General features: G+C 53.7%; 2 protein-coding genes across 6 annotated transcripts; both read left to right on the top strand.

The window, feature by feature from the left end:
* Window positions 1-25,387: 25,387 nt before the first annotated feature.
* On the top strand, window positions 25,388-50,504 carry H6PD (hexose-6-phosphate dehydrogenase/glucose 1-dehydrogenase). 2 transcript variants are annotated; one of them, XM_072975452.1, is made up of 6 exons: window positions 25,388-25,735; window positions 29,886-30,116; window positions 33,924-34,569; window positions 35,676-35,793; window positions 45,986-46,255; window positions 47,482-50,504. In XM_072975452.1, exons 1-6 carry the CDS (start codon window positions 25,731-25,733, stop codon window positions 48,843-48,845), a joined length of 2,634 nt encoding a protein of 877 aa, XP_072831553.1. In that variant the 5' UTR covers window positions 25,388-25,730; the 3' UTR covers window positions 48,846-50,504. The 2 variants fall into 2 exon arrangements, with proteins under 2 accessions (XP_072831553.1, XP_072831554.1); XM_072975453.1 differs by lacking the exon at window positions 29,886-30,116 and having other exon boundaries at window positions 25,391-25,735.
* Window positions 50,505-72,914: 22,410 nt separating this feature from the next.
* On the top strand, window positions 72,915-134,907 carry SPSB1 (splA/ryanodine receptor domain and SOCS box containing 1). Of its 4 annotated transcripts, XM_072975450.1 has the most exons (4): window positions 72,933-73,082; window positions 105,584-105,693; window positions 124,727-125,569; window positions 132,872-134,907. In XM_072975450.1, exons 3-4 carry the CDS (start codon window positions 124,876-124,878, stop codon window positions 132,997-132,999), a joined length of 822 nt encoding a protein of 273 aa, XP_072831551.1. In that variant the 5' UTR covers window positions 72,933-73,082; window positions 105,584-105,693; window positions 124,727-124,875; the 3' UTR covers window positions 133,000-134,907. The 4 variants fall into 4 exon arrangements, with proteins under 4 accessions (XP_072831550.1, XP_072831551.1, XP_072831552.1 ...); XM_072975449.1 differs by lacking the exon at window positions 105,584-105,693 and having other exon boundaries at window positions 72,915-73,082; XM_072975451.1 differs by lacking the exon at window positions 105,584-105,693 and having other exon boundaries at window positions 72,933-73,096.
* The last annotated feature ends 5,284 nt before the right edge of the window (window positions 134,908-140,191 follow it).

Below are 140,191 nucleotides of genomic sequence, written 5' to 3'. Positions count from 1 at the left end.
AGGAGGTCCAAAGCGAGGGCCCAGGCCCAGCGTCCCGGGGCTCATCTCAAAGCCTTCACCCTTCCAGTCCTTCTGAGCTGCTGCAGGTCTTGTTCGTCTATGGAGGTTTCCGAAAATCACATCGCACACCTGGTGGGTGCTCCATACAGAAGTGTCTGTGCCAATGGCCCATCCAAGGATGCACAAGCCAGTCAGTACAAGAGCCCCGTTGGTCATCCTTATCATGCGGGGAGGCTGCCTCCGGCCCCAGCCCTCAACTCGGATGAAGTAGAGTCGTGAAGAAAAGGTTGTATAAATAAAGCCGGAGACTCACTCGCTGCACCAATCAGGGACCGGGTCCTGTCTCGGCGGTGGCTGCGCGCAGCCGCCGGGAGGTGGCCGTCGGGACGCGAGCGCGGCAGAGACGCGCCGCCCGCCCGCCAGCCGGAGCAGTGGTGCAGGGCCTCTGCACCGCCCGCTGCTGCAGCCCCGCAGCCGCCAGCACTGCTGACTTGGCCCGGGCGGCGGGGAGGGCGGGGGAGGGCCCGCAGCAGCTTGGGTTCCAACTGGCCCTGCGCAGGGAGACCTGGAGAAGCAGCAGCGCGGGCTCGGCTGGCCAAGGCTGGGGCAGGTGATGGGGTGGGAGAGGGGAGGGCCCGGGAAGCCCTGAGTCAGCACTGGTGCATTGCGAGCGAAGCGGCAGGCCGGGGAGCCTGGGACCCAGACGCCCGCCCCCGCCTGCCCCTCCAGGCACACCCCCAGCTAACTTAGGGGCCAGCTCTAGCCCTAAGCTCAACGATTTCCCCTCAACAAGATCACAGGGCTATCGTGCGCTTGCTCTAAGTACTCTGGGGGATGGAAAGAGAGAATTCTTTTTAAAGACCAGCCCAGGCCCCTGTCACCCCACTAGATCTGACCCGTGGGCAGGGAGGGGAGAATTTCTTCCTGCTCCCGCCCTGCTGCAGCCCCAGGGCTAGTGGATCTGATGGGGGGGATTGGGGGGCATGGCCACCAATCGCATTGGTTTTCTGCCTGAGAAAAACCTGGGAAATGCGGATCCCTTGCTGTCCAGGGCCAGGCCAGCTCTTACCAGCAACTGGCTTCCGCATTCTACTCCCTGACTGAGGAGGGTGTCCAGGGCCCTGCAGGGGCTTAGGCCTGCCCCACCTGCCCATCCCTGAGGGTCTCACGCAACCTTGGCTGCTTCCTCCCTGACTGCCTGGATGTGGTCACCTTGGCCTGGGCAGCACCTGCCTGACGGAAGAAGGCCTCTCACCACGAGGAGCTCTAGAGGCCCCTTGTTCATCTCATATTGGCCTCGTGTGCCATTCACTTCACAAGCCCCGGTGATGTCTGAGTGCTGGGTTCCAGGGTCACCTGCTCCCCTCAGGGCACAACTGTGAAGTTCCTGTCTCACCTGGCCTCCCCTTAGGGGACCAGGGACCAGTGGACATGGACAGGATGCTGGGGCTCACAGTGGCATTTGCTCTGCAGTCACTCACAAGAGGCCTTTCTCTTGGCTAATTCGAGAGATAAAGGAATTAATTCCTGGAAGAAAGGATGCTCGTTTGTCATCCGGGTGGGGAGGGAGGCACCAAATGGGGAAGGAGTTTGCCTGGGCCTGCCAGCTCTAGTGTCTTGCTCCCCAGGGTGGAGAGGCCACTGACACCTCCATCCCATTGATGAGGGAAAACTCATCAAGGTTAGTCCAAACAGCACATCCTAGCAGCTTTCTTGGGAGAGGGGCAATTTCTGCCTGATGCACAGATAAATCTCCATCTTGAGCACCACAGGATGCTGACCACAAAAGAACCTGTGTGGGGCCTCAGTGACTCATCTGGGTACCCCAGGCTCGAAATTGTTCACGTCCAAGGATGTCAGTCTGGAAAAACAGCGTTGCTATGTATCTCAGGGGGTTCTGCAAACACACAGCACAGATTTACGAGCAGAGGTCAAAGATGGTGTTAAATATACAGGGAGTGTATACAAAAGTGGATGGAGTGAGACAGAAGGACGGGGATTGTGAAAGCAGAGAATGAAGACACTTCTAATATGCGAGAGGGGTTTGATCTCACCCGCAGAGGGCTTCTCCAGTCTAGGCAATTACGCGGTCTACAACGCTGTGAAGTGTTTGTCTGTGAGCCTGAATTTTCCCAGATGCCTGCAGACGGTTTGCTGGGAGCACCTCTCATGCTCCAGGGAGCTTCCCCTGCAGCAGCCCTGGCCAGAGTGCAGGCAGAGTTTTCTAAAGACGAGCCTCCTCACCTGGCTCCTGTCTACAGCAAGACCCAGAACACGAGGCAGGAACCCACGGAGGTCATGGCACAGTGCTGGTCTCAACCCAGCTGCTGTTTCAGGGACTTGCCTGCATCATTTATAGCTGAGAGGTTTACTGCACACCCTAGAGCAGATTTACTGCGAGACCTAAAGTTTTGTTTTGGTTTTTTTTGTAAAAATGGCTTTTTGGCTTTGGGAAGAACTGCACGGGAGCTCAGTCCTTCCAGTGCCTGGGACCACCTGGGCACATGGCACCGTTGGCCCTGCATGACATCACCCCCAACACAGACCTGGATCCAAGCTCCGCATGTCCCGGAATACCACGCCAGCAGTGCCAGCCCTGGCGCTCCTCCAGCCGGCACCTACTGAGGCAGCAACTGCCTTAGGGGTGGCCCTCTGGTGGGGTAGGGAGGAGTCTGGTCCCAGCGACCAGCGTTCAGACGCCTTGGACTTCTCCTGTATTTCCCCAGAAAGGAGTCACTGCCCAAAGCCTGCTTTCTGCTGTTTCTGTGCAATTCACATCCTCAACTAGATGAGCTTTTCTGGAGCCCCCACGACCGCCTGGCACCCCGTGCATCACCACTCAACACCTACTACTCACACCTAAGTCAGCCCACCCGTTCTTAAATGCTGCAGCCTCTGCCCCTGTGGTCAAAAATCACTGTTTCGAGTTTCCCTCCAAAGCTCATCCCAATAAACCCACAAGAAGAAAACCTCCACCCCTGATTAATAAGGCAGCGAAGATGGCATCTGTGTTCCCGGGGTTCCAGCCTGGCTGGGAAGATCACAATAGAGATCAGACCCGGATTCTCTAGCCACACAGCTTAAAGATCCCGAACGGCTTAAAGAGCCCTTTAACCAGACACAAACGCATGCACCCAAGGCAAGGACTAAGCTTAAACTCATCAGTAAGTCTGTGGCGTCTCCCCCTGCCCAAGCGTGTGGACCAACCCGAAGTCAGGTCCTGACTGCACTTTGGATCTCGCCCAAGGCTGAGCACTCCCCAGTCCGAGTTACCCAACGGGCTGACCCGAGGAGTGGGTATCCCTTTCTCTCTCCTCCTCCTCCTCTTCCTGCAGCCTCCTCCCGCTGCTGAGGTTCTGCAGTCACTTGAAGGAGAAAGATTTCGCAGTACGGCATTCTTAAAGCTGCAGTGTCCAAATTCTCCTTCAAACCCCAAGTGTCACGGACATCAGCTCACTTACCGGGGTCCTTTGCAGAGGGTGGGTGGGCAGGGAGACGGGGGACGGGGGGCTTGGGGAAGCCAGGCAGGTGGGAATCAGAGACTCGGGCTCTAGCAAGGGTAAAGAGGAGAGGCAGACTGCACTGTGGTAGCCTCTGCAGCTAAACCAGGTTTCTGGGAATGCAGCGGGACTGCAGCGGGACTGCAATGGAGCTGTAGTATTAATTTTTTAATCACAAAACCCTTACCAAAATTTCCTCCACAAACTTATAGTCATTGTAGCTGAATTAAAACACAGGGTGCAAACATAAAACCAACATAAGAAAGAAACCCAATTAAAAAAATTAGAATTTGAATAGCATCTTTAAGTTATTTTGAAAAATTTACTCCTGTGAGAAACTGACTCGGCTTTCCTTACACTGCTTGGCTGGAAAGCCATGCAGAGAAGGACCTGGGTGAACTTCACGGAGCCAGAGTTTCTGCAAAGTGCAGGGAGAAGGCTACAGCTTCTTAGAAAAGAAAGCTTCTCTAAAACCCCAAGAAGAGGGGATCTTTCTGCTGTCTACTTAAGGAGCGTGTACAATGAGCTGACTGAGCATCAAGAAACCCACACACCCCTCTCTGAAAGTTACCTCTCTCCTCTGTTCAGCGGCTGCCGACTCCTGTCCTGCCCGGATGCCGGCAAGTTGCAGACTGCTGCCGGGGAGGCAGGACCCGAAATAAGAAGTGTCAGCTGGGTCCCTGCACCGAAATGATGCCAGGAGTCAACGTTGCAGGCACGGGGATGGTCTCGCCCCTTTCCCCTCCCCTTCTTGGTTTAATTTAAACCCCTGACACTGCAAGATGCCCGCTTCTACGGAGACACGTCTCCAAAGAGCCTCCTTACCACCAGGTCCAAGGTTTTGCTCCACCTCCCACATTTATTCACCTGAAGATGCTTTTCTTGCCAAAAAAAAAAAAAAAAAAAAGGAAGATGGGGACTGCAGAATTCTTGATTCCTTCTTTCCTGGGACCCCATTTTGGAGGAGATGTAACTTGTTCAGAAGTTTGAGAATTGCAGCCTTTTGCCCAGGAAAGAGCAGGGGCAGTGAGTGATAGACTGCTTTGCTTCAGACAAAAGTCTACACCATCACATCACTGAAAAAAGGACAGAGGTAGACCCAGGGTGAAAAGTATAGGAAAATTCCTCTCTGTCTGCTGGCAAATTTTCAACAGTTTGGGAAATCTCTATTTTTGCTTTCCTTCAAGAAAACCCTGTTTTTAAAAATTAGCAGGCATATGAAATGTACAAGATGGCCACAAAGTGTAAATTTTGTCCGACATGTCTGTGATTCTTAAAGTTTTTGCTCCTGCCTCCGTGCAAGTTAATATCATTTAAGATTGAGACAAGGATTTAATTGGGGAAATTCCAGGAGAGAGAGGCACTTTAAATGCAGATATGGCTAAAATAACACATCCTAATATAATCCACAAGAGATAGAGCAGAATAGATAAACTGAGAAGAAGAGGGTGAGGGGAAAGAAGGGATTCCCAGGTTTTGAATTTAATGCAAATTCGGAGTCTGAGAAAGGACAATTAAGGAGAAGAGGGGGAGGGGAACTAAGACTCCTGAGTAAATTGTTCAGAGGACCAATTGCATCAATTTCATGTATATTTCATTACTGAAGTGAGAGCTGGTGTGTGACTTGTTTCTAAGCAGACGAGGAGGGAAGACTGTGCTGCCGGCATCCTGCCTGGGACACACAGGGACACGCTGCTGCACTGCGCCACCGCCACTGTGGGCACCGCGTCCGCCGGCTGCCCTCGCCCACCTCCCTGGCTCTTGGGCTTTGGCAGACAGGTGAGGCCGTGCAGCACAGGCTGTGCTGGCAGACAGGCAAGGACCAGCCCCCGTCAGGCTGTCGGCACTCTCCTCCTCCACGATGCCCCCCTGGTTGTGGCCGCAGACTCAAGGAATGTCCCAGTGGGAGGAATCCCAGACAGTGCATACCCCAAACCCTCCATTTCACAGATGGGTCATCCTGAGACCCAAGAAACCATCCAAGGTCAACTGGCTGGTGGGATGCAGAACCTGGATCAGAATTTGGGTCTTTAGATTCTTTGTCCTGCAAACTTCGCATTATTTTTGTCATCCACCTCCTGCTTGGGTGAGCCGCCCTCCTCTGCCCCTTCCTCACCTGACCTTGAGGGTCACCTCTCTGTTCTGTGACTCAATTTTCCCTCCCTAGATGTCATGCAGACTTAGGCCAAGGAGTTTCAACTCTTTGGATGCAGGAAAAATACCAATATCATTGTCTTGCTTTCGGAAGCAAGACCATACCTAAGGCTTAGAAGCCAAAGCAAGCTGTTTTCAGTCTCCTCCGAGGATTTGGAGACTTACAGCGTCCTCTGCATTGGTCTCCTGGGGGACACAGGAACAAATTGCCACAGGCTTGATGGCTTTAAACAGCAGAAATGTATTGTCTGCCAGTTCTGGAGGCCAAAAGTCTGAAGTCCAGATGTCAGCAGGGCGGTTCCTTCTGGAAGCTCCGGGGGAGGATCCGTTCCATGCCTCCCCCGACTCCTGCCGGTTGCTGGCCATTCTGAATGTTCCTTGGCTCGTGGATGCATCACCGCATCCCTGCCTGTCTTTACGTGGCATCCTCTGCTGTGTGCCGCCTCCCTTCTCGTTTCGTCTCTTCTCTTACAAGGACCCTTGTCATTGGATTTAGGGCGCATCCACATCCGGCATGATCTCTTCTGGAGATCCTTAACTTCAGTACAATCTGCAAAAACTCTTTTCCACATGAGGTCATCATCACAGATTCCATGTCTTTTGTGGAGGGGGGACCGTCATTCAACCCACTACATTGTCCATCGAAAGTTTTCCCACGAGAACCAACAGCAATGGAATATCAAGGCGCTGATCCCATCGCAGTCTCTGGAGGTGCCACAACACGGAGCCCTTGGGTTATAAGAAGTTAAGAGCTACGTGGACAGAATGCTGGCCCTCTAAATGCCTTACTTATGTTGACTTGGTTAACACGAATAAAGTGGGTTATGTCTCCAACCCTCTGCATCAGGCACTGTCAGCATCACCCCCATTTTATTTATTTATTTAATAAAAATTATTTATTTATTTTTGTTTGTTGGACGGAGGTAATTTGATTTATTTAGTTTCTTATTTATTTTAATGGAGGCACTGGGAATTGAACCCAGGACCTCGTGCATGCTAAGCATGCGCTCTACCACTGAGCTGTACCCTGCCCTCCACCCACGTTTTACAGTCAAGGAAACTAAGGCACAAAGAGGTTTGGCATACACAGCGACCAAGTGGCAGGACTGAGAACATCTGGCTGCAGATTGTGCGCTCTTCTCCACGCTTCTGCTCAACCGCGCTGGGCTCGCAGATCCTTCTCTCTCTTGACTTGACACCATTGATTTTCTTTTTTTTCTTTTTTTTTAAATCGAAGTGTAGTTGATTCACAATGTTGTGTTAGTTTCAGATGTACAGCAAAGTGATTAGGTTATACACACACAATATATATTCTTTTTCAGATTATTTTCCATTATAGATTACTACAAGATGGAGAATGTAGTTCCCTGTGCTGTACAGTAGGTCCTTGTTGTATATTTTATACACAGCTGTGTGTATATGTTAATCTTAAACTCCCAATTTATCCCTCCCTCCCTTCCTTTCCCTTTGGTAACCATAGTTTGCTTTCTATGTCTGTGAGCCTATTTTTGGTTTGTAAATAAGTTCATTTGTATCATTTTTTTAAAGATTCTACATGTAAATTATATCGTATGATATTTGTCTTTCCTCTGTCTTGCTTCACTTAATATAATAATCTCTCTGTTCATCTATGTTGCCACAAATGGCAATATTTCATTCCTTTTTGTGGCTGAGTAGTATTTCATTGCATAAATATAGCACAACCTCTTTATCCAGTCATCTGTTGATGGACATTTAGGTTGCTCCCACATCTTGGCTGTTGTAAATAGTGCTGCGGTGAACATTGGGGTGCATGTATCTTTTCAAATTAGAATTTTCTCTGGATATATGCATAGGAGTGGGATTGCTGGAACATATGGTAACCCTATTTTTAAGTTTTATAAGAAATCTCCATACTGTACTCCATAGTGGCAGCACAATTTACACTCCCACTAACAGGGTAGGAGGGTTCCTTCTTCTCCACACCCTCTCCAGCATTTATCACTTGTAGACTTTTGGATGATGGCCATTCTGACTGGTATGAGGTGATTCCTCATTGTAGTTTTAATTTACAATATCGATAATTAACAATATCGAGCATCTTTTCATGTGCCTGTTGGCCATCTGGATGTCTTCTTTGAACACCATTGATTTTTCTATCCAACCCACGGCTCTGACTTGTTTCTTTTACGGATGTTTATTGGGTGTTTTTTGTGTGTGCCCTGTGCTGATCTAACTTCGAGAGTTGCCCTTTGCCATCTCTACCAGGGACACCTCTTCAGCCTTTAGACACACAGAAGGGACTCAGGAAAGGTAACTGTGCAGATAAGCTCATGAAGTCATCCTAAGAACGGAGGGGAGACGTCATTGCACATCTAACTTTGTCACTAATGATTAACAAAACACCTGTCAGGTCAATAACTAAGATGAAACAAGCATCCATTTTTCAGTCAATAAGAAAGAAGAGACTTAGGAACAATGGTGGTCTTTGGAACTGCCAATATTGTGGGTCCTCGTGTTGGGTCTTCCTTCCCAGACTGTTTTACCACATCTGGGGAACCTTCTGCCTTCTTCAAGAACAAGTCCTAATCTATGGAAGATTTCTTCTTAGCCTTAAGTCCTTGTAGCTTTGGCATGCCAATGACCCTGTCGATGTGGACCTCGAGAAATAACTCAGCCGTCTAGTTCCTCTCTGGGTCTCCCGCACTGGCAGCGAGCAGCTGGCACACACGGGGGTGGAAGGCAGAGACAGCCCCAGTTTTTTCACTGGCTGCCTGATGCGGGTTTAATGTGCAACAATCCCGCTGTCTCTTTTATGTTCAGTGACAGCAGTAGAAAGCTAGGTTCAATTTAAGTGTCCTATCTGGAAGCTGTTGTAAAATATTCCTCTTTTTAGGACGAGGCAGAACCCTCGAAGGCCCAGGAGCAGGGCTGCCCAGGGGGGAGCGCTAGATTGCCATCTGACTCAGGAGATTCCCTGCCTCTGAAATCATAAAAAGTCCCTTGACCTTTACATAGCAAAGCATCTGAGTTGGGACTGGAGGACGTCGTTGACTGCATCACAGTGGCTTTTTTTCCGGATGAGTAAAAGTTTCTGTGATGACTTCCATGTGCTTGGCCTTTTCTCTATCAACACAAAACCACCATCACCAAGGAGGGATCCAAAAGGGTGGCTTTCATTTTCAACAGAAGATAATCGCCTTGAATCTCCTGTACAGTTTGAGAACTGTGCTGAGCGGAGTTCATCTGCTCTGAGCCCTGCCATATGAGGGCACGGGGATGGCAGAGTCAAATGCATTTTATAATTAGTAAGAACTCTTCCGCCCCAGTTACATTATTTCTTCCTCCTGCTTCTTTATGGTCAGCTATGGGACAGCAATCTCTACCCTCCCGGTCTGCCTCTCAGTCTATTTAAACAAACCATACATTCTCACATATCTGATCTGCCAGCTTACATGTCCACTCTGGGTTTTCTCAGTTCTTCATTTGAAAAGTGATTGATTACTAATGAGCTGTCACCTCACACCAGTCAGAATGGCCATCATCAAAAAGTCTACAAGTGATAATTGCTGGAGAGAGGGTGGAGAAAAACGTACCCTCCTACACTGTTGATGGGGATGTAAAGTGGTGCAGCCACTATGGAAAACAGTACGGAGAGTCTGTAAAAAACTAAAAATAGACTTACCATACGATCCAGCAACTCAACTCCTTGGCAAATATCTGGAGAAAAATATAATTCAAAAAGACACATGTGCCCCAATGTTCACAGCAGCACTATTTACAATAGTAAATACAAGGCATAGAAACAACCCAAATGTTCATCCACAGATGACTGGGTAAAGAAGATGTGGTATGTGTATACACACACACACACATACACACACACACACACACACACACACACACACACACAGGAATACTATTCAGCCATTAAAAAGAATAAGATAATGCCATTTGCAGCAAAATGGATGAACCCGGAGATCATCATTCTAAGTGAAGTAAGCCAGAAAGAGAAAGAAAAATGCCATATGATATCACTTACATACGGAATCTAAAAAAAAAAAAAAGACACAAATGAACTTATCTACAAAACAGAAACAGATTCACAGATTCACAGATTCATAGAGAACAAACTTACGGTTACCAGGGGGTAAAGGGGGTGGGAAGGGATAAACTGGGAATTTGAAAATTGCACCCCTTGGGGAGTGATGGAAATGTTAGCTATCTTGATTATGGTGGTGACTTCATGGGTGTCTACATCTATCAAAATTCATCAAATTCCACATCTGAAATATGTGTAGTTCACTGTACAGAAACCAGACTACAATAAGGGTGTTAAAAAAAATCCATCATTTTGAATTCTGTGCATTAAATATTTCTCCTTAATGCAAATAAAGCTTCTATTAAGGAAAACAAGTGATTATTGAGCACCTACTATGTGCAGAGCAGTGGAGAGACACACATTTGGGCCATACTGGACTAGAGGTGAGCTTGCACTCCATCGATTGTTAATGTATCTTTGCTGAGACCCTGAAGGTTCACTGGCTTAAGCTGAGATTTTTCCCTGGAATGTCTGTATTTAAAAGAAGAATGAAGACGTTGACTGCCGAGGGGTGATGGGGGCATCTTCAGGCCCTGGCTGCCTGAGGAAAAATATTTTCATTGCAAGGAAGCCTGCCTGGGATCCTTGGAACGACCACCCTGGCCATGAGCATCTGTCACTGTGCCCACGGAACCCACCTCTCTTGGCTTGTGCCCAAATGTCTCCATGTCAGAGTCCCTCTCTTCTTCAAAATGGCACACCAGCACCACTCCTCACTCTATTCTTGCCGGCTTTTCCTCTGTTCTGAGCAGATCTATCAGCACCTGACATTGGAGACTTATTTATTTGTTATTCTTTGTCTCCTTGAACTGGCACATAACCTCCCGCAAAGCCGAGAAGTTGGCTGTTTCACTCGCCCCTGTGTCCCCAGCGCTGGAACTGTGTCTGTCAGGCAGTAGAGGCTCCAAATATATTCATAAACAAATGAATGAATGATCAAGCACACTTCCTTTCTTTTCTATCTGTTCCCCGGGGGAATCCTTCAATTCCAGGCAAACCTATGATCACCACCGCTCGGGGACTTTCCCCCTTGAGTGAAAGCTGGCTCCCCACAAGCCCACATGTATGGCTCCACAGATCATGTCCCAGGGAAGTCACCCTGTCAACCCCGACACACAGGCTGGAAGGAAGGGCTGGCCCAGCGGGCTGGCCCTCTGCAATCGCACACCCATCGCGAGCTGTCCCTCATCTGAGAATAAAATGCAAGTGTCCTACCGAGGCCCAGGAGGCCCCTGCTTCCCGCCTCCCACCTCCTCTGGCTGCCCTCTCCTTCCCGCTGGGCTCCGGCAGCCCCGCCTCTGTTGCTGTCTGGGAACTCCTCTGCCTGCAGGCCCCCCTCTTCAGTGTCAGCCTAGCTCCCCCCAACCAAGAGCCTCTCTGGATCAGCTTCCCACAGCGGCTCCTGGCTCCCTGCTCCCCACCTCTTCCCAGTGGGTCCCCACAGCCTCACATCCAGGACTCTCTGGTTCCTCTGTTCTTCGCTCACGAGACAGCGCTCATCACTGGACTCCCTGTGCCCGGAAGAGTCCCTGGTGTCAACCCCACCACAGACATCAGCATCAACTGGAATGTCAGTGGGGTCAAGGGCTGCTTGACTGCTTCCGGCACTTGGCCCACGCCTTCGGGCTGACACCATGGCAGTCTGCTGGGGCCCCACCACGAGGAGCCACGGACGGGGTGGCTCAAACAACAGAAATGCATTCTCTCAGTCCTGCAGGCTGGAAGCCCAAGATGAAGGTGTTGGCAGGGCTGGTTTCTCCTGTGCGCTCTCTGCTCAGTTTGCAGACGGCTGTCTCCTTGCTATGTCCTCACGTGGTTTTCCGTGTGTGTGTGTGTGTGTGTGTGTGTGTGTGTGTGTGTGTCCGTCCTAATCCCTTCTTATAAGGACCCAGTCAGATTGGATTAGGGCTCTCTGATGACTTCATATTGACTTAATTATGTCTTTTTTTTTTTGGCCACCACCTAATTAATTACCTCTTTAAGGACCTTATCTCCAAATACAGTCACAGTCTGAGGTCTTGGGGGTTAGGGTTTCAGAGTACAAATCTAGGGGGGAAACACAACAACACACATGCTATCCACTGCCCCCCCCCCCAGCGTGAGCTCTCCTGCTCCCTCTGACCTGGGCCTCCAGCCGCGAGGCTCCCTCCCACCCCTCCTCTTGGTGACCTCAGCATCCCTATTGCTCATATTTTACTCATAGAATGTTTTTCCTTAGATCCTTGTTTTTCAAGCTTGGTTATTCGGTTGCTCAGCCCACCACACAGCAATTACCCTATTTGCTGAGTGCTTCCTAAGGGCTGGGTCCTGCCCCACATTTAAGCCTCACAAAACCTACGAGGCTCTGACTGCCTGCTTATTATTTAGATAGGAACCAAGCTCAGACTGGTCGAATGAGCTGCCCCAGGTCATGGAGTTGAAAGTGGGGGGACCCAGAGTGGGACCTAGACTTCCAGCTCCAGGGCACATGTTCCAAACTCTGCGTTTGCCCAGAGATTGTCAGGGAGCATCATCAGTGGGGAGAGGGCCTGGACAGGCAGGCGCGCTTTGAGAGGAACAGATGAGGCAATCGATAGACTGGCAACCGAAGAAGAGACAGGAATGTTAGAAAGAGCTGAATAATAATAAAAAGCGAGGTGATCTGGGTTCGTCTCCATAAGCGGGAAGAACCCCTCATGGCTTCGTGGGTCCCCACTGCATCACCACACAGCTCATCACAGGCAACAGCAGGAAAAGGGGCTGGCAGAGTCAGCAAACAAATACAAGACTCTCCGTTAAATTTGAATTTCAGATGGGCAACACGTTATTTTTTAGCATAAGTTTGTCCCATGTAATATTTGGGACATGCTTTTACTCAATATCTATTTGTTGCTTATCTGAAGTTCAAGTTTATTGGGTGTCAAGTTTACAAGTATCCTGGATATATTTTACCTAGCAACCCTGTGTTCACTATGTGCTTTATTTTAAAAAGGAAGAGAGTATACACTGTATTCAAGAGAGATTTCTTTCCAAAATGGGTAAAATACAATGATTGGTGCCTAAGTGATCCTTTATGACAGATATAACAGATAAGAGGTGTGTAAATGACAGAAGTCATAAATAAAGAGACAGACAAAATAGAAGTTAATTTCTCTTTCACATTAAAAAACAATTCCAGAGGTCAAAGTTTCACAATGTCATCAGGGTCCTGAGTTCCTCCTACCTTTCTCTTCTGCCATTCTTAGCATGTGACTTCCAGTCTTACTGTCACCTCACGACCCAGGAGAGTTGCTGGAGCCCCAGCTGTTACAACAGCATTCCAGGCAAGAAGAAGCAAAGAGCAGATGGAAGAAGAATATGAAAAAAGCACATGCCAGCTGTCCATCCCCTTTTACATAAATTCTACTTGACAACTTCTGCTTACATCTCTTGGGCCAGAACTTAATCATGTGGCCATATTCAGCTGCAAGAGAAGCTTGGAAATGTAGTGTTGTAACTGTGTACATTGCCACACTGCATAAAATCAAGGGTTTGTTAGTAGGAGAAAGGGAGGATGGATATTGGGTGGACAAGTAGATGCAATAGAACACTGTGTCCTCTTTCTTTGCATATTAGGACACCTGGTTTTTCTGCAGGAGGGCGTTAGGGGTCCACTTTTGAAAAATATAGGCAGTTTTAACACGCCTGCTATTTTGTTTTATAGACTTTACTCGTACAGTTCTAAGCCACCAAGGGCACAATTTAATATAACAGAAGAGTCATAAAATAAAGCAGCAGATTGACTTTTTTTAATATCTAAAATCTAATTAAAAAGAATGTTTTAAAGGAGAAGAGTAAAATCCTTAAAGAATAAATTCCACATCTCTGTGGGTCTCCCCACTTTATCCTCAGATTGTAATTCAGTTCAGGCTTTGCCTGGATCCTACTATGTGCCACGTACAGTGTAGAACCAGGGGATAAAAGGAGGGGTGAGGGGTGCCCGCCAATGGGGTGCTTGCTCATGGAGGTGATATATGTGTGTGAAATTACCTGATGTGGTGTCTGGATTCCTTCTTGGTAAGGTTAGGTGAGGAAGGAGAATGCATTTGTTTTAGAACCTAGGAAGGAGGGCACCGGGGAAATCACTCATATTTCTGACAAAACTCACCCAGTGGAGGAGAATTTTGACCCACTGATGCTCTGGTGGCAGTGGGACTGTAGCTGGAGTTTTCCTAGTGACTCCTGTTTTGGAAAAATTTTCTGGGTCTCCTGAAGCCACTTGGTGATTTTCATGGGTCCTTTGAATTCTGCTGAAAACAATTCACCTTTTAGATTTAGTATTATGCAAAACTCTTAAAAGATGAAAAAAAATCCCTGCTTTGCCCTCAATCTTATTATAGTCATGAAAAGCGTGTGTAATGAGATGTTCAGAAGGGGTTCAGAAGGGATTCCTTTGGGCTCCCTTTCAGCCGCGGGCCCCGTCTTGAGAGGCCACCATCCCTAATCTCAGGGTGTAGACGAGGGACAAACAGGCAAAGGAGGGGTCAAGCGACTGCTTTGCATCCATCCCCCAATAACTACTTTGAGGGAGAAAAAAGGTGCAGCTCCTTTGAGATGAGGGAAGAATGTTTTCAGTGGTCAGTGTCCCGTGAGTATCGCCCCCATGTGGTGGCTCAGGGGCTTGCTTCCTCTTCCCTCTCGCTGGCTGAAGGGATCTTTATGGAGAGAACTCAGAGGGCAGCACGAGTCCGCCAGGGCCAGGTGCAGCTCCCATCTGAGAAATCTAAAGGTGGGGAGCGGGTGCCTGGCTAAAGCACCCCCTGGCAAGTGACATTCTTTCCCTGAGAGCCAGTCCAAGGTGGGAGCTTCTGGGGACCAGGTGTGTGTCTCGAAGAGTCTCAGATCTTCCCAATGGACCGCCTGGAGGGGAAAGGAGAGCTTGGAGGAAGGGGTCTGCTCTCCGAGGACTGGGGATGGAATTACAAATAACAAAAGACCAGCCAGAGAAAGTGTTTCTACAGGAGTCAAAAGAACAGCAGGTGAGCTCTTCCCTTTTGAAATCTCCTAAGGATTTCCAAAGTGGCTGGTATAATAAGCTTTGAATATCTGCGGAATCCAGCGAGTAGTGATGCCAGCCCAGGACCTCCCAGTCCAGGTAAACATCATTTATTGCCTTCTCCTGTCTCCTTCCTGCAGTTCCGAAGCAGGCAGAGAGCACCGCTGGGGAGCGGAGGGCAGCCTCAACGGAAAAACTGTATCCCAGCCCCTCCCCTCCAGGAGCCAGGGGCGGGGAGAAGATGTAACTTTAGGGTTCTGACTATTACATGGGACGAGACATTTTATATCCTTCCTGGAGAGAGAGGCCGCAAAACTCAGATTTCATCCAAAATTTCAGTTTTAGATTTCATCCAAAGGTGGTATAGAAGCATCGCAGCAGGCTTGAACCGGCCGTGGGGAGAGAGGAAGTTTTGTCTTTGGCACCCAACGAGTGCCACTTGTTCAACGTAAAAATGTGTCAGGGTTAATCTCCCAATTGCAGGAAAGCACAATAAGCAATGTGTTAATTAGGGCTCCATTTACACTTCCTGTCTCACCTCTAAATATCTGTTTCTGTGAAGCTGGTTCCTCTAAGGCTGCACTCATTAGTTTTCTATTTGTAATTCAGATTTCTTCAAGTACCTGGGAGCTGTGCTCTAACACTACCCAACGTCCTGGAACTTAATTCAGATAAACTCATTTGGGGTCATCCATGTGGCACCTAATTCTGGAAGAGTTCAGAGAACACCATTATCCTGTTACCCAACTGCATGGGTTCTGAGAACAAAGTGTTTCAGAGACCCTGGCATACATGTGAATTTCATAAGCCTTTTATTCTGTAACGGGGACTCACGTGTACCCAACGTTCTCCCGCCCTGGACTGGTAGTCAAGGCAAAATGCCTATGTAAGCTAACACATCGTTACCCTTTACAATAAAATTGCAGCTGGACAATCGAGGAGGCCTTGAGAGGGATGCGGAGTAGAGACAAGACCTGGGCCCTTGAAGAGGTTTTTGCTGTGTGGACGTTGGCTGCTGTCCCAGCTCTGACAAGTGTCAGTCTTGGGGATAAACCTCCATGTGTCTAGCAGTTTCCACACAAAGGACCAGCGTGTCCTAATCCCAGGGCACAGGGGAGACAGGCGGGCAGAATATCCCACCTGTCTGGGGTAAATGATGCTACACAAGCCAGACCCCTCTCAGATCCTCATGCACAGGACGCTGCCCCAATGTGACTTCTTTTTTTTCTTTTTAGTGATTTTTAAAAATTGTGACAAAGTAGACATAACATGAAATTTACCATTTTAATCATCTCTAAGTGCACAATTCAGTGGCATTAAGTATCCACAATACTGAGTAACCATCGCCACCATCCATCTCCAGAACTTTATTCATCTTCCCAAACAGAAACTCTGTACCCAGATCCCATACTTCCACTTCCCCTGCTCTCGGCAACCACCATTTCACTTTCTGTCTCCATGAATGTGCCGATTTTAGGCATCACGTATAAATGAAGTCATACAACATTTACCCTTTTGTGCCTGGCTTCTTTTACTTAGCATAAAGTTTTCAAGGTTCATCCATGTTGCAGTGTGTATCAGAATTTCATTCCTTTTTGTGGATGAATAGTATTTCATTGATATGTCACATTTAAAAAATCAATTCATTTATTGGCTGATACTTGAGTTGTTTCCACTTTCAACTTTTGTAACTAACGCTGCCATGCACATTGATGTTTAAGTATCTGGGTCCCAGCTTTCAGTTCTTTTGGGTCTGTGCCTAGGAATGGAACTGCTGGATCATATAGTCATTCTGTGTTTAACTTTGTGAGGAACCTCTAAACTGTTTTCCCTAGCAGTCGCACCATTTTACATTCCCACAAGCAATGTGCAAGGGTTACTATTTCTCCACATCCTCCCCAACACTTATTTTCCATTTTTTGTTTGTTTGTTTGATTAGAGCCATCCTGGTGGATGTGAAGTGTTGTCTCGTGGTTTGACTTGTATTTCCCACATGATTAATGATGTTGAACATCTTTTCATGTACTTGTTGGCCATTTGTATATCTTCTTTGGAAAAATGTCTATTCAAGCCCTTTGCCCATTTTGAATTGGGTTTTTGTTTTCTTTTTTTTTGCTGTTGTTGAGTTGTAAGGGTTCTTTATAGATTCTAAATATTAAGCCCTTATCAGACATATGATTTACAGATATTTTCTCCTATTTTGAGGGTTGTCTTTTCCCTCTCTAGATAGTGTCCTTTGATGCACAACTGTGATTTTTTTATATTTATTTTAAAAAAAATGGTTGGTCTGACATAGATCCACCAGCTGACAGCTATGCAATGTAAATTAATCCACCCATTTAACCAACAAGTATGTATTAAGGAGAGCCTTGTTCTGGGTGCTGGAGAGGGTTTACGTTCATAAGATATAAAAGCCACCGGACAGCCCCCCTTCAAAGTATTTATAACCTAGTTGACAGGACACTTCCTGTAAAACAGAGAGGCTGAAAACAACAATGAATGTGTGCAGGTGACATCTGATCATTTCAAACATGTGAATTCCAATCGGAATTCCAGCATCAAGGGAGGCTGGTTCGGGAAAGCCACACAACTCCTCATTACCTGTCCCAAACCACACGATCAAATTTCTCACCGGCGATCAGTATTTCCATCCTCACAGCAGATGTGTGACACCTAAACCAGCAAGACCTTGAGAATGTTCACTTCAGGTGACACAACAGCCCCAGCTCAGTTAGCCCCTCACCAGGTTAAGGTTATTCTATTCGGCAGGGAGAGCATCTTTGTAGCTTTGCAGCAGATATAAATGCATCACCAGTCCTGCCTTTCATGGAAGCTACACCATCAAAATTACAGGAAAAAAATGTCTATTGAGCACTTATTTTATGTCATGGGTGCTCTGTTTTCTTCATCTTGATTTTAAAATAATTAATAATAATAAAAGTTGTTTGCTGTTACATAGTATTGAATTTAACAGAAGTAGATCTTATGAAATAAAAAGTTAAAAGGCAATTATTTACACAGTCCGAAGAGTCTAGGGGGGAGGGTATAGCTCGTGTTCAGCACATACGAGGTCCTGGGTTCAGTCCTCAGTACCACCATTAAAATAAATAAAATTAATTACCGCCTCCCCCCAAAAGAATCTGTATATTTTAAAGCCTTAATCTTAAATTCTGATAAAGACATTTCCTAACACAGATGAGATGGGTTTACAGAAGCATGAAATCCCTGGACTGTAGCAGCAGAAACCCTCATCTCGAGTCCTGGGCCTCGGATAAATGAACGTCAATTAGAAATCACGATCGCTGAAATGATAACACAGGAACAAGAGGGAAATCTTGCATCTGTATTGCTTTTCAGTAACATTTCTGTCACTTAAGGTGAGGCACACCAGTCTTCCAGGCAGCCCAGCGCCACCGAATTGACTTGCCAACCGTCCCTACTTGAAGCCTGGCTCCCCTACGAGAATTTAAGCTCCCTGAGTGTAGCTGTGTCTCCTCAGCCCTCGAAGACTTGCTTGAGAGTGAGGGGACCCAATCGCTTAAGCCCAGAGCTGGGCAGCATCCTTGACTCCGCCTGCTCCCTCATGACCTGCATGTAACCCGATGGCAGATCCCATCAATTTCCTCTCCGGAGACTCTTTCCACAGAACACAGGTGTCGCCTGTGTAGCAGCCGTGTGGCTCTGAGGCTCTGACATCTGGGGCCTTGCTGACCCAGGAGGGACTCCCCCCACCTCCCTGGGCTAGCTGATTCCTAGAAACAGTCAATGATTCAGTCTGGAGTGTGCCTTTTGCGTGCAAGCCTACCAGTCCAGATCCCAAAGCCCCAGCCGCCTTCCTGGATCAGGCCCTCACACTCAGGGTGACTACCTACCTGCCCTAAGCACCCAGGACCCGGTAGAGACAACGAGGGGGTGACCCCTAAGCCTCAGAGCCTGTTGAAACTCTTTAAATTGGCCACTCCTAAGCCTGCTGACCCTGCCCTGCCCATGCCTCCCCATGGAAACCACTAGCAAAGCCCTTGTACACATTTTCCCTCACTCCCGCTGCCTCCTGGCTGACCTGGTGCTTCTCTGTGTGGCCCTGCGTGGGTGGCGGGGCGCGCCTGCTCTTCTCGAGAACTGTAACAAACATTGGCGGTCATCTCCCATCTGTTATTCCTATCTGAATAGTAATAACATTTACATCTTAAAACACCCCAGTGTTGTGTCCCTCGCCCGTCTGGACCCCATAACTGCCAGCCACTCAAGGTGCTTCTCCTCCCGGCCCGCAGCCCAGGAGCCCAGGACTTTCCAAAATGAAAACCGATGGTGTTGTCCTCTTATGTAAAATGCCCCCGGAGGCTTCCACTACAAATGAGAATAAAATCCACGTTCCTTGCCGTGGCCTAGAAGGCCCCGTGTGTCCCAGCTTCTACAGCCTGTCCCCAGGCCTCCTCTCACTCAGCGCTCCAGCTGCACTGGCCTCCTTTCAGTTCAGCTCAGAGACGCCAAGCTATTTCCTGCCTCGGGGCCTTTGTACGTGCTGTTCTCTCTGCCCGGAACACTCTTCCCCTAGCTCTTGCGAGACTGGCCCTTTTCCCTCTGGTCTCAGTCAAATGTCACCCCCGGAGAGGCCTTCCTTAACTACGGTCAGACATTCTAGTCCATCATTCTGTTCTATTTTCGATATTGCTCTTGTCACTCTGTAATTATTCTTTTACTTGTTTATTGTCCATCTCCACACCCCACACCCCGACTTGGAGTAGAATATAAGCTCCTTGAGAATAAGGGGGGGCCTTGTTCATTGCTGTGTCCCCTGAGCCCAGGCAGCCTGCCATGTAGTATTGGATGAATGAATGAAGGGTACCTTACCTGTGTTTCCAGGACTGGAGGGGGGAGGAGTGGAAAGGGCTGATGAGTGCAGACTTGTCCCCTGCTGTGACCCTGCTGCAGCCACTCGGGAGCTGCTGGCTCCCAAGCTCCTGGCCCCAGACCAGCCACTGCAGGGTCAGGCTGGGAAAGGCAGACGTGCCTGCTTCCTGGAGAAGCCGACGGGAAGCCAGCCTCTGTCTCGTGAGGTTCTGCTGACCATCACATTTCCCCCAGCAGGGTGCCGTGTCCTTCCCCAGACCCCAGGCTCATCCGCTGTCTGCCCCAGAGCTTGGCTGTCCCCAGGCTGTATCCACTTGGCCCAAAGGATACAATGCAGCTTTTGCTGGTGCAGAGACGTCTGGGGTGGCTGCCAGCACTTTTATCTTTTCATTTCATCTGCCAGCCAAGAGCTTTTCCCTGCTTTTGCCTCTTGAAGCTTGAGGCAAGAAATGTTGACCTTGAGTACAGGTGTTTCTTGATTCGTTACTCAAGGTTCCCTTGTCCTGGTTCACATCCAAGCCAGCTGCTCCCCAGTCTTCTCTCTTCTTTTCCCCCGTTCCTTGGCAGCCTCAAAACAAAATTTGGGATTTTTTTTGTCTGAGATCTGGCTCAGGCAGCAGTGACACTGCTAGTTTGCCCCTTTTACTCAAGGGGACCAATGCACCTCTTTAGACTCTGGCCAAAAGGCCGCTTGGAGAAAACATTTCTGGAGTCACTCACAGCCATGGGTAGAGTGAAGGGACCTCCAACACATGAACTTGGTGGCTCTGGGTCCCCACCTTGCACCATATTCATTTGACAAACATTTCTGGAGGATCTGCCACTTGCCAGGCGGGGGTCTGCGGGGGTCTGCCTCACTGGACTGGGCGGGTACCTTGGTCATTCAGTGCTGCATAGCTACCCAAGCGGATGTTTTTGGAGTACATTATGTGACAGTTCAACAAAGCATTCTGGGACAACTGGATAGCCACATGCAAAAGAATAAAGTTGGACCACCTACCTCTCATATCACATATAAAAATTAACTAAAAATAAATCAAAAACCCAAATGTCTCAGTAAAAGCTATTCAACTCTTTTTTTGGGGTGGGGTGGGGAGGTAACTTATTTTATAAATTTACTTTTAGTGGAGGTACCAGGGATTGAACTCAGGACTTTGTGCACGCTAAGCACACACTTTTACCACTAGAGCTATACCCTCCCCTCTAAAGCTATCCAACTCTTAGAAGAAAATATAAGCATAAATTTTCATAACATTGGGTTCAGCAAAAACATTCTTAGATATGATACCAAAAGCACAAGCAAAAAAAGAAAAATAGATAAATTGGGCATCAGAATAAAAAATTTCTAGGCTTCAAAGGACACCATCAAGGGGCTGAAAAGACAACCCACAGAATGGGAGAACATTTTTGCAAATCTGGTAAGGAGTTTGTATCTAGAATACATAAAGAATTCTAACAACACAATAATAGAAAGATAACCCAATTGAAAAATGGGCAAAGAACATGACTAGCTATTTCTCCAAAGAAGACATACAAATGGCCAATAAGCATGTGAAAAGATGCCCAGTGTCATCAGCCATGAGGAAAATGCAAATCAGAAACACAATCACACGATCAGATCCACTTCACACCCATAAGGATGACTAGAATCAAAAAGTCAGCTAATAACACATGTTGGCGAGGATGTGGAGAAACAGGATCTCTGTACATTGCTGGTGGGAATGTAACATCGTGCAGCCACTGTGGAGAATAATCTGATCGTTCCTTCAAAAGTTAAACATAGATTTACCACATGATACAGCAATTCCACTCCTGAGAGTGAAAACCTATGTCCACACAAAAACATGTACACATATGCTCATAGCAGCATTAGTCACCATAGCTCAAAAGTGAAAGTAACCCAAATGTTCATGAACTGAGGAATGCATAAACGAAGTGTGGTCTATCCATACAATCAAACGTTATTTAGCAATACAAAGGAATGAAGCACTGATACACACTACAACATGCATAAAGGTTGAAAACATTACATAGATACATATTATATGTATGTGTGTCTAGCCAACATATTATGTATATGCAGAAGTCCACATATTATATGATTCCATTTATATAGAATATGTATGTAGTACAGGCAAGTTCACAGAGACAGAAAGTAGATTAGTGGTTACCTAGGGCTGAGAGGGTCTGGGGAAAACAGGAAGTGAGTGCTAACAGGGACATGGTTTCTTGTTGAGGTGATTAAAATGTTCTTAATTGATTGTGATAATGGGTGCACAACTCTGTGGCTGTTCTAAAAACAGTGAATTGTACAGTTTAAATGGGTGAACTGTACAGCATGTGAATTACATCCCAATAAAGCTGTTATTGAAAAATCATGTGATATGGGGGGAGGGTATAGCTCAAGTGGTAGCGTGCATGCTTAGTATGCATGAGGTCCTGGGTTCAATCCCCAGTACCTCCTCTAAACATAAAATAAAAAATAAAATAAAAAACCTAATTACCCTCCCCCCTCAACAAACAAACAAAAATCATGTGATCAAGATCCTGGACAATCAAGAGGGTCTGAGAATCTGGAAATGTGTAATTTGTGGTAGGCAGAACAATGACTCCCTCAAAGTGCCCAGGCCCTAATGTCGGGAATCCGTATGTCACTCCACGGGGCAAAAGGAACTTTGCAGGTGTGATTAAAGATATGGACTTTGAGATGGGGAGATGATGGGGTTTATACGAGTGTGGCCAGTCTAATCCTATGAGTCCTTAAAAGCAGATGCAGCAGAGAGATGAACCTGAAACAGAGGGATGAGAGAGTCAAAGCACTTGACCTGCTACTGCTGGCTTTGAAGACTGCTGAAGGGGGCCACAAGCCAGGGCGTGTGCCAGCCTTTAGAAGCTGCGAATGGCCCTCAGCTGACAGCCAGCAAGGGAACGAAGATCTCAGTCCTAAAACCACAGGGAAGTGAATTCTGCCAACACCCAAATGAGCAAGAAAAGGGCTCTGCTTGAGAGGAACGCAGCCCCGCAATGCCTTGGTTTTTAGCCCAGTGAGACCCACGCCAAGACTGCTGACCCACAGGGCTGTAAGATAATGTATCTGCATTGTTTAAGCCATGAAATGGCCATAATGGATAACTAATACGTAGCTTCTTTGTGTAGACTTTATGAAGCCAATCTTTAACAACAACAAAAGAGTGCTGCATTTTCTTTCTCAAGTCTGGGGATGAAAAGATGACTTGCAGCTGAATATCCATGACACCTGTCCTCCCCTCCCCACCCGGTGCCAAGAGTGAACAAGCAGAGCTGGCTTAGTGAGTGGTGCCTGAAAATAGAAACTGCAACGTGATTTTATTTCTAACACCACAGGCCTCTCTCATGAGCCATCCATCCTTCCAGGTCTCACTTTCCACATCTGGGAAGCAGGCTGAGTTAACCCCGACTTCTGCCTACCCCACTGTTTAGGAAGACGAAAAAGTCAGCTTCACAATCAGAGCTCCAGGGCGCGCCTTGGCAGACACAGTTCAGGTCACAAGGTCCCCCCACAGGGCATCACTCCTTCCTCCTGGTTTCCTTCAGAGGGTTTTGGGCACACCTGGCCCCTGGTGATGTGGAGTACCTTGTGATGTGGCCTTGCAGCTGCTGTTAGCACAGAAATGAGAAACACTTCAGGTATGCAGAGATACTAAAGCTCTTCACAAAGCCCCAGCAGACAAGGTTTTAGATTTTTGGTTTTGGGGGGCAATACTCTCACCCCTGGATGAGACAATTATTTTCATGATGGAAAGAAAGCAGAGCAATGATCTAGATCAGATTAGAAGGCAGAGTCAGGAGGAGACTGAGATAAGGACTAAAAGCGAGAGAGGAGGACAGAGAAATGAACACACCTCACCTACGTGTGGGCCTGGAAGTACCAGTGGGGAGAGCAGTTGTGACACCCTAGGCTCACTTCATGTCACTCCTCAGTCTCCACCCCACTGACACCTAATTAGGCACATGCATTTTTTTTTTTAATAAGCTGACTACAGTTGACTTGGCTTTGGGATTAAAAAAAATTTTTTTTTAATTTTTGTTTTTTGATGGAGTACTGGGATTGACCCCAGGACCTAGTACATGCTAAGCATGCGCTCTACCACTGAGCTACACCCTCCCTCCACGTGATGTTTTTCAAGATGCCTTCAAGGTAACTGAAGATCACTCTTGCGATGACTGTACAGGGATCTGGGAAACGTCCCCTCTGTTCATCTCAGAGTATGGGCACCTGTCTTCTCCCATCTGTGCCTCCTTTGGCCCCAGTTAACATAGTGTCTGAGTGCACAGTGTGCCCAGGATTATGGAACATGGGAAGGGCTCTTGGCCAAGAGTCTTGGCATCATCCAGTCCGCTTTGGCTGGCCCTGCCTTAGGCCCTCCCACCCACTTCCAGCTGTGGAGGCAGCCCAGCAGGTACCTGGCTCCTTGACTCTCCACCCAGGTCCCACCCAGTATGGCCAAATCCTTCCTGTGGCCCAGAGGCTCACTGCAGGCCCCCAGATGGCCCCTGGCCTTGCTGACAGTGGAGCCCAGCCCCCCTTGGCTCCCCAGCCTTCCCGGAACCCTCTTGCCTAATATCCTGTGTGGTAATCACGCCCGTTGTCCCTACTTAGTCCTGCTGGCCACTGCCAAGTTCCGTCTGCTGTTCCTACCTCTAATGGAACTTTCATGAAATAAAAAGCTGCTACAAGTTTTCTCTCTCCTGTTTGCCCTCTTCTGGGTGGTCCAGTGCTCTTCAGCAGAGGTGACCAGGCATTCTCCCATCTCTGGGATGGGAGGATGGTGGGTCTGAAGAATGGACAGAGCTGAGATGCTCAGGACTGGGGGTGGATGGGGGATCTAGGTCCAGAAGGTAGTCCTGGTTGGCCTGGCTGGTCAGTGCAGCAGTGGCCCTGTCTTATTTAACCCGACGTCACCCAGGGTTTGCTGAAAAGCAGGAAGGAGCGGCTGCCTCTGATGGCCAAGGGCCCCACTGCAGGCACTGACAGCACTGTAGGGCTGGGGAAAAGTGGGCATGAGGATGAGGCTGAGGGCCAGGTACTGCGTGATAACGGTGAGAGGTGGGGTAGAGGACTGGCATACCAACCACTGGGTGTGGAGAGAGGCAGCTGACCCTGTCATCTCATTCATAACCTCATTATCACTCCATAGAGAAGGTCTTATTCCCATCTGCTGTCTTGCTGATAAAGCCACACAGGTGCAAGATACCATTTCCTGAGCACTTATCACAGGTTGGTGTCTTCAAGAGACCCAAGCGTAGGCAGGGATCCGAAGTTGTCAAGTGGAGACATGGCCGTAGCGTGCTCTCCTACTCCTAAATCACTACTTCCGGATATTCAAATAGGATGAATCAAGCTGCTCATTCTACAGATGGAGAAAAGCGAGGCCTAGGGAGGTCAAGTAACCTGTTTCAGGTCTCACACCTTGTGCCAGATCCTGGGGAGGAGCCAGCAACCAGGCTTCAAGAGACAACCACTTCTCTGGCCCTCGCGTGTCTCCGAAGGCAGCCCTACGATGCAGGAAAGAGCCCAGCGCGCGAGAGAAGGGCCCGCTCACTTCGCTCTGAAGTTCAGTGGATTTACGCGAACCAAGGAATCATCAGGGAGCGCCCCCTCCATCCCCGCCCCTGCCCGTACGACCCCGAGCTACGGGGCGTGGTCTCGCCTGCGCCTCCGCCTCCGCCGCCCGCCGCTGGCTCGGCCCCACTGAGCGCGCCCCTCGCCTGGTCCCACTGCGCGCGCGCGCGCGCGCGTGTCCCTGGCCGGGGGCTCCTACTGCGCGCGCGCAGAGGCCGCCTGGTCTGAGGCCCAGGCCCGGCGGGTCCGCCGCGCTCCCGGACACTGAGACATCTTGGGTTGGGCCGAGTAAGGGCGGACGGGCCGCCCTTGGCCTCGCGCCCTCCCGGCTCGCCGCCCCCGGCGTCGCTGGCGAAACCCGAGCGCGCGTCAGGCGCGGGGCCGCGTGACGCGCACCTGTCGGGGCGGGTCCGGCGGGCGGAAGAGGATGCGCGGGGCCGGGGCCCGGCCCGAGCCCGGCCCGCAGCACCGCGCGCCCTGCGCCGCCCGCGACGTTTCCCGGAGAAGCGGCCGGCTCCGACGGGCGAGATGAAGTAAGCTGTCTCCCCCGCTTTCTCTCCGGCTCCTTTGGCCACGGGAGTTATTTACAGGCGGACAGCGGCTGCGCGCTTGCGTCGGGCCGAGCCCACAGGCGCGGCAGGCTGGCCACGCGTGGCTCTCAAATCCTCGGGCATTTGGTTTGGAAGAGTCACCCCAGCCACCCGCCCGAATTCCCTTCCCTGCCTTCCTTCCGCAGAATAAATTAATTGTTCACGTCCTCCTCCGCAGATCCCTTGGCGGGGCGGTTCTGTTTGGTGGCGGGTGGGCAGGAGGCAGCCAGGCCCTGTCGAGGCTGGTCCAGAGCGGCCAGCGGCGCCCCCTTTCCTAGGCTTTCTGGAATTCAGTTCAATGAGGGTAGGAACGTGGTGCCCTTTCCCCCGCCTTCCCCGGGGATCTGCTTAATCTTTGGCATTAGCTCTCAGGTTTCAATCAGCGTTGCAAAGACATCCATCCAATGAATGGTTTTCCAGAAGTAAACCTATTTGGGTCTCAGAAAAGTAGCACACTCATACTTGAATGTTTAGCCAGAAGTGAGAACTTCTGGAAAAATCATAAGCCGAAATTACTTGCCCACCCACCGCTTTGTCCGCCCACCAGGCCTGTGGCTGGTGAAAGGTAGCCAATGAGGGAAGCCTGGGTAGACTGGGTCTATTTTAAATTATATTCTACATTGGTTGCAGTGGTGGATGCCTAATAGTTCTGAGCTTATAAGGATGGTCTTTTGGCAAGTTTTAGGAGCACCTGGGAGGAAACTGCTCGGTGTCTGGCATGAGGAGAGCTCATTTTTAGGCAGTGTCTTGTGTAACTTTTTTTGAGGTGCGTAACTGATCAGCAAATAAGCTACTCCAGGCAGACCTTCGAGTTATTTTTATCCAAAGAGTAGAAGTTCCTAAGTTACCCTTACAGTCAGGTGGTTTTAGGCTGTTTAAAAGGGGGAAGCAAGAGGCACCTTTGGTCATCTGTGACCTAGCCACTTTTCACTTTATTGCTGGAATATGAACGAGGCAACATGTCATTGCTCGCTGCTGAACTCACCGTGGGTTCTGTGAGGCCCTAACCCCACGGACAGAGCTGGAAGTCAGGTTTTGCTTCTTGTTGCCCTGAGCTGGGAGCCAGGTGGCTATTTGTCTAAGAGAGCTCTTAACCACTGTTGCCTCTCAAGAGTGTTTTCGCAACCATGACCTGGGTTTTTTTGTTTACTTGTTTTTGGCCAGGCATAAAAATAAGGTGGATGATCCCCGTTTTACAGCTGGAGAAAAGGCCCTGAGCAGTCAAGTGAAAGGCACCAGCCTACTTCCATATTCTTCGGGCTGGATTATAAACTCCCCGTGGGCTGGGGAGGGGGGCGTCTTGAACCACCTCAACATTGTATTCTGTCTTATATGTTTTTTCATCAGTATGACTGGGAGGTCACCAGGCTGTCGATGAGCTGTTCCTTGGCTTTTTTTTTTTTTTTTCCTGTTGAGAGATGTTGATTGGTTTTGCAGCAGTTTCAAGATGCCAGCAAAAGTCCCTTGCTTGTGATGCTGTGGGTTGAATAATGGTAGGGGCGAACATTTCTCGGGTGCTTCCTGTGTGCCAAGCATTGTGCGGAGTGCTTTGTATGGACTGTCTGTCTGTGCTTCTTATTGGCTTGTTTACCCAACTCTGTGGTTGAGGTCAGGAGAGGTGAAATAGCTTGTGTGAGGTCACACAGCTACTACTAAGGGGCAGAACAAGGATTCAGAAGCCTCCAGGTTTTAACAGAGCAGCTCAGGCTAAAACACAGTGTCTTCATGACGTCAGAAGGAGGGTGAGTGAATCACTGTTAGAGAGGACGTGTGAGGCTGAGGCCGTTCACAGCACTTGGTGTTCAGGGCAGCCTGATGCCAGGGAGCAGAGCGGCTGCCCAGCTTGGGTAGCTTTTGTGAGTGTTTAGACCACTGTCATTCCAGTCTTCTAAGGGAGGAGAATCCGTGTCCACACTGAAACAGTGTTTTACATTTGCCATTTGGGGTTGTAGTCACACATTTTACAGGTGGGGGGAAGTAAATGCTGGAGCCAGACTGCCTGTATTTAAATCCTCTAAGCTGCCCTGCCGTCAGTAAGTGATTTTCTCTCTCTCCACCTTAGTTTCCTGTCAACGCATTCTAAAAACGGGGACCGTGATCGAACCTACCTCATAGATCGTGGCAAGGATTAAGTGGCATGATGCGTGTGAAGCTCTTAGCCCAAAATCTGGCATATAGTTAAATACTCTATAAATGTGTTTTTTATTATTACTAGTGTCTTTACAGGTAGTGAGCTGCTGCTAATGTGTGCTCTGTCACAGTGCTTGTAGTCACTTTTAGAGATTTATTCCTTTGTGCCATTATTCACATGCAGATAGCTCATAACAGGTGACAATAGTCTTGAGTAAATGAGATATATTTGTTGATTCAGCAAATGTTTAGAGTGCACCTTCTGTGTGCCAGGCCCTGTTTTGGATCCTGGAGATAGTGAACAAAACACAAAACCCCCTGTCCTTACTGTTACATTCCTGAGGGGAGGGGTGACAGACAATAAAGTAAATATACATATCACATGCAGTGTACTATGCAGGTGAGATTGGGGTGGAGGGTTTACAGTTTTACACAGAGTCGGCTGAGAAAACGTCGCCGAGAAGGTGACATTTCAGCGAAGAACTGAAGTTACTGAGGGAGTGAACCATGTGGACATCTGCAGGGAGAAGTAGGTCAGGCAGAGAGAACAGCAAGTACAAAGGCCCTGGGGCAGGAGGATGGGTGGCTGGAGCCCAGAGAGGGGCAGAGTGGCAACTGGAGAAAAGATCAAAGCGGTGTTAAGTGGGTAGCCCCTGCAGACCACCGAACAGAAGAGTGACATGGTCAGACCGATGCTATGAGCAGATCACCCTGACTGCTGTGTTTAGGCAGTGATAGAAATGGGAGGCCAGTTGGGTGGTCCGTTCGGTAGTCCAGACAGAGGTGATGGTGGCTCAGACCAGGGTGGAGCAGTGGAAGGTGGTGAGACATAGTTGTACTCTGGATAAATGTTGGTGATAGAAACTATAGGATTTGCTGACAGATTGGATGACCCTGATGGGGAAGGTGAGAGCTGCATTTGGAGCATTTGGGAGATAACACAGTTCAGTTTTGAACGTGGTAAGTCTTGGAGACATCCAGCTCTTGGTGCCAGAGCAGCAGTTGATTGTAGGAGGCTGGCGTTTAGGGGGAGAAAGTCCAAGCTGGAAATCACGGCCTGGGGTAGAGGCAGTTGTGTGCTGGTCAATGTTTAACAGCCTGTGAAAAGGGTGGCGGTTGGGGGTGGAGAGCGTGGTTGATACTGTTCGCTGACATCCGCTGGGTACATGTTCCCACACTGGCCAGCTTCAAGCACACCGTAACAGAATACCCTCACCTTGCAGATAAAATAGGTGTAAATCATGTTAGGAGCATAGATAACAGTCAGATGTAGTAGAGTAATAAGGAAGTGTTGGGTTTTGAGTGTTTCATGCCTTTGTCTTTAATATAATGTACTTGGTTGCAGATTTGTGTAATTCAGTTTTTCACAATGGCTATGTTTGTCAACTGGCTTGACAAATTCCTAAAACTTCAGCAGTTGAATGTGGTATGCAGCCCTGCATGCGGTGGCTCCAGCACGCGATTTGGGTCCCAGGGACCCAGGTTGGATACCTGATGAGATGTTGGGAAAAGGGATTCTCTGAGATTAGAGAGGGAAAAGGCGTCAGAGCCGACATTGTGGGTTTTGTCCCTTGTCCAGCCCTGAGGGGGACACATGCATGTCGCAGCTTGTGATGAGGGGTCCGACTGGCACCTGTGTAGGGGTGTTTGTCCAGAGGGCCCGGAACACAGAGGAAGGGGTGCAGAGCACACATTTGAGTCGGTGATGGTGGAGGGGCTGGGCCCACCCTCTTGTCCTTTAGCTAAGAAAGATCTTCAGTTCCATTTCTTGTTTTACTCCCACACATTCTTTAAAAAATTCCACATTCATGGGCTGTGATTTGGAGAAAATCCCCCTTCTTCCTGCGTGGCAGACCGAAGATGGAGGTCAGAGGTGTTGACGTGGCATTGGGAAAGGGAACAGAGCAGCAGCCGCCACTGACACCTATCTCCCAACCGCTTCCTCCTGCCCCTTATCTGCCAGGACTGGAGGATCCAGCTGCAGCCTTCCAGGGTTTACCAGAAGCCAGCTCTGCCGCTGGAGCGCCTGCCCGGCTGGGCTGGGTCCTGGGCAGACACAGCTGCCTGGGAGCACCCCACGTCTGCCTCTCACTTGGGCAGAATTAGACTGGAGCCCCAGTTCTGACCCACACCTTCTGGCTGGCCACGTCAGAGCTCACAGCTTGGGGGTGGTTGCAGAGCCGTCCTTTAAAAGGTGAGTCTCCCAGGATGCCAGCTGGGAACCCCTCGCCCTGGCGTTAGGGACAGCAAGAGGTGCCCTGGACTGTGGGCAGGTGTCTGGTCAGTCCCGACTCTGAGATGAGCCCGTACCCCCGGAGGATGGAAGCTGTCCCCGGCACCACACTTTACAGCATCGTGTGTTTCTTGAGTAATAATTGCAAATGAAATTGCATCCTCCACACACTTAAGTTAGAGCTTCGGAGAGTTTGGTCTTAACTTCTGAGTGGTGCTCAGTTATCAGCTTTGTGCTTCATACTTCAGTCCTGCATTCCCGTTCCTGCTGCGTTGGCCTGAGGCTGCAAGCACTAAGCTGCCTCTAAAGCTGCCTTTATAGAAAGGCGGTGGCCATCTCCCTAATAACAGAGAGGTCGTCTCCTTTCCTTGGAAAACAGAGTTTAGGGGCAGGAAAGTGCTGTAGAGTTCCTTTAGCTCCTCACAGATGGGGAAACAGGCCGAGCAGGGTGCGTGCACGTCCAAGGCTACGTGGTATTTAGATTCTTCCGGAAAAGAATCACCACCTGTTCCAGTCTGCAGTCTAATAATACACTGTCCCCCGTCCCAGAGCTGCTCAAACTTTGCACTAAGCGTTTTCTTATTTATTGATTAAAAATAGAAGCGATTCACAGCAGGGTCAGCCGTTGGAATGCCACTTTCGTGTTTTGGGGACTAACTTCAAGTGTGTCATTTTAGATGTGTTTCACGGCCTGTTCCCCTCCGAGCAGGCGAGGAGGCAGGAGGAAGCGCTTGCCTCGCAGCCCCGGAGCAGTTTAGGCCCCAGGTGGGTGTGGAGCCGTCGGGTTTCTCTGTACCTCACCTCTGCGCCAGGGGCTGGGCCTCTCTGAGCCTGTTTCTTCCCTGTGGGGCAGCAGGGAGGGTACCCGCCGTCTTCCTCCTCTCCGGGTGTGAGACCAGCCCGGGGAGTGTTCTGGTGTCCGTGCGCCGACTGCTTGGTCAACGTTAGGTGTTACCATTAGGCTCACGATAGTCAGCAACCGGTTTTTGCAGGGGGTTAGGTGAATCTAAACCATTGGAGGCTGCTTTGAAATACCCGTGTTTGCACCCACGCTGGACCTGCTGAATCAGAGGTTCGTTGCCTTGGTGAAGGGAGCAGGAGGCCAGGGGTGTATATTTTGAAAAACCCTCCGGTTGAATCTGACGCTCCCCTCTGACGAGAGCCCCTGCTCGAGACTTCAGTGCTCAGTGTTCCCGAGTCTTGCTACTCAGTGTGCTCTTTGGACCTGCTTTCAATATTAGGCCCCTCCCCAGACCCTCTGCAGCAGAATCTACATTTTAAAAAGATCCCCGAGAGATTCATAAGCACATTAAAGTTCCAGAAACCCTGTTAAGGTTTAAAAAAAACATGGTAGAAGAAAACCAAACACACACTGTACCCCCCCACACACACCCTACTCGTTCAGGAGAGAGCTGTTCCCTGGTTGTTTAGCAAGCAGTCAGCAGCCGTGATGCAATGACTGGTATTTCTGATTTGCATTTGTTTAAAGGAGTGCTGGGGGTGTAGGCAAGAGATAAGGGAGGCTAACCTGAGAACTGGGAACTCAGAATGGGGCTGGTCAGGGAAGACTGCAGCCAGCCTCCAGAGTCAGAACAGAATTAAATTGAGGCCTGGGGGTCGAATCAGGCCTGGCAGCCGTCTGTCAGGCCTTCCGCAGTCTTCTGGGGTGGGGGTAGAGCCTTCCGCAGTCTTCTGGGGTGGGGGTAGAGCTGCTGGCCTTCGGGGTTCCCTCACCTGCCCACCCAGGCACATCCAGAGCCCTGGCCACTGATGTCCGCTCAGGAGCTCCGAAACGCAGCTTGCCAGCTGGCGGCTCCTCCTCCAGGCTGTTCTCTGGGCTTCAGATTTCTCACTGCCTCTTCCCACACTGACCTTGCAGTGTTTCCTTCCCTCCAGACAGGGGTAGTTGCCAGTTGAGAAGGAAATGCTTGAAGGGCCAAGGACAGAGATTGGAAAGCAGGAGAAGAAAGTGGAATGGTCCTGTGGTCCACCTGTGGATTTGGGAGTGAGTGCAGGCAGGGAGGGCAGAAGAGGAAGGCTGGGAGGCCGCCCTTGTGGTCCCTTGGTCCTTCACTTACAGCTCCAATAACAAGAAATATCTGTTGTCCTAAAGGTTCTGGTGCAGATGCTGTTGTTGGATCCTCATCTTGGTTTGGCCACTAACTGGGGCCACCTTGAGGATGGATCTCAAGAGTAAGAGGCAAAGGGAGATGTGGGAGGAGGGGGTCCAATGTCAGAGTCAGGGCGCAGGTCTGGTCCCTCGATAGAGGGGATGATATCGGGACATGGGAAGGTCTGCAGGGCCTTTTCTGAATTCCTGCTACCCCTTCAAACCTCAGTTTCCCTGTCTGTGTAACTAGACTGTAGCCTCATTGTCAAGGATTTTGTTAATCTTTTATCTGGTAGGATGTCTGCCATATAATAGGTGCTAATAAGTCAGGAATCTTAGTTCCTTCTTTACCGCTGCCACACCCCAAGCTGGGCCCCAGCCACCCCCCCAGTGTCTGAGAGCCACACTGCTTTCTTCCTCACTTCCTTCTGCCTTTCCTTTGACGCACCGGCCTTGGTGGGAAATCAGAGAATGAGAGCGCCATGGAGTAAGACTTGAGCACATTTAGCCCTCCAGGCCTGGTCAGAGCAGAAGGCCAGAGAAAGTAAGCCCCCAGTGCGTTTGTGACAGGTCCGAGGCCTTCTGCCTTCCCTACATGTCAGCTGCTTCAAATTAGGCTGAAAACTAGCCAGGAGGCTGGGCTAACCTCGGGGAGGCCGCAGTGTGCACTTGCTGTCGGTTAGCCCGGGGGCCAGGAGCCTGGTCCTGCCTGCTCCCCCGTTGTCTCGCCGCGGGACCTCCACCTGCCTGAGTCTCAGCTTGTCTGTCTGCACGAGGGGGCTGTGATGGTACCCCTCCGCTGGTTCTTTTCAGGGTTCCTGTCTGCACTCAGATCTAGTGCACAAAAGTGCTTAGTTCTGCGTTTGGCACATGCTGGCGTTCAGTGTTTGCTGCTGTTATTAATATCCCATAATGATAGCTGCCACTCATACAGTGCTTAGTCGGTGGTAGACACTGTCCTGAGCAGGTTATAAATAGTAACTCAGTTTATCTGTATAACAACCCTCTGGTATAGGTACCACTAATACCCCCATTTACGATGAGGAAACCAAGGTATAGAGAGGTTAAATAATTGTTCAGGGTAAGGGCTGAGCTGCGATTCAAACTCTGCCAGTTCGTTCCAGGGTCCGCATTTTTAATCACCATGCTGTGGCAGCGATTGACAGTCATTTCGTGCCTGGAGCCCAGTAGACACGGGAAGAGCAGAGAGAGAAGTGAAGGGTGATGATGTCTTCTCACAGGTCTAGCTGTCATCCAGAATCAAGGCCGGCTGCTCCGATGGTCCCGGCAGCCTGTGCTCGCGGACAGGGCTGGCCCTGGTGGTGAGGTGTGCAGCCCCAGCTGCACGGCAGTGCGTGGGGCCTCCCTAGGGGTTGGTGCTGCCTTCCCAGGCTCCTGCAGCAAAACAGTCCACCTCTAGCAAGTGGCGTAGCCCCTGCTCACGGGCAGGCTCCCGACCCACTGGCTTCTTGGCACAGAAGCCAGTCAAGCTGCTGAGGAGGGAGAGGGAAGCTGTGGGACTATAACATTTTCCTGAGGTACAAGCGGCTGATTCTTGCCAGGCAGGAAATGTTTGATCACCTAGAAGTGCGTTTCCCGCACATTGCATCACCTGAGCCATGTCTGATCCTTCCTTGTTCCTTGTCTGTCTTTCCCAGGTACCCCGGGCACCCTGGTGTTTGGAAGATGCTCACAGCGGCAGTGTGTGTGGCCCTGCTGGGCTGCCTGCACGCCCAGGAGCTCCAGGGACACATCTCTGTAATCCTGCTGGGAGCAACTGGGGACCTGGCCAGAAAATACCTATGGCAGGGGCTGTTCCAGCTGTACCTGGATGAGGCCGGGAAGGGCCACAGTTTTCGCTTCCACGGGGCTGCTCTGACGACCACCGAGCAGGGCCAGGAGGTCATAGCCAAAGTCCTGGAGTCCCTGTCCTGCCCGAAGGACACGGCTCCCGCTCGCTGTGCTGAACTCAAGGATCAGTTCCAGCAGCTGAGCGAGTACCGCCGCCTAAAGACCGCAGAGGACTACCTGGCCCTGAGCAAGGACATCGAGGCGTGGGTCCAGCGCGAAGGCCTCCAGGAGGTGGGCAGGGTTTTCTACTTCTCCGTGCCGCCCTTCGCCTACGCAGACATTGCCCGCAACATCAACAGCAGCTGCCGTCCCGGCCCTGGCGCCTGGCTGCGCGTTGCCCTCGAGAAGCCCTTTGGCCATGACCACAGCTCGGCCCAGCAGCTGGCCACAGAACTCGGGAGCTTTTTCCAGGAGGACGAGATGTACCGGGTGGACCATTACCTGGGCAAGCAGGTGAGCCTCGGCCGGGAGCCTGCCAGGGAGGAGTGTTCTGGGGCCACACCACTAGTGGTGGAATTGCGCCCGAAGGCGTTGTGAAGTCTGAGCTCCCACGGTCATCTGGCCGATGGGCAGGAGGTGAGAGGACGGAGGAACAGTGGTGGGGGGCAAGGGCAGGCCTGCTTGGCCCCGTCCACGTGTCCAGCCGCCTGTTCTTTTGTGTGTCCTACCCTCTTGTTTCCCAGCCAGGGTCTGGGCTCCGATTTCTCAGCATTGCCCTGCATTCTCTACAGAGGTGGCCCCGAGACTCTGGTGCCTGGACCTGGCTTCCAGCTGGGCACGCTGTGGGAATTAAGAGTTAACTACCTTATTCGACACCCACCTGTCTTTTTTCAGTACCTTTCTCTTCCTGAGTTCTATTTTGAGCCGGAAGGCTGGTAGCAAGATCTTAAAATGGAACGGGGACCATGCGCCCTTGCTTCTCATCCAGGCCTGTGGCAGAGCGTGGGGCTGGCCTCCTAGGTGGTGCTAGTCAGCTGGCCAGTTCACTCTGAGCATGCCTTCAGGGCTCCTTCGGGACATCTTCCCAGAAACCACAGCAAAGAATACATCGACTCCTGTGTTCTCTGGTACGACCAGGACATGGGTCCTGGGCCACCTGGGGGCACCGCATAGCCGTCTGGGGCTGAGGCATTGCCCCCCGCCCAGCCCTGTTTGGAGTTGCAGTGTTTCAAAGACACATCCTCAAACCAGTGCCCCTCCTGGTAGGTTTTCACTTGTTTACGGGAAAATGACAAAAAACAAACAAAAAACCCTGAATATATTCAATTTGAAGCTTTTCCCCCTCCATTTTCAGTATTAAAATATCTTTTATTAAAAGTCAATGTTAATAGAAGATAGAAAACTTTAAATATTTTCTTTCTTGGCAAAATAAAAAGCGGGTAACCCTGTGGAGGTCCCTGAAAGATTTTTGAAGTCCTTATGGGCTGTGAAGGGACTATTGCTCCAGAGAGTGTCTTCTCTGAGCAGGGGATGGAGAGGGTGGGGCCCTTCCTTGGAGTCAGGATCCCCTCTTTGTTATGAGAGGAGCCCGCAGCACAACCAGTCTCCTTCCCTGGCAGGTGGTGGCCCAGATCCTGCCTTTCCGAGACCAGAACCGTGAGGCCCTGGATGGCCTCTGGAACCGGCACCACGTGGAGCGGGTGGAGATCATCATGAAAGAGACCGTGGATGCAGAAGGTGCGCGAGGGTCACATCTGTGATGAGGCGTCGGGCCCCGCGGGGCTAGAGAGTCTGCCCGGCCCCCGCGCCTCGGCCAGTGCTTCTCAGAGAGAGATTTTGCTGGTGTGTGGTCTCCCTCCAGGGCCTGTCACATGCCCAGCCTTGGACTGTGTTGCACCCCAGGGTGCCTGCAGGCAAGCCCTGTGCAGTCATTGCTGCCCTTGGGAGCATGTGGTCTGGTGAAGTGAACTTGGCCCGGACACTGAAACAGCGGGCTGGCAGTTAACCCTGGAAGTTAGGCTGCCTTTGATGTGAGCATGGGGGAAGCTGTCAGGCTGCACGAGGGTTCCCTCTTCCTTCTCTCCTCCTCACCTCCCATCCCTCCTGCCCGCTCGTTCTCAGCTCGGTGGTCACTGTCTCGGGGAGCCTCTGCTGACTGTCCTGACAAAGCCCACGCCCGCTGCACTCTCAGTGCACACGTGCCTCCCTTCCCTGCCCCTCCTCAGTCTTTGCCTCGTCTCATCCCCGGCCAGTCTGTCTCTCCCACTAGACCAGGGGCCCCAGGCTGCCTCCTCACTGGCACCTGGCACCACCTCGGCAGTGCTGACCAAACACCGCGTGAGTGAGCGGCATTGACCTGGGAGTCGGGACACCTGGGTGTCAGGCCCGTCTCTGCCTTCACCCGAGTGACCTCAGCATGTCACATCCTTTCTGAGATGAGTGGCTTGTCTACACAGCTGACAGCCCCCCTTTGAGCTCTAGCATTCTGTGAATTCATCACATCTTTTGAGCATCGACTGTGTATTCAAAACACCAGGTCTTAGCCCCAATAATAAAGGCTGATTCTTATTGTGTCCTCGTGCCCCCAGTAGCCGAGTGAGATGGGCTCTATTATTAGCCTCCACCTACAGATGAGGTTTGGTGACGAACCCAAGGTCAGGGCAGGAAGTGGTGGGGCCAGTCCTGGTCCAGGCAGTCTGGCTTCAACACCAGGCTCTGTGCCACCGCAGCCAGCTCATCCCCGCGACTGCTTTCTGCAGCCCGAGCAGGAGTGCCCGAGGCCACTGTCCCCACCCCACAGTGTGTGCCTGGGCGGGGGGGGGGGGGCGACCCCACAGGCCCGGGTCGGGGGCCGGGAGGCCTGTCTCCTCTTTGTCTTTTCCTCTTTTCCTTCTCTCCCCCTTGGTTACTCTTTCCAGCTTTCTCCTCTTTCCTCTTTGAGTGTGTGTTTAGTGTTGGAAGCTCTGGGTGGGATGAGGTGATAGGTGTGAGACCCAGCCTCTGTCCCCTAATACCTCACAGATTCTTGGGGGACATAATATGTTAGGACAAACTCCAGAACCAATGATGGAGGCAGGTGGTGCTGTGGGAGGCCGGGGAGGGGAGGCGTGGTAGGCGGGGCGGTCAGGCATGAGCCGGGCCTCTGAGGCCATCGCTGTCTCCAGTCTGGACCCCACGTTAGAAGAGAGGTCCTCTCCCCACTGCAGTGAACCTCCGTGGGTCTTGGGGGGCCTCCCCAAGCCTTCCGAAATTCCCCTTCTGTCCTCAGCAAGGGCTCAGGCCCCAGTTTGCTCCTGTGCCTGTGTGTGTCAGGTGTCCTGGCAGGAGTGAATGCTGGGCCCTGCCCTTGCTGCATTCACAGAGAGATGTGCTGCAGATCTGGCACTGAGAGTGTGGGGCGGAACAGGAGGACACTGCTGCCACCCCTGCTGTGGGCCAGGCTTGGGGGCCAGCGCCTCTCTGCCTGGACTTGACACCCGGTCTCCTCCCTGCCCTGTTTCTGGCAGCTCCCTCCTGGGCCCTCCCTAGGTTGGGGAGGAGCTGTGATGTCTGGAGTTACCGGTTGGCATTGTTGCCTCTTAACTCTTCCAACCCTGCCACCCCGTCCTTCTTGGTGTCTTATGTCATTTTGGGGCTTTTGCAAGATCCCTGTGGAGCCAGGGGCTTGGCAAACTGCTGGCCTTCTTATGCTTTGGGTGTTGGAGAAAGGAAAACGGAAGGCAAGACAGAAAGGCGGGCAGAGGCCTGGGCAGCCTGTCTGGCAAGGCAAGCCTGTGGCAGGGAGGATCTCCGGTTTGAACTGCAACACAACAGCTGAGGCCCGGGAGGGAGGGCGGGCGCCCGTGGCTCTGCCTTCAGGGTGCTGTGCAGGCCCAAAGCGCGGGCCCTGTTGCCTTCAGTGGGTGGGCTCCGAGCAGTGGGCCTCACTGCTGCCAGGTCCAGAGGCAGAGAGGCCCAAAGCAAGGCAGGCAGCTGGGACCCACTGGCCCAACGGGCTTGCAACCAGTAAGGATGCGGCCAGAGGGGGCTAGTTCAGCCCACTGCCCTTGTCAGAGGTGGCTAGCAGGGCTGCAGCTGTCCTGGGCGTTGGGTGTCCCTGGCTGGCCCTTGACTGCTAGTCGCCTGCACAGGCCCTAACAGGGCCTGATGAGCGACCTCCTGCTCCTCTGCTCACTGGTGAGTTCTCCTTCCCCATCTCTCTCCCCCTCTCTTTCTCTCTCCCCTTCCCTCCCTCTCCTTCCACCTGTCCCTCTCTCCCCTGGGCCTCGGGGATCCAGAAGGACAAGTGCTCCCTGAGTCCCGAGGAAGCGGCCTGGTGCAGCCCTGAGGCCCAGGCACTGACCCTCCCTCTCCCCTCTGGGTCCTGCTTTGGAGCCCATCCCTCAGGGGGCCTGATGGGCCCTAGTTCAGGCTGGAGAGGACGGGAGCTGGGACCCTGCGGCCTCCCCACCATAGCCGTAGCCCTAAGCCCTGCACCCAGCACTTTGGCCTAGGCTGTGCCTTCCCCTGGGATTGGGGGTGGGGAGAAGGCCGGAGGGGAGGCTTCCCTCCCCGTGGGAGGTGAGCTTAGTAGACAAGCCACCCACCGCGGGAGTGGGCACGGCCAGCTGGTGTCCGAGACCTGGTCTGAGGGTTAAGCAGAAGGACAGAGTGTGGCCGCACCCCACCCCCACCCCGGCTGGTCCTTGTCCCGCTGCAGTTGTGTAGACCCCTCAGACTCCTGCAGGGAGGCCCTGAGCCACCCAGCAATTTCCTGGGCTCTGGGAGGGGAGGGACCGCAGGCCCTGGGACCTTGGGCTTCTGAGCTGCCTCCCCCCGCCGCTGCCACGCGCGTGGGGGGGCAGCCGGCTTCTCCAACTCCCTCCCTCCCCCGCTGTGTCAGAGGTTTTTTCCTGTTTTCTGCCGCAGCCTCTGGCCCAGAGGAGTTTGCTGCAGTCAGGGCTGCTGCATAGGCAGAAGGGAGAGAGCGTGAGGGGGGAGGAGCAGCCCCAGCACCCAGCTCCCTCTCAGCCTCATCTGGGATGCCCTTCTGGGGAGTCCCTGCCCAGTGAGCCCCTGAGAGTAACTGCCAGGGGTCTCCTGAAGCAGTGCTCTGGGCCACACAGGGCGTGACCTTGGCTAGGCCACTTGGCCTCTGTGTGGAGATGACCTCCGCTGGTCCTCCTCACAGCCACTGGGAAGGGCTGTGCTGAGAGAGAGGCTGGTCGCTCTTGGACTGGGGTTCAGCTGGGCAAGCTGGGAGTGCTGGGATGTGGTCCCAGGTCAGTGGCACCTCAGAGCGCAGGCTTCTAAGCACTGCGCCTACAGCCTCGGTCTGCCTGGGCCCCGGCAGTGGGCCTTCCTGCCAGGGTGTGCTCAGGGCAGTCTCTCTGCTGCCCTCGCTTCCCCTCTGGAGACGGGGTGGGGGGGCTCTGATTTTTTATTTATTTTTGGGGGGTGCAGGGAGGAAGGAGGGAAACTTCCTGAGGATGGTGTAGCTGTCCTTGCTTTGGGAGGGTCCTTTTTCTGACATTGGTGTGTATTGACCTCAGAGCTGGAGTGACCATTCAGTACCTCTCATGGAGGGACCAAGGCGGCCAGAGTCCTCCCAGGTTCACACCAGCTGTCCCGCTCCCAGCCTGGTGTGCAGAAGGGGCTGGAGCTGCCCCGCTGCCCTGCCGGGCGTCTCCAAGGTGAGCCCAGGGCAGCTGCCCGGCCTCCTGCCTGGAGAGCACCCCGGCCAGTCCAGGAACCCACTCTCTCCTTGGCCCTCCCCAGTTTTTATTTTTGTGGCCCCAGACGCTACTCTAGGGATCACAGCTGGCCTTTAGTGATTTTGTTTTAACATCTGTGTTTCTGCTGGGAACCTCCCACAACGTGGAGGCAATGGGAAGGGGTTACTGGTCCCAGATCTGAAGGCTGCGATCTTCAGCACCATCTCTATGTAATGATGAAAACCCCTGTTACTTCTCTCTTGGGATTGTTTCAAGGATTAAATCGGATAATATACACGGAAATACTGTACAAATGGAGGTGCTGCCCTCCTTCCAAGTTGGCAAGAAGGGGAAGCAGCAGTGTCCTCCGTCTCTCCCCGGGCTCCACGTGGCCTGTGGGTGACTTGTGTTGGGTTATATGAAGCCCTGTGACTGATCTGCAGTGCTCTCTTATGTCCACTCTTCGCCTGGTATTACCTCTCTGTGTATGTACTTAAATTTCCACGTATCGACAGTTTGCATCATCTGTACCTTTTGGTAGCTCTGTATTTCTGTTCCATTCTGTTTGTATCACAGAATGTAAGTTGTCGTATTATTAGACATCTTGGTGGTTTCCACTGTTTTTTGTTTTTTGGCTATTTTAAATAATACTTGGCAAGCTTTAAAAAAATTAAGATTTGATTCACACACCATAAAATTTACCCTTTTTTAAAAAACAGTGTACAATTCAGCAGTTTTTAACATACTCATAAAGTTGTGCACTCATTATCTAACTCTAGAACATTTATGAGTGAGCATTTTTAAAAGTTGTTTTGTTTTTTTTTAAGTATACTTCGGAAGTGGAATGACTAGGCCATAAGGGTAAAGACTGCTTTATGACTGTTACTACAGCTTATCAGACTGTTTTCCAGAAAATTCGAGACGGCAGCGCCCGTAACTAGTGCGTTTCCAAGCTCTGCCCACGTTGGGTGCTCCTGCCTCCCTGGTGGGTCTGCAGCTGCCCTTTCAGGCGCGTGGGACACAGCCACTCACGCCTTGCCCAGGCTGCCCCCACGCGGTTTCAGAGGGGTGGAGCGATGGGTCCCTGTGCCTGTGGCCTTGGGACGCGGACGAGCTCTGGGTGCGAACAGTTTGGAAGCCAAGTTTGGGGAGCGGGGAGGTGTCTTTCTTCCATTGTCCCCTCTGGTTGTGCTTTTTTCTTCTGTCTGTGTTCATATATTGATGGGTTTTTAACCCTCACTTTCAACCTGGGAAAGGATACTAAGAGCCCTTTATAGATCACTGTCAGGAAAAAAATCAGTCCACAGTAACTGGTAGTAACCAGAAGAAAATCAACTTGGGTGCCGTCAGGACGACCAGCCCCTGACTGCCTACCATTGTGCGTGGCTGCGTGGCCTCGCCCCCACGAGGGGCCGGCTGTGGACCTGATCACTCCAGCTCTGGAAGGACGGCCCACCAGGGGAGGACCCGCAAATGGGTGCCCCTACCCCCACCCCGAAGCTTGAAATTAAGGAATAAAGGAAGCTCTTTTTCACACAGCGGGTAGCAAACCTGTGAATGCTCCTCCCCACACAGTGAGAGGATAAAAATAGGAAAAGGGCCACTTAGGGATTTGCTGAACTAAAGACTAGAAAGCAGATAACAGGGCTTTTTAAGACTCTGCTGTGTTCTCTCCATCAGAATTTCTTCTGTTCTCAAAGCTTCAACTATCCTCTTCACACTCTTAAATCTACGCTAATTCGTTGATTCTGACATATTTTTACATATTTTACATATTCTCTGGAAGTTGGGTTTACCATCAATGGGGTGATACAGTTGAATTGACAGCCTGTTTCTTCCTTAGTGGTTATAAAATAATGATGCTTCCACCACCATTGGCATTTTTGATTTGATGGGATCTTGTGTATCTCCAGCATTCATTGCCTTTCCTCGCCCTGGTCTTAACATCTGCAGCTCCCTTTGAGACATTTTCGCTGGATGTATATCACTCCGTCAGACTCAGCACGTTGTGAACTTCAACCACCATTGCCTCTTTCTCATCAGACACTGAGACTCTTTCTAACTTCTTTATTTTCAAATGGTAACTGTTCTCTGAGTTGCCCGGCTGGTAGCCTTTCTCTTGCATCCTCTGTAATAATAAAAACACTTACCAGTATTTATTAGTGCCGCCTGCATGGCAGGCACTGTTCCAAGCCCTGTGTGTTTGTTAACTCATTAATCCTTACAGCGACCCTACAAGGCAGGTCCTGTGACCAGCCCTCTTTTATATGTGACGTAGAGCCCCTTGCCTGCGGTCACACTCCATTCAGGTCACAGCTCTGAACTGCCTGTCTTGGGTCCAGCCTGTGTCACCACACAGTTTTCACTCACCTACTAATCAGTTTACTCTCTGTCTCTCTGGATTTGCCTGTTCTGGACACTTTGTATAAATCAGATATAGAGTAAGTGACTTTTTGTGTCTGGCCTCTCTCACTCAGCGCAGTGTTTTCAGGGTCCATCCACTTTGGGGAGTGTGTCAGGGCCTCGTTTGTTTTTTATGGTGGAATAATGTTCTGTTGTGTGGATGGGCGTGCCACGTTTTATTTATCCATTTATGAGCTTGTGGGAATTTGGGTGGTTTCTCCTTTCGGGCTCTCGTGAAGAATGCTGCCGTGAACGCTCGTGTGGGCATTTCTGGGTGGGCATGTGCTTCCACTTCTCTTCGGTGTGTGCCTCGGAGTGGAACTGCTGGTGACTGTTCAGCTGGTTGAGGTTAAGAACTTTTAGTAGCTCCTCACACTCCTCAGTCCAGTTTCCAAAGCCCTGTCCATCTGCTGTCGATTTCTGCGATTCCAAATCCCGGATTGGCCACTTCTGCTCCTCACCGCAACTAAGATGTGGTCCAGGGCAGAGTCAGCCCGGACATGTATTTCTTTGAGACACACAGCAGTTCAAAAAATCTGAATTACTTGTGCATTTGAGATTATACTTAATGATCCAAATTTGTCTATTCTTGTAAAAAATTGCAAGATATGGTCACCATGGGCCCACACTCCCATGAGGCGCCACCACCTGACTGCAGCTGACACCCTGCCTTGCCCTCCTCACACTCTTCCTGGCCAGGAGGCATTGCAGACCCTGCCTTCCCGCCTAGATCCATCTTTCCCAAGCCCTGCTTCGCCGGCTGCTTCTATCACTGTGTCTGCTTCTAGAAGCTGCTGGTCCTCCTGCTGCTCAGCTCCACACTGGGTAGAGTGTTTGCTGTGCGGTTGCTTAGATGGGAGTGCAAGGAAGTTAAAAGGGAGCTGTGTTGGTAGAAGAAGTGCAGGCTTTGGGGCCAATTGCCTGGGTTCAAATCTCACGTTTACCCTTTTACCAGCTGTGTGTCCTTGGGCAAGTCGCCTAACTTCTCTGAACCTCAGTTCCCTAACATTTTAAAACAGGGTAATAGTAGGACCTCCTTATGTATCGTTACCATGAGCAGTAAATGGACTCCGTCATTGTCATGGTTAATGTCTTTTCCTCGATGTCTTCTCACTGAGGCCAGAACCCTGCAGGTGCTGGGAGCTCAGACACTGTTTCTCCGCAGGGGGCCCTCCGGGCACTTCGGCTGGCACAGCTGGGCTTACTGTCCTGCGCGTTCAGGCTTCAGCCTCCCTGGCTAGAGCTGCACCCTCACTCTCTGGCTGAGAACAAGAGTCAGAGGACGAGGGTGCCTTCCCACGAGCCAGCTGCGGGCCTCGCTTCTCGCACCACAGCACTGGGCCACTGCCAGGCCTGGCCTGTCGGGCTGAGCTCACGGCAGGTGGTCCCTGCTCACCATCCAGCTGTCCTGAGGGACACGGCCTAGCAGGTCTGAGCCAGGAGTCACTTCTTTTTGTTTGTTTGAGTGAAATGTTGACTAGGTAGAATGCCTACAAAATGCGTGTGAAACGTACAGAACTATGATACAAACACCAGTGTACCTGCCAGCCTGTTTTTAACAAGAAGCGTCATTGTCTTCTCGTGTTCCTCCCTAGATCCTATCCCAGTTCCTCTCCTTTTTGGTTCCAAATTTTAGGTAGACTGTTCCTGTGCTTCACTTTGTTTCTCTGATCACCGTTTAGTTTAGAAGAGGAAGCACGCTCTGCGTGTCTGAGTGCTGAGTCTGTCTGCCCCTTTGACCTGCTTTCAGGATAACCTCTTCAGCTCTGTCTTCCAATAGCTGATTTTTTCCCCCAGCTATTCCTAATCCATAAAACCCATCCATTGAATTTCTAATTTCCCATTGCATGTTTTCATGTATTGAAACTCTGTTTATGCTGGTCATATTATGTCCTATTTTCAAAGTTAATTTTTATCTTTAAAGCAGTCGCGTTTCTTTCGCTCGACACGGTGCCTTTGGGGTCTGTCCGCGGTGGCGTGTGTGCATTTTCTCTGCCACACGGGGCTCTGTCGCGTGACTGCAGTGCTGTGTCCGGTGCCCCGGCTGTGGCAGTGAGCGGACAGCCCAGTCCTGCTTTGATGGAGCTTCAGGAATAGCCGAGAAGAGAGAGAGAAGCAGGCACCAAGTTAGTCAGGTGAACTTTCCAGGGTGGAGGCCAAGAGTTCAGTAAGGTCTCCTCGAAGCCGAGACCTGCAAGGACGAGCAGGAGATGCTGGGCGAGGGCTGATCCCACGCTCCAGGTAGTGCACGTGGAACCGGGTGAGTGAGTGCCGTCCCCACCGCGACGTCAGGCCTTTGCTGTGTGGAGTCTTGGCAAGTTAGCAGAGTATGAACCATGGCACGTGTGAGGTGTTGTATGTTTGAACCCTAAGCCTTAAGTAGGCCATTCACTTGCATGTGGGCAAGTCACTGATGATCAGGGTTCACACTGAGCTCTGGAGGAGTGGGTATGATGTCGTGTGTCATTAACCAGCTCCTGACTCTGCTGGTCCCATCCGAACCCTGGGCCTCTGAGTCCTCCTTTCGTGTGGAACAGGGACAGTCGTGGTCCCCGCCCTGCAGGATCTTGTGTGTGTGGCGGGGAGGGGCGCCCAACACCTCAGTACTGTGCCAGGTGCAGGGGGCACCCGTGCCGTCGCTGCCCGGCTCTGTGGTCAGCGTTCTGTGCGCCGCCCTCTTTTACCCTCTTAGCAACCCTGTCCACCCACCAGCCACCTTGAAATCTCCACCTGTCTGCCTGAAGCTTAAACTCACCTAAAACGAAACTCCTGGTTTCCTCTCCATCAAACTGTCCCTCTCCCAGTCTCCCCATCTCGACAAACCCCACCACTGCCTGTCTTTGGCTCAGGCCCCAGTTCTAGGAGTTACCTCTGGTTCCCCCTTTCTGCTCATGCTTACCGCATCTGTCAGCAGGTCCAGTCAGTTCTGGCTCCAGAGAGAACTGTCCTCTCCCTGAAGCCCCTTCACTGCCACTGGAGTCTAGGCCCCACCGGCTCTCCTCTGGGCACCTACACAGCCTTCTCCTGGCTCTTGTGCTTCTGCAGCCAGTCTCCTCACAGCAGGCCGGGGATCCATTCCAAATACACAAAGTGGTGTCTGACGTTTCCTGCTTCAAACCTGCCTGTGGCTTCCCCTGCGCTTAGAAATGAGTCCAGCCTCCGCACCTTTGCTGTGGACGCCTGCCCGCCTGTCTGCTCCCTCGTGCTCCTCCTCTGGACGCTCTGCAGCCCAGCTCATCCTGCCTCAAGGCCTTTCCTCTCGAAGCACCGTCACCCGGAATGCTCTGCCCGGCTTTTTCTGGTCTGCCTCTTCAGGGCTCAGGGGCTTGCCCCATTACCCTCTGTCACAGGCTCTATCTATAATGTCTCTATTGACTTTTTCTCTCTCCCATCTTCCCTCCCCACCACTGTAAGCTGTCTGTTGCCCAGCACGTGTGTGCACTTGGTAGTGGGGAGGCAGTTAGGCCCCATTTAAGGACAGGATGCAGAGCAGAGACTCAGAAGTCAATAGCTCGCCCCGGGTGGTATGTTAGTAAGCAGCCAGGCCCTCCCATGATGCTGCAGCCCCCTGCAGAGCCGGACCAGCTGGCCAGTGCCTGGTGTCTGTGGGGACCAGAGCCTTCCCCACACAGGCTCCTTGGGAGGCCCAGGGGTCTGACACCGTCCCGCAGAACGGGTCTCATTGAAGGGGGGTGGCTCAAGGACGCCCGCCCTGCTTCCTTCTCTTGTGTGCTCTGGCACAGTCACTCTCTGGACTGTGGGGTGTGGGTGCCAGGACAGAAGCACAGGTGTGGCGGGCGTCCTCACTACCTCTCCCTGCTCCCCCCGTGCAGGTCGCACCAGCTTCTACGAGGAGTACGGGGTCATCCGAGATGTCCTCCAGAACCACCTGTCGGAGATCCTCACGCTGGTGGCCATGGAGCTGCCCCGCAACGTCAGCAGCTCGGAGGCGGTGCTGCAGCACAAGCTCCAGGCCTTCCGGGCCCTGCGGGGCCTGCAGAAGGGCAGCGCGGTCCTGGGCCAGTACCAGGCGTACAGCGAGCAGGTGCGCAGAGAGCTGCAGAAGCCAGACGGCTTTCACAGCCTGACGCCAACCTTCGCAGGTGGGCTCCGGGGCTGGGCACGGGCTGCCCCCTCCCCCCAGGTGGAAGCCGCTCTCCAAACCCAGATGCCCTTTGGTGTGGGTTGGAAGGGACTTGAAGGGGGGTTTTCACAAGGGAGCTCAGTGGCAAGTGAGAGGTTCCCCTGCTTCTCTGGCCTTCCACTAGCTTAAAGCAGCGGGTCACCTGCTGGCTCTCTCTGGACAGAGGACACCTCTGTGGTGGTCTCAGTTCAGTCCACGTCCACAGGGCTTGTGGAGCTGAGTTCAAGTTCTGCCTTTGCAGACCTTACATCCAGCCCCAGTGAGGCTGCAGACCAGCCCACCACAGCCAGGGGCACCTCCAGTGGGCAAGCACCATGCCAGACAGGTGCCCCCCAGGGCCATCCTCTGGATGGTTCCACAGGCTCAGAGCTTTCTGGGGGAGTCCGGCTCCTTAAGACTGCAGATATTAACCCCCACAACCAGAGCAGCAGCTGCTGTCAGGCACGCCATATACACGGTCTCATTTAACCCTCACATGCACAGATGCATCAGGCAGGTGTGATTATCAGCCCCATTTAGAGGTTACGGAACATGAGTCTCAGTGAAGTTGCCCAAACTTGCCCAAGGTCTTGCAGAGACAGTAGATGAGAAAGCCAGGTCTGGAACTTGAGTCTGGAGTGAGCTCAGCGTCCAGCTCTTACCTCGTGGCCCCCGCTGCAAGCTTTCTCACCTGCACGCCAGTTCCCTGCTGGTCTGTGGCTGAGAGCCCCGTCCCCTCCCCTTCTCCCTATATCTGACCTGGCCACAGTGTGTCCTGAGTGCTCTACAGACAGGAAGGGAGCACCTTTCCATAGGACGTCCCCACCGACAGTCAGGATCTCCACCACCTTTTCCCCACCACGAGACTCCCCGTAGAGTCTCCAGATTGGAGCCTCTCAGCCCAGTTCTCCTTTGCCTGGAAGACTGTGGCTTTAAGAGGTGCCTCGAGGGGGGTGGGTGTCCGAGGTGGCCCCAGAGGCCACCGTCTGAGCACTGACTGGGAAGAGAAGATAATGGAAGAGGTGAAAGTTAGGGGGTGAGGCTAGCAAGGCAAAGGGTGTTCCCGATGCAGTGTGTGCCCAGAGAAGGGGCTCGGGCAGGAGGAGGCTGGCTGGCAAGAAGGAAAAGAGGGGAAGGCAAGTGGGCTGGGAGGTCCTGGGTTCTCTGTGCTGGAGCATCACCTCCACTGTCCCCCTGTCACTTCAGGCATCCTCGTTCACATCGACAACCTTCGCTGGGAGGGCGTCCCTTTCATCCTGATGTCCGGCAAAGCCTTGGATGAGCGAGTGAGCTACGTTCGGATCTTGTTCAAGAACCAGGCATGCTGTGTCCAGAGCGAGAAGCACTGGGTGCCAGACCAGAGCCGGTGCCTGCCTCAGCAGATCGTCTTCTACATCGGACACGGCGAGCTGGGCAGCCCTGCCGTGCTGGTCAGCCGGAACCTGTTCAGACCCTCCCTGCCATCTGCAAGCTGGAAGGAAGTGCCTGGCCAGCCTGAGCTCCACCTCTTTGGCCGCCCTCTGTCTGATTACTACGCCTACAGCCCCGTGAGGGAGCAGGATGCGTACTCCATCCTAATCTCTCACATCTTCCACCACCGGAAGGACTCCTTCATCACCACGGAGAACTTACTGGCCTCCTGGATCTTCTGGACGCCCTTGCTGGACAGCCTGGCCCACGAAGTCCCACGCCTCTACCCAGGAGGAGCTGAGAACGGACACCTGTTGGACTTTGAGTTCAGCGGCAACCACTTAGCCTTTTCCCAGCAGCCGCTGGAGCAGCTGGTGCCGGGGCCAGGTTCTGGGCCGACACCCAGTGACTTCCAGGTTCTCAGGGCCAAGTACCGAGAGAGCCCACTGATCTCAGCCTGGCCTGAGGAGCTGATCGCCAAGCTGGCCGACGACATCGAGGCCACAGCTGTGCAGGCAGTGCGGCGCTTTGGCAAGTTCCACCTGGCGCTGTCGGGCGGCTCAAGCCCCGTAGCCCTGTTCCAGCAGCTGGCCACGGGGCACTATGGCTTCCCCTGGGCCCACACGCACCTGTGGCTGGCAGACGAGCGCTGCGTCCCACTCTGGGACCCCGAGTCAAACTTCCAGGGCCTGCAGGTGCACCTGCTGCAGCACGTCAGGGTGCCCTACTACAACATCCACCCCATGCCCGTGCACCTGCGCCAGAGGCTCTGCGCCGAGGAGGACCGGGGCGCCCAGGTCTATGCCGAGGAGATCTCCGCCCTGGTGGCCAACAGCAGCTTCGACCTGGTGCTGCTGGGCATGGGCACCGATGGGCACACGGCCTCCCTCTTCCCGCAGTCGCCCACCGGCCTGGACGGCGAGCAGCTGGTAGTGCTGACCAAGAGCCCCTTCAGGCCGTACCAGCGCATGAGCCTCAGCCTGCCCCTCATCAACCGGGCGAGGAAGGTGGCGGTCCTGGTCATGGGCAGGATGAAGCGTGAGATCGCCGTGCTGGTGAGCCGTGTGGGCCACGAGCCCAGGAAGTGGCCCATCTCGGGAGTCCTGCCTGATTCTGGCCAGCTGGTGTGGTACATGGACTACGAAGCGTTCCTGGGATGATGGTGCCTTCACCCTTCGCTCACCCCTGTGCATCCCTTCACTGTCCTCTCTCTGCTCCCTCGGTCCTGCCCCCCGCCCACACACCCTGGCTCTCTGGGAGCTGATGCCTCAGGGCCAGGCCCCCATCCCAGTCCCTGTGACGGCCCCTGTCTGGTGGTGGTGGGTACACACTGAAACAAGGAAGAAATGTAATCTCTGCTCTCTAGAAGCTTCAAATCCAAGTCCGAGAGAAATGTCCACCTTAAGAAAAGACCTGCAGCAGTTACACGTGAACATCGACCGGTGCAAAACAAGACGATTTGAAAGCTCCCCACTGGAGGAGGAGTGTGGTGGTCTGCGGTTAATTGGGACGTTTCTCGCAGGCCGGGACCTTGAGGGAAAAGCAGAGCGTTGACCGGCAGGAGCAGGAGCACGGGCATCGCTGGGGGCACAGCACCCTGTGCAGAGTGGGGTGCTGGGAGTGGCCCCAAGACCATGAGCTTTCAGGCCCTCAGCTCCATCCGTCCTGTCTTCCCAAGCCTCCGCCATTCAACCTGCTATCCTGTGGTCCCCGTGGCCACCCCCACCTGCTCTGCGTCTCGGGTTCATTTCTCCTCTGTCCCTACTGTAGAGGTCTTCCCATCCCCTCTCTGTTTCTACACTGTCCCTCAGACGCCCCATTTATGGACAGACGATGACAGTAACACAGCAGCAAGTGCTAGGATGCTAAAATGGACCAGAAATCTTGTGACTTGTTTGCAGCTCCTTTTCTCAGCAGATGAACTTCTCTGATGGGGAAGGCGCTGGCTCCCTCAGCTTCGTGAGGGAGGACCCCTGCCCCACCCCAGCGCTCCCATCTCTAGCCAGCCCTCCACCTGAGACACACCAGACGTGGATGATCAGGCCATTCCAGGCTTCCCTGATTTGAGAGGGTCCCTTGTGTCTCAGTGGACTTCCCAGTGAGTGTTTCTGCTCTCAGTGTCCCCTCTTGTTTTACCTGGGAAGATCCAGTTAAATCTTTGGTGGTGACATCTCATTTCGGGAGAGAGGTGTGACACCAAGTGCCCTAGACCAGCAGGCGCTCTGATCTGACCAGTCAGGAGCCAGGCCTCCTTGGCGGGGCGGCCGCAGCTCATGTTAGCAGGGGCTGCCCACGACCATCTCAGGAACTCGGCTGATTTTCAGCCCGCCCTCCTCACACTACCTCTCGGCGGCATCGACATCCGATCTGCTGGGCCCTCCTGCCAGCGCTCACCTCACCACTACTGCCTTGCTGAGGACGCGGGAGAACCCAGCAGAGCTTCTCAAGAAATAGGTTGGGTGCTCTGCTTCTGAGAATCCATGGCCCAGTAATACCTGTTTTTCTGAAACCCCCAAGGAGAGAGGGGGTATCTTTGAAATTATTTTTTAAAAAATTCAAAATTCTCAGGATGCACTTAATTTTTATTTCAAATTCCTGTGTAGCCATGCCCCCAAGATCCATCAGTAGAGCACAAGACAGGCTTTTCTGGGTGACTGCTTCCCCGTCTTACAGTCACATTTTGTATCTGATCAGGCAGATACAAAGTGTCAAGGTCACACCAAGGGCTTTCCTGGGTGAGGAGGGGCATCATGAAATCTGTTTCTTCTGATTGTTACACTTCCTTCAAGGCTACGGATTTAAAGTAATTCTTGCTATCATCCTAGATGTGTGTGTGTGTGGGAGATGGGTATCTGGGATGGGGGCTCTGCGTGTTAAAATTCGGCTCCCCCTGGCCTCCAGCGACCAGTCCAGACAGGACATCTCTCTCTATGCCGAGAGAGCTCACTGTGGCGGAACAGAACGCAGTGCCCGGGTCAGGAAGTCTCCTCTGTTTCTGGGGGTCAGCGTTTTGGCTCGGATACATCTGGTGGGCCCGCCTGCAGGAGTGGACACATGGTTGCAGGCCGGGTGCCACCTCTGGCCACGTGGGGGCGCCCTGGCACCATCCCTGCCTTCTGGACATCTGACTGAGAAGGAAATCTCCCTCCTGGCAGGTTCCTCCGTGGTGGTTCCATATTCTACATCCCTGGTCTCTTGGTGCTGAGCACTGCCCCCCAATACTCCCCCAATCTGTTCTTTTGGAACTTCTTCCTCTGCGGTTGCACCACAAGGAGAGGGGGACCGCCACATGCTGGGTGTCACTGTGGGATACAGGCGAGCAGACTCTTGATGTCACTGTTTCTGAATAATAGTGAGTCACTGCGGGCCTGAGCCTGGCCTGTCCTGTTCTCAGGGGAGCGCCTGGCCTCAAAGAGCACCCGTCATCTGTGGCGAGCGCATGTAGGGGTAGGGGTGGGGGCAAAAAGTGCGAAGGTTTTCCTTCTGGAATCGAGTGCTTTCTTAAAGTCACACCAGAAAAGCCAATTGGGGGCCATTGTCACGGTTCCTGCTTCCACCCCCTCCCTTTCCCCTTTCCCTCCCTTGCCCTGTGTTAGGAAGGAGAGATTCTCTGAATAGGGCCACCTCTGCCGGTGGTTTTCAAACTTTTTGAACCACGATTCGCAGCAAGAAGCACACTTTACATCATGAGTCAGTGCTCATGTTCGTGAATAAATCTGGGTCTCAAGCAAAAATTTCTTAAAGGAGTTCTCATCCTGAGAATACAGGATATCATCTCTTTCCTCTTTTTCATTTTTAGAAAATGCTGCTTGTAATCCTCTAAGTTGAGTTGATACATAGTTGGGAAAGTGCGGCTCTATTCTGACTTTACCTTGGTGTATAAATCGAGGCCCCCAAGGTTTGGAAGGGAGCATGCGAGCCCAGCTCACAAGGAAGGCTTGTGACCACTCTGGGACCGGAACCCAGGCATCCGTCCTTGCTGCAGCTTCACGCCTCGGCTGGTCCCAGCTGACTCCGCTCCAGCCTCTGCGGTGGGATGCTCGCCTGTTCCATCAGGAGGGAGGGGAGCCAGTGGGTGAAGATGCTCCAATTGGAAGCCTGTGGCTTGTGGGAGTGATGACAATGTGTCCTTTAGTGGGGTGACACATGCTGGGCTCAGCACTAAGCGTTTTGCACGGTGTGGCCTTTAATTTTTACAACAACCCTGTGAGTAGGTGGCGGGATCTTCAATTACCGGTGATTTTGAAACTGAAACTTGGAGTTGTCTCATGCCAGCAAGCCAGTGGTTTCAAGCCAGGTGTGGAACCCAAAGCTTCATGATTCTAGACATGTGCCCCCAGCCACGCTGCTCCGTCACCTGCCTCCCAGGGCGCCGGTGCAGCTGTGGTTCCCAGAGCCCAGCTTCCCTGCACGGACCCCGCGCGCACACTTGTGGGCCTGTGAATGGCACAGGGCCCCTCCTCTGGGAGGCCGCTTCAAACCCACATCTCTTATTCCCAGGCGCTGTTGCCGTATGCTGTAGGGAAAGAACTGAGGGACTTCCCAGGTTGCTGTAAGCTGGATTCTGATTTCCACCTGGGTGCAAAGTCTTTGCTAAGCACAGGTTAGGAGAGTCTTGCTTCTCTGCAAACTGCTTCATTCCCACTCCAGCCTCTGGTACTGGGCGCAGTACAAGCCCTGCCGGTGGGCAGTGGTTCCAATTACTCCCTCGAGGGAGCCCTTCCAGAAGGCACAGGCCCCGACTCCCTGGTCTGCTGCCTCGCTCCCTCCTTTCCTGTTTGTACAGAGGGCAGGGGACAGGGTGACAGAGAAAGGGAGGGAGACACCCCCATAGAACTTTAAAGGATGGTTTCCTCCAGTTAGTTTACAGAAACAGACTTCTTTTTTCAACAGAAATACATGCAACCTCCCAGAAGCAGCCTTTGCACCAGCTTTCCCCAGCTCTGTTTTTATAAGCAGACGGGGCCCTGCGGACCTTAGCCTGCTGGTTAGAGTAGCTGCCAGGCTGCATGTCTGTGTCAGAGATTGAACAGGTCACAGGAAGGACCATCAGTGACATGAGGGTGAGGTGGCCATGGTGGCAGCCAACACGATTGGCACCTGCCTGCCACCCAAAAGATAGACCTGAGGTGGGCGGCCTTGCCACCCGAGTGGCCCACTAGGGGCCGGTCCCCAGCCCCCCCCTCGGCCACCTGCCGAGCTGAAGCCCATCTGTGCAGCGTCCTCTCCCCTCGGCCGTCTGCTCCGGGCGCCACAGACCTTGAGGCTACAGCTGTGCGGGTGGCACTTGAGCTGCTCGCTTGGTCCAGGTGAGATTTCCAGGAGGAAGAGGGTAGTTCCTCCAGCCTCATCCGTGTCTGGCAGCTAGTCTGAGCCCAGGAGGACATCTGGATGGACCACGCGGTAAGCCCGGCCCCGCTGGGGCCGCCCCCTCGGAGGCTCCGCGCATCTCGGCTGCAGCCGTGGATCGCTCCTCTAATAACCCTGCCTGCCCTCCTCCCCTCCCACTGACCGTCCAGGGGCCGCCCGGTCGTCAGCCTGCCGTCTTCCGTTGCCCACTTGGAGGATTGGGTGGGGCACCAGCATGTTCTCTGTGGCCCTTTGCTGCGTACCATGTAGTCTCCACAGGCGATGAAAACCCTGCTTCCTGCTCTGGAGCAGGACGCTGCCTCCCGTGTGGATCAGCCATCCTTACTCAGCGTGTCTTCGCCAGAGGAAGCCAGCGGGAGCCTGAATCACGTGTCTTCTTGGAAGAGTTGTGATCCCAGGTGTCCTCCAAGAACGTCCAGGGCCCTTCTCCAGAGGCGGGTGCTCGCGTCAGCGGCTCAAGGTGAGGCCAGGGTGAGAAGCTCTGAAGATCCCTCGGCTCGTTACGGAGCAAGGTGCAGACGTACTGATGCCGTCAGCGCGAGGGGGAAGCAGCAGCAGATCGAGGAGGCACTTCTGAAATTGTTACAAGCTGGGGAAACGATCGCTCCAGCCTGTTTGCAAAGCAGGCCCCTGGGGCCGTGTCTGTGTGTGACCCAAAGATGGGAAGGGACGGGGATTGGATTAGTTATGCGTCTTCTGTTCTTTGATTCCAGGATGGTCTTTGTTTAAAACTCTTGCCTTGCTCTCAGGTGTTCTAAAGGAAGTCTGCATCTTTCCTGTCCCTCTGATGTGGGCAGGGGTAAACACATTTTCACTTGCTGAAAGCCGCATGGAGTCGATTTGAATGGCTAGTATTAGCTTTGAAAGCAGAAGTGTAAACAGAACTATGCATCTGCTAGCTTGGCTCCTCTTCTGTACCCCACAGGTGTCTAGAAGTCGGTTATTAAACGGTCTGAGGTACCTAAGTCCAGAGGGAAGGACCCTGGAGTAGCTGGTGATCAGGGGCCCAGTTTGCCTCCCCTTCTCCGAGATGCGACCTGTGTGGTCCGTGCCTCCTGGTCCTTCACTTGGGAGAACGGGGTGAGGGCAGACAGGAGCGGGGCCTCTGCTGGGCCCAGGGGCTGTTGCTGCCCAGGCCTGAGCGAAGGCCTTGCTTCCAGCTGGGAGGCCACTTTGGTACCGTGCTCATTAGCAACAGACCTAGACAGGGGGTGTGGGCCCTGAACGCAGGACGCGTTGTAGTCTGGCTCACGTCCCTGCGCCTTGTCCCGCGCTGGGAAACTTGGCACTGGATTTCTGTCAAGAAAGCAGAAGAGAGACAGGAAGACTCTTTCTCAGAGGACCGTCTGTTCCCTCATGTGGCGAGGAGACAGTGAGCATGAAACCGCCCCTCTGCCAAGGGCAAGAACGCACCATGCTTTCTTTGCAGAAACTGCCCGCGGTTTTTGTGGAAATGCTGGACACTTAAAACGATGCCTCTAACTATGAGACATACTCAGAACAGAGTTTTTTTAAATGTCTTTTTGTATGTGAAATGTAACATTTATTTTTAAAACAATAGAATTGTTTTGCCAAAATTCATGTTTTCATTCTTTCTCTGGGAGACAGACAGTGTGATGGCTGTCTGTGCTCGGAGGGAGGGAGGGAGGGACGGAGGGACATCTGAGCAGTCAGCTGCTTTCCGTTTGCTTGAAGGTCCCTGGGCTCCTGGGAGAGGCAGTGGTGGGTACGGTGACTGGATTTCATAGATTCCCAAGCAGTCTGGGGAAAGCTGTCCCCACCCTACACCTTCCTGGCAGCCCAATGGATGGGACAGGGCGTCACCCCAGAGGGAGTTACCGTGCTGTCCAAGCATCTTAGGGAGGGGGCATCTTGGGGAGGGGGCATCTTGGGGAGAGGGCATCATGGAGGGGGCATCCTGGGGAGGGGGCATCTTTGAAAGCAGCAGAGCCTGATGCCACTGTCTGTCTTCTCTCATGTCCTCTGCCTGCAACCTGTGCCCTATATCTCAGGAACGTAGAGTCTGGGGGGAGTCAAATAAAATTGTGGGACCACTGGGGGTACAGAGATTTGTTTGTTGTTGTCAACATTGTGCAGGACCCAAGCAGGTCTGGAGGCCTCCCAAGGCGGCCTCCATCCCGTTACCGTGTCCCGCCCTCTGTTGCTGGACATTTAGGTTATTTCTAGCTTTCATCTGTTGGAAGATCATGCTGCAACCAAGGGTATTTAGAAAAGCAAAAAACTTTTCTATTCTTTTAAAATTATGGAAATGTGAGGTTTAAAATGACCCAGTGAATATGAATTGCTTTGTAATCAGGAAACAAAACCCGATATGACAATAATTACAACCAGAATAATACCCAGTGGCCTAGGAGGGGAGAATCTGAAGGCAGGAAGAGACTGGAAAGCTCTGGGTCTGGGGAGACAGGAGGGAACCCCGGGTCTGCACGGTCACAGGCTGTGTGGGGTCACGGCACCTGAAGGCTGAGCAAGAAGAGGCTGCAGACCAGAAATCCTCCTTCTCAAGAGTTCTTCAGCCCCTGGTTCTACACTTCGGGTTTCTAAGCCCCTGGATCCCCAACCAGGTGTGACTTTGTTCCTGAATTGTGTCCAACACTTGTAGTTTTAACCCGGACTCCTTTGGTTGCAAGTGACAGAAACTCAGCTGAAACTAGATCTAAAAGAAGAAGTGCCTGGCTCCTCTCCTGGGAAGGCCCAGGGTGGGAGCGGCTTCGGGCACGGCTGGACGCAGGGAGGTCAGCCAGAGTCGCCAGGAAGCTGAGTTAGACGCCCGTCTCATCAGGGTTGCCAGATTTAGCCAATAAATCTACAGGATGCCCAGGAGAGTCTGAGTTTAAGGTAAGCAACAGGTGCAATTTTAGTAGAAGTGTGTCCCAGGCAACATTTGGGACAGACTCAGACTAAAACATAATTTGTTGTTTATCAGAAATGCAAATTTACCCGAATGTCCTGTGTTTAATCTGGCGACCCTGCTGCACATGCTGGCCTCATTCCTGTCTCATGCACGTGGCTTTTCCTGTGATGGAACGTGGTTGCCAGCAGCTCACAGAGTCTGGATGGCCGGGATGCTCCAGGGAGAGAGGGCCTTGGTTCACAGCTCTACAGGGGACACCCTGGGGAGGACTTTGTTGGGCCCAGCATGGTAACAGCACCAGGTGGTGCCTAGAGAGCCCCTCCCTCCCCATCAGCACCCACCAAATTCTTGAATGTTTTTCAGTCTTTGTGAAGCACTACACAGTTCATGCAGCCTCAAGGCGAGTGCCATGCTCCGCTTTCTAATCGGATCCCACCCCAAAGCCCCTCTTCATGGGAATTCGGGTAGCTCCTGTTTCTGAACTGATCACCGGATGGGGCATTTGTCCATTTCCAGGGAGTCTAGATAATCAGGTGGGTTGCTCTCAGAAGGAGAAGAAGCTGTGCCCAGATCCACATGGACCCACCACTTTGGCTGAATGCACATTGGAGAGTTTCAAACTTCTCACTCTGTGCGTCTCGGTCCTTAGAAATCAGGGCCATCTAGTTAACAGCAATAACAATTTTAGCAGTTGTTATTCCGTGTTCCGGAGAAGGGAACATCCACCCGAAGGTTTTTCTAATCACAAAGCTATTTTAAAAGCATGTCATCCCCAGGAAACCCAAGCCCAGGGTCGTGTTTACAACCAGTTTTGCAGGCCATCGGCTCCAACGCCCACCCGTGTTCGGGAGCAAAGTCAGAGAGCGAGGCGGGAGGGAGAGTGCGAGTGGCCGTCTGCTCTGAAAATAAACACGATCGTAATGCTTTACTTGGCTCCCCCTGCCCAGCAAAGGCTAAAATTACTCCCGGTGCCTCAAAAATTCCAGGGCCACCACAGCCTCTCCAGTCTTAGCCGTGGTTTGATTCCTTGCAAATATTATGACTTCATGTGCTGCCATGGAAGGTTTTCACAAAATCCTGAAAGGCAGTGTAGAGGACCAGCAACCACAGAGCTGCAGTCGCCCGTCACTTGAAGTTGAACGACTTCCCAAGCTGGTCAGGCCCCACGGACAGGCTGTGAGCGGCTCCAGGGGCTGCATGCTGGTCACCTGAGGAGGGAAGGTCCCCGGGCTGGACCCCAGGTGACCTGGAGGCCGTTTGGGACCAAGGTCCCTCTGCAGCCTCGACTCCAAGGGTTGTATCTGTGCTGTCTGCCCTCTGCCCCCAGCCCTGGGATGGCCACCTGGGAGACTCTTCCGCAAATAGGCTCTGTATTTCCTAAAAATGGACACATGCGGCCAATCCCTTCTCCCCTCCGCAGGCGCCAGGCTCTCCTATCCCCGCCACTGCGGCCCCCAGAACCCACTCAGCAGCTCCCCTCCATCTGCTCAGCCCAGCCCAGCAGGGAGGCAGCTCTTCTGGGCCGCCTCCTAGGCCCGACCTTCAGAACACCGGGCCTGCCTGGCGGCCGCACCCTGCACACACTGTGTGACGTGAGGGCAGCAGGGAAGGAGCCCAAAGTGCGTCCTCTAGCTGTCCCTGCAGCCTGTGCCCTGGGGGGACCCGGGCCTCGCTCACTGGCCCGAGGTGGCTAGACACCCCTGGGCCCAGCAGCCCCTGTGCACCAGGCTTTGCGACAGCCTCATTTGTCTATTTGAATACGTGTTTATCCGTGTTGAGTGCTGGAGAGACGAGACCTATCACAGGCCCTGACTCCAGGGACCTGGTGTACTGAGTGGGGGTCTCCACTGTGGCTTTCGCCTTCCCAGCACCCTGTCCTCCCTCCCCCTCTCCATGAGGAGGGCAGCAAGGCCCCTCGCTGGCCCCAGAGAGGCCCGCGGAGAGAGGGTGACGTGCAGGTGTCTCCTCCTTGCCCCCCTCTGCAACCTGCTCCGCTCCAGTCTGGGCCCAGGAGGCTGGCCTGCAGGGGCTGCTTCTTGGCCCTTTGCCCCCCGGCTCTAGTTGGATCCTTCAAGGAGACAGCTGTGAGCAGGGTGACTTACCACCCCAGCTGTGGGGGGTCGCCTGGGCTGGCTGTGTCCTTGACGAAAGGTCACAGTGCTTGTGCAGACGGCCTCCCGATGTGTCTCTCTCCCTTGGGGCTCTGGTACTTGTCCCCCCCACCCCCTCACCAGCCCCGGTTTCCCTAATGGGCCCAGGCCTCTGCAAAGAGCCCCCTTTGCAGCTCTCCTCAAATCAGCCTAGCAGGTATCTAGCAGCAAGCTGGGACCTGGGCAGATACGCCTTCCCTGGGATTTTTCTACCTGGAGCTGGTGGAAAAGTGTTTGTCCTGTGACTCCGAGCTGTGTGTGTGTTTGCCTGGGAAACAGGCAGCCAAGTCTTCTGTCCCAGAGAAAGAAGCCACTTAGACAAGAGGCCCAGAGGGTTCCAACCAGCGCTGCCACCCCCAGGCTTGCTCCCCCCACACCCTCCCAGTTTTGTGAACCAATCCATCCCACCTCTTTTTCTAGCTTAAACTGATTTGAATTGGATTTTTGTCACCTGCAGGACTATACAGCAGACAGCCATGAACATCATTCTAACACTCCACTGGAAGTCCAACACTGGAGAACATGATGGAGGACACGGCAGAACACTAAGCCCCACCTGGGGGCCAGGAGGGCTTCCTGGAGGAGAAGGTGCGGAGTCAAGTCCTGAATCATGAGTAGACGTCAGCCAGGAGAGGAGGGTGGGGCCCTGAAGCAGTCTGAATTGGATGGGGACAGCGCACACAGTCCTACACTGCGGAGAGGACAGTCCAAATGGCAGGCATGGGCAGGAGAGGTGAGAGAAACCAGACTCTAGGGCCTTGAAGGCCAGCCAGGGAGCAGGGACGTTATCCTGGGTCAGTCCCAGCCTCCCAAACGTTTCAAAAACTTCACTACACAGAGTTGGGGGGACTTGAAGCCATAGAACAAATGAAGCCCCAGCTCCTTGGACAAAATCTGTGCCCCAAGAGTTGAAGGAAAATACAATTTTTATGCTAAAACAAACCTGAAGCAGAAAACGAAATTCCATCCCTTTCGATATAAAACACAAGACTCCAGAGAGACTCTGCTTGAGGCGGGTTAGGGTGGTTTGGGGGAAAACTCGAGCATCACTTTCTGGGTTGTGAGGATGTCTTCAAGAGGTTTGCTAACTGGGGAGAGGTCCAGCCAGGTCTGGCTGTGGCGTGAGGGGTCAGCAAGATGGGGTCAGCCCAACTGCCCACCACGGGGTCATCCGTCCATGCAATCGTTCCAGAAATAACTATGAGTAGAGGTCACTGTGGCCAGTGCTGGGGACACAGCTGTGAACAAAGCAGACAGGGTACCCCCTTCCATACCAACCTGTGATTTGTCTTTTGACGGAACCCTCCTCCACTAGCCTGGCAAGGGCCAACTACTTGTCTCTATGGTAAACAGTGGGCGCCCAGTAAGTGCTTATGGGCTGCCTCAGTACCGCTTGGTCAGGTTGTGCTGCCATGTGTTTTGTATCAGCGGAGAGGCCAGCATTTGCTGGCTCCGCCAGGTCCCCGCTCCAGCTCTGCCCACACGGCGGCTCCCACTCCGGAGGGGCTCCTGCCAAGAGCGATTTCCTTTCAGGCCTGAGTCCTGTCCAAACAGCGAGGGCGCGCGCCTACCCTATGGCACAGTTTCCACCCCTTGGTAGGATGCTGGGAACAAGGATGCGGACCCTTGGCATCTCCGGGATACCTGGGAGGAGTCCGTGCATTGTAGGGCTAGGAGTTCGGCCCTGGAGGTGGAAGTATCTGGGTTCAAATCCTGGCCCATTTTTACCATTGTAACCTTTGGTCTCCTCCTCTGCTAACTGGGAAGGTAAGCCTCACTTTGCCGGAAGGAGGCACAGAGCCAGGGTTTCAGCGTGGCCCTTGTCTGGGGAGACCCATGGCCGGGAGGCACGGTCTCCAGGGAGAGCAGGTTCGTGTGTCCCCCGCTGAGCCCGCTCATCGGACAGCTGGGGCTCCTCCACGAGCCGGGAACTCTGTCTTATACAAAGTGTGCTCTCAGGTGCTGCCTGCGTCCTGAGAGAACTCGTAGTGGGAGTAGCCGGGCTCCGGGAAAGATGGGGTTCTTGCGGGGCGGGTGAGGCGGTCAGGAAGCAGCCCCACAAGCTGGAGGCTGCCAGTTCGGTGTTCCGGAAGCACTTCCCACTAATGCCACAGGCCCCCCATCCCGAGTGTCTGTGGAGCACCTACTGTGTGCCACACACTGTGCGTGGTGTTGGACAAGCAGGGCCCAGGACTGGGGCAGACCCTGCCCGGGGCTCCCCGTCCGCTGGCGGAGAGACAAGGCCCCAGCGATGGCAGCCTGGCTGGGACCATGGGAGGCCTGGCGGAGGCGCCTACCCACCCCAGGGGGGCATCACAGGCCTCTCTCCAAGAAGGGAGGCTTCTGCCGGGAGCCAACAAGAGGAGAGGCCCTGCAGGACGCAGGGTCAGCCCCTTCCCATCTCTGGGCCTCGGTCTCACCATCCACACATCACGGGCGTTGGGGCTGCCAGACTTGAAGTGTGATTCTCTTATCAGGCTCTGGCAGCCCTGGTGGGATTTAACCCCCAAGGCCTCCCCAGGGTCCGGGGGACCTACTACTGCTTGTGACCTGGAAGCCCCTGGAAAGCGCAGGGACTTCTCCGAGCGCTCCCTTAACTGTCAGAATCGTGGCTGTGGAGGCAGGTTTACCAGCAAAGCTGTCCATCCAGCAGCCAGGTCCAGGAGGGGGCCGCCCAGCCCTCCCCTCTGCACTTGCCTTGCCCACACCGCCAGACCTCAGCTCCCTGTCCCCGGCAGCACCCAGAGCCCCGAACTCCCTAAAGGGGGACTGAGCTTCCCCTCGGGCCTTGGCTGCAGTCCCTGTGTGCTCGCCAGCAGCCCTGGGAGGCAGAGGGCGCCTCCACACGTGCACAAGCTACGGAGGCAGCAGGGCACCTCCTTGTAACTGGCCCCGAGGGCACGGAGAGACACGGAGAGACACGGGCTGACAGACCCGCAGATGGCCCTGGCTTTTGGCATCCGCCGCAGACTGTCTCCCAGATGTGGCTTCCAGACAGAGTTCAGCCCATTCCTGGTACGTGCCAGCCGCCTGGGTGGTCTGGTATCAGAATGAAATCCAGAGGCCAGACGGAACCTGGGTTCAAATTGCCACCAATTTCCTGGAAGTACCTTGTGGAACTCCAGGCAAACCCACTGGCTGAGTAGGAAAAAAACAGATCCCTCTTTAAAACCAGATGTCAGCATCTGTCCTCAACCAGCCCAGGGAGACGGAAGCTCCCCCCCCCCAACCACCGCCTTCCCCACTCTCTCCTCCTCCTCCTTCCCCATCCTCACTCTGCGGGCTGGGTCAGTCACCAGCCCGCTGCACGCCAGACGAAGACCCTGTGCAGAGGAAGCCACTTCTTAGCTGGCACCTAAAAATATTGACTTGGGTTTTTTCTTTAAATAGAAAGGAAATTCAACTCACTCCACCCCAGTCCTCCTTCTGGGTTGTGAGTGGGCACCCTGGGGACCTCACCCAGACTTAGCCTCCCCAACGACACCAAGCAGCTTGGCTCCCAGGGGGACAAAGCAAGGACAGGGTGAGGACAGGGAGGGGCTCACCCACTCATGAGGGTGGGTTCCTGGGGCTGGGTGGGAGGGCCTGACTGGCATTTGGCAGACCCAATTTCCCAGAGCATTCTCCGTCCAGAGGGGTACTGAGTGTCTCTGTGGCACCTTGAAATCAGAGGAGAAAGATAACCAGACGACTCATAAAATGAGAAGCAGGCAGAGAGGCTCTGATGCTCAGGGCCACCTGGCAAGAGCTCTGCCCCCGGGGCTCTGAGTGCTGCCTCATGGCCCTGCTTCTCCATCTCGGACACAAGGGGAAGAGCTCTCCCAGGGCCTCTGCAGCTGGGACACCTGTCTTGATTCCAAGCCACAGTAGAATATTAGGGAAAGACGCCCGTGCCCAGATTGGACCGTCCAGAGAGAGAAGCAAAGGGAGAGCCATGTGTGGCATTAGCCCCCAGGTTAGAGCACAGACAGGTCTGGATGACACACAGGAAGCTGGCCAGAGGGTTGTCTTGGGGGAGGGAACTGGGAATCCTTTTTATACTGTTTGAGGCTCCTTTTTGGGGGGATTTGATTTCTATTTTAATCAAAATAATGCATGTAAATAGTTTTCAAAATATCAAAATGCTACAAGAAGAAAAAAAACCCCCAGCATTTCCGGTCCCACCCCTCCCACGCCCAACTGCTCCACCCAAGGGGTGGCTACTTGCAATCCTTCGGAGCCGTTTCTTCTGTTACTTACTGCTGTTTTCCTCAATAGCTTGCTCATACTACTGGGTTTGGGTTTTTTTTTCACTTTTGATATTATCCAAATGTTTAAAATCTAAGAAACTACGTAGAATAATGGTTAAGATGTTGCTTTTTGAGCCAGATGGTCTGGGTTCAAACCCAGGTTCTGCCACTTACTAGTAGAACAACCATGAACAAGTTACTTATCTCATAACGCCTCTGTTTCCTTATCTGTAATGTGGGGTAGTGGTAACTGCCCCAGGGGGCTCCTGTGAGGGATAAATGGATTCACACGTGTCCTTTGGTCACGGCACATAATAACCTTTCAGCAAGTGTGGGCCATCATCAACATCACTATGATTATTGTCTTCCATCTATGAGAGATGCGAATCCACACTCTTCTTCCAACTTCATAATACAGTTATATTAACATTTTGATTAAATACACATTTATTGTGTAATGACTATCTAAATATCACTTACAGATGAGCTGCGTGGGCTACTATGGTCCAATTTCCTTTCTGGTCTATAGGTTTTGTTTTTCCTGTAGTTCATTATTGCCTTGTCTTTTAATTTCTTATCACTAATTCTTCCCACCAAATCCCTGAGGGAACTGTGAGTCTCATCTCAGTACAGTCATCCATCAGTCCCACTTTGGAGCCTACTGGCCTCCTGCTCCAAGCCAGCTTGGCTGCTCGCTGAGCAGGCATCCAGCAGGGACAAGGGCTTATGAGAATGAACACCCAGATCCTGGGTTCTAAACATCCCTCCCCTGCAATAACAAACAGGGCTCCTGGGTGAAATGGCTGATTGCAGGGAAAGAAGAAAACGAGCCTGGATCATCCTGCTGTGTAGGGAAGGGAATGCTCAGAGAGCGGTGGAGACTTGTCCAAAGAACATCACAGAAGTCCATTTGACAGGAGTCCACCGGTTAAAGTAGGCACAATTTGAACTTCTAAATAAATCATGATAGTAATGGATAGTAATCCTTTGAACTAGGAATCCATGCGTCCATACGGATATTAACAAATAAAATGAAAGTCGGATCTGAAATGGAATATTTACATTGTCTCAAAGCACCTACTCATAAAATATGTATTAATTACAAAGGGGAAAAGAGTAACTTGACCATAGAAAAGTCTGGCAGACACTACCTTAATTAAGCAGTCCAAGTTAGTGTCAGCAGTAATGGGATGAATAAAAGTCAAGTGCCACCTGACGGGAGGCAACATGAGGAAGCCAGCGTCACTCCATGGTCTCCCTGCCAAAGAGGCACAACATGAATCTAGTCATGAGGAAGCAGACAAACCCAGATTGAGGGACACCCACAAAATAACTGGCCTGTAGTCATGAGACTTACTTCTGCGGAGCCAGGTCATGAGAGCTGAGGAAAGATTTAGGAACAATTCCAGATCGAAGGAGGCAAGAGAGATGTAACAGCCAAAGGTGACACATAATTCCAAACTGGGTCCTTCTGCTCCAAAGTCCATTACTGGGACGACTGGCAGAACTTGTGGGGCCTGAGGATTAGAGGGTGCTCACATGCCACAGCGAGGTCCCTGGCATGGATGGAGTGTCACAGTTAGGGAGGGGAGTAGCCTTATTTTGGGAGGCAAGAAGGCGTATCATGTCAGAACTCTGAAGTGATTCAAGAGACAGCAACTCTACACAATTCTTGCCACTTTTCTATCAGTTTCAGATCATTGAAAGACAACAACAAAAATGATGAATAAAGGTAGTGAGTCATGACGGCAGTTATCACACCTTCCCTCTGAGACAGCCACCCACAGATGGTGGAGGCATCACTGGCCTGGGTCCCTGAGTGGGGACAACGTGGAGCAGAGATGAACAGGGAGTATGAACGAGAGATAAAGGCTCTGAGCTTTGGGGAGCTTGTTATCATAAAAAAAAACCTCACCTCTCCTGACCGGCTCGGACTCCGTTCAAATGACCACCATCCTCAGTTCCCCACTCACGTTTGAAAGTGAGGCTTAGAAAGGTGATGGACAGGGGGAGGGTATAGCTAAGTGGCAGAGCATGCACGAGGTCCTGGGTTCAATTCCCAGGACCTTCATTAAAATAAAACTAATTACCTTCTCCCAAATACAAAAAAACATGAACAGAAAGCTGATGGAAACCCAGCATGCATGGGAGATGTTTATCAACCAGTGGAGTCCACTTGTTTGGAGGCCGAAGGTAAGGATCTGTAGGTCTTTGCCCTTGGACAGGTTAGATTCCCCACAAAAGATTACTCTATGGGGCTTCGCCACCAGCGCCCTGGGAGCTGGCCAAGGGGGAGGGGGCAGAGGTCCCAGTTCATTGTGCAGACTTGGGCTTCAACCCATCATTTTCAGTTAGGTGACTCACTGCCCACACCCCTCCACTCTGCCAGGTGTCTGAGCCCGGCTTCCCCCCTGGGGGGTAGGATGCAGCCTGGCTGCCCCTGGCTGGGAGGGGGTTTGGAATCCCACTCCTTCACCTGCATTTTCAACCAGGCCTCCCCTTCTCACCAGCCTTACGCCTGCTTTCGGAGGGAGGGACCTTTACCCTGGCTCTGTGGGGTGCGGGGCCTCCTCTCTGCAGGCACTCCCTCTGCTCCGCCCAGCCCGCCACCACGCGCCCTCCCTGTGATGTTTTGTTAACATCCCTCACCAGATACTTTCTCTCCTAACCTCTTTGCCCTCGCGAACTCATACTTGAAAAAACTCATTTCAATAATACATTTTGGGAGGGAGACAGCGAGATTTGAGTGTTGGGTCAGCCGTGTTGAGTCAGGAATCCCCTTCTTGGAAAGTTCTGCTCCGAGGACAACAGCTATGTCAGGAATTATTGGAGCGCTCCCACCTGCGGGGGCTCCAGGTCGGGCCCCACACTGAGGGCTTTATGAATGCTGACTCTCCCAGCCTCCCGACACCTGTGATCTCAGGCCAGCAGCGAGGGGAGGGGAGTGTTGTGGGGGAGAAGCATGGGCGTCCCGGGGGCCTCACCTCCTACTGCCCCGCCCTTCAGGGCTGTGCTGGGAAGACCCTGGAGCTGCACCTCAGGGGGAGAACCAACCGTTTGGCTCCCGTATCCCATTGGTTAAAGGTTCGCCCCTGTGGGCATTAACCACCTGCGCCCCAGGACTGCCCACACGTGGCTGGTCATCAGGGCCCCAGTCTCCACCACCTCAGCATTGACTGGGAACCCAAGCAGGCAGGCAGAGTCGTGCCCAGGGGTCACTGCTGCCCACACCTGGGCCCAGAGACAAGGAGGGCAAAGGTAGGGTCTGCTGCAAGCTCACACGGTGGCCTCTGTCACCATGCGCCCTGCACAGACAGGAGCCCCGGGCAGAGATCAGATGACTCTCCTGCAGTCGCAGGCGGGCTGCGAGGCAACCCTGGCAGCTGGGTCCCTAAGCGCCCTTGGCCACCCTGCTTCCCTGTGAGTTACCTGTGCAGCAGAAATACTAAGATAATAGTAACAGTAATGGCCTCCTACAGGGGCCTGGGGGCTGGGCTTGGGGCTTCCGCTGGAGGAAGACAGGGGCTCCCCAATGTGACTTCTTTTTTTACATTGTTAATTAAAAATTTTTTTCTTTTTGTTTTCTTATTGTAGTATAGTCAGTTTACACCATTGTGTCAATTCCTGGTGTGCAGCCCAGTGCTTCAGTCATACATACACATACTTGCATTCGTTTTCATGTTCTTTTTCATTACAGGTGACTACGAGATACTGAATATGGTTCCCTGGGCTACACAGAAGCAGCCCGTTGTTTATCTATTTTATACACGGTAGTTACCAACATGACCTCTGAGCTGGCTTTGGTACCAAGAAAGACCTTACGTTTCTGCTTTGGGGATTTAAATCTAAAGCTAGTTTTGAGGTCCTAAGCAAGTCATTTCTGGCTGCATGCCTCAGTTTCCTCATCCATCGTGGACTGGGTTCAAGGCTATCCCCCTCTGCCCAGTGCTGAACTTGAAGGATTGTACGCATGGGAGGCTGCCCAGCCAATAATCCAGGCAAAGAGAGAAGCATCAGTCAGCCTCCTGCCTGCCTCTGGGGAGGGGGACTGCGAGGTAACTTCCAGACACAGGAACATGCAATTCTGTCATCATAAGGAGGGGCGGGGAGAGCAGGGCACTGCTGGGGGCGGGCCGGATGCATGTTCTCTGGAGAAGGGCACCCGGGGCTGACCAACTGGCCAGCTGTGGGCCATAAAGCATCAGCAGGGCCTGTGTAACCAGGGAAGAGACCATAGGAGCTGGGAGGAAAGACGACGGAGTCCTCCCCCAGGGTCTCCCTCTGTGGCCCCACAGTGAAGTTGGGTGCTACCTTTTTGTTCTTTCACAGGAGCTTAACACTGACCATTGCAGGAGCTCCCGGAGAATGGTTAGCACAGGGCAGGCCCAAGGCACGTCAAACTTGCAGAGCATCCAGGACCCTCTTGGAATTCTGCATCCCTGTATTTCCATTTGACTAATCTTGCTCAAGCAAACATATTTAGTCAACAAATATTGATTGAGGATTGCAGGAGAGAAATATTTATTGTCCTCCACCCCAGCCCCTAGAGATGAGTTCTTCCCCATCCTGTGACCTGGAGCTCAGACTGGTTTTGGCCAACTGGAAGCGAGTAGACGTGTGACACAAGCAGAGATTGAAATGTGCTTTCACTGCTGGGCCTTCCTCCCCAGCACCTCTGCCACCACCAGGAGAGGAGTTTTCTGGAAATTTCCATTGCCCCTTCTTCTCCAGGATGAATGCATAGAACAGATCTGTGAGCCAAGTCAGGCAGTCTCATAACCCAAAGCAGAGCCTGGTGGACTAGCTGGCCCCCAGCTACCTGGCAGAAATGTGAGCAAGAAGAAATGGTTGTGGCTCGAAGCCACTGTGTTTTGGGGTTGTTTGTTATGCAGCAATGGCTGACTGATACAAGAGCCTACTGTGTGCCAAGGTCTGAAATAAGTAAGAGTAAAGCTGTCTCTTGTGACAAGGGTATAGAGTAAGCAGTACATGGGAGAATGTACAGTGAGAAACAATGATCAGGCAGGAGAGGATGGGAGCTGGGAGCTGGTACCTGGGGGAGAAGCAAGGGAGGCGGGGAAATCCAGACTGAGAGGCCTCGGTACAAGAAGGAAGGAGCATAGAACTTGAAGGAGCGGTAGGAGGAAGGTGGGGGGGCAGATGGGACAGGGTTAAGGTTAGGGTTAGGGCAGGCAGAAGACAGACCATCTAGAACCCTGTGGGCACATGAAGAATTCTGACATGCGTTTTGCAAATATCACTTCCACTGCTGAGTAGAAATCAGATTGGAGGGGCCACGAATGCCAGCAAGGAGTTGGGAGAGAAGGCCCTGGCAGTCATCAGGTGAGAAGTGATGATGGCCTGTGTATCCGTTTCCTCGGCTGAGGTAACAAAGTACCACGAATTGAGTGGCTTCAAACAACTAAAACTGATTCTCTCACAGTTCTAAGGCTGGAAATCCAAGACCAGGATGTCAGCAGGACCACGCTCTCTCCAAAGGCTCCAGGAGAGAATTCTTCCTGGCCTCTTCCAGCTTCAGTGGGTGCTGGCATTCCTTGGCTTGTGGGTACATCCATCTAATCTCTGCCCCTGTCATCACATGACATTCTCCTCTGTGTCCAAATCTCTCTCTTTTCTTACAGGGACATCCATCATCAGATTAGGGCCCAACCCAACCCAACTTGATGACATCTGTAAGGACCTATTTCCAAATAAGGTCACATTCACAGGTTCCAGGTGGGCAAGAATTGTGGGGACACATTATCTCACCCAGCACAGTGTGGCACAGAGGGAGGGCAGAGGAGGTGACACAAGGATGGACAGTGTTAGGAGTTACTTAGGGGAAATGAACGAACATGGAGCCGGGTCCGCTGAGGGCCACCCGGTATCCCACTCTGCCGACCCTCCACCTGCCCGCAGAGCCACTGCTTAGTGTCCACTCACGCACTTGTCACTGGTCTCTGACTTGCACAGGGCTCCTGTTTGGTTGTTGCTCTGTCTTTGACCCCTTCCAGAGGTTGAGAAACACTTACCCTTCTTTCTCTGCCACTTGGTGCTCCAGACGCCCTGAGTTCACAGGGGTCAATCAGACCCGGCCCAGCATGTAGCATGAGCTTTTGAGTCACTCTGGGTGCAAGTCCGGGCTCTGCCACTGACTAGCTGAGCAACTCTGGGGGATCGACTTACCACTTCATGTCTCAGTCTCCCCATCGAAAATGTAGATGATCCCAGTACCTACCTTGTGGAAGGGGTGCACGAGATGATACAAGTAAAATGCAGAGCACAGAGCTTGGCATATAGTAAGTGGTTAATAAGTGTTAGCTTTAAAAATATCACTATAGCTATGATCATCTTATAGGTTTGGACACCTTCATTCTTTCTTCTTCCGAACTGATCTCTCCTGAAGAGAAATACTCGGGACATCCCCAGTGAGGGAAAAGCCCATCCAGAACCAGCATCACCAATCCCCAGCCAGACAGTGCCGGGCTTTGTGCAGAAGGGTAGAAGGACTGACGCTCTAAAAGGCTTGGAGTTATTTTTCCAGGAGTGAAGCAGAATGGGAACTGATCCATGTCACTCACCAAATTGGTTCCTCATGGGATCCATACTAACCCAAGAAGCTCCTAGCACAGAATGGGGCATTCAGCTCACTCCCACTAAATGCTTGCTTAATGAACTTGGCAGCTGACCCTCTGGCTGGAAAATGGGGCATCCTGAGATAAGGACGGAACACAGAAGCCAGACCTGTGAGTTTGGACTCACTTTCAAGGTGTCTACCAAACACCACAAACTGCTGTGGGGGACAGGAAGGAGACACGAGTCCCAGACTATTGGAGGTCTCGAATCTGGCATTTGAGACAGAAGCGTGACCTTTCTAGAATCTTTGTGTATGGAGTCTTCAAGTTTGAACTGAGTTCATTTGAATACGTTTCTTTCTAAAGAAAAATAGACCACAGAGCAAATTTACATAAAACAATTCTTTATCACTTGTTACTACCTGAAATGATCTCATTTGCTGTTTATAGTCTGTCTCTCCCACTTAAATAGAGATTCTCTAAGGCCAGGAGCCTGGTCAGTTTTGTTTAGTACTCTCTCTCCAGCATGCAGAATAGTGCTGTTCAACGTCTATTCATTCAGTTCCTCAGTATTTAGTAAAGAAAAAAAAAATACTTGGAGGGGTGCTTCACCTGTATTACTTTAATGGAATTTTACTATAATATTGAAGCTGTCCCATGGGGGGAAAATACACTGAAAAACTGTTGAAAACTTCTGGTGAAGAGTTAAGAGAGTCAAGATCATAGCCTGCTCACTTTTATTTCACTGAGAGTGTTTTAGAAGAACTTGGCAATAACTATTGTCACAAGTCAACTTCTTCTCAAGGTCATGGGAACTCTCTTCAAGGCTGGTTGCCACCCATTGTCTCATTTGAAGCCATGGAAACTTTGCATTATCCTTTTGGACTGATGATTACCAATGTCTGATAGAGCTGCACTGCAATATTGCACCCTGCCAGCAGGTGTCACTGTCTAATAATGATGTGATGTGGCGAGAAAGCCCCAAATATTTAAGGGCAGTCTATGGAAAGAATCTGTGGACTGACTCATTAGCGCTTTAAGATCAAAGTTCAGTAAGATAAGGTCCACTGTATTTCAGTTTCACTTCATGAGATACTTTATGGTATAGCTTGTGTTAGGGGTGCAGAATGGGCCTAAATATTATTCATCTGCTTCACTATTTTTTTCTAGGAAACCTCTTGATATTATTGTCAATAATAACATCTAAAATGTATCTATCATCCTGACAGTCCTCAAAACCCTCCAAATTTCATTTAACACAACACCTTGCACATGTTGTGCTCAATTAATATTTGTTGAATGACTGCTACCCTCCCACCCCTGCCCTCAAACCCTGGGAAACAGGTAGAGCTATTCTATAGATGAGAAAACTGGGTCCCAGAAAGATTAAGTCACTTGCTCAAGGGCACACAGCTGCTGAATGGCAGAGCTGAGGTTTGCCTTAGGTTTGCTAATCCCAAATTCCTGGCCCATTCACTCCAATCAGCAAAAGGGACTCAGAGACCACAGGAGCCCCTAGGGGATGGGAGCTTGTGAGGGCAGCAGGCTTCTGCCCTAAAGGCTCAAAGGGTGTCTGAGACATCTCTGGACAGACTTCATCACTAGAAAAAGCAGTTGATGCTAATTTGCTATCTAATAGTTCCTCCCCGTCGTTTTCCTGGGACAGATTAGAGAAGTGAGCAAGTTGCGCTATTACAAGTGATGAAATGTGAGTAGGGGTGGGGGTGGAGTGGAGGGGATGGTGACACCACCAGAAGCCCAGAGCCACTCCCCTCCCTGCTCACCCCTGGGGAGCACACATACTTGGTTTGAGACTTGAGTCAGCCTTCAGATTCCTGGATGGTGTTTATCAGCTGATGTTACAGTACCGCAAGTTTCTGTATCTTTTTAACAAACAACAGTACCAGTGCTGATAGGATGAGCATACACCCCTTTCACACAGCCTGGTCTCCACAGTTGCTCAACACGGCTCCAGGTCTCAGCTTTCCAGCATTGTGCCGCCAACCTGCTCTTGTCCTGGAGGAGAGGAAGGCTCACTCCCCAGGGACTCCTCTGGGAAATTTAGGTCAGCAGGATCTAATTACACCGCTGGATCAGCGCTGAGACGTCAAGATTAATGCTGCAGGAGGGTGGGCTGGGAGTGCTGAGGGCTTCTAATTAGGAACGGCCTGTTTCAGGGCCCTCATACCAAAGGTGGGGTCTCTGGTCCCAAATGAATAGATCCTACTACTTGAATTACACCTAGTCTGCCCAAGGTACCTGCCTGGTAGGTATCCTCCAGGAAAAGGGGCGAGGCCTGGAGAAGTTCCACTCAGGAAGGCTGACATCACCACGGTCCCAGGCTGTGCGGCTACAGCGTGAGACTCCAGCCCACCCTTCCAGGACCACTTCCGGTGAGGGGTGCACACATCCTGGGTAACGTGCCAACTACGGTTATTCTCGGAGGGAAGGAAATGGAGCACAGAGAGCACAGAGGCGGCCGTGCTTTCCAGGGATCAGACTACTCTGGGGGACACCGGGAACTCGGGCAGACCTCCTGCCCGTGTGGATGTTTTCACAGTTCTCTCAAGTGCCATTTCATCTTGAGACAACTAACGGTTCTCAAACTGCAAGTGGCTAAGGGAGTTCAGTGCTCTTTTTAAATGCAAAGCACCCCTGGGTGCTGGCAATGGCTGCCCTCCTGCCTGGCCTGGTTCAGCATCCTAGACAATTCAAACCAGGAATGTTAACCAAGGCCAGAACACCACCCAGGCCCGCCCTGCCCGTGACTGCTAGTTGAGCCTTAGTATTTTTAAAATTCAAAACGAAACTGATTTTCAGCATGGTGAGGTGAGAAGACAACAAACTTTGGGATCTCAGAGAGCCCAGCTGGCTCCACGCTCTGCTACAGCAGGGTCTTTGGCCAGTTACGGCTACCTCATCTTTACAACCCGAATAACAGCCCCGTTCTTACAGAGTTATGGTAAAGATGAAATAACCACATTATTCTTAACAGCTTCTCCAATAATGCTAATTCTCCATTCCCTTCAATAGACACTACATACAATGAGGGGTGGAGGAATGCAAGGAGATTTTGTTCTTTAAGAATGTCTTTCTTTAAAGTCTTCCCCATTCTAGAGGTCAAGTGACTGCTCTCTTGGGCGCAAGAGAGGAAAACTCCTTTGGTCACCTAGAGCCACAGGACACTCTATACAAAGAAGTGTAGAGAGGTGGGAGGTGGTGGGTACCTACCGGGCCATGGCCCTTACTCTTTCCCTCCCTCCTTTCTTTCATTCAATCATTCATTCAACAAACGTTCATGGAGCACGTTTGCTGTATGCCCGGATGTCGAGTTGCTTGATTCCCCCGAGGTCTGGGAGTCCCAAGATCCCCGTGTCTGTGGGTACAGAGAAGGAAACGCGTCGAGAGGGGTGGGCTCCGGCCGGGCGGGGCGTCCCTGGATTATGCGCGGTCCCATGAACCCCTCCTGTGCCCTAGAATTACGGAACTTTAAACTGCTGGGAATTTCAGATGAGGCAAGCAAGGCCTCGCTCCCGGGGTTGCTTCAAGAGGTTTTAAAAATTATTAGTAAACCCCCCGCCTCCACTCGGGGGCCGGGCACCACCGCAGCCCAAGTGTTGCAACCCCGGCCTCTTGTCCAGAGGGGGCTGTCCGGCGTTTCCCAGAGTCCTCCAGAGGGACCGCAGCTTCGGCGCCGCCCGCGCGGCCTCCCAGCCGCAGCCTCCCGAGCCCCGATGGCCTCCGGGTGGGGCGGCAGCGCGGGCGGAGGAGGGGGCGGGGGCGGGGGCGGCCGAGCGAGCGCCGGGCACGTGACCGGCCGCCCGCCCGCCCAGCTCCCCGCGCCCCGCGCCCCGCGGCCGCCCCAGCAGCTCACAGCGCCCCGCGTGCCGCAGCCCGAGGGGGAGCCGAGGGCGGGGCGGGGCGGGGCGGGGCGGGGCGGGGGCGGGGCGGGGCGGGGCGGGGGCGGGACGGCCCCGCCCCCGGCGCTTTCTTTCTTTTTTTTTTTTTCCACTTTAAAGCCTTGGGTTGCTTTTTCTTCTTTGCACAGAAGTCGCGCTCGGGCAGTCCGCGCGCTCGCAGCAGGAACCAGGCTCCAGGCGCTGGCGCCGGGGCCACGGAGAGGAGGCGACCTCGCTCCCGGCGGCGGGAGCCTCTTCGGCCCCGGAGAGCTAGCGGCGGCAGCGGCCTCCCGGGAGCGGTAGGCAGGGCCGGGTACGTGGGTGGGTGGGGGTCCGGGCTGGGTGCGCGTGGGGATCGCGGCACTTGGGGATCGAGTGGGAACCCGAGCGCGGGGCCCGACACTGGGGACCGGGTCGGGTCCCGGCTGGGGACCCGGTAGGGGCGCGCGGGGAGCCTCTCTCTCGCCGGGGATCCCAGGAGAGGCGGCGGGGGCGCCGCCCAGCGTCGCTACTGCTGCTGCAGCTGCAGGCGCGGGTAGGTCGCGCGGCCCAGGGTCCCACCTGCGGGGGCGAGATGGGACAGGAGTCCCGGCGGCCGCGACGACCGTCGCACCCGGGGTTGAGCCTCGGCGTCTGCAGACCCGGGAAGGGGGCCCAGGACGCTCGGTGGCCCCCTCCGACTTCTAGGTGCCCAAACGGCCAGGGCCTCGGTTCCCGCGACCATCCCCGCGGCGAGTCGGGGGCGCCGGCCTGCCCCTTCCGCACGGGGGCAGCGCGACCCTGCTCCACAAAGTTACTTTCGCTTTTCCCGCCAGCCATGGCTGGGATCCGCAGCGCGGCCCGACTAGCCCCCTGGAGGCTCCTCACCTCTGCCCGCAGCGCCTCCCCCGGGGAGCCCGCCGGGAGACATCCCGGGCGCTGCCGCCCTCCCCGCCGCCCCGAAGCCGCCGCGGCTTCTCCCGGCAACCAAGGGAGAGACGAGTGTTAGTTATGTCAGGAAATCAATTAAAACAGAAAAACCAGAGCAGCCTGGGTCCGTCGGTGGTAATTTTCCTGTTCAAGTTCAAGGCAAACGCTCCTTGGAATGCTAAAGGCCTCCGAGGCGCGATGGCTTGGTCTTCGGGGAGTTTGGGAGCTGTGTGTGAGAGTGTGTGTCCGTGAGTGAGTGTGTGAGTGTGTGCGAATGTGTATGGGTGAATGTGTTTCTGTGTGTCTGTGCACGTGCGTCTGTGCATGTGTGTCGGAGTGTGTCTGTGAGTTAGTGTGCGTCTCTGAGTGCATCTGTGTGCTGAGTGTGTACCTGCCGTCCACGGTAACCCAGCAGCAGTGGGGCCATTGGCTCCTGAGATCTTCTTAAGTTAACTTTCCTTTCTTAGTTTTCAAGAGGGCTGCGCCGGACCTGGGAGAGGTACCAGCTGAGGAGGGCACAGGCTCCTCCCTCCCTCCCTCTTTTTCTCTGAAAATGAACTGTACAGTTTGGGGGTGAGTTGGCAGGGACTGCTTCCTGCGTGAGTAATATTTAATTAAATACTCCAGCCCGGAGCATCAGAAACTGGTCATGAGTTGAGTTTTAACAGGTGTTGATGGTAAAAATGCCATCTCTGGTGACTAAAGCCTGTGTCCTTGGAAGAATTCTCTCCTGGAGAAGAACAGCTGGGGGGAGGCAGGCCTCTAACCCGGTTTGGGTGTGAGGGCAGCCCGCACGGAAGGGGGGAGCTGCCCCTCCCTTCTCTGCTGTACCCCTTCCTGACCCCTGCCCCTGGCCCCTCTGTGGTGGAAAGTACTAGATGAAGCATTCGGGGCATAGGCAGGCTTCTCGCACACTGAGGAGTCACAGAGCTAGGGAAGCCCTATCTTACCTACAGGGCATCCATCTGGGCCAGCCCGTCCTTTCCCAGTGGGGGTCCAGAGACGGTGGCCAGCTTACCCCAGTTATACAGCCAGGGGCTGTGGATCAAGTCTCCAGAGCCCTTGCTGCTGCCGTTGGTTACTGTCGCCAGCGCTGAGGTCATGGGCTGGGCACTTCGTGTCTCCCCAGCTGTAAAGTGATGGGCTGGGTTAGATCCTCCTAAACACTCCTCTTGTTCTCTTACTGCTTTGTCTTCTGCAGGGAGCGCTTTACCCAGTAGATGAAGAGAGAGAGAGACAGAGATGGGGAGGTGTGGAGTGGCCTAATGCAGTAACTTTACAAGCTTCCTTTCCTTTCCCAGTGTGGCTACCACCAGGGAAGCAGAGAGAATAAAAGCAGTGGCACATTGCTCCCAGGGGCTCTGACAGTTACCAACAGGGGCAGGCCTGGCTTCAGGGAGGCTGGGGACCTGGGGAGAATCAGTGGGTTCTGGGAGTTCCAGGGCTGTTAGGAGTGGTCCTGCCTGGGGCCCTGGGTGATGTCACTCTGGAGCTGGGTGAGGCTGCGTTCCTTGCTGGGCTGCCCCAGCCAGGCTGAAACCACCCTTCAGTGGGCTCCCTTGGGCTGCCTGGTAAAACTCTAACACCCGCGGCAGAATCATCTTCCTACGGAGTGGGGAAGTGTGGTGGGCATCCAGTTGGTGGAGGCCAATGCTGAGGGCGTTGGATGCTGTGCTCCGCCATGCTGCGCCTGGTCCCTCCTGGCACCGTTCCCCCTCCTCCTGGGCAAGCAGAGACTTGCTGCCCATACGTTTTCCCATTTAGCAAAACCTCTGATTCTTACAGCGTTCACAAGTTTAGTCTGGGAGTTTTGCAACAATTCTTCCCAAGAAATAGATTGCAGCTGGTGTTTGTGATCGATTTATCTTTTCATTCATGAAAAGTTTGCGACCGAGCATCTTTATCAGACAGAAGCACAGGGCAGGTATAGACCTGCCTCAGTCCACCTAGAGGTGCATAATTTTACCCTTCCCCCCCAAGCCTGATCAATGAAATCCAAACTTCAAAGGACCTTTATTTTGGGCTTTCAGCGTAGCGCTCTCCCATTTCCTGGTTGTCTGATAGCATCTGATAGCATCCTCCCAGTCTAGGGGTAAAACTCCTGCTTTCGTAGGTGCCAGGCACTGGGCTGCCAAGTGCTTTATGGGCAGCACCTTATTTGATAATAATAATAATTATTATTATATTATTGTATGGTGGGAAACAGTGAGGGGAACTGTTACAGCTTGCACTAGTATGAGGCTCTGATTGAGCCCTTGTGCTCTTCCTAAGAACCCAGGGCAGTGAGCGGGTTCTCCCACCGCCCACCTTCTGCTGAGGCTGGAATGGCCACGTGACTTGGCCAGGGTTAGAGTTTTGCTCCCCTGATTTTGGCACCCAAGCCCTTAACCAGTACATTATCCCACCTCCATCGCCTTAGCCTTTTCTTTAGGAAGCAGGTGTTAATTTTTCTTAATGGATATTTAAAAAAATTTTTTTTATTTATACTTTTTTGGGGGGGAGGTAATTAGGTCTGTTTATTTATTAATTTTTAGAGAAGGTACCAGGCATTGAACCCAGGACCTCATGTGGTCTACCACTTGAGCTATACCCTCCCCCTAAAAAATGGTTATTATTATGGAAAATTTCAAACAGATTCCAGGGGGTGTAGCTCAGTGGTAGAGCATCTGACAGCAGATCCCAAAGTTGAGAGAAACCTCTTAGGTTCCCTCACCAGCTGCAGGTGTCAGCACACACACACAGGTGCACGCCCACGCCCACGCCCACACATAGACACACACCCTTGCACACACTAATCCTGTGTTATTTGGAAGCACATCTCAGGCGTGATGTCAGTTTGCCTGTGTGTACTTCCTAAGAAGCTTCAAGAGACGCGTCACGTCTCTAAGAGGGGGACTTTGGGGGGCAAGTTGGGGTAAGGATGCTCTCCCTGACTTGGAGTTGAGGGACCTTCCTGGCTGTGACGGGGAGGATGGCTCACAGAGGAGGGGTGGGGAGGACCTGTCTTGTTGCCACCCCTCCACCCCACCTACTTTGGGAAGCTTCCTGCTGTTTCGTGTTTTAAAAATCCTGTCATGCCCAGCATTACAAATAAATGAGTCTGGTCAGGGGATGGACCACACAGGCTCCCTGCGCCTCCCTTGGAGAAGCCGCCAAGGACAACCCAGCCATGTCCCCTGCCGAGACTCGGCTTCTGCAGTGCCGGCCTGGGTGGACAGCTGGCATGTGGGAATGGTCCATCCACAAGCGCTGCCCCCCGACCTAAACCCAAGCTTCACCATCTTGAATTCCGCCTGTGGATAATGGGTGGAGGTGTGTGGGAGCATCTGCAGCCCTCGGGATGCTACTGGGAAAATGAAGGAGGTGGTGGGTGATGTGGGCCCCAGAATGAGGGCATGTGGGGTGTAAACACCACACTGAGTAGGAACCTGGGACCTACTTGGTGACAAGGTCTGGACAGCTGCCCCAGCTGTGAGCCGCCCTCACCAGACAGGGTGCTTGGGGCCACACACAGCTGCTGCCTCTGCTCTTAGGGCCTCTGACTATTAAAAATGTTTCCTTGGGTTGCGTTGCCTCTGTTTCCTGCCTGGCAGGATGGAGTCTGGCTGCATTTTCAAGGTGGAATCAGCAAGTTTGGTAACTAGTTGGACGCTGGGTGTGAAGACAGGTGAAGAATTGCGGATGTCTGTTTGGGGGTCAGAGCAGAGGGTGACCCTATAGGGAGCGTGGAGGGCTAAGGACATGGATGTGCCTTGAACCTGTCCCGGGCGGAAATGGTCTATCCAGGTGTGTCCAGGTAGCGTCGTGGCCAGATGGCAAGAGAGAGGCCTGAGCTAGAGACCGAAACTTTGGAACCTTCTTTTAAAGGGGGTTAATGCCAGCAGCACGGGAGCATCCATCTCCAGAACTCTTTTCATCTTGCAAAACTAAAACTCCTGTGTCCTTTGAACACTAACTCTCCGTTCTCCCTCTCTCACCAGCCCCTGGCAATAACCCTTCTGCTTTCTGTCCCTATGAACTTGACTACTCTAGGTCCGTCAGATAAGTGGAGTCATACACGCTGTCCTTCTGTGACTGGCTTATTTCACTTAGCATGTTGTCTTCATCCGTGCTGTGGCATATGTCAGAACTTCCTTCCTTTGTAGGGCTGTGTAATATTCCACTGCGTGGAGGGACCACTTGCTTATCCATTCGTCTGTGGGTGGACACTTGGTCTCTGGCTTTTCCTTGTCCTCTGTGAGAGTTACAGGCTGCAGGGAGGGGCCCCATCGTGGCCTTTGGGGTGCTTGTGGGGATGCAGAGGAAGGGGGCTCAGATGATGGACTTCTGGGCTACTGCCCTGCCCTGATGTGACTGTCCCAGCCTCACAGTCTGCTGCCCTCTCTAGCTGGTCAGAGGTAAGGTGAGGCCACTTGTGGGGGCTTTCAGGGGCCAGGAAGCCACTAGGCTCAGTTTTCACTTGGCCAAGAGCCCCAGAGCTGCTATCTGGGCAAGAGAAGCGGCCCCTCCAGCTGCCACCCAGCCTCTCATTCTTGGGGCCACACACTCCTGGTTTCCACTGCCTCACTTCCCTGCACTTCTAGGTCTTTCCAGCAGCTCCTGGAGGCCACCGTCCTAACTGCCCACACTCACGTCCGCTCACCATTTCTGCTGCTTGGATCCCTTTGTCCCTGTTGCCTGCTGAGAGAGCTGTCTCCCGCCCTGCCCCCAGGGCCACTGCCACGCCCCACTGGCCCTGCCCGCTTTGTCTCCCCTATTCTCCCCCAACACATGTCCCCCTCACCCACCTCATAGCGTCAGTCACTGGCATCTGTGTCCTGATGTCCCCCAGTTCTGTCTCAGGTACAGATGCCTCTGCCCAGCGTGTTTCATGCCGACCAGTCTGGCACATTTCTGCCTGATGTCCTGCAAGCCCTTCTCCCTTGACCTGGAAAACTGGGCTTCCCTGGTCCTCCCTCTTACTGACCCCCTCGCAACCATGGGGCTCCTGCCCACAGGTAGCCCTTACCCCACCTTCCACCCAGTAACCCCTCAAGGCAAGATAGGCAGCTGGCAGACGGTGGGACCAGGCCACGTGGATCTTGTTCATCGCTTGTCCCCAGCCAGCTCACACAGTAGGTTCCTGCTGGATACCTACCGGACGAATGGGTGCAGGAAAGGCCAGTAGCTCGGTGGTTCTGAGCAGAGCTTGGAGAAACACAAATCTGGGCTCAGAGGTGGCCTGGACACAGGCTTCCCCTAGGAGCCTTGGCCTCCCTGACCGAGGTTTCAGGGAGGTGATGTGCATCAATACTGGCCACAGTGCGTGGCCCTCGGCGTGCTGCGCAGGGGGTGGATCGCACCCGGCTTGGACTCTTGTTACAGGACCTGACCAGAATTTCCCCCACAGCTCTGTGGACGGTCAGGACTCCAAAACCTCTTCTCATGAGCTGTTATTAGACCGCTTGTGTTCACTCTTTCATTCAAACATTTATTGAGCACCTACAGTATGCAGCCGACCTGCTGGGGCTGAGGATACAGAGGATGGGGAGGGTCTCACTCTCACAGACCTGTGTGTCTAGTGGGAGAGACAGGCCTATCTCCCTACCCCAGGGCTTAGGGGCACGCGAGCAGAGAGAAGGGGGAGTGGAAGGCAAATGGGCATTTCAGGTGGGAGAATGGCAGGCGTGGAAGGCGAGCATTGGCTAGAGTGTGGCTGGAGTGGGGCTGAATGAGGGCAGAAGGCTGGAGATCACCAGGGAAGGGGCCTGTGGGGAGAGGGGCCGGGAGAGTGGGGGGTGCTCCCGTGGGGAGGGGCGGGGTCCCCTGGAGCATGTGCTCTGACTTGGACTCCTCAAGGCAGTGGCCTCGGGCCTCGGGGTAATTACGCATTCCCGCTGGCTGTCTTCACCCTCTTCTCCGTGGGTCCCTGCAGCAGGAGGCCTGGGCCCTGGGCCTCCCTCGTGGTGGATGCTTCTTCCTGCCGCAGTTTGCTTATTACATCTTCACTATAAAGAACCAGGCTTTGGTCGTGGAGCTTATTCTGGCACAGCCAAGTTGGGGTGTGTGGTGCGAGAGGACCCATTTTCCTGGGGATACCTCTTACCCTCCAGCCCAGATGCGGGAGGTGGGGGTGGGATGGAGTGTGGAGGATGTGAAGGTAGGTGGATGGGCCAGATGGGCTCAGGGGCGCTTGAAAGCCAAGCTGGATGGTTTGGACATGATGGAGTCACCATTGTAGGAAAGAGAGCCACACACAAGGGATCAAGTGGCGAAGAGGTGGGATAACTTCAGGCACAGTGCTGGGCTCGGAGTGCAGTAACAACAGCCAGCTGGCGGAGGCTGGCTTCTCTGGGCATGCTTCCAGGGACTGTGTGTGCATGAAGTTGGTTGGTCTTCATAATGTCTGTGATGTCTGTAGGGCAGGTGGCTGCTGCCCCATTTTACAGATGAGAAAACTGAGACCAGTTCAGGGCTGCTCAGGAGCTGGGAGCTGAACCCTGCAGCCTGGCTCCCGGGTCTACACACTTCATCACCAAGCTCTTCTGCAAAGAAGAGCAGTCGAAATGAGTGAGCTGAGGGATGGGCCGGAGGATCGGATGTCACCTGCAGCCTGATAAGTGGGATGTAGGGGGCTGATGAGAGTCCGAAGTGGCCCCAGGTGTGTGGGGAAATGGTGAACCCCCAGAGGAAATGGGCTCGGTCCTCACTCTGGGTCTCAGTGTGGTGATGTGCTCTAATGTGGGCTAATTATGGTTTTTAAGAAAGATTGAGGTGAATTCCACATGACATAGAAGTAACTGTTTTAAAGTGAACAATTCAGTGGCATTAGTACATTCACAGTATTGTGCCTCCAGTTCCATCTAGTTCCAGAATCTTCATCACCCCAAAAGGAACCCTTGCACCCATGAAGCAGTCACTCCCTGTGCCCCTCCCCCAGTCCCTGGCAAGCACCAGTCTGTGTTCTGTCTCTGTGGATTTGCCGATTCTGGACATTTCCTGTAAATGGAATCATCCATTCTGGAACCTTTTGTGTTTGGCCTCTGGCTAATTATGTTGGGCACCGCAGATTGAAGTGTTTCCTAGAAAGAAGCTGGATTTCCCCTCCTAGCTCACTTGGGGGCCACTTGGAGGTGGGAGCTTGTCTAAAACATTCACCTGGAGCTGCAGACACCTGCCTTGCTCTCCATATCCATCGCCCCCGAAGACCCAGCCACTGCCCTCTTGCAACCAGCGAATCTCTTCCTTGTTCTTAATTTTTTTCGGCGAGCTTTTTAAAGTGAACCCCTGAGGACATCAACTCGCTTCTTGAAACCCATCATCAGCAACTGTTGCTCTTTGAGTAAATTCCCAGACCCATGATGTGGCCTTCAGGGCATGACCTGGTCTCAAGCTCACTGTGTGCAGGCCACCTCCTCCCCCATCTCAAGCAACCATGCCTCATGTCTGTGGACCAGCTCTGAGGCTGGGGGGCGTGGAGCACCTTCTCCCCCAGCTGCCTGGGGTGGGAACTGCTTCCAGGATTGGTCTGACTGCTTTGCGATTTGGTACCACTTTAAAATCCTATTGGCGCATCTGGGAGCAGAGCTTCAGCTTCAGACATCACTTCCTTCCCCGCTTCCCTCCCAGTTTTCTGAGACCTGACTGTCTGTCTCATCTGAGGTGTGACCGAGAGCTTCCTGCCCTGCTCTGGGACAGTGATGCCCTGACCAGTGTCCATGAGCAATTGGACCATTTGCTCTTTGTCCACCCTTGACTCCAACAGTGGGTCCTGGCCCGGCGGCCCCCAGAGCCATGGTGCTATGACTGCGGATGGGGGACAGTTTGTAGACAGGTCTGGATGGGGGGAGACCTGAGCTGTCACCACCCGAGGGAACACCGGTCCTGCAGTCGTGGGAGCCCTCTGACAGCATTTTCCTCCCATTCTTGGGCCAACATCTAGTTGAAGGTATCTTAACTCCTGTCTGCTCTGTGCATGACTTTGCCAGAAACGGTCTTAATCTGTGTCAAATGCCTCCTACGTGCCAGGCGCTGTGCTTGCCTCTGTAGACAGATTTCTCATCCTTCAAACAACCCGTGAGTTAGGTGTTACCTCCCTGTGTGCAGAGGAGAAAAGTGAGTCTCAGAGGCGTTTTCTGCGCTGCAGGAAGTGACATGGCTCCGTGGATGATGTAAGGTCGGCCTGGTTCACGGCTATGTTCTTTCTGCTGTGAGTGCTGAACACACCACATCATTTATTGGGTACTTCCTGTTTGCCAGAGATAACACTGCAGGTGTGTGGAGCAGCCCTTGGCCTTGGGGCGTCTGGTATGGAGCAGGTGGAGACGACAGGTGTGTGCAGGAAACACTAGCTCACTGCCAGGTGTGCTGAGTGGATGGCGAGGCCTCCTGTGACTGGGAAGGATGATTGCAGGCTGTGGGGTTTCCAAGGTTGGGGGCAGGGAGGCAGAGTGACCCCCTGCCCTCCTGCTGAGGAAGAGGGACTCGTTGTCATAAGGATCACCGGGAGGCTGCTGTGTAGCAGGGAGGCCTTGAATGCTGGGTCCAGGGGTTCCAAGTGGGCACTGGAGACTGCGTCCCTCCCCTACCCCATTCGCCCCAAACATTGCTCCAAGGATCTGTGCATAAATTAGAAATTTTGTCTCCATTTGCAGTGCACTCAACACTGGCCAGAGAACTAGTGCTAGCAGTACCAGTTCAGCGCCCTGGCCCTTTGGCCTGGATGCGCTGGGGACCCTCTGGGCACATCATTCGCCGTCTGCTTGGCGATTTGGCCGCAGGTCTGACCAGGGCTGGGGTTTCTGGCTGGGGCAGGGCTGCACTGTGGCTGGGCACCTTTTCTCGGGTGTGGGGGCTAACGGGCCACACAGGAGACGGGCTGTGTTGGTGGATCTGCCTGCTGGGCGGATCCCAGGGAACCTCATGCCACCCTGAGATGAAACACAGGATCCAGAGGACAGGATGGCTGTTTTTGTCGTTGTGGGGAGAGGGACCCAGCCAAGTTCTGGGGGTGCCTCTGTGGATTTCTGTCAGATGAGACAGGGGAGGGAGGGGAAGACCTGCGAGGAATTTTGCTGGTCTGAGGGGCTCATTTTGGAGATTTTAAGAAGCTCTAATGAGAAGAGTCACCCTGCCTTTGTGAAGCTTATGTATAAATTATACATAAACGTCAGGGTCCCTTTAAAGAATCCTCCCCGTCTTTGGCGAAATGTGAGGTTCAAAAGACAGGGCTTTTCCCCTTTCCTCCCAGTTCCAGCTTTCTGAGCCCGTTTTGTATATCTCGTGTTTTCTCTCTTTGCCCTGCACCCCTCTCCAGGGTCCCAGAAAGCCCGTCTTCCTCACCATCGGGTCACACTCAGGGGTGTCTGGACAGCTCGGATAAAGGGTTTTTTTTTTTTTTTTAATTCCTTCATCATTCAGCCAGTGTTCCCTGAATGCCCGCTCTGTCTCGGCTGCTGCGGTGTCTGAGCTGAGTCTGAGCCATGACTGGGGTTTCTCCCTCCGCTGAGGTTTTGCTTTGCAGTCAGTGTTTACACTTTTTTTTTTTTTGAATGGAAAAATTCGAACACATGCAAGGGCAGAGGCCGGTGTCGAGAGCCCCGTGTCTGCGTCTCGCTGGCTGCAGTCACTGCTCCATCATCCAGTTCGACTGCACGTAGGGGACATCCTCATTTCCGGGCAGACCAGCCTTAGGGATAACAACCAAGTCCCAGAAGGGTCAGACGGGGCTTTGGGGCTTTGAAACTGTGCTCTTGTTTCCTTGGCGGCTCTGACATCAGGGTATGGGGTGTCCCGGGACCACCTGCTCTGAAGGCGGTGAGGGACTCTGTCCCATGGGTGGGGGTGTGGACACCACATCCCTGGCCCCTCATTTCCCGCAGAGCCTCAGGGGGGCCACGCAGAGCGGAAAGACAGGCCATTTGAACAGAGCAGTTAGACTTTTTTCTTTTCTTTTTTTCTTGAACGGGGTAGGGTTTTGTACAAGGCTTAACTTTGGGGGAAAGTCATTTGAACTGCTAAAATAAGTTTGTGGGCCACTCATAGAAGCAGATTGGGATGGTTTTCTCCTGTCCCCTCCTGCCCCAGCACGCTTCGGCAACCCTGTGGAGGGAGACAAAGGTTAGGAGAAGGGTTGAGCGGTGGCATCCAAGACAGTGCTGCCCGAGTTGCGGGGCGCTGGGTGTGAGATGTGGTTTTAACCATCACGTTTTGGGTTTGGGGGTGTGGTCTCAATTTTCTCCCCTGGAAGGTGCATTTGAAGGATCCTTGGGGAATTTTCTCCTTGGGTTGAACTATGCTTCTTCGCTAGCCAGATTAAATAGCTGTGTTCAGACAAAGCGGAAGAGTGGGGCTGGCTTTCCTTCCTTCAGCCACGGGGAGACCCATGATGATCAAGTTTTGTCTTGGTGTAACTGTTTCCCCTGAATTTTTTACAAGACAAAGCAGATAGTACCTGATCTTTCTGGACCTTGTAGCGGTGGGAGGCTGTCTCTTCGAGGCTCAGAGTGTATACAGCAGGAGCTAATGCGGGATTCATTGCCCTGCAGGGGGGAACTGGGCTGGGGGGCTGCAGTTTTCCGGAGTCTCAGTAGCTCTGGTAGCGTCGTAGGCAGGTATAGTTATGGAGGTTTCTTGGGTGAGCGGCTCATGAGCTGAATTTTGAGGACTGGACAATCTCATGTGGTGTCCTCTCACTGAAGCAGCATGGATTTGTAAAGCACCTGTTGAAGGCTGCCTGGGCAGAGTCTGGGGCTGTGTGGAGGATGCAGAGGTGAAGTGGCCAGCGGCAGTGAGTGCCAATTGTTCCATCCAGGCCCGAGGCTGTGTGCATCCCCGGTGGACCTGCACACGTGGACCACCTTTTCCTCCTGGATTTAGACCAGTTTGCTTCGTGTTTACTGAGCACGGCGGGCACCGTTCTCAACACTTTCCATGAGTTAACTTATATTGCTCCCAAGAACCCCATTGAGTAGGGTTTATTATGCCCATTTTACGGATGGGAAGACTGAAGCACAAAAAAATCAAATTATTTGCCTGGGATCACACAGCCAAGTCAGTCTGGTCGCAGACCCAGTCTGTGCTCTGAATCACTGCCCCACACGGGCTCTGAGCGTGAGAAGGCTTATGATCTGGCTGGGATGGGGAGTGGGTCCAGAGGCAGTGGTCGCAGGGATACCGCACCGTGTAAGTTCTGTGATACGGGTGTGCCTGGGGTGCTTCGGGGGGTGATGGGGGAGAACTTTCTGGAGGAGAGCAGCCCTTAGCCAGACAAAGGAGAGGGCCCAGGAAAGGTGCCCTTAGGTGGAGGAGGTGCAAGAGCTGAGACAGGGAGAGGAGGACTGGTTCAGGAGGTGCTGCGATGCAAGGTCGAGGTGGGTCTAGCCTGGCTTTGCTATGTCGTGAGCCGGGGCCGGCCCTGTGCAGGCGCTCCATGGAGGTTGAATGAGCCAAGTGTCATTAGCAAGGCCAGGACACTGGAGGTCCTGAGTCTTGACTTTTTCCCTTCAGGAGCAACCAAGACAGCTAGAAATTGTCCTCAAATATCCCCTGGATATTTTCAACATCTCTGCTGAGCTGTGAGAAGGCTCGGATGTGTCGGCTGAATCCTACCTTCCCCGCCCCCTTAAATAAGCAAGACGGCTGGCCAGCTCAAGCGAGCTGGCAGCGCTCGTTCTGCAGCAGCTGTCCTAGAAGCTCCTGAAGGCTCCACTTGTCAGTATCTTGACTCCCACTGCCCACATTCTGCAGGTCCCAGAGGGGTGAGGTCCAAAGAACGAGACCCCTCTTTGGTTCATAAACAAAAGGAGAGGGAGGGAGATTCGGGCAATGAAGGGCAGGACCCCGGGCACTCACTTCTGCTCTTTGTCTAGTGAGTCACAGAAGGAATTTCAGAAAACTACCACCTCCTTCCTGGGTTTCCCTCAGCCAGAGTAGAGCATAGATCTTCTTACATTGTCATGTCTCTCTTTGAGAAAAATCAGCCTTAAGCATCAGACTTTAATTACCTTCCCGAGGGACACTTCCTGTGGATATTTCAAGTGACAAGTGGCTGAGGTCATGCTCCCAAATAAAATGAGGGTTTTAAACTGGGTCACAAACTGAGACTCCCCCAGAGGCCAGGAAGGACGCACAAATGTCGCAGTGCGTGGAAGGCTATGGGGGCAGGGGGGACTGTGGAGGAGCAGCATGGGTGTCCTGTACAAGGGGGTGGCCTCTCTTGCCAGAGATGTGGAGGCCAGTGCATTGCAGTCCACTTCTTTCTCCTCTAAGAGAAGCCAGGAATCCAGATTTTTTTTTTTAAGTAGGTAAATGACTTAGTGGGTTTTTTGTTTGTTTGTTCTTAGAGAAATAGCACAGATTAGAATGTCTGTGCCCTCCCCGCACAGACGAGGAGGGCAAGGCCAGAGGCCGGTGGAGTCACATAGCTTGGGGCTTAGGGCGCTGGGACCAGACCTGTACCTGCTGGCACCTGGCCTGATGATGCCACATCCTGGGTAAGGCAGCAGGGCTGGGAACCAACTCAGCAAACTCCACTGCACCCAGAGGGCCAAAGTCCTGCCAGTCCCACCCACTCCCCTTAGTCTCCGGCGCAAGGCACCTTCTGAAGAGTCAGCATTCAGGACTGCCGGTCAGGCACCGGCGCAACGAGCTGCCCTAGGGTGTCTCTAGGGATCTGACTACGCGCCTGGCATCTGTTAGCCTCATTCTGCAGACGAGGAAACTGAGACCTGGGGGCTCAACTAACTGGAGGGGATGGGGTCTGACCATGAGCCTGATCCCTGAGCCTGGACTTCTGACCATCGCCCATGTACAGCAGTGAGAAGTGCGTTTCACCCTCAACCCAGTGCAAGCGGACTTGCCCTCAGGTGGCAGCGTGTCCTCGCGCTGACTGACCCCCGGGGCATCACCTGCAGTTTGGGGAACCTGGCGCGGAGGTCGCTGCCACCCTGCTCCCCTCCTGGACGGGAGCCTCGAGAGCACAGGCAGCTCTACCCGTGGAGGGACTGCTCCTCTGCTCACAAGGTTGCTGACTAATTCTCTTTGCAAACGGTTCAGTTTCACATGCTTGAGTTTCCAGTAACTACGTGGGTGGATTTGTTTCATTTAAGGGGAAAACAAAACAAAACAAAATATGGAGGGGGTTTTCTTTCCCAAGAAGAGGACTCGCCAATTATGGGTTTACTGCATGTGGCTCCGGGCATCCCGGGGCCGTTCGGCAGCCAGCGGGGCCTCTTGGCAGGCGGGCTCTGAGGTGGAAATCGCTTAGTCATTTACCAGCAGGGACCAGGTGCTGGAGGTCAGGGAGGTGCAGCGGCCACCGGGTCCTGCAGAGGGAACAGGGGCCTCCTTGCTCAGCCCAAACCCCATGGGGTCGGGGAGGGGATCTGGGGAAGGGAAAGATGCCAGGTGAGACAGCTGGCCTCACCTGCCCCAGGGCTCGCTGCGCCTCCCAAAGGACTGGGCCTGGGAAGGAGACACTGCCCAGCTGGCTGGGCCACCTGCTTCAGGTGAGTTGGAGATGGTGGTGTGCCCAGGGGCAAGGGACGGGGGTGTGTGTATGTGAGTGTGTGTGCGCGCGCGTGCTCTGCTGGTAATGTCTGAATGCTGGTTTGGCGTGGGCACTGGCCAAGCAGAGCAGACCTGGCATTGGTGTTCGGTCCTGGGACTACTGCCTGCCTGGTGTGACCCCTTTTGTTGCTGGATGTTGAGGGGGCGTGGTCGTGGCAAAGGGGCTGATCAATGCAGGGGCACCCAGGGGCTCAGGGAAATCACTATTTAACAACAGGTATGGGAGTGTTTGGGGATCTCACAGCCCATGTGTATCCCTCTGCCTCGGAGCACAAACACACCATTCTGCTGGGTGGCATCTATGATCCACGATTTCTTCTCTGGAGGCTGCGGTCCCAGAAGCTGCCTCTAGTCTGGGAGCCCAGGCTGGAGCAGTTATGAACCTGGCCTGGGAGTTAGATGGAGAAGGCTGGAGTCCTGTTCTGGTACTTCCTGCCTCTATGACCTGGGCCTTAGTTTGCCACCTGTGAAATGGGGGTGTAAGAGGAGCCAGTGGATGGAATGAGTTGACCTTGTGAGCTCCCAGGTGCCATAACTGGGATCCAAAACCTGAGGTGGGGTGGGGCCTTACTGCACACGCATCTTCCTGCTGCAAGGAACATGTCTTGGAATTTATAATCCTTAATCCTGGCCTTTGAGTGCTTGCTTTGTGTGCTTTCTGGAAGGGGAGAAGGGTGAATATATAGTAACTCTCAAGCTATATCATGTTAGGCAGAGGGTAATAAAGGCAATGAGAGGCAAGTAGAGTTCTGGAGGATTTTGTTGAGGGTCAGCTGGTGAATCCAGGAGGGCTTCCTGGAGGAGGTGATACTGACGCCGGCCGTTAGGACATGTAAGGACTGAAGAGGGAGGAGGCAGGAAAGTAGGAAAGAGATCTTTGGTGGAAGGGGATGTGCGTATGCTTAGGCGCTTCAATGATACTCGGTGTGTAGTAAGCACTTCATAAATACTGTCGTCCAAATCAGCATGACTCCCAGGTTTCCAGTTTAGGTGTCTGGGAATCTGTTTTTACGGATGTGGAAACTGAGGCTGGAAGAGGCCGAGTGATTTGTCCAGGATCCAAGGTTGGAAGCCAGAACCAAAACTCATTGCTTTCCCATCAAGAAGTGAAGGGGTAAAGTGTGTGTATGTGCGTGTGTATGTGTGTGCGTGCACGTGTGTGTGGGGTGGAGATTTTCTGGCCACCAGGTGGAAGAGAGAGTCTCACAGCCGCACGCAGCTGATTTCCTGTGGCGAGGGGGCCGGTTCTCCTGAGCCCCTGCAGTGCCGCGGGCTTCTCGGGTGACTGCTTTTATTTTCCGTCGGCTTTCCGTTCATCCCACGCATTCGCCAAGGGCCTTCGATGCCGGGCTCTCTCCTGCCCTGGTCGCTGCTGGGGCGCGCAGACAGGAAACAGGGACACGGGCGAAGGCCTGAGGGGAGTCCCGACCGTTGTTGGTTTTTTGTGCCCCGGCTCTTCTGGAACTTCCCGATGCCCAGGTTGGTACGAGGGTCTGACCGAGAGTCCCATGGGAGCCAGGGGAAGTGGTGGACAGTCATGCCTGTGACAGCCAGGTGGGGACCACAGGAAGTCACTGCCCTCACTCTCCCTTTCCGGGCAGGTGGTTCTGGGGCAGGTGCATCGTGGGGAGGGATGGCGTTTCCTGTGGCCTGGTGAGGGAGGCCCCGAGGGGTCTGGGCTGAGTTGGTGAGGGGTGAAGATGGGTGTGGACACCCAGAGGCCCGTGATGCCCCTGGGTCCTTGGGAGGTGGTCCTTGTGCCTCCCCAACTCTGGTCCTTCCCGGTCTCGCTGCCCCTTATGTCTGTTCTCTTGGGCCCCTGCCTCTTTGTGTTTCCTCCCCAGCATCTCCTGAGCGCAGGATCTCCAGGCACTGGGGGACATGGCCCTCCGGTCATGTTCCTCTTTTTCCCTAAGGTCACCCCACCTCCACTTTCAGGCATCCAGCATCCTGGGAAGACCATGAGTTCTGATTCTGGCTATCGACCTGGATCCTGGACAGATGACTTAGCCTCTCTGAGCCTCAGTTTCCACAATCATAGAAATGGGCATGAGGATCACCGCAGGGACTAAACAAAGGACTGACTGAAGCGTGGCTCGTGCCTCGTAGGCCATTGTTTCCTTCATTCAGAGAATTGTTCCTTTGTCATCTAGCAGTATGGGCAGCTCACCCAGGTCAGGGCCTCTGCCAGGCTCTGGTACAGCAGGGACCCCCTGAGGAGTCTCCATCCATTGAGGGGACAGTCATATGAGCTGTAGCTACAGCACAGGGACTGGTGCAGGGGAAATTTCCAAGGAAAGACTCTTGCCAGGAGTCCAACCTTGGCCAGGAAGGGAGGTCCTGAAGAGTAGGGATGGGCTGGGAGGTGGGAGCCGAGGGGACAGTGTGGGGAGGGCAGCCAGCAGCAACATCGTGTGGGCTGCAGGGCAGTGTGTGGGTATGGCAGGCTGGCGAGAGAGGCAAACGGAGGCCCAGCCTGGGAGCCACCAAGGCCACAACGTGGGGCTCGCCTTGTCCGTGAGACACACTCCACCCTGTCAGGCCAGGGCCTTACCTGCAAAGGCTGCTCCGCCTTGGGAGCACTGAAATGCAGGGGCCAGAGAGGAGGCAGGTGGAGGGACAAGGACAGCGCTGGGCCCTGCTGCTGCTCCCTGCCTTGGGACCCCCTGAAGTCAGGTTGAGACAGTCTGGGGTTCTGGGCTTGGTGAAGTCCTGGCGTGTGAGGCTGATGTGAGCAGGGAGAAGGCCTCACTGTGGAGCAGCCCCGGGTGGCCACCCGGATCAGAGAGAGGGGGTCGCAGGGCGGGAAGGGGCAGAGTGAACCTGGGTGACAGTGGCGGAGGCAGCGGATTTTATGTAGCTTTGGAGTGCGGGCCCTGCTGGGCCCAGGCTCGTCTGGTGCGGCTTGGGTGGGGGTTGTTGTTGATAGGGCCACCTCTCAACCGGAGGCTTCAGAGTGCTGTCCAGCCCGGTGGTTGGAGGCAGGACAACCCGGTTTCCATGAGCTCCTGAGTCCACGCCTCTGGTCCTGGGACTGCCAGAGCTGCTGCCTCCTCGCCTTTCCTGTCCCCAGGGATCCCGTCCGAGACCTGGAAAGACCCCGCCTGGGCCTGGCCCCGGGCCGCCACCTGCGGCCTGGTCCTGGGGTCAGAGGTGGGCCTCTCCTCAGAGGGAGGAGGAGAGCCATACTTCAGGCCCGCTGGGTCAAGTGACTTCTGTTGCGGCGGCCAGACTCACCTGCTCAGGACAGGGCCAGAGGTCTCTGCTGAGGACCCTGACGTCCCGGTGGTGTTTGTTTCTCACTGCTTCTGGGCACCCTCCCCCAACTCTGGTTCCTCTTTGCCGCCCTCTCAAATTTACACAGCAGATGCCTCCTTCTACAAATATTTACTGGGCGCCCACTGTCTGCTATTGTTCTGGGGGGGGGGGCGGGCGTTACAGCAGGAGCAAGACAGACTGGAGGGTGATAATTAACCATTATTGTCTCTGGGACAGGACTGCCCTCTGTGACTCCCGGGTCCACCCACAACACCTCCTCCCTCCCTACCCCAGCCAGGTGGATTCACCCCACATCGCTGAGGGAACTGGTCGCACAGAGCTAGGCCTTGTCTCTGCGTTCAGTGCCTGACCTGGGGGCTTGTAAGGAATCCAGGAGGCACCATGAGAGTCCTGGGGGTGTGGTGGGAGTCACTGAAACATCCCCTAGGGCGAGGTCTTGGTTACCAAGGTCAGGTCCTGGTGCCTGCCTGGCACACAGGCCGGGGCAGCACGGGGCTCAGTGGGAACTTGTTCGAGGAAATGAATGAACGAATGAATGAGCTAGCCAGCCTCTTCCCTGACTGTGGAAAAGGTGACATCTTTGATCTAATCAGCCCATATCCCATGGTTGTGGGTTGACTGTCTTTCTCCATGAGGGCAGGACCTCCATCTACCTAGTTCAACAAGGTGGGGCACACAGTGGGGCTGAATCAGCCGATTACATTTCAGCCATCACCTTATCCCCATTGTAGGGTCTGACCGCACCCCTGCGTGGCTGCCCCCCACCCCTCCGGCTGAGCATGATCTTCCTTTTGAAGGTGCCCTGGACCGTGGGCTCCATGTCTCTTGTTTCCTTGTGGGGACTTTTTGTTGACGTCACTGGTGCTGTTGGGGCCACACCTCCCATCATGGCTTGTTTTCGTGGGATGGACTTATAGGAAGTTCTACTCGTGAGAGGCTGGCGTGATCAGGAGGGGTCACTCCCCAGGCTCCAGTGGAAGACCCTCCCCCACCCTTTTTAAAATAAGCATCTGGCTTCTCCTCTGCTCCGTTCATAGTCTCAGTTCCTGAGCTTCTGACCCACTCCCCAGGCCAAGGCAGCGGGACTGATGGGCCGAAAGAGGCAGCAGTGGAATTACAGGTACTGGAAATCGTCCCATTTCCCTTTGAACCTTCTTCACACACACACACACAAAGCTGAGAAAAGCTCTTAAACCTCCTCAGTTTAGTCTGAGAGACATCGCAGGCGGTGGGCCTTAAACATTTGCATTCCTTGGGCTTAGCCGGTTATTTGGCGTGTCGAGTTTCTGGGTTAGTGGTACGTGGAGGGTGAAGCCAGAAGTCTTTACAAAGAAAACATGTGTGTGTGATGGAATTCCAAATATCCGGGATGGCACGGAGGGGCCCCCAAGTACCAGGGCCCGTTCTGCGGGGAGAGCAGGCCCTGTGCTTGATCTAAACTCGCCCTGACCTGTTAGTCATCACCTTGGTACCCGGGAGGGAGGCATTTCAATAGTTCGGTTCTCAGACCTTTTGTGCACACTTACTATTCAGCCAAAAAATGGGTCAGAGAGCCATTCCAGAAGCTCGCCACCCGTGCAGGAGACAGAAGCTGGAGGCTCACTAATGCTCTCTCATCACATCTATGACTCATCGGGAGGAAGGTTCGCCATTTGTACTGCGCTGCTGGTTGTGGCTGTAATGAGCCTTGGGCTCCAGAACCAGCCCGATTTCAGTGATGTTAAGATGTGAATCACTCTGGGTCACGAGAGGAGATGGGATGGGGGCACTGGCCTGGCGGGAGGCATTGCTCAGTTCATGGAAGAGGTTTGTTCAACTGCAGTAGGTACCTCAGGGGGCAGAGGCGGGCTGGGGATGCAGCCCAGCAAAATCCCTGCCAGTGGGCACCATGGATCCAGTGGTCACTGGGTGTGGCCCCATTCTGGTCATTTATTTGCTGCAGCCTCTCAGCCCCTGGAGGAACAGCTGTGATGAGTCTGTTGTCCAGGTGGCAAAGCCCGTCCCAGGTAACTCCCACCTGGGAATAACATCAGGTGGGGGATTTTAGTACCTACTCTGAGCTGTCGTCCTGTGAGGGTCTTGAGTGGCTCTTTATTAACAACCCAAACCCCTGGGGCTTAGTCCCTGGCGACTGGGCTCCTTCTCTGTCCTAGACTCACCTCTGTAGCTTCTCGTCAGCCAGCACTCAGTAGGGACCAGGCAGGGACACATGTGCACCAGCATCATCTCACCCTCCAATGCCCTGTCCCTGTGAGATAGATATGGTTATTGTCCCATTTTGCAGTTGGGGAAGCTGAGGCTGAGAAACTCCCAGGTCAGAGCTGGGCTTTGAGCCCAGGGCTGTCAGCTCTGAAGCCCTTGCCTGTTTCTCGCTCTCGCAGATTGTCCACAGATCCTCATTTGTCATTCCTCCCCAGTTTGTACCATAACTTGGCCTGTTGGTAAGTGGCATTTAAGTCCTGACTTGCTGGTTGATTGAGAAGGGGTGTCTGTGAATAAGACCCAGGGTGGTGAGTGTTCCTCAGGGCCTCATGAGAAATGGCATGATTGCTGGGGAAGGATGTGCTTATGGGGTCCTGGGCCAAATTCTGGTGAGGCTAGGACCTCCTCAGTTCCACTGAGGGTGAAAGTTGGCAGGATATTCCAGAGGGTCAGGAGAACCAGTGCAGGTGTACATCCGGCCCTGGACACTCCGATGGTCAGCAGGAGCCGAGGTGCTGCAGTGGGGGCCCCCGTGAAGGAGGAGCGTGCTGCTGCCTTGGACCGTCAGACACCTCGGCCCTCCCCCCAGCCCTCTTTCCTTTGTTGTCTGGCTGCGTCAGACGTCTGGGTTTGCAGGGAGGTTCCTGAATGGGCCTTGGAAATAGGTCACTCCCTTCCCGTGCCGCCGGCACTGACCCACATGTGACCTTCCCCGTGGTGACAGTGTCTGGCCGGCACTCTTTGATGCTGTCTGTGGAGGGGCAGCGAGTATGGGGGGGGCGGGGCGGGCACCCTTCCCCTACTCTGGCCTTCGAGGACTTCGCCGCCTCTGCGGCAGTGCCTGCCGGCCCTCCTCCCCTTGGCCACACTGGAAAGGGGAAATCCACGCTCCCGACCCTCCGTCTGAGCATCCGACCTTTTCCGCTCCGTGAGGTGCCCTGGCTGGGCCTGCGGCTTTGACTGTCTCGATGGAACAGACTGATTCCTGCTGAGCCAGAGCCGAAGGGGGCTGGTGGCCCCGATTTGGCCCCTCTCCGGCCCCCAGCCCCTCTGCCTGGCTCAGCCTCAGATGTTCCTTCCTCAGAATGGCTGGGGTTTTTCCGTTTCTCCACTGGCCAGCTTGGGGAGCCGTCCCTCAGGGACCATTGGCGGAGACGGTGGTGGAGCTCGGAAGAGGCTCGCTGTATGGCCCGGGAGCCCAGGCTGACCCCGAAGGTCAGCGCTCTGGCGTGGCCCAGTGCCTGGAGTCAGCGCTGGGCAGCGTGGCCCCGCGCCTGAGCCTGGAGCCCTGTCTGCAGCGGAATGCTTAGTTTGGGCTTCATTTTGAGGCTGCGTGGATGGGAGAACACCAGACCCATCTCTCTCCAAGGAGGTGGTCTCTTTCTCACACCTGGCTGCCCCTATGTCTCCAGGCACTGAGAGCCCAAGCTGGGCAGATTCTGGGGAAGTGACCTTTGCAGAATCCTGAAGGCCTCCTGGGCCCCAGCGAGGCAATACTGCATCCACGCCATCGACATCCTGCTGCTGGGCTCCCAGTGTGGCGAGCAGTTCATTTCTCCTGCCATGCTCACACAGCCGAGCACAAGTCCCCAGAACCGTGGGACTGTGCCTCTACCCTCCCTCCTCTGGGGTCCTTCCTCCCCGTGGCCAGCAGGAAATTCGGGGGAACTTTTCCTGCAGAAAGAAGAACCAGGATACAGACCCCAAAGAGGAGGTCATGTGCAGGCTTGACGTGTAGTACCAGCCCCTCTTGGCTGCCTGGATCCCTCCTTGGGCATCTTGGTTGCCCTGTTCAGTCACAGTTCCTAGGGTTTTTTTCCCCATTTCTTTTTCCCTAGTTTTTTTAGGCCGCATCTTTTTTGTGTGCCAAAGTAGGGGACCGAATCCCTGCTGGGCAATCACACATTCCTGCTTTTCTTGGTTAGTTGGCATATCGGATACAGCTGGGTGGGGGGGCTCCAGATGGGCAGTGCTCTGCAGTGGATCCACCGCAGGCCCAGTGCCAGCACGTAGTGGGGCTCACAGCAATTCCTGGCATCTGTGACTGTGTCCTAATTGGCATCATCACATCTGCTGCCCTCCTCTGTGGCGGGTTCCACTATGGGTCCGGTGATCAGCGCGTAGTAGGTCCTCAGTGAGGTTTCGGGGAACGTCCCTCGCTGTCTTCCGTGGTGCGTCCTGGTGCCCAGCCTTGGAAGGGTGGGCTCGGAAGGGCTAGGGTCCTGGATGCTGTGTACCCGGCCAGGAGGCCAGCCCAGCTGGGGATGGGTAAAGTCAAGACAAAGGCCTGGTTGTGCCCTCAGAGAAAACCCAAACCTGGGTTTCCCTGAGGCTCAAACTGCCAGTGCCCGGCCCGCCTTGTTCTCATAAAGGGAACTTTGTGTGTGGCTCCTGGCGGCGGAGGAGCCAGCGTCTCCCGGCGCCCAGACTCTCCCTGGGAACGGGTGTGACCACTGCGCGCTGCAGTGATAACTCCTGTGACCCTTGACCTCTTAGAGCCAGACGACATCAGGCCAGACAGCGAGTTTGGAACAACAAATCTGTTCTCCGTGTCTCGGGACCAGCATCGTCGGAGCCAGACCAGACACATTCTTCCTTGGAAAACCGAGTGGGTGGGGGCAGCAGGGACAGGGCTGCGATGCCGGCAACTTGTGAGCGGGTCTGCGTCAGCCCATCTGGAAGCCAGCCCCCCAACCCATGGCTGCCCCCTGAATGGAGGGCTTGTGTGGGCACTCTGGGGCCCCAGGGCTGGTAGTAGCTGGTGGAGCTGTGTCTGCTCCCACCGCTGACTCGGGGTTTTCCAGAAAAGAGCAGCCCGTGCAGGAGAGGGGAAGAGTGCCCTGTCTCTGGGCTCCTGCTGGCCCGGCTCCCTGGGGATGGTTTGAGCGTGTAGGGGTGAGCTCTTGCCATATTCGGGGACTGAGTTCTCAAGGAGAGTGGGGCCTGTAGGTCAGCTGAAGGAAGGATCCAGAGCAGGTTGGGGACAGACAGATGGACACCTGACCACCCCTTTAGGAAGGTGGTGTAGGAGGGGGCCTGTTTCTGTGGAGCATGGTGGTTCGGGCAGGTGGCTTCACAGAATGGAAAGAGCCACTCCCGCGTTCAACAGGTATTGACTGAGCACCTGCTATGTGCTGCGTGCTGCTCCATGCCCAGACCTGTGGAGGTCACCTCCACAGAGGTGACCAAGACACCTGTCCTTATGAAGCATGTGTTCTTATAGGGGGACAGGTCCTAAGCAGACAACTGGATGTCATTGGAAAGTGTGGGAGCAGGAGTGCTGGGGGCAGAGAATGGTGGCCATTTAAAGGAGGGTGGCTGGGAAAGGCCTTGCTGATCGGGCATCCTTTGAGCAGAGGCCCGCTGGAAGTAAAGGCATGGCTGTCTGGGTCCCCAGGCTCAGTGTACCAGGCAGAGGGCTTGCTTGGGAAGTGCAGAGGCCCTGAGGTAGGAGCTTGGCACGTACCAGGAATGGCAAGAAGGCCAGTGAGGCAGGACAACGTGTGGGAGGAGATGGGGGCGAGGAGCATGGAGGTGCAGGAGGCTGGGCTGTGAGGGCTGTGGGGCCCCGTGAGACACCTGCTTTTCACTGAGTGGAACCACGGAGCAGTCAGGGCAGAGGAAGCTGGTGCTGAGGCCCAGGAGGGAGCAGTGAGGCCGTGAGGGTGGCCGGGTTCTGGATGGATTGAAGATCCAGGGTTTGCTCCAGGACTGGCTTGAACTTTTGTCCCATCACTCACACAGGATGTGGCCAGGGATAAGGTGGGCCACCCTGAGGCAGGGCTGCCCCTCCTCCAGCAGACATCGGTCCTGCTGTGTGCGAGGTGCTGGAGCAGCCTGGTCCCTACCTGCAAGGAGGGACAGACAGGCAAGAATATCAGCGGTCACAGCCTCTCTCCCCCCGGACTGAGCTGACCAAGGGCCAGGGCATGGCTGCCCAGCACATATTTGGGGAAGGAGTGAACGACCAGAACACACAGGTACAACAGAGTAGGACACAGCATAGAGGCATCTAAATGACACTGGGGAGAGGTCAGAAAGAGGTCCCCCCCTTTCCAGAGGGAACCTGAGTCCAGTTGCAAAGTCCGAATGGGGAAAAAACCTGATAAGAAAGTCTGGACGTTCCAGATGGAAGAAACAGCATAAGCAAAAAAGTAAAGTCTTTAAAAAGCTTGGCTTGTTGGGTTGGTTAGAATTTTCCAGTTGTAAGAGAGAAAAAACCCAATCCACACAGCCTTAAGCAAAAACCAACTGGTTTGCTGAACTGTAAGCAGCTAAAAAGTCAAGGGTTTTCAGGCACAGCTGGACCCAGAAGCTCAAACCCTGGCATCAACAATTACCTCTCTCGCTGTGTAAGTGTCTGTTTTCTTTCTTTTTGGCATCATTTTCAGAAGATCATTTAAGCAAAAGTCCCAAGATTGGCTCTGACTTGCTGCAAACTCACTGTCACAGGGGTGGGTGATGCCCTCCTCTCGCAGATCGAGGTTGTGCACCCCTCCACCAGAGCCCAGGGCCAGGAGTGGAGACAGGGAGTCCAAGCCAGAATTGAGCTGCATCATCAGAACAAGAGAAGCCCGCTGCTGGGCAGAGGGCTCAGGTGCCCACCCCAGCTCATTAGGGAAGGTGTGCATCTTTTCATCTGGTGGGTGTTCTGGGGAGGACAGTGGCAGGGAAGGGGAACAGAATGAGGCTGGGAGGGCAGTCAGAACCAGGTCATAAAGCGCTTCTACATGTAAGAGTTTAACCATCGTCCTTGAAGTGATAGGCACCAGGTGACCTGTGTGTCTCCTGGATGGCCCCCAGATGGTTTTAAACAGGGAAGCAGCAGAGTCAGATGAGGGTTTGAGAAGGCCAGGACCTCAGGCCGACTCAGCACAGAGCCTGGCAGGGGGGCCCCCTCCCCTTCTTGCTTCCTCCTGCTGCGGGCTGTCATGCTCCCCCCCCACGCCCCTCTCCATATGAGGCCGTCTGGACAAATTTGGGTGGCTGAGTTGAATCCTATCATTAGCTTTGCCCTCAGCATCCTCTCAGCCCTCATCTTATCCGGAGAGCTGTTTGGTTCACTTCCCTCTTTTAGCTGCTGGCTGATGTTTGTGGCGGATGAGCAGGGTGTGTTTCTAAAAGCAGCTGGCTGCCCGGTGAGGCCGCCTTTTCACTTGGGTGGCCCTGCTTCCTGGGCTGGCACAAAACTCCCTGTAGCTGAAATTTTTTTCTCCATAAAAACTCGAGGGAAGATGTATCCTGTCTGCCTGACTCCTCCCAGGAGCAGAGCAGATGCTGTAAGGGGTCTGGGGTCCAAGAGGTCAGGCTCACCCACCCCACCCTGTACCTCCTGGGCTGTGTCTGACCCCAGGCGTGTGGCTGGGCTGATGTCTGGCGTTTGTCGAGGAAAATGGTCAGGCAGAATGTTCTCTGTGGGGCTGAATTTGCTCTTCTCCACCTTTGGTGCTCATGAGATTTGTTGGGTCATGAAGCGTCACTCCACACAGCCACCTGAACTGCCCACAGCCAGTTAGTGGGTGATGTCCGAGTGGTCACCCAAAGGGCCCCTTGAGCAGTGGCTGAGAAGGTGTGATGGGACCTCGCACCCCCAGGATCACTGCCTGCGGGTGGACCAGTGTTTCCCTGGTGGGTGGGCTAGCATGGAGTGAGGGCTGGAGGGCACAGCCCAGAAACTGAGCGGTGGGTCTGAGAACCCCAAAGCTGCCATGCTCACAGACCTTCCTGCAGCCGCAGTGCCCGCCTTCCAGAACTCTGCCGCCGGGCACGGGCATCCTTGCCTTTCCGCCCTCTGCTTACCAGCCCCGCCACCAGCCGCCTTCCCTCCCACCCGCGTGGCAGAGTGGTAACCCCCGGGCGATGGCTTCGAAGGGGCTTTCCTCTTTCCTGCAGTTTAGTCTGCGTCGGTTTAACTTGAGAGACTTACTGCCTCTGAGTCAAAATATAAAAATCCCCCTGGATGCGCCATGGTGTTTGCCGCCTTGGGAGCAGCTGGCGCCTCCTCCGGGGGGGGGGGGGGAGGTCCCTAATCCTTCCCTTCCAGCCAGATGGGTGAGGCTCCTGGGTCCTGAGACTCCCAGCCTCCACAGGCCGGGTCCCCAGGGGCAGGCACTCAGGACTGGGTGTCAGGGTGAGTCCCCGTCCTCTGGTAAAACTGCTGCCGCTCGCTGGGGGAAGTGCACAGCGCCCTCTGTCCAAGTGCTGTACACGTGGGGCGGGGGTGCCGGGTGACCCTGGGAGCCAGCCGCCTCCAGAGTGACCGCTTCTGAGACTGTATGAGTAGAAATTGGTAGCTTTCTTTTTTTTTTAATTGAACTATAGTTGATTTACAATGTTGTGTTAATTTCTGGTGTACAGCAAAGTGATTCAGTTATATGTGTGTATGTGTATATATATATATATATATACACACACACATATACTCTTTTTCATAAGAGGCTATTACAGGATATTGAATAAAGTTCCCTGTATTTTTACTTATATCTCCTCCTGTTTAATTTCTTCTTCTTTTTTTTTTTTTGGTATGTATTTCATAATGTATATCATCTATCAGTACAGAAGCATGCCAGTATAATGCGTGCACAATATGTCTTTGGGGGGATATATGCTTAAAAGTTTGCAAATCTGGTGCATAACCAAAAAAGGCCAGTGCATTCTGCTATATATGAGCTCTGGTTTGTGAAGGGAGGGGGCATCACTGGAGTCCAGCAAAGGCTGTGGCAGGGGACATGCATGTACCGGGGACAGAGCGCTGGGCGTGGAGTGGGCAGATGGCAGGACCCTGGCTCTTTCCCATGCTTTGGGCACTGTGTGCCATCTGGATTTGCGGGGCCACGGGTGCTGGGTCTGGTGGAACACGCTTTTAGAGGAGTTTTGGGGAGAGGTTTGGCCCCTTGTAGGCACCATTTCTTAAGGTCTAGATCAAGGGTTAGCAAATTCTAAGGGCCAGACAGGAAATATTTAGGCCTGTTGCAACTACTTGACTCAGCTGTTATAGTGGGCGTGTGAGTGAGCGGGAATGCCAGAGGCAATGTGTAAACAAAAGGGAATGGCTTTGTGCCAATAAAACTTTATTTGCAAAAACAAGCGATAGCTATGTATCAATAAAACTTTATTTGCAAAAACAGGCAGTGGGCCAGACTGGCTCATGGAGTCTTTGTTTGCCAAGCTCTGGTCTAAATTAAGAGGATGGGCCTAGTGGAGCCCGGAACCAGCCAAGATTACCCCCCTAAAAGCAAGTCCCCAGCCTTGCTCCAGTAGACTTCCCCTTGGGGGGCCTGGGGGTATGGTGTGGTCCCACAGAGTTTGCAGAGCAGTAGGCAGCCCGTTCCATCAGCCTATGGAACACTCAGCTCTAGCTTTCACACCTCTTTTAGAGCCAGGGAAATGTGGCTATGAGAGTCAGGGCTCTGCTCATCAGAGAATCAAAAAACAGCGGAGCCAAGAGAGGTTTGGAGTCCCTTCAAACTGACATCCCTTGGGATGTGGAGGGAAAACGTGTAGGAGGAACATCCCCTTCTCTTCAAGGGTGGGAACCCCTAGAGTTGAAACCTGCCAAGCTCTTCTCCTGCAGGACTTCTCAGAGCCTTTAAGACGCTGATGGGCTCTGTGACTCTTTAGGAAGGGATATCCTATTTCCCCAAACTCAGAAGCAATTTTTCAGGTGCTTAAGGATCTGTCCAGACCGCCCTGGGGAAGAGCTGATCTCCTGCAACCCTTTATTTTATAGATGTGGAAACCTATTGCCCAGAGAGGTTGAATGTCTTGCTCAGGTGACACAGAAGGCTGGGGACAGTGCTGGGACGTGCACAGGGTTCGTGGCCTTGTCCTGACACAGAGTCACAGATGGGGGTGTCTGAGGTTGTGCTTCTGGCCACATGGGGATGGTTTTGCCGCAGGGATGCACTGCGTCCTTTCGTCCGAAGCCCGCTCTGTCTCAGGGTTTCCCAACCATGCACGTTGACCTTACGCACAAGGTAATTTTTGATATGGGGCCATTCTTGCCTGTAAGATATTTAACAATATCCCAGGCCTCCACTCACTAGATGCCACCCCCTCATTGTGACCACCAAAAATGTCCCCAGACCTGGCCAAATGTCCTCTGGGGATAAAATCACCGTGGTTAAGAACCACTGTTTTATCTCAAGCCAGTCGGTGTGGATCGTTCATTTGCTGGAATTGTTGGTAAATGGTAGAAAGATTTACCCGAGCTCTGGCAGAGTGTAGGAAAGTTCTCTTTGGGGCACAGGGCAAAGGGGGAGACATCCCAGGCAGGTTGCCAGGAGAGTCCTGAAGGTGTGAAACAGCACATGCTGCTCAGTTCTGCAGACCAGTTGAGAGGTTCCTAGGGTGAGGAGAGCACACCTGGAGAGGGAGGCAAAGGTGAGATCCTGAATGGGTGGAGGATGTGTGTGTCACAGTCAGAGGACTTCACGCCAGAGCAGGAGGGGAATGACCTTGCAAGCGGGGAGTGTTCTGGAAAGTCAATGGGTTGGTGGGAGGGGTGCAGAAGGCAGTGGAGAGGAGATAGTTCCAAGAGGTGAGCCTGGCAGCCAACCAGAAGTCAGGTCTCGGCCTTGGATGAAAGGCCAGGAGGACAGTGGGCTGGGATGCGGACGTGTCCAGTGGCAGGGATGTGGAGAACCTTCTGCAGGCAGTGTCACTCTACATTTTATTCTCAAAACTCTGATGCTCTGAAGCTCTGGGAGTTTTTTTCTGGGTCTGATGCTTAGAGTCCAGGGAGGAAGATTGTACTGGATGACAGACAGCTGGTTCAGAGTGGCCCAGATCTAGGTGGCCCCACGTCTGTGCAGAGGAAAAGTGAAACCTGATGGTCTGCGTGAGCCTCATGCCACCATTCTGGGTACACAGGGCGTCCTTTCTCACCGAAGTTTTTAAATAGTTGCTGGGTGTCTGAGTTAGGGCACGGGGCAGGGGAGGGTTTGTTTCAAAGTCTAACATGGGCTCACAGAAAGGAAAGGGACAGCCCCCCCAGCGCTGGTCAGTTAGGTGTTTAAGGTGATGGAGAACATGCAGAGGGCCCCGGAGGGTCTGCCTGGGTCTGGAGTGGCAGCCTTCCCGGTCGGCGGATGGGGTGAACTAGCACGGACACGTGTGTGAACCACACTGGGGGACAGGAGCAGCCGTAAGAGTGAGTGAGGTGTTTAAGAAAGCCTTTCTGTGACAAAGTGGGCTGAGGTCAGTGTGGGAACAGCCTTTGGTGCCCGTCTTGGAAGTTTCGACTCGATCCTCTAAGCAGGAGGAAGCCACAGAAGACGTCAGACCGAGAGCATCAAGATGAGAATCGTGCACGTTTACAGGAGAATGTACGCACGTATCACAGGCGCTCAGTTCGCAAGATGCTCCCAGGAGACGCGGCTCGATCTGAGTCAGCATTGTTAATAGATGCTTGTTCTGCATGGAAAAAACATGGGGTTTTGGTGCTGTCAACCTTTGCCCGTTTCTGTAGGTAATTTTTTCCACAATGAAAATAGCTGCATTGTTCCTAATTATATTGCATGCTCATTGTGAGGAAACTGAATGATGCGTGTAAATACGAAGAAATACAAATCACTTGCAATTCTAGGACACCCACGGTAGGATTCTGACAGCTGACCGTGTGGTGCACATGTGTAACTTCACGTAACGCTTTGCGGGGAGTGTTTTGGATTTGCCTGCATCCTCTCCACTGCTTCTTCTGTCCTTCACTCTCATCCCAAACTGATGTTAACCTATAACATGTCTTTCCGTCCTTTTTAAAAAAATTGTGGTAACACGTATGACAAAATTTACCGTTTGTCTTAGTGATCTTGGGCTGCCAAAACAGAATACTATTGACAGGGTGTCTTAAACAGCCAGCATTTCTTTCTTACAGTTCTGGAAGCTGGGAAGTCCACGAGCAAGGAGTTGGTAGAGCTGGCGTCTGGTGCTGGCTTCCAGTCTTACAGTATACTCAGCTGGCCAAGAGAGATCGCTCTCTGGTGTTTCTTCTTACAAGGGCGCTAATTATATTCATGAGGGTTCCACCCCCATTATCTAATTACCTCTCAAAGACCTACCACCTAACACCATCACACCGGGGGTTAGGATTTCAATGTAGGAGTTTTGGGGAATTAACCATCTTTGAGTGCACACATCAATATGTTAAGTACGTTGATGAAGTTGTGCAACCATCATCACCATCCATCTCCCTAACTCTTTTTATCTTACAAAACAGAAACTCTGCCCCCATTTAAACTACAACTCCCTCATTCCCCCACCCCCAGCCTTTGGCAACCATCATTCTGCTTTCTGTCTCTGAATTTGAGGTGCTCTTGGTACCTCATGTAAGTGGAATCACACAGTATTTGTCTTTTTGCGACGGGCTTATTTCACTTAGCGTGATGTTGTCAAGGCTCATCCATCTTGTAGCATGTGACAGGCTTTCCTTTTTCAGGGTGAATAGTATTGCATTGTGTGGAGCTACAAGTTTTGCTTATCCATACATCTGTTGAAGGGTATTCTAGTTGCTTCCACTTTGGCTCTTGTGAATAATGCTGCTGTGCACACAGGTGTACAAATATCTGCTCGAGACCCTGCTTTCAATTCTTCTGGGTCTGTACCCTGAAGTGAAAGACAGTCATTCTTTTTTTTTTTTTTGAGGAACCGCCATACTGTTTTCCACAGTGGCTGTGCCATTTTACATTCCCATCAACAAGGATGTGGGTTCCAATGTCTCCACATCCTCACCAACATCTATTATTTTCTTGTTCTTTTTGTTTTCACCCTAAGCCTTTTATTGAAGGTTAAGGCATCTTGGCTACTTCCATACCTTCCTGCCTGCCCAGGCGTATAAGTATATGTGTCTTTTGGGGACACCATTATTTTATTCAAACAGGCTTGGTGGGGAGGGTGTGGCTTAGTGGTAGACCACATGCTTAGCATGCATGAGGTCCTGGGTTCAATCCTCAGTACCTCCATTAAAAAAAATAAATTAAATAAATAAATAAACCTAATTACCTCCCCCCAAAAAGAAGATTTTAAATAAAATAAAATAAAATGGGTTTGCCTTTCATATTCTACCCTGCTCTTCTCACTGAAGGCCTGTGGAAATGCCCCCAGGCTCCAGGGTGGCTCTACCTTGTGTTTTAAATTGCCATGTGATGAAGAGTTTGTGGCGCAGACGCACCGGAGCTGTCCACTTGGTCAGTTGTCTTCGGTGGCAACATGCTTAATTGGGAGTGGCAGAAAATGGTGGTGGCTCTGTAATAAACACCTGTACTGATGTGCTTGGCACAGGTGCTTTTATTCTTGTGGCCCAGGAGTGGGATTGCTGGCTCGGTCGCCGGTTTGTTTCCCAAAAGCTACAAGATTTCGATTCCACCAGCCATGTGGGTGCCCATCCCCACCAGCAGTAGGCGCCATCTCTCTGTTGACTGTGTAGAAATCTAGGGGGGGGATGCAAAGTGCTAGCTAGCTCACTAGTGCTTAATTTTATGTTTCCCTGTTTCCTGGACAGGTTGGCTGTCTTTTGGTACAAGTTTATTGGCCGTTCGCGTTTAGTTTTTTTTTCTAAGTTGCCTCTTCAAGTCCTCTGGACATTGGACTGTTAATCTAAGGACCAGAAGCAAATGTGATAAACTGTTGACAGCTGTTTGTTGTAGGTGTTGAAACTATGTGTCTCTTTTGTGCATGTTTGAATTACAAATTTTCCAAATTAAAAAAAAATAGACTAATACCTAAGTGAGAGGGTTTTAGGAAGACCAGTTGGGGTCAGAGAGGTGCTGGGGGCAGGGAGACCAACTTGGAGACTTGCAATAGCCTTGTAGGTGATAATGACTCAAACAGTGAGAGTGGGGACAGATTTGGGCAAGTATGGGAGAATTCATACCATTTGGTGATAACGTGGGAAACCAAGGAGATGAAGAATCCAGGGAGATGAGGGGTTTGAATCTGGATGACCGACCAGGAAGATGAGGGCAGAACTTGGCAGAGATGCAGAGGCTGGGAGGGGCCGTGGATGAGTCTGTCAGAGGAGGGATCTGTGAGAGTAGGGGGCAGGGTTGCCGTAAGGGTGATGCATCAAGTTCAAGGGAAATGCTCCCTGGAGCCACGAGCGCAGAGGAGCCTGTGGAGGGAGGGCCCCTCAAGAACATCTGTGTTTAAGGGGCAGAAGGAGGAAACTGGCCAAGGAGCTGGGTGAAGCCTTGCAGAATGGTGGGGGGGGTACACCATCGCAGAAACCAGCTTCAAGGTCAAGAACATGGTCAGGATTTTCAGATGCGGTTGCCAGGTAGAGGAGATGCTTTTTTAGGCCATTCAATTTATCGATTAGGAGGTTGTAACCTTGGAAGAGCACTTTCCCTGAAGTGGCTGGGGCCTGAAGTCAGCTCATTGGGTTCTGCAGCCCGAGTGCATGAAGGGTGACAGAGGCCACAGGAAGTGTGGGTGGCTGCAGGAGAGGGCATCGGCCCCGGCCTCTGTGGCAGTCTGGCTTGGCTCCAGCCCTCTTCATCAGCACATGTGGATTGAGCTGCCCTTGAGGGCCATGCCAGGCACCGGCCACCCCAAGTGTCTGAGGGGAATTCACCAGAAGCCACCTTCCTTGTGACAACCTCAAGAACCTTGGTCTGCACTCTTCAGTGTCTGTTCCCGGAGCAGCCCCGAGGGACCAGAGGAGACATGAGTCATTTCCTGGACAGCAACCTGTCCCAGCTTCTTAGCCATTTTGGGCTTGGCCTTTCATAAATTTATCTTCCTTTTCAAGTCAGCTTCTATTTCCTGCCGGTCCTGTCTCCTTGTGGGGTTTTTGAAGCACCTGCAAGCAAGAAACAGCGTGTGAGCAAGCCCGTGAGGATTCAAGTCCTTCTTTTTCTTATTCCAGATGAAGAGAGATTGGCAAGGAGGTCTGAGGAACCCATTAGCCAAGTAAATGGTGACGTTCCATCACGGCCTTTTTCCTGTCCAGCATGACTCCTGGGAAAACAGCTCCAGGTGGGGACAACCTTGGCCATTGGTTGGCTTAAAATGCAGAAGGGGCGTGGCTGGGGATGGCGGCTGATGCCTCGGCATTATTCAGCATTTGCTCCAGTAGCGTCAGGATAGAGGGACCCTCCCTTCCATCATGTAATTTTTCTACCCCTCAGGGTTTTTTCTCCTTTATTTTTATATAAAATGAAGCATTTTTTTTATTGTAGTAGAATAGCCGTAACATAAAATTGCACGTTTTAACCATTTGAATGAGTACAGTTCAGTGGCATTAAGTACATTCACGTTGTGTGACCATCACCACCATCCACTTCCAGACCTTTTTCATCTTCCCAAACTGAAGCTCTGTCCCCATTAAACACTAACGCCCCCTGCCCTTGCTCCAGCCCCTCCAACTTCCGCTTTCTGTCTCTATGAAGTTGACTACTCTCGGTACCTCATGTGAGTGGAATTGTATGGTATTTGTCTTTTTGTGGCTGGCTTCATTCACTGAGCATCACGTGAATGAAGGTTCATCCATGTTGCAGCGTGTGTCAGAATGTCCTCCCTTTTTAAGGCTGAATGACACTCCATCCGCAGAGTGTGCCTACACTCTGTCTCGCTTATCCGTTCACCCGTCGGTGGACACCTGGGCTGCTTCCACCTTTCGGGTGTTGTGAATGATGCTGCTGTGAACACAGGTGCACCCATAACCGTCTGACACTCCGCTTCTGCTTCTTCTGGGTCCACACCCAGGAGTGGACTTGCTGGATCATATGGTAGTGGTAATCCCGCGTTTACTGTTTTAAGGATTTGCCATTCCATTGGCCACAGCAGCTGCACTGTTTTACAAAATGAAGCACTTTTACTGGATGATCTTTAAGGTATCTTTACACTTCAAAAGAAGGTTTTGGTTCTCTGGTTCCATGGTCAGTGGCTGGAAGATAATCTTTGGAGTTAAGATTTGATCACCCGAACATCACGTATCAGTGAGACTTACGCTGCCACCTAAGCCATTAACGCACGTGCAAGGCGAAGTGCCCTACCCGTCGTGAGGGCCGTGTAAGTATCCGGCATTGTCTGAGGACCTACTATGTTCTGGAAACTTTCTGGCCTCTTTGAATATATGCATTATCATTATCTGCAGGGTAGGTATTTATCATCTCTCTCATTTTTGCGGGTGAAAAATTAGCGATCCTTTCTCATGATGTTGGTTGGAAGTGGTATCTCTTGTGTTGTCAATACACTTAAGATGTTCTGTTTACCTAAAAGAAATGTTCTGATTCTTTCTTCCTGGTTCTTAACGTACCTCCCCCAAAGTACTTATGGAACCACTGACCCTCACGGCACTTTTCATTAAGCAGTGCAAGTGTAGCTGCTCTGTGGAAGGAGGGGACATCGCCCCTCCATTTCAAGTGCTTTCTGGTTCCACTGGGGAGGCCAGAGTGGAAGGGCTTGGATGAACTTTTGGCGCAAGCTTTCTGATCTGTCCGCTCCCCACCTGGCCTCCGTACCCAAGTCCCAGCTTCCTGTTGTGGCATTCAAGGCCCTTGCCCTCTGGCTCCAGATTATGTTCCTCTCCCCCCACCTCCTCCAGTTACCCTCCAGATGCTTTAAATGGCATTCTAGTCACTGACCACCCCCCGAGTCCCAACTACACCTCCCCACCTCTGAGAGTGGGCTTCTCTCACTGCCTGGGGTCTGCCTGCTTCGTCTCTCAGCTTGTCTGTTATTGAAGTCCCAGCCTTGGTCAGGATTCGAAGGGGACGTCCCCGAGAGTCCCACCCATCCTCCACCCCCACCCATCTCAGCAGCGCCCCCCAGCCCCGACCCGGGTCGTGCATCCTGCGTCCGCTGTAGCTGTTTCACCGTCCTCTCTCCTGTGGGGCCGTGGGCACTGGCGGCTCGCTGGCCTCAGGGTCCCCAGCCACTCCAGGCTCTCTTGCGGGACAAGCCATCGCGTTTGCTGAACGGATTGTTAGTGGTTAGAGAAGAGCAAGCTTTTTGCTTTTCCTGATGGTTTAAATTTTCCTTCACCACATGAGGGGAAAGACTACCAGGAGAAAGCCAGTGTGTGGATGTTCAAACAGAAGACGTGCGAAGTGCCTTCTTTGCTAGCCGGGCTCCTGTGTGTAAGGCGGCGATGGCTGCCCTGCCCAGGGCCTTAAAGGGAGGCGGAAAGTGCAGGTGCAGATGCCAAGAAGGGTCTGGCTTCTTAGTGCAGTGATTCTTGGCCCCTTCACCTCCCCCTCTGAGATCAAATTCCTCACCTGGAGATCTGGAAGAAACTTCTCTGTCAGCTCAGGTGAAAGGAGGCGCGGGCCTTGCCGGTGGTTTCTGCCTAGTAGTCCTGGAAATGCCCCATTTCAGTTCCCAGCCTGTCAGAGTCGGGGTCTGAGGCTCCAACCCCGCTCAGCACCCCCTAAAGAACAGCTGTGTGTGCCCGGGGCATGGTGGGGGCAGATGCGGGCCCCCAGGTTCCTCTGTGACAAGCAGAGGCTCGGCCTGGTGGGCCGGTGGGGCCTGGAGGTTGGATCCTGACACTCAGGTGAGCCAGGCCTTCACCTCTAAAGGTCCTGATTTGATATTTTTAGAAAGAGGGACCCTCTCAAGGTGCCTGGCCCACCCAGTGGAGCCGTCACCACCACTGTGGCTGCCACTGGTGCCCCTCGCGTCCTGGAGCACAGCCCAGGCGGGTCCCACACCCGCAGGAGCCCCGGCCCCAGCCCTGGAGCCACTGGCCCGCCTGGTCAGTGAGGTCGCTGACTTTTTTAACTTCCAGATCTCCCTGGTTTGGGGACAGGAAACCCTTTTGGGGGAGTAGGAGAACCAGGTGAAGGTGGGTGTGGGCAGAGATGCACCCCAACCTCCTGCCCGGCCCCCCGCTCCCTCCCTCCGGCTGTGATCAGCAACTCCCCTGCCCTGCTGGGGCAGGGTCCTCTGGGCATCCCTGGGCGTAGCTCCCACTCAGAGCCTCAGCCCCGCCCTCCTGGTGGGGACACCCTGCAGCCCGTCTTGGGCTCCCCCTACTGCTTCCCAGTCCCCTCTCCCCTTGCGGCTTCTTTCTCTGTCTCTCTGTCTCTGCTTCCCTCCCTGTCTATCTCTGTCTGTCTGTCTCTTTCTCTCTGTGTGTCTCTCTCTGCTTCTCTGTCTCTGTGTGTGTCTCTCTGTTTCTGTTTGTCTCTTTCTGTCTCTGTGTGTCTCTCTGTCTTTACATCTGTCTCTTTTCATGTCTCCATCTCAGTCTCTGTCTCTTTATCGTGTGTCTCTGTCTCTGTGTCCCTCTGTGTCTCTGTCTCTCTGTCTTTGTCTCTCTCTGTCTCCCTGTGTCTTTCTCCATCTCTCTCTCTCGTCCCTGGGGAGGCCCGTGAAGTCAAGGTGGGCTCTTCTCACCTGAGACCAGTGTGACTTCAGTAAGTTGGGAAAATGGACTGGTGTGCCCGGCAGCGTGGGGTGGGGAATTCAAGAGGGTGAGTCAGGACCTGCTTGTCAGGGGTTTGGACCTGCTGCCACATTCTCTGTCCAACGTCAGCAGTCTGTCCCCAAAAAAGGTGCCCCACCTTCCCAGTGAGGGAGCAGAGAAGAGAGTGAGGCTTGAAATCAATGTCTGGAAGACACTGAGGGCTCAGGTGCAGATCCACAGTGGGGGAGGGAAACCTCTTCCCGCCTCCCCCCCCCGCATCCCGGGAGACCTAGAGACAGGCTGGGGTATCACTCAGCTCTCCCTCTCCCTGGTTTCCACTGGGGCCTCCCCATGGTTTGTGCTCATGGGTCCTGGGACAGCCGGCTGTGGGGGGCCTCCCCTGTTTCCGGGAGGAGGTGTGTCACTGCCAGGGTTCCCAGGTCTGCTGACATGGCAGTTCACGGTCAGTGCCCAGCTGTGCCTGAAGACCCCCTACGGACAGCCCTTGGTGGGTGGCTGTGGGCAGGGGGCAGTCCTGGCAGATGGCCCACCAGCCCTGGCTGGAGCCTGGTAAGGGGGGCACTTTCCCATTTGCTGCTGAGTTTCTGTTCGTTTTATGAAAAGTTGCTTGGGGACAAGAGAGCTGGTCGCTGCTAGAAGGGGAGCAGGGAATGGGGAAGGGGTCAGTGCTGCCGAGCATCTGCCCCTGCAGGCCGGCTGCGGTCCACACCTGCCAGGCTGGGCCCCCTGTCATTCTGGAACGTGATGATGGCCGCTGAAACGGCGCGGGGCCCACCTGTGACTGTTTGTCCTGCTTCCTCTGTGACTCCAGCCTTGCCTCTCTGGGTGACCCTGAGTTGGGGGGGGGTCCCTGGGTCTTGAGGAAGATGCAGTGGCAGCTGGAGGAAGGGAACGGGTTACAGACCAGCCTCCCATTGGGCCTGCAGCCTCCCTTCTGGAGGGCTTTTAAAAACTGGCCGATTACCTTGTAATTGTTCCCAGCAGTGAGGAGCGAGTCCAGTGTTTGTTTTGCCTTCTGTGTTCTCCGGGCCAGCGGTAACCAAGGGCCGCTTCCCCTTGGTGACGGTGGAGCTCACTCAGGCCAGGGCTGATCCAGCCCCGGCGAGGGAGGCCTGGGGACCCACAGGGCCTGGCTGCTGGCAGGGAGGGCACCCTGCTCTCGGAGTGTCAGGAAGCTGCCTGCCCTCCACCTCCGTACCCCAAGCCTGAAGACCTGTTTCCCTGCTAGTGCTCCCCCCAGGCACTGGCCCGAAATATTCCAGAATTCCGATCCTCCGGTAGGTGCCTGGGAGACCGGGAGGCCACTCGCTGGCAGGCCGTGTGGGGGTGGGTTGTGGGCAGGGTTGTGGACCTCAGCCGGGATGCTGCTCAGGGCTGGGGGGCTGACCTTCATTCTAGACTCCAGCAGGACGCGGGGTCCTGAGCTAGTTCTGAGGGAGATTTTGCGGGAGAAGGAGACGGGCTGTTAAACTGACAAGGGCAGACTCTGTGGCCAAGAGGGCCAGGACCGATCTGAGATGGACCGGATTCCAATCGGGTAGGGTTGTTTGAAGTGAAAGGAATGGCATTGTAACAGGTGTGGCCACAAGAAAGTGTGAGGCTCCTGGAGGTGGCCGGGCTGGCTTGGCTAGTTGGCAAATCGGGGATATTTGGAGGAGCAGGGAGAGTTGAGGAGGCTTGTCAGGAGCTGGGAGCAGGGACAGAGTGGGGCTTGGAAGTGGTGCTGCCGCCACCTTGGTCTTCCCAGACCCTGACAGAGGGCTTCTAGAAAATCTGGGCCAGGGAATCCACAGCCTGTTTTACGCACCCCCACTCGTTGGTCTGGCAGAGGACGGGGCCCTGACAGGCTCTGCCCACGACTTCTGTTAAACTTGTCGGCTTCTACATTGGTTGGTTAGGAGTCAGTTATGTTTCGGGACTGGCTTCCTGGAGAGGGATGGACGTGCCTCCGTTTTCTTTCTTTCTGATGTGTTTCTTCCCCGCCTCTGCCTTGGGGAGGACCCACAGCACAGCCCCACCCACCTGAGCACACAGATCACCTGAGATAGGGCCGTTCAGAGGCAGTCAGCAACAGACAGGCCTGAGGCTCTGCATTTCCAACAGGCTCCCAGAAGATGCCTGTGCTGGGGCCCATGGGCTCCCTGGGTGTGACCAGATGCAGAGGGTGACCAGCTCCCTCGCTCCTAAAGGAGTTGTCCTGCTCTGCATGCAGAATCTCAGGTGCGTCTGGTTTTCTGTTCGGGGGCCCAGAGAGGGGGTCCTGTCAATCAAGAGCAGGGATATCTGGGCAGGGGGCTGGGGCATGGCACTGGGAGACCGGCCCGAGTGCCTCTGTCCGACTTTCACATGGACTCCTTCCACCAGCCAAGCTGCCGGTGCTATTTAACCTCAGTGATTCATTGAAGTGCGTTTCAAGGGAAGGCGTTGTGTTACAAAAACCGTGGGTCCCAGCGGCTTGTTTTGTTGGCAGGTCTTGCCGCCTCAGCAGAAAAGAGGCGCTTTTGATATGGGAACGGAAACTTGGGACCGCGCTGAAAATACTCAGTGTGTTCGGCGGGAGGGGACCGGTGGTCCTCCTCCAGTCATGGGAACTCGCTGCTTGGCCGTGGTGGCGGCCCGGGGCTGGTGGCCCCACGTGGAGCTGGGAAAGGGGGTCCCCCAACCCGGGTCTCTGGTCCATACGCCCAACAGCTGTGACGAGGCTGGCCTTTCCTGACACTGAGGAATGGGGGGGACACGTCCTCTGCTCCCCATGTCTCCTGTGAAGGCAACATCTGCTGTTTTGATTTTATGGAAAGCCCAGCTTGCAGAGGAGATACCGTTCTGAGCGCCGTCTGTCTGAAGCTGGGGCGAGCAGGTGAAATGTGCGTGTGCAGCCCTCACGCCTGCTGGATACCGGGCTCCTGGTCCAGCCAGAATGGCCCGTCCCGGGCTTGCTTGTTTCCAAAGTGGGGCTGAGCTGACCAGTTTGCTAATAAACAAGCAAGTGCCTTCGTTCTGGCTTCTCCCTCCCTCTGCCCCTATTGCCATCCTGGACTCGCCCGTTTCATGGATATTGGACCAGTTTCCCTTTTTTCCACTTCCCATGTATTCCTTTTGTGTCCTCAGATGTGATAAGTGGACCAGACTCACCCCAGATCCAAGTTGCTTTTCCAAGAAACTTCCCCAGTTGTGTCTGTCCTGGTACGGGGCGTGGCAGACTCACCACCACCACTGCCACCCCATTCTAGAAGCAGGTGCGGTGGGATAAGGAGAGTTCAGAGGAGGCAGACAAAACCACTGTGGGCGCTGGGCAGCCTCCACTTTGGTGGCACCTGGAGGCTTCCCGTGGAGGCCTCTGTCACCATTAGTGAGCTTGAGATGGCGAGAGGCAGCCACAGAGCTGGGTCACAGACACCCAAGGTGGCTGTCCTCTGTGGGAGATTGTTGACTTTGGGGTGCAGTGCAGGATCTGTGTGGCTGCATTCCACCACTGGGGAGCCTTCTCAGGAAGCCCTCCCTCCCTCCTCAGACCACTAAACTATAAATACATGGCCAGTGTTAGCTCTTTATTATGTTAGATATTCATTCATTCAACACTTGTTTCCTATGTTCCAAGTGCTGTTTCAGCCATGGCAGTGAACACAACAGAGAAAAACCTCTGTCCTGAAGCTCACACTGACTGTGGAAATGATTGTTGTTTGCTCTCTGTCTCCCATACTAGACTGTAAGCTCCATGGGGACAATGATCTCTACCCATGTAGTATGTGTATGTATAATGTATATAGTAGATACCTAATATTTTTGGAATGAATTCCAACCCAAAGCACCTTATTTGGACTTGGGTGTTTCCCAAGTGCTCATCAGCGGAACATTCATGGCCCACGTCTCAGTTTGGATCACTTCTGCAGGTGTCTATCGTGGAGATTTTGTTGGTTCTTACCAGTTTCCTCCTGGGCATGATGCTTCCTGGCAGTGTAGGTGGAACACTCTCCTGCTTTCCCAAACACCGACCATGTGTGGCCCACAGTTTTGAATCGTCCACTTTGTTGAGGTTCTCAGGGACTAAGGACCAAAGAAAGAATCTAAGGAAGCCCATACCATCTCGTCGGGGGTTTAGCAGGTGCTGGTGGGGTGGGTGGCTAGCAACTCAGGTATTAATTAGCACCTACTATATATGCACAGGACTTGAGTGTGGTCCTTTGGGGCCAACTTTCCATGTTTTCTGTGAGTGAATCTGGCCAGAAAGGATCTGTGGGAGATGGTGGCCCTTGGCATGAGAAGCTGGGGTCTCTCCAGATCTGTGAATGATAATCCTCATAAGAATGCAGAAACTCAACCCATCAGAACAGGTTTTCATGTGGCAACAGGTCCAGCCAAACTGTGCTTTAGCCTGGGGCCTGCCGGGCCTGGGCCCCGAGCCCCGTGGTGTGACATCTGAGCTGGCAGGCAGGCCCCGGCGTCACCGACAGAGGAGTGAGCAGGAGCCACGTGGCTGGGATGGTCTCCTGATAACACAAAGCATGGCCTTTGCCAACTTGGCATGGCCTTGGGGTGTTGACCTGCTCTGTGGAAAAGCAGGGACCTGGGCATTCAAGCACGTGTCTGTCTCCCTGCCCCACCTCGTCCCCAGAGTGGGGAGTGCACAGACCAGGGCTCTGCGTGACCTCGGTTCTCCCACTTCCTGGTCCCCAGCCCAGCGACGCTTGTGCGTGTGTTGGTCGCTCTCTCCTCACACCATGGTCTGGGTGCAGGCACGGAGATGCAGGCACACATTCTGGATTCCTCCAGAGAAACTCGATCTACAGGTGCCGTCTCGAGGCAGCAGGGTTGCCAAACCACAGTGCTGCACTTTTGCTTTTGGAGGAAAGACAAGGAGGGTGGGGTGGGGAGCAGAGAGCTCAGCTCCAGAAGGCGCCTCGCTTCCCACATATGAACATCATTAGCTGTGTCCCTGTGTGTAACCCTGGCTGACAGGCCTGGTTCCGCCCGCCAGGTCTCTGCAAGCTCTGGGCCCCTCTCTGCACTGATGACCCTTTCCACACCTGCCTCCTGCCATGTGGATTTTGGAGAAGTGCATGTTTTTCATCCATTTATGTTTTTTTTTTAATTTGTTGTGAAATTCACATAACAGGAACCGTTTTACAGAGTTCAGTGGCATGTAGTATATTCATGGTGTGCAACCACCATCTCCAGCGAGTTCCAAAACATTTTCAACCTCCACAAAAGAGGCTCTGACTCGTTGGTGGCCACTCCCTACTCCCCTCCCCTCCCAGCACCCCGGCAACCACCAATCTACTTTCTGTCTCTATGGATTTCCCTATTCTGGCTATCTCATGTTAAGTGGGAGCATCACTGGGTGACCTTTTATATCTGCATTCTTTCACCAGCATGAAATATTTGAGGTCCATCCATGTTGTGGCAAGTGTCAGTCTTTTATTCCTGTTCATGGCTGACTAATATTCCATTGTGTTTGTGTTCCACAATTTGTGTATCCATTCAGCCATTCATGGACATTTGGATTCATCCATTTATGTTTTTGCAACAGTAATAAGAACAGTAAGGAAATTTGAAAGAAAGGGAAACTCTGAAGCTCGTCTCTCTAAACACAGAAACATCATTTTCCATCTCCCTTTTCACCTCTTTTCCCGCATGTGCCTGTATAGTTTTTTCTAGATTTTATTCTGAGGGCAGATACGGACTGCCTTCCTTTCACCTGACATAGCAAACCTTTTTCCTGGCCTCTTGTACAGCAATCGTTTCAGCTAGCGTCTTGAGCAGCTATATCCATCTCGACAGATGTCCTGCCCCGGGAGGCCCCTTCCTGACTCCTTGTCGCGTCCCCCACACAACCAACTGGTGCCATGGAATCTGGCATCTGGACCCTTCTGCTTGCCTGGGAGTTCAGGGTTAACTTATTTGCTGTCCGTGCGCTTGCTGAGGCCTTCCCTTGTCAAGCTGTCGCCCCAGGTGTTCAGAACTTTCCAGGTTAACAGGATTGGGGGAGGAAGGCCAGCCACATAATAGAGGAAGTTCCTGTAGGCTCTTGTAAAGGTATATTTAAGTCCCTCTTTCACCACCTGGCTTGTGAGGCCCAGGGATTTTACCTCCTCCTTGGCATCCTGTTGGGTTCCGTGAAATCCCACCCGGGGAAAGGTGATTAGATCACACTGGGAGACGCACTGCCCAATTCTGCTTAGAATCCTGTCCAAGTTCATTGGCTGTGGTCCACGCGAGGTCCAGTTGACAAACCTTCGTTTCAACTGGCTGTGCAGAAACTCCTGAGTGTCTTCAGACCCCACGGTCAGTTCCGAGATCGGGAAGCCTGGCGGTAGGTCACTCGGACATTTGCTTTTCTTCTCCTAAAAATGGACAGTGAGGTGGGGGGGGTTCTGAGGGTCAAGATTTTGAGGGTGATGAGAGGAGAGGTGGCTGTGAACTAAATGAAAAGAAACTGCCCCAAGGCTGTCCTGGGAGGCCTTGACCTCCCACATGTGACCATCATTACAATCAAACAACCTAGATGTCCATCTGTAAGGGAAAGTTACCAAAATTGTGGTAGTGGAATATTATGCAGCTACTAACACATGAAATTGACTTAGGAGCGAATATAGTGTGGCTTGGAACAAGCAAACGGGGGCTTGGTGTGTGTGGTGTGGTCCTTTGCTTTAAGTGGATGGTCCCTGTACCTGCGCTTGTATATGCGCCAGAGTGGGAGGGGCATATTTTAATTCATACTTTATACATTTTCTCTGAGATTTCTTATGAGGATGTGTAACACTTGAAATATTTCAAATCAAGATAGAACAAGACATTTTTTTAAAGTTGTGGTTATAAATCCAAGACTATCGGTTCTCATTTACTGTGAATTTGAGATTCCAAAATACTGAGCTGTCATTCCTTTGAGCCAGCAGTGTTCTAATCTGCTGGAGGGCTCAGTAGAATGCAGACTGCTGGGCCCCACCCCCAGAGTCCCTGATTCAGGAGGTCAAAGGTCGGGCCCAAGCATTTGTGTCTCTAACAGGTGGTGGGGATCTGCTGATCCCAGGACCCTACTTTGAGAACCACTCCTGTGAACCCAGTTATAAGAGAGCTTCCCCACAACTTCTTCCTGCTATAGAAATTTTGTGGGACTTCTGCCCCTGCTCTTGACTTAAGGGGTTCACCTTATTTAATGGGGTTTTTGAGTTTGTACATCTGCAAGCAGTTTTGCTGAAGCCATGGTCTCACAGGGGGACTGGGCTCCTTGGGCCACCCTGTGAGGTCTTAACTGGCACCCGCCTTGGCACTCCCTGGCTGAGTGCTCTCCTGCACTTGGCTTTCAAGATTCCATCCTTTTAGGTGTCCCCTGATGTTAAAGGGAGGTGGGAGTGGGCAGGGAGTGGCATGTGTTAAGTCCCTACTCTGTGCACCCGATGCTGGGTTGAGTGCTTTAGCTGCATAATTCCATGTTGAAGTCATGAGCTCTGCCCTTCCCCCTCCCCTTACCCCCAGGTAGTTTGAGAGCATCACCTGGGTCTGCAGGTGGGGTAAGGGCACCCAGGCTCCTCTGACTCCCTCAGATCTCTCTGAGAGCCAGTTCCTCTCATGTCCTTAGATCTCTCCCTGGCCTCCCTGCTGCTCATTCTTCCTGGAGGGGCGTGGGGTGGCCCAAGGGACCACTCTCTGAGGTGACCTTTCTCAGTTGGCACATCCCACTGGAAGAGGCCAGCGTGTCACCTGCTCCTACTCAGGCCTCCGGGCTCTGGAGCCTGGGTGAGGTCAGACCTTGTTCCAGGGGCCCTGATGGAGGCACATAGCAGGTGGCGTTGCTCCAGGCCTCCTCGCAGGCCGTTCAGCTTGGAGTGAGCCAGTGAGCGAGCATCCTGCAGGAGGCGAGGGCCTCTGGAGAGAAGCCTGATTTCCACTGGCGCCTATTCCAGATGCTGACCTTGGGGAAGGTGAACCCCACTTTTCCTGGGGCCAGAGTGAGCGTGGTGGGTCCACCAGCCCGTCCGGTGGAGGAGTTACAGGCTTCCCCAACAGGTGGGGCGAGGAGGGACCAGCGTCCCCGAGGTGCCCTTGAGCTTTCCCCTTGGGTGCCCGTGGGCCCTCCTCGTGGAGATGGCTGGTGGTGACACTGTCCACCCTGCCCTCCTGCCCCCTTTAGGGGACACCCCCGCTCCTGCATGGTCCAGGCAGACCCGGTTTGATGGGCTGCCCAGCCTGGGCGACGTCGGGTGGGGGGTCCGCAATCTAGACTTCATTCTCACTGCCAGTCGAAGGTGCATCTGCTGCTGGCTTGGAAAACTTCTGGAAAGGTCACTGTGTCATTGAGTGTCACTCAGGTCCCTCCGAAGATCAGGGCTTCTCATCTAAACAAAGCACAGGCCGTTGCTGTCACAACCTTGACCTGGCTGCAGCTGTGACTTTTTTTTTTTTAATGTTTAGTCTCCGAATGAATGTTAATGCTGTTTCCCAGGGGCAAGGCTCAACTGATTCGAGCACTTTCTGAAAGTGTCATGAGTAATCTGGGTCCTTCCGTAGGTGTTTACGGCAGGTACATTTTTTTTTTTTGGTCTTTTGAGGTCAGAGGCTAGAGCTCTGGACCGTGTGGGATTTTTCCCTCGTCAGAACTTTCCAGAAGCGTCCACTACTTTATGTTGATTCACAGGGCAGACCCTGACTTCTATATCCCTGCTTGAGCAAGAGTACAGCTCTCCTGGGTCTTCCCAGGAGTCTCTCCTCGAGTGTGCAGGTAGGGTGAGATGGGGGTTGGAACCACATGGCTCTTGTCTTGCATTTGGTGACACTTTGTGAGGCTCCACGGCCAAGCCTGCCCAGAACACGCACATCCTGAGCGCTGCCACCAGCAAAGTCATTCTGAGCCGTGGCGCACGGAGCCCACAGCCCTAATTAGCAGGCAGATCTGGGCAGCCACTGAGTCTGGCTGCAGGCATTGCATTCTGGTCTAATACCGGATCACTCAGGTCTGCTTCTCTTGCAAAAATCCTGGGCTGCAACCACCGAGACGTGTGAGGTGGGGAGGTGGAGGGAGGGAGCTCATTTGATCTTCAGGTGAAAGGAAGCTTTATAAATAGGTCACCTTGTTCCACATCCTGAATTTTACTCTTTCCCCGTCTTGGGTTGAAACAATGGTTTTACTGTTCTGGGGTCAGTCGGATGCACTGAGGGGGAACTGAGCTGAAAGGAGGCGAGCGCGCGTCCCCCGCTCCACAGTGGCCTCCTCTGTGTGTCCCCTGCCCCCCACCCCTGTTCCATCCATTTGTCACCGGTCACCTTGGACATGTCTCCAACGGAGGGTTATTGCTCATTCAACAAAATTATCCTTCTTTTTTTAAACAAAAGGATACTTTTAAGTAGTTCCAGGGCCAATTGATCCGAAAGTACTTTTCTGGAAGGCGGAACTGCAGAGTTGTGGCTTTAATGGAAGGGACAGCATAGAGTTCCGGGCAGGTGCTGAACACACTGTCCTATCTGAGCCAAGGGTGGCATCCTTGTCCCCCTTTCCAGCCTCTGCCCCCACCCCGAGGTCCCCCTTCCTCACCCCCTCCCCTGGCCTTGGCGGGGTGCAGAAGTGTGCTCGCCGCCAGCACTGGCTTTCTGGTTGGAGGGTGGAGCAGTTCTTTTCTTCCCTGGGGCCCAGGGAGACGGATCCGCATCCCCACCCCTGCTGGGCAGATTAAAATCGGTGACGCAGCAGCGGTGAGATTGGAAGTCTTAGGAGAACTCATTGCAGAAGTAATGTCCCCTTTTGGGTTGGCTCCAGAGCCGTACCTGGAGATTTTTGTCCTTTATTTTAAATGCCCCGCTGTCAACTGTGAGCTCCTTCATGTGTCTCTTTGTGGGTAAATTAAACATTTATCCTGTGCTTGCTTTACAAGAAGTGACACACGTGGCGAGCCTTCAGGAATAGCTCTGGGGACAACTTGTTCTTGCGAATATACTGTGTTAAAGTATTTCTTAACCCTTTATTTTGTGTGTGTGTGTGCTTAAAAATCATTTTCATTACAAAAACAATACGTGCATTTAAAAAAAATTTTTTTTTCAGTTCAAAAGGTGCTTAAAGGGAATGCGTCTTTCCTCCTGCCCCACCCTGCAAGATTAGCCATGGTGAAAGCTAACCTTTGTTGTGAATAATTTGGTGCTTATTTTTCTAGACTTTCCTCTGTGCCTCCAAACAGGTAAATGCACACAGATAGAATCTTTTAAAAATTCTGTTCTTACAGAAATGGGATCCTGTGCTGCGTTTTGTTCCCCAGTTTGCTTTTTAAACACGCGACAGCGTCGGGTTACAGTTTATGTTAGTTCAGCACACCTGGGGGGCTGCCGCCTCCCCGCGGCCGCGCAGGTCCCGCAGGTCCCCGAGCAGTGTGCGTCTTTGCCCACGCGTCCTGCTGGAGGCTTTCCTAGGTGGGACCCCTGGAAGCGTGGTCGGTGGGTGACTGCTGGGTGTCTTACACCCAGGCAGGGACTGCCACTTGGCACCTGCAGGCTGAGAAGTGTGTGCCAGTTGAGGTCTGTCTGTCTGGGCTACACACCCACACCTGTGCCTGTACACGAATGGCCTTCTCCCCACATCCTCTCCAGTTTCCCTTAGCCTTTGTTAGCCCTGTGCATCCCGCAAGACTCACTGGGCCCCTGTCGCTGATGGAGCTCTGCCAGCACCACTTTTCTCTGTGACTAGCAGTGAAACAGTGGGCGTACGTACCCAACAGGCATTCTCCGCCACACATGCCCAGGGGGCATGGGCATGAGCGAGCCTGCTCCCTCCCCCCCTAGGATCATGAGAGGCTGGCGGGCACCCGCCCGGCCCGGGTCTCAGACTCCCAGAGCGCTCCGGGGGCGCTTCGGCCCCTCCCTGCCCTCCTGGGGTCGCTGGCGGCGCTGGGCTTCCTTCCGTGCACAGCCACCCATTCCGGATCTGGGTGCCCCTCCCTGCTAGGGCACAAAGAGCCCACCTGGAGCAGCCCAAGAAACTAGACAGAAGGTGCTTTGTGAGGTCTATTCTTCCTTCCTGTGGAGAGCTGCGGCCCCCAGCAAAGCCTCCCCAAAGCAGGGGTACGTGATAGGAGCGCTGGTCCCCGACCCTGAGCCAGAGCGCTTCATCGGCTGCCTGTGGTGGCGATGGCAGGAGGCGGCTTTGGGAAAGCCATCTGCTTAGAGCCTGGACCCCCATTTTGGACAGGCGGCTCTGGTGGATTCTTGGAGCCCCAGGCCACCCCCCCACTGCCCCATGGCAGCCGCCAGGTACACTGCGTGGAAGGCTTTTGTCCATTAGAGGGTCCAAGAGGCATTCCCTTTCACAGTGAACCGTGAGCTGACTTTTGGCCCAGTGAGGATGGTGTGTGTGCTGCATCAGTGGGGGGAGGGGGTTCTCAGTGGGTGGAAAGGGTCCAACCAAGTCAAACCACTGGGCTTAGCAGACGTCCCTCCCGCTCTGTCCCACAGCTTTTGGTCTTGTTCGCTCTACTGAAAGTAAATGCAAAATCTCGAAGACTTTCCAGACTTCTGGGGTGGGGGCAGAGGGTGTCCCTCTGTGTCCCTCTTCAGGGTAAAATGAGGGCCAGTGTGTAAAGTGCAGTGACCCTCTCCTGTGGCTGTGATCATCCATCTAGAACAAGTCTGCTTGCCCCTGGCTTAGAAGGGACCTTAAACTTGATCTTCTCTAGCTTAGCAGTCCAACCACTTGGATCTTGGCCCAAGGACAGCATCCATCTGTCAGACCAGGTACAGTGACCAAGATGATGGAATAACAGTGATCTTTGTTCAGGGTACAGAGCATGGTCTAGAAAATAAAATAAAAACAAAAACAAAAGTGAAAAGGCCAACTTTCCAGGTGCTCTCTGGAACATTGTCTCAGATGAGTCTTAAGTAAGCCTGGAGCACCCATCTTACAGAGGAGCAAACTGAGGCTCGGAAAAGCTGAGGACAAGTCCTAGGCAGAGGCCCAAGGATTGGAAGCCCCTGGAGCAGGGCTGGCAGGACTGCAGAGTGGGGAGGTGAGGATGGAGAGGAGCCTGAGGGGGAGCGCCCTGTTGGGCTCTGTTCCCCCAAAAGAGGGCTAGTGGGTCTCTGCGGCCACATTTAAAAGTAGATGGAAGGTAGAGGGCGGCTGGATGGCCTTAGTGGCCTTATGGCGACAGCAGGAAGTCTACCAGAGGGAAGTGTTGGCCTGGACACACGGTGGGGTTGGGCAGGTGACAGGCGAATCGAGTGGCCTTAGGGTTACCCCAGTGACGGACTGCCTGGGAGGACTCAAAGGGCAGGATGGCCCAGCAACAGCAGAAGGGGTGGCCCTAGGGGGCCCCTCTGCAGGAGCGGCCGCAGGATGCTGCAGGCACCTTTGCCTGCCCTCCCCACCCCCTCTTCCCAGCCTCTTCCTCTCAGGGGCCCCCTCTGCTCAAGGTCATGTGGTCCAGGGGCCAGAAGCCCCCCAACCCCACAGACCTTGGATGGTTCCCCACATGGGGGCCCAGGAGGGTTGGAGCTTAGCACAAGGGCCATGTAAGTGCACCTGCTTGGCAACCAGACTTGGAGGCGGGAATCTCAGAAAGGGAAGGGCCTGTGGAGCTGACCTGGACAGACAGCTGACAAGCCACTGTGAGGTTGTGCTGTCTTTTCTGACCCCTCTTTCTGAGGCCAGACTGACCTGGCTGCCACGAGATTCCTCACCACCTCCGTCTCATGCTTTTCCACTGCAGCGCTACGCGTGCAGGGCCCTCGCTCCAGCTCAGGGGTTGGTCACCTTCTTACTGGACTGGTCTTGTGAATAAAGTTTTATTGGAACTCAGCCGTGCTCACTGAGCTGTCTGTGGCTGCTTTAGTGCTGCAAGTCAGAGCTGAGCGGTTGCACAGAGACTGTCGGGCCCACAAAGCCCAAAACATTTGCTGTCTCGCCCGTTGTGGAAAAGGTTTGCTGATGCTGGTCCAGCTGAAGTAGGAGTTACACGTGTGCACAGACCCGGATTTACTGGCCAGAGAGCTCCCTCCCTGCGTCTCCCCGTCCCTCTCTCCCCTCTCGCAACTCCGCCTCTGACTTATGCTCAACCTCCCTGTTATGGTCCTTCTCCATTCCCCCCCCCCCATTTCTCTCCAAGTATTTTATTAGGGTGGGGAGGTAATTCGGTTTATTTATTTTTTTAGTGACGGTACTGGGGATTGAACCCAGGACCTCATACATGCTAGGCATGCACTCTACCACTGAGCTGTACCCTCCCTGCTCCAAGTATTTTAAATTAATGTGTCAGAAGGACTTTTCCGCACCACCTTCCCTACCCACGTGGCCCACCTGCCCAGTGTCTCCTCTCCTCCCACCTGTTCCCACGAATGGGAGTTGGGTGGACCTGTCCCGCCATGAGGTTCTAGGAGAGAGAGCCTTCCTGCTGTGAGCCAGCCACCAGGAGGACAGCAAGCTGCCTCACTCCAGGAGGCAGTAAAATGAACTTTCTTCGGAAGTTAATTCCACTCCTCATCCTCCCAGAGAGGGGACCTGTGTCCCCGCGGAGTCCTTCACAGAGAGGTCGCCAGGCACCGCCAGAGGAGGTATCCAGACAGAGATGGGTGTGGGTGCTTCAGACTTTGAGATCTGCCTTGGGTCAGCCTCCCCACCCCCCACTCAGAAAGATGCTGTCGAGGAGGCATGGAAGAGGGGGGTCAGGGATGGCTGAGCCGAGGGGCCGGTCTCTGCAGGAACCAAAACCCAGAACCCTCCACCCTTGTGCAGCCTGGTGATCAGGCCCCAAAGCCACAGGGTGCCCGCTCAGCAGGGCCCTTAGGGGAGTCCTGGCTCTTGGGAGTTGATGGGACTGAGACCTTGAAACTGGGACTGTCCTGGGAGTTCCAGGACATGAGGTCACGGTATCCACAGAACTTTTTAGAACCAAGGTGGTCCCCCGACTACAGAGGGACCCCTCAGCTCTGTACTGGCTTTGCAAATATTTGACACGAGGGGTCCCAGCCTGTCTCTGAAGCAGTGCCCATGAGGGAGTTGGGGAGCCCCTTGTTCCACACCAGAAAGGGGAAGAAGGGAAGAGTGACCTGCCCACTGAGATGAGGGATCTGGGGCCAAGTGTCCCCACAGGGGCGTCTGCTGAGAGCCAGCCTCCAGCAGCCCTGGCTGCCCTGAAGGTGTCATCTCACAGGGTCTCTTCCCAGCTGAGAGGGAGGCAGCCCCAGGTCAGCTGGAGACCTGACAGGCATCTGGCTGGTCCCTGAGCCCCAGTAGGGAGGCCAGTGGTCCCAAGTTCCCAGACTTCCTGCAGCCGGTCCCTGCCCTCATCCCCCAGCAGGCGCTCTGTCTTCTGCCACCGTGGGGAAGCAACACACCCACTGCAGGGGGGAGCCCTGCAGTCCCCACACTGGGCTCCTTTGTGTTCTTTGTCCCAGGCACCAGAGTGCTCCCTGGAACAAGTGACCCATGTGACGCTCCTCCAGCAGCCAGGCACCGATGGCCTCTCGCCCAGGCTCCTCTGCATACTCGTTTGGTCGTGTTTATTCAGCCCGGAGCCTGCCTGCTCCCTTGTCTGGTCATTCCTAGGAGCCTGTCTCCACACCAGGCGGCCAGAGTCCCTTGCACCGGCCAGGGAGCTTGTGGCGGCAGGAGGCAGCTTTTCTCTCCAGTGAGCCACGGGAAATCAAAACAGCGTGTGATTTATCCCTCTCCAAGGCAGGCAGCAAGGACAGGAGTGGCCAGAGTCCTGTCCCTCGTTTCAGCCCCCTCCTCCTGGTGCTGCCGATGAAGAGGAGGGGACGGATGCAGTGAAATCTCTCCAACTCGTGGCTCTGATCCCCCGTAAAGGACCCAAGAGACAGTGAAGCCAGGGTGGGAATGAGGCATCTTGGAGTCAGACTTCCTCCCCAGATGGGCTGTTGGGACCCAAGGAGCAAACATTAGCTGCCAGTTGAAGGATGTGGGTGGGAAAGAGGCAGCCGTCTAAGCGCTGGTCCAGAGCTACCTGGGGGTGCAGGATGAGAGCCGCTGTGCCCACCTGACTCGGGCCAGCTGAGCCCCGAGAAGAGCATCACTGGCAGCCCCAGCCCAGGCACGATGCGCGACGTGCTGTGGAGGTTGCTGCAGCCTCAGGGACCTTTATGAGAGCTTTATGTGCCCCCTGGGGTTCCCTTCCCTAGAGTGAACCAGTGGCACATCTTTGGAGGCAGCTGTGGTGGGAAAGAGAGGAGGGGCTGAGAGGTGGCATCTCAAACAGCTTCTGCTGCCACCTGGGGCTTCGCCTGCCCTCCAAACAGCAGGTGCGAGAAGTAAGCTTCCTCTCGCTCTGACCAGGAGAGATGCCCACCGCACCAGGCTGACGTGGGGACCGGGACCAACTTGGCCTTCTGCCCTGAGAAACCATGACTGTTTCAGGCCACGCACCTGACACAGTTGAGCATGACGCCCACCCCCAGAGCCCACCTTTGCACGCAGACTGCCTGGTGGACGGCCCCCTCCTTTATGCCAACCTAGCTGTGGGCCCAGAAGGGAATTTCAGTCTGTGCTGAGGCTCTGGCCTGCCCCGAGTTGGGTGTGTTGGGAGCCAGGAAGGCAGGCTGCCGGGATGTGCTCACATGATAGGAACCTTGTGCCCCTAGCTGGCTTCTCCCCTTTCTCTCCGCACCCCTGCTCACCAGCCTCGTGTTTCTTTTTCCATCTGCCAGGCAATACTGGGCGCTCCGCCCTGTGCAGAGGCCGCCTAGCCACGTCCCCTGGGAGTGCTGTCTGGGCCTGATTGGAAAACTGGAGAAGAGGCCCTGCGATTGATGAGTGTGCCTTGGGAGTCGGTGAACAGGTGATACAGGAGGCCAGGATGGGTCAGAAGGTCACTGGAGGGATCAAGACTGTGGACATGAGGGACCCCACGTACCGGCCCTTGAAGCAGGAGCTCCAGGGTCTGGACTACTGCAAGCCCACCCGCCTGGACCTGCTGCTGGACATGCCCCCCGTGTCCCACGACGTCCAGCTGCTCCACTCCTGGAACAACAACGACCGCTCGCTCAACGTCTTCGTGAAGGAGGACGACAAGCTCATCTTTCACCGGCATCCGGTGGCCCAGAGCACAGACGCCATCAGGGGCAAAGTCGGGTACACACGCGGGCTGCACGTGTGGCAGATCACGTGGGCCATGAGGCAGCGGGGCACCCATGCCGTGGTGGGCGTGGCGACGGCGGACGCCCCCCTGCACTCCGTTGGGTACACGACGCTCGTGGGGAATAACCATGAGTCCTGGGGCTGGGACTTGGGACGCAACCGGCTCTACCACGATGGCAAAAACCAGCCGAGCAAAACGTACCCGGCCTTTCTGGAGCCGGACGAGACGTTCATTGTCCCTGACTCCTTCCTGGTGGCCCTGGATATGGACGACGGGACCCTGAGTTTCATTGTGGATGGACAGTACATGGGAGTAGCTTTTCGGGGACTCAAGGGCAAAAAACTCTATCCTGTAGTGAGCGCCGTCTGGGGCCACTGTGAGATCCGCATGCGCTACTTGAACGGACTTGACCGTAAGTGTCCTCTGCGCCGTCCAAAGTGGCAGTGTCCCTGGACTTCCCGTGTTCCCCTTGGCCTGGCTGAACCTGGCTGAAAGTTTACAGTTGTTGAAATTTAAATATCTTTATCCCAGCATTCAGATCCTCAGAGGTGACTCTTGCCTGCCTCTGGTTAAAGGAGGATTTCTAGCCAGAGTCTGCCAGATTTCCTGTCAGCACCTGTGGATGGATGGATGGATGGATGGATGGATGGATGGATGGATGGATGAATGGACGGGTGGATGAGTGGATGGGTGGATGGGTGGATGGATAGATGAGTGGTGGATGGATGGGTGAGTAGATGGGTGGATGGATGGATGGTTGGATGGGTGAATGAGCAGGTGGGTGGATGGGTGGATGGATGGATGGATGAATAAATGAGTGAATAGGTGGATGGATGGTCTTTGGTAGATGTGATTGACCTGCCTCCAGGTTTGACCTGCAACTGACTACTTTCTAGCACAGTAGCCAGCATGGTATTGAGCTGGGCTTTGCGGCTTTGGGGGTACTAGGGCCTCTCACATAAATGAAAGCCAGTGAGCTCCTCTGGGACACAGTTCCCTGAGAGGAGCTTATTCAGTGTCAGGAGGCCTTTGGAGAGGAGAATGTGGATTAGAATCAGGCTGAGTCAGCAGCAACTTCCACCAGTCCCTTTGGAGAAGAGAGTGGCCTTTCTTAGACCACGTGTGTAAACAGCCTACATGTCCTGGTAGCACACAGCAGCACAGGCCTGGCATGGGAAGTGGAGAGCTCTGTGGCTTTGTGGCTGGGAGCCCATGGTGGCAGGAGACCGCAGGGTTCCAGAACATGTTTGACCCTCACTCCTTTGCGAGTCCATTCTACCATCTGCAGATGTCACCTTTGGAAAGGGGGTGGGCCAGAAAGCTTCGTCCACCCATGCACTGACCTCTTTAGGGGTGGGCTTGGCCTGGCATCCCTGGGATCTAGCCCCACTCGCAGCCCAGGTGAGTGGTGGACGAAGCCCTGGACAGGGGTCAGGACAGACACTTCCTCTGGTCTTGCAGCCTCCAAACTTTCAGGTTCTCCCATTCCTCCTTCAGTTTGCAGAAGATACCAGAGAAAACATCCAGGACCATTAGGCAGAGCTAACTCTTAAAATGTTTCTCTTTGGAAGCCTCTTTCTGTCGCTGCCCCTCTTAGGCTCTGCCTGGGCGGTGACAGCGAGCGCACAGCCAGGCAGGGCATCTGCCTCACCTGTGCAGGTGGTGCAGGCGACCTGGCACCCTAGGCCGTGGGGCTCTGCGGGGCAGCCAGGTGTGCGTCCTGCAGGTAACCTCAGACCTGGTCTAGGGAACCAGCAGGGCGAGTTCTGTGAGTCTGTCTCCCCAGGTGACAGGGTAAAAAGTCCACAGCCAAATCTGCCCTGTGCAGGGATGGGCAAGGATTGGGAGCCCTGGGATCTAGAATCTCAGGGGACCCTGGCCCGCAGCCCTACCTCCCTCTTTCTGGCAGAGTGACCACGGCCTGTTCTGTACAGATAGACAAGCGAATTGTTGGGCCAGTCACATCATTGCCAGGCCCCTGGGACTGCTGGTCTCCACAAGAGCCGTGCAGCCCTATCCGTTCTGGAAACAGGGCCATCGGTGCAGTGAGGGCATGGCTTTACTGTTCACGTGCCCAGCTCCAAGGCAGAACACAGGCTCCAGAGTGGCCGGGAGGGGACTGGAGCCTGTTCACCCGCGGCAAGTCAGGGCATGCGCGAGCAGAGCGGTTTCCCGCCGAGTCAGGACAAGGCTCAGCAGCCGGTCTGCCAGCACATTCTTGGAGCCCCAGCGGTGTCATAGGTATAGGCCCTGTCAGCTCTGTATCAGATGGGAGGTCGCATGCTTTCATCATTTTTGGGGTTTGGGAAATGTAAACGGGGCTGAGGCAGGGAGGAGCAGCATGGGCTGTGAGAATCCCACTGGTGAGCCAGACCTTGAGTGGAGACCAGGTGCCCAGTGGCTTGAGCCCCCTCAACACTCTTGGTTACCGATGGGGACCCCCTCTCTCCCCACCAGAATCATCATGACAGGCAGTGCCAGGGCCCCTTGGCTTCTTGGCTTCCCCACTTCTGGTCAGACATGAATGGGCCCCACTCTGCACTGCTGGCTGACTTCAGAGGATCCAGGTGGGGAACCCCGTGCAGTCGGTGTAGCATCCCGGGCCACTGCAAGATGTTCAATCTCATGTCCTGGAAGGGTCACTCTGGCTGCTGTGTAGAAATGGATGGTGTGGAGGAGAGTGGCCACTGCGAGGCCAGGGAGGAGCCCTGACCATTGTCCAGGGGAGAGGTGATAGGGGCTAAGGCCAGAGTGGGCACCATGGAAGTGGGGAAGTGGAATTTGAGATGCTTCCTTGACCCATCCTGGTGGCTCTGCGAGTCTGAGACAGTGGTCAGTCGGGGAGTCACCGGTGGTGGGATGGAGCTTAAACCTGGGACCCCTGGATGAAGTCACCTAGGGAGGGACAGGGAAGAGGGCTGAGGCCAAGCCCTGGGATGGACAAGGCGGGAGAAGAGGTGGAGTAGCCGTGGGGCTGGAGGAGAGAGGGCTGTCCTGGACACCAAGCGAAAAAAGGACTTCACGAAGGACAAAGTGAAGCCAGATCAAGTACACTTGTGGCTGAGACTTGTCCATCAGTTTTGGCAGTGAGGTGATCACTGGTGACCTTGTCAAGGGTCATCCGGATGGGGTGGGGTCAAAATCCTGAGACAGTGGCTGGTGTAGAGAGGAGCAGGAAGGGCGGTGTGGTCGTTTCCTGAGGCCACAGGGACAAGTGACCACCAACTGGGCAGCTTCAAACAACACAAATGTGTGCAGTCCCAGGTCAGGAGGCCAGGTGTCCGAAGCCCAGGTGTGGGCAGGGCTGGTTCCTTCTGAGAGTTCGAGTCCACCCACACCAGCACTCCTTGGCTTGTAGACACATCACTCAGTCTTGGCCTCTGGTCACGTGGCCTCTGTGTCTGTCCTCTTGTTATAAGGACACCAGCCATCGGATTCAGTACCCATCCTACTCCCGTAGGGCCTCATCTTAACTAATTACAACTGCAAAGACCCTGTTTCAAATAGGGTCGCATGCTGAGGTTCCAGATGGTCCTGAATTTAGTGTGGGGGGCGGGTGCCATTCCAACCACGGTACCGTCCCCTTCCTGGGCTGCCACCTGGCCGGCAGACAGGACTGTGACAGACCGAGTCCAGCGCTCAGATGGTGGAGTGTCTGTCAGGTGAGGTCAAAGGGCGCCCACGTACTGGGCCCAGGAGGGTTTGCTTTCCTTTCCAAGGCAGCTGAGGAGGGAGGAATGTCAGGATCCACCCAGGGAGCAGGGTGTGACAGGCAGAAGCTCTGGCCAGGACCGGCCAAATACATCTTCTTGGTGTCAGGCCTGGACTGGACTTTGCTCTCAGTCTTGGAGGTGGTTCTGATCTGTTCCTGCTCCCAGGGATGTCTGGGAAGTCTGCTCCCTCCTCCCCTGCCCAGCCCTATCTGGCCTGGTCACCAGGTCCTGACCTCAGCAGGGAGCAGCTGTTCACAGAGAGGGTCAGCAGAGTCGCCGATGGCATGTGGATGCTGCAGTGGCCGTTTCTTCTCCCAGCCTGCCTTCCCCTGGGCACCAGGCAGACCCTTCCCCACCCCATCAGAGTCCCTGCCCCAGTGCTGGGGCCATGGGCTGAGCTGGCTGGAGCCAGAGCAAGAGCAGTGTGTCCCTATGTGACCTACCCTGTCCAGACAGCAATGATCATAGGCCACGTGCTCTGACTCTTCCCTGAAGGCTTGCGACCTCTGGGGCTGAGGCTGTAACCAGAGGGGCTGCTGTGGCACCTTGCTCTTTCCTGGGGCCAAGGGGCAGAGATGGCCATGGTAGTGGGGAGACAGGGCCCAGCTTGGCCCCAGGCCTGCCTGCCACATTCCCCAGAGATGCAGAAGGGAGAGGCTCCTTTGCAAGCAGCAGACTGGCCATCACTCAAGGGAGAGTCCCTGACCCATGGGTTCTCCCTGCCCCCACTGCTTTTAAAGGCATCTCCCAGTCAGGAAGCATTTCCCTGCAATTCAGCATTTTCAAATTCTCTCTTTCACGGCTCCCAGATACATTTGGTGTGGTTTGTCGTGATTGCCAGTTCAAGAAAGGCTCAGCTCTTTTCCTGTCGTTCAACTTGGTGACCTCCTCCCGGTGTCCTCCCTGGCACCTCATGTCCTGCACCTCCATTCCAGCTGGGCTCTGGGGCAGCTCCTCATCGGGGGGACTGATCACCCCACCCTACAGGGGCTTCCTTCTAGGGGAGCGGGGCCGTGGGGGGGCAGGAGAGCATATGAAGAGTGCAAACTCTCAGAACAGGGGGGCACAGAAGCAAGTCTGCCCACGTGCCCTGGCCGGGTGTCCGGCGTCCTTCCCTGATGGGCAAGGACAAGGGTGGTATTTTGTTTTGCTTCTTTTTTGTAAGAACTGCTTCATGTAAAGGGGAAACACACATGCCCTGGGACGGTCCTCCTCCGCCCACAACTTTCCAGCATCCTTTTCGTAGAGCCTTTTCACTGCAGGCTGCCTGCAGAAGTGAGTGCAGGGCCAGTCCTGGGAGCCGGGAAGGTGTTGGATGGGAACCTCCCTGAACCAGGCACTTCCTGACTTGAGATGTTCATCCTTGACCTCACAGCCCCGAAGTTCATTCACTTAGCCCACGAACAGGACGCCAGGCTCTGGGGGCGCCGGCTGGGTTGCAGTCTCTTGGAGAACTGGGAGACGGCCCCGCCGTCTGTTCAAATAGACCACCGGGTGCTCATTTCTCCTGGAAATGTGGAAGTGGGAGTGTGGTCTCGTCCAGTTCCTCAACCTTCTGCTCCCGTAAATAGCGCCAGCGTCACTTCCTGATTCCTGTGCTGCTCTCTGGGCGCCACCCCCTCTCATTCATATAAACTATGTAAATGAGCAGGCGCCTAGGCTTCCTGGAGGTGGGCATTGCGGCCAGAGGCCCCTCGTGCCTCCAAGGAAGAGCACTGGGCACTGGCCGTGTGGATGGAGTTGGATGCAGAACCTGCCGCCCCCAGTCCAAAGTGTTGAGGTTGGGGGAGGCCCCCAGAGTCCTGTTAGCGACCAACCAAAATGTGTGGGACAGATGTTTCTCCTGGCACAGTGCCCACGTCCATTTCTGTAGCCTCGCGCTGGGTCTCTGCAATCAGACCGTGACCCTGAGCATCACTGTTTTGCCTCCTGCGAGATCAGTGGGGGTGGGAATGACCTGCTGTCTTGGAAATGTTTATTCCTGAGGATGTTGGTGAGTGGACCTGAAACCCGCGTAAGCCAAGAGGTGATGATGGGAACTCCCTCTCTGCCCTCCCCCCACAGCCCAGTAGGGCTCTCAGCCACGGTCAAAGGCTCTTAATGGTTTCTCAAGTGCCTTGGGCCACCAGGGGAAGCCCTCTGCCTCCCAGTGGGAGCTGAGCCACATCCTTGTAGGACAAGGCGCTGGGGGAAGATGGAAGAGAGGGGAGCCCAGTTCCCCTACTCGATCGCTCAGAGGACCACTCCCTCCACAACAGCTGGTCCAGCCGAGAGCTGCTGTGAGGAGTTGCTGGCTTTCAGGACCTCAGCCAGTGGGACTTTGGGGAGCCTCTGGTCCAGATCCCTTATCTTACGATGGATGGGGAAACTGAGGCCCAGGCAGAGGGAGTGATCTGCTCGAGGTCAGGCCGCTGTGCAGGGTGGAAGTGAAGGACCAGGTCAGGGATCACCGAGGCAGGACACTGTATGGTGAGGGAGACCCCAGGCTCTCCTCCCCAGGAGGACCTCGGCCTGACCCACCAGGAGTCTGTGGAATCCTTGACCCAAAAGGTCATTTAGTTCATCCTTTGCTTCCAGGGAAGGCCCTGTTTCAAAGCTTTCCATGAAAAACAGTTGTCACTTTAGCCCTGTCTCCTGTGACTGCTCCTGGGAGATGAAGACCCGTTGTTTGTCTTCCTTTAAAGCCTGGAATTCAGTAAATGCATTATCAAGCCTAAGACGTATTTTTTATTAACAGCTTTATTGAGCTATAACTCACACGCCATACAAGTCACCCATCAGCGTGCACGGTTCGCTGGCCTCTAGTGCACTCACAGCTGTGGGCCACCGCGGCGGTCCTTCTTATAGCACTTCCGTCACTCCAGAGGGAGCCTCTGCTCATTAGCGGTCATGCCTTGTCTATCCCGGCACCCTCACCAGAGGATTTGGTCTTCAGTAACAGAATTTTCAGTGTTATTTTTAATATTCTAAGACACATTGGTGAATATTAAAGAACTTTAATCTACTTTTAATTGGTGGAATGAGATCTGCGCTTTATTTTGCTCACAAAAGAGTCGGGGGAGACCATGGATGAAGCCACCAATCCATTCATTTCAGCTCTTTCCATGTCCAGGACTTGGTGGAGGGGACCCCGAGCTATTCAGGTGTGCTCACCTATACCTGATTTCAGGCACAAGAGCAAGGAGTCAGCTCGGGGGGCCCCTGGCAGCCTCCAGTGCCAGGGAGGGCATGACTTTCTGGCTCCTTTTGGAGCTGAGACTTTAACTAAGACGCAGGCTGCACAGAGCCTCTTGCAAGAAGCCGGGCCCCCTGGGAACACTAGGACAGAGGTACACAGGTAGACTGCAGCTAGAAGCCCCTCTGGAACCCAGGGCCTGCGCACCTGTGCCATGAGCTGGGCCCAGGCTGCCTGGATTTGGATCCTGGCCTGTAACCCTTGCAGTTTGGTCCCCTCCGCTGTAGAGATGAGAACGGTACCCATAAACAGTTGCATTAACAACAAATGATTCCCCTCCTAAAAGTCCATGTGGGGTCTGGTGCTAGGGAGGGTCCACTCTGTGTGCCCTGGATGGACATGCATTGAAGGCCACCACTTGTCTGGTGGGTAAGAGCAGGGTCGGCCTGGGGTGGAATCCTAGCTTCACCTCCTACCAACAGTGCAACCCTGGGCAAGTAATTTGGACTCTCCACCCCTCAGTTTCCCCATCTGTAAAATGGGAATGATAATAGTACCTGCCCGTGACTATTAAACCATTCATCATGAACCATTGCCAGGATTAAATGAGTTAGTGTTCGCAGAGGGGCTTACAAAGGTGCCTGGCCCAGTTGAGTTCTCTGTGCTAGCAATTAATAGCTCATTTAAAATGTAAAATGAGTTAATTTTTAATAGCCTGTGTATTAAAACTACAGTTAATGATGCTGTTGCCGTTAGTGTTGTCTGTTCTAGAACCACCCAGTGCTGTGCTAACCCAACGCTCTCTGTCTCTCCTCGGTTTCCCCAGCGGAGCCCCTGCCGCTCATGGACCTCTGCCGCCGCTCGGTGCGCCTGGCCCTGGGGAAGGAGCGCCTGGGTGAGATCCACGCGCTGCCGCTGCCCGCCTCCCTCAAGGCCTACCTCCTCTACCAGTGACTCCCCGCCCGGGGCCGCCCGCACGACAGCCCCCTGGTGCCAACTCACTGAGCCACCGCCGCGCCCCGCATCTTGGACCGGCGTTCTCAGCGTGGGAGGAAGTCCCTCTCTTCCTCTTCATCCTCTCTGGCTGCCCCGCCAGACACAGACAGCTCTGGATGCGGGCCCCTCCGTTCCCCTTCCGGACGTTGGCAGAAGTTCCCTGCATGCCGAATCACGGCCCCTCCTCGGACAAAGACACATAGAATAAACTCCTACCCTGAGCTCTGGTCTGCTCTCCGGGTAGCCTGGGGTACTCCCCCACCGGCCGAGTCCCACAGTGATGGAGCAGGTGGGAGATGCCCTGGTGCCGAGAGCAGATCCCGGGGGTGCTAAGAGGTGCTTAGACAAGGGCCGGTGCCCACCCAGCAGGGCCCGGCCACGGCAGACGAAGCTCAGGATGTCAGAAGCTCACCATGGCCACCAAGGCAGAAACCAAAATTGGACCTTCCGCAGGCACGTGAGCACCGAGCATCAGTCCTGGCTGTTGGTGCCCCCTGTACCCTGTATTTATTCTTTTAACAATAACAAAAGCCATTTATTTATTCCATTTAGAAAGGAAAGCTTGTTTGGGTCACCTCTCTCTGGAGTGTTCTGTTGCTTTTCATCCACCTGCCCCTCCCTGGGATGTGTGTGCCTCACCTGCCCTTCTCGCTGGGTCGTGTCTGTGATGTGTCCCCACATGGGCACAGGGTGTCTTTGTTTGGGTCTCTTGACCTAAGGTTTCCAGGGGGCACCAAGTTCCCAAGCGGGCCCCTCAGGGAGCATCAGCCTCACGTGCAATATGAGAGTCTTGGGGGACCAGTCGGCACGGGCTGTGGCAGCTCCCTGTGTCTCTCCTGGAAGCCACTTACCACTTGGGCTCATACGTCTTTGCCCGTGGTTTTATTTCTTTCGTCTTCTATGGGATTTGGGGTGTGGTTTCAGTTTTACTTTTGCTTTGCTACCTGAGATCTTCTACGTGCATCCTCAGAAGCTTCGGCTTCCCCGAGGACCACCTCAGCCAGGAAGGGAAGATGCGTAAGTCTCCATCCCCCGAGAAGCCAGGGGCAGGGTGGGGTGGGGGAGACCAGAGTAGAGTCGTGCATCCTAGAAGCCAGTGCAGGTCTCTGCTAAATGCCCCTGTCCACGCTCTGGGCCAGTTCATCGTGATGCCCCAGCGCTAGAGGGGCAGGGTGGGGCGGGGCGGGCAGCCAGCAGAAGACGGACACTCCCTCTCCTGCACAGCTCCCCCACGTAGCAGACCCCAGCACCTGCCACCACATTCACCATTTCTTATGTCTTGAAGTCAACTCTCTTAGAATCTGACTTCTGTCCATTTCTGTACAGGTACAATAGATGACTTTATTTGTTTAAAATGTTTAATATATATGCATATATATTTGTCTGTAAGAATCGTGTTTTAAACAGCTGCTGTAGGGTACCTTTAAAAAAAAGTGTGTATTTTTTAAAGCACAAAATTGGTGCCAAGACTGGGTGAGGAGTGTAAATTACCCCCTTATTATTTAGAGGTTTGTTTTTTTTCGGGGGGTGGCAGGGGGAGGAACCTTAACTGTAAGACTTTTGAAGATTGTCCTCACTACGGTTTCAGGTTGGGTCGTGTTTTGATGAATGTTGCACACAAGAGGGTCTCACTTATACAGATCCAGCCTTATCACCTTGACCCAGCCGTCTCCCGCAGACGCTGGACAAATCGCCGGGCTCCTTGTCATCTCTCTGCATGTCCCGCCCTCCAGCTCCCCGAACCTCAACCCCATCCTTCTTTCCTCTCAGCCCAGAGCCTTGTGGCCTGTACAGTTTTGAAACTCCCATTCTATTTTATGATGGTTGATAATAGTCAGTAACCTTATTAGAATAAAGTAAAGTTTATTAAAATAGAAAGCCACTTTGTTGTTTTTTTAATTTTATTTTTTTAATTGAACTGTAGTTGATTTACAATGTTAGTTTCAGGTGTACAGCAAAGCGGTTCAGTTATACATATACATATATATATGCGGATTCTTTTCCATGGTAGCTTATTACAAGAAATTGAATATAGTTCCTTGTGCTACACAGTAGGTCCTTGCTGTTTATCTATTTTATATGTAGTAATGTAATACAAAGCCACTTCGTGCTTTGAGGGAAGGGATGGGGCATGGCTGACTCCTCCCTGGGTCCATGGTTTTCAACAGATAAGGGGGTGACCCTCCCTGACCCTTTGGGAGAGGGTGGGATGCCAGCTGGAGCCCCAGATGGAGAAGGAGACTCCTGGAAGGGGTGATCCCAGAATCTCCCCGTCCCTTTTCACAAGTTCGTGAGCCTGCAGCTCAGAGTAAGGGACTTACTGACCTAATAGGATTCTGCACATCAGTGAACACCTCTGGCTCATGGTTGAGTTGCCAGTGGACTTTTAAGAGCCCAGGTGTGGGCTCAGAGTCCAGGCTCTGGGCACTCAGTGGAAGGAGCTGGAACTTCACTCATCTTCGTGTACCCAGTGCCAAGCGCATAGTGATGCCAAGTGAACTCGTTCTGCCTGCCACTGTGAGCAGGGTCTCCCCTCCCCACACCCCAGCACAGCAGAGAAGACAGGAAATTCCGGCTTAGAGAATTGGTGAGAAAGTGAACAGTCAAGAAATTCACTAGATATGATCATGTGCTATGACTAGTTTCCAAAGAATTAACAAGGGTGCATTCAGCTCCCTTTGGGCGCTTTTCATTCTAAAGGCATGTCAGAATCCGTGGTGCTGGGAAAAGTGCCCTGGTCTGAGGGTCCAAGACCCCTGGGACCAAAGTCCTGTGTCCCTTTCTCTGACAGCCCCCTGGCCAGCTTTCTTCAGACCACCTGCGTCGGCACCACCTGGGAGATGTTTGTTAAAGTGCCCGTCTCGGGGCCCCACCTGAGATGGGCTGAATCAGCACCTCTGGGGACCAGGAATTTGCAGTTTTCTCCAGCTACCCAAGGGACCTTGTTGAAGAGCGTTTGGAGACCACTGTTGGAGACCGTGTCAGCTTTTTCTCTGGAAAAGTTGCGGGGTAAGGGGAGATTCTTTCGGTGTGTTGGTGGGCTGGTCCAGCAATGAGCACGTGGCCTCCTGAGTCAGACCTGTTCAGATGTTGGCTCTGACCCTCACGAGCTGTGTGATCTTAGATGAGCCTCCGCAAAATGGCAGTCATCACAGTGCCCATCTCGGAGGAGGGTAGCAAGAGTGAAATGAGGCTTTAGAACAGGACTGGGCATATTAACCAGCCTGCAAACAAATGCTGTAATTGCTCACGCACTTCTGTTCTGGGAAATGGCAGTTCCTGGATTGAACTTGGTTTCTGAGAATGGACCAAACGTTCCTAAACCAACTTCCTGACAAATGTTCTTTCTTCCCGGGTAAAGTCTTCAAAGATCAAGGGTGGGTATTGAGAAAAGGGACCCCTCGATGCCTTCCCCAGATGCAGCTGGAAGAAAGGGGTGGGCTGAAATTATTTTTAGGTTGGAGTTCATGTCTGGGTTGCAGTTGGGACTCCAGCTTGCTTAGAAGTGGGTGGCAGGGGGAAGTGAGGGGTCAGACGGTGGGGTAGGATGGAGGCGGGGGCTAGAAGCATGGGGAAAATGAGGGCCTTTGTGCTGCCGGGAGACTTCTGGGGGAGCAGGGTTTCGTGCTGAAGGGAGCAGTCTTAATAAAACCATCTTGCAGACTGGCCCATGTGGTTGTAATTAATACCCTGCCTTCAAGCAGGTAGCGGGCTCTCGGGCTTGGCCGTGATGGGAAAAGCCCTCCCTCCCCCCTCGGCAGACCATCTCCTGCACACGGCTTCCCTCCCGCCCCCCCCCCTCCCCTGCTTCTCTTCGGTGGGGAGGGCTAGATGAGGAATGTGGATTTACTGAACCATAAAGTATGCCGGGGGAGCTGGGGAGGGGGCCGAAGACAGAGCAATTAGTTCATGCTCCAGTCCAGACACCCAAACATGGTTGGAGGCCAGCTGCAAGGAATATTTGAAATAAATGAGCTGCCTGGGGCCAGGAGTTGCTGTGTTGTCTGTGCGGGGCCATGGCAACCAGGGAGGAAATCATGAGCTAGGGACTGGGCTCTAGAATCAACAAATGATGTCCTGGCCAAGCAAACGCAGAGGAAGCCACTCAGGGCTCTCGGAGGGCTTCTCAGGGCTCAGCTGCTGGCGGGCAGGACCGGCGACCGGCCTCCTGGTGTCCTCGGCAAAATCCGGTCCCAGCTTCAGGCCTCCGTGTCCTCTGCGGGCTCTGACTTTCCCTTCTTTTTTTAAAGAAAAAAAGAAGCTAACACTTCTCTGGAACCTTTATTCCTGGGCCGGAGAACAGCTGCTGGTCTGATAATGATATTTCTGGGCAGAGAAAATGTTCTCGCTGGAAAAGCCCAGGCTGGGGAAACTAGCTAAATGGAAGGTGGCACTGACCGTGCCCCGCGTCTGTCTTCCCACCCAGCCCAGCAGTAGCCTCTTCTGGGTCTACTTTGTAGACAGGAAAAACAGAGGCCTCATGTATCCCTTCCCTGACTCTTTTGAGGGTGGATCTCACATCCACCCCTAAGAATGCATCTCACAGAAGTGCAGGAGTAACAGGATCTCGTTTTGGGGCCTCAATTTGAAGTACAAGTACCTCTTGCATCTGAATGACCAGGTGACCTTGGGGAAAAAACAAAATCCCAGAAATTTTGATGCAGTAGAGGGGTCCCTGGGGCCCCAGAATTACATGCAAGGTTATACCCACGCAGAGCACCAACCGCTTCCCCGCCCCCGCCCCGCCACCGCCACTGTTCCCCACTTCCTGCAGAGGCCCGAGAGGGGCTGTGACCCAGAGGAGCTTGGCGAGCACCGGGGTGGAAGATTCCATGGGAATCAGCTCTACCCACCCTGCTTCAGACCGTGAGCAAAAGCCCCAGGCAGCTGGGGCTGCGACGGAAGTGCTTGTCTCGGAGGAGTGAGCAAGGTGGGTCCCAGGGGAAACGCCGGGGTTGGGGTGGAGGAGCTTCAGCCTTGGGCTCTTCCCCTGAGCCTCGGTTTCCCCCAAGGAAATTAGTCCCTGGAAAGCCAGACCAGGATCTGAGAGCTGCCCCTGCCCGAGCGCCGTCCAGTAGGGCCGGCCACTGGGGAGTTGCTCGAGGTCACTTCCCACGACCTCAGAGCCCACCCAGGACCATGTCCCCCTACGTTCCACTTCCCCTCCCACCTGTGCCCCTGGGCCCCACATTTTGAAAAATTTCAACCAAAGCCCGTTTATGAAGTACCCTCCCAGTGATTTCTGTTAAGTGAAGCCGCCATTGGGCTGTTGATGACACAGACAGAGTAAACTCCAGCCCCAAAGCAAAGATCCTCACCTTCCAGCTGGTCTGTGTGTTGGGGCTGCGTGACGGGGACAGGGCCTGGACACCATCCAGAGCCAGGACAGCCCGGGATTCCAGCCCAGCTCCCCTCCTTACTGCCCAGAGGGGAATAAGAACCCCAGGAGCCTTGTTGTCCCCATCTGTGACGTGGGACCCACACTTTCCTCCCAGAGGTTTAGGGCTGAGCACACCAGGGTACCGGTACGAGGCACCCCTACCTCACTATTTCCCAACTGGCTCTTTTTGAAGATTGAGGTGAGATACACACATCATCAGATTCACCATTTTAAAGTGTGTCTGTGAAGAACTCAGAGCACTGCCCAGCCCATAGTAAGGGGTCAATAAAAGCAGCCGATGTGATTACTTGCACACTGCCTGAGACGCCCAGAGACACTGTCTGTGCTCCAGCCTCCAGCAGCCGCTGCACAGGAACTAGCCTTTCCCGGGAGGACATCCTGCAGGAAGTTGCCTGGGCCTGGGAGCTTCTGTCCCTCTGGATGGAAACGAGGTCACTTTTCTAAAAATCAGTCTCATAATCAGAGCAGCAGAGTGCCCAGCAGTCAGGAGCTATGTGGTCTTGCTCAGTCTCTCTGACCCCCAGTCTCCACATTGTACTAGTTTCCTGTGGCTGCTGCAAGGAGTTACTACCCTGTAAGGGTGACTTAACACAACACACATTTATTTTCTTACAGTTCTGGAAGCCAGAGGCCTAAAATCAAAGTGTGGACAGAGCCGTGCTCCCTCCGGAGGCGCTAGGGAAAAATCCTTCCTGCTTCCAGCTCCTGGAGGCTCCAGGCAGTCCTTGGCTTGTGGTCACATCCCTCCAAATTTTGCCTCCATCGTCACATGACCCTCTCCCCTCTGTGTCTCCGTGTCTGTCCTATAAGGGCAATTGGCACTGGATTTAGGGTCCTCTCGGGCTATCCAGGATGAAATCATCTCCAAATCCTTAACTCAATGGCATCTAAGACCCTTTTTCCAAATAAGATCAGTCACAGTCCTGGGGTTAGGATACAGATGTATCTTCCTAAGAGCTACCATTCAACCCTCTGGGCACATCTTTATTTTTTAATTTTTAATGGAGGTACTGGAGATTGAACCCAGGATCTTGTGCATGCTAAGCACATACTCTACCACTGAGCTATACCCACCCCCCCAATAAACATACACACACACACACACACACACACACACACACATCTTTAGAACAGAGTTCATAACAGTACACTGATAGGATGACCATGAGAATTTATGAAACGATGAAGGTAGAAAACACAGCCAAGGCCAGGCCTGTGATGAATGCTGCCAAAGGGGCAAGAAGTCCCTGCATTATTAGCCACAGTCCCACCTACCCCTGCCCCAGCCGCCTACAGCCAGTCCCACGAGAGCAGGTCAGCTCTGGATTGATGGATGTTTTCTACGAGGTGGGCGCCCAGGCTGTGCATGGAAACTTCAGGGCCAGGCTCAGGCCAGGATGTGGAGAGAACTGGAAACCTGTCCCTGGACAGAGGACGTGAACCCTCTCTCCGGGTCTCCCTCTGACCAGCTATAGTGAGTGAGTCCCAGGGTCTGGAAAGTTGCGGGCATTGCTCATCAGAAACCGAGGCTGAGCCAGGGGCAGGAGGCCCCAGGTGCCAAGTTTCCTGTGGAGTCTCACGACCTCCCTCCCTCCATCCTTCTCTGGGACCCAGGGAGGCAGCTTGCCTCCCAGCAGCATCCCCAGCCAGGCCTGCTCGAACAGCTCGTACAAGGAAATGGAATGTGAACCCCGGGCTATTTAAAGAGCACAAGAAACTGGAGGCGCGGCTGGGAGCCGGCCAAGCAGG

This window comes from Vicugna pacos, chromosome 13, assembly GCF_048564905.1.
Source record: "Vicugna pacos chromosome 13, VicPac4, whole genome shotgun sequence".
Classification (NCBI taxonomy): Eukaryota; Metazoa; Chordata; class Mammalia; order Artiodactyla; family Camelidae; genus Vicugna; species Vicugna pacos.
Note: the sequence above shows the minus strand (reverse complement) of the source record. Positions and strands in the feature narration are given on the sequence as shown.

Excerpts from the sequence above, each read along its gene's own strand:
- H6PD (XM_072975452.1), top strand. Across the intron at positions 30,117-33,923 it reads GCAGAGCCGTCCTTTAAAAG|GTACCCCGGGCACCCTGGTG; the intron begins GTGAGTCTCCCA and ends TGTCTTTCCCAG. Across the intron at positions 35,794-45,985 it reads AGAGACCGTGGATGCAGAAG|GTCGCACCAGCTTCTACGAG; the intron begins GTGCGCGAGGGT and ends CCCCCCGTGCAG.
- SPSB1 (XM_072975449.1), top strand. The coding sequence starts at position 124,876 with ATGGGTCAGAAGGTCACTGGAGGGATCAAGACTGTGGACATGAGGGAC. Across the intron at positions 125,570-132,871 it reads CTACTTGAACGGACTTGACC|CGGAGCCCCTGCCGCTCATG; the intron begins GTAAGTGTCCTC and ends CGGTTTCCCCAG.